The sequence below is a fragment of the Cucumis melo genome, chromosome 1 (genome assembly GCF_025177605.1).
Source record: "Cucumis melo cultivar AY chromosome 1, USDA_Cmelo_AY_1.0, whole genome shotgun sequence".
NCBI classification, from domain to species: Eukaryota; Viridiplantae; Streptophyta; class Magnoliopsida; order Cucurbitales; family Cucurbitaceae; genus Cucumis; species Cucumis melo.
The window spans coordinates 26,617,483-26,761,661 of NC_066857.1; the positions used below are offsets into that span (position 1 = coordinate 26,617,483).

At 33.8% G+C, this 144,179-nt stretch overlaps 2 protein-coding genes and 1 long non-coding RNA gene across 12 annotated transcripts; 1 reads left to right on the top strand and 2 right to left on the bottom strand.

Moving 5' to 3' along the window:
• Window positions 1–10,769: 10,769 nt before the first annotated feature.
• On the bottom strand, window positions 10,770–50,009 carry LOC103497604 (transcription initiation factor TFIID subunit 1). 6 transcript variants are annotated; one of them, XM_008459846.3, is made up of 22 exons: window positions 49,721–50,009; window positions 49,394–49,454; window positions 48,375–48,478; window positions 47,985–48,047; window positions 47,764–47,809; window positions 40,082–40,333; window positions 35,547–35,668; window positions 34,978–35,146; window positions 33,669–34,776; window positions 32,773–32,975; window positions 32,380–32,617; window positions 30,148–30,484; window positions 23,590–23,799; window positions 23,320–23,403; window positions 19,278–19,481; window positions 16,563–16,769; window positions 15,631–16,114; window positions 14,447–14,625; window positions 14,229–14,348; window positions 12,783–12,839; window positions 11,590–12,702; window positions 10,770–11,502 (listed from the first exon to the last, which is right to left on the bottom strand). In XM_008459846.3, exons 2-22 carry the CDS (start codon window positions 49,437–49,439, stop codon window positions 11,140–11,142), a joined length of 5,709 nt encoding a protein of 1,902 aa, XP_008458068.1. In that variant the 5' UTR covers window positions 49,440–49,454; window positions 49,721–50,009; the 3' UTR covers window positions 10,770–11,139. The 6 variants fall into 6 exon arrangements, with proteins under 6 accessions (XP_008458068.1, XP_008458066.1, XP_008458067.1 ...); XM_008459844.3 differs by having other exon boundaries at window positions 49,394–49,457; XM_008459845.3 differs by having other exon boundaries at window positions 49,709–50,009.
• A 1,841-nt stretch (window positions 50,010–51,850) lies between these two features.
• On the top strand, window positions 51,851–55,088 carry LOC107991590 (uncharacterized). 5 transcript variants are annotated; one of them, XR_007819017.1, is made up of 5 exons: window positions 51,851–53,105; window positions 53,174–53,927; window positions 54,489–54,555; window positions 54,653–54,748; window positions 54,839–55,088. It is a non-coding gene; the product is annotated as an uncharacterized LOC107991590 (long non-coding RNA). The 5 variants fall into 5 exon arrangements; XR_007819016.1 differs by having other exon boundaries at window positions 53,174–53,353; window positions 53,458–54,555; XR_007819013.1 differs by having other exon boundaries at window positions 53,174–54,555.
• An 84,104-nt stretch (window positions 55,089–139,192) lies between these two features.
• Window positions 139,193–140,165, bottom strand: LOC103497606 (heat shock cognate 70 kDa protein-like). The gene is made up of 2 exons (XM_051082449.1): window positions 139,952–140,165; window positions 139,193–139,584 (listed from the first exon to the last, which is right to left on the bottom strand). Exons 1-2 carry the CDS (start codon window positions 140,163–140,165, stop codon window positions 139,193–139,195), a joined length of 606 nt encoding a protein of 201 aa, XP_050938406.1.
• Between the last annotated feature and the right edge of the window lie 4,014 nt (window positions 140,166–144,179).

Here is a 144,179-nt window from a genome sequence, read left to right on the forward strand (position 1 = left end):
AAACTACTACTTTTGCTGCTTCACAAGTAGTGACGTATTCAGCCTCCATAGTAGAGTCTGTAATGCATCCTTGCTTGATGTTACGCCATACTACAGCATTCCCATTCAGAGTGAACACTGATCCTGACGTGGATTTCCTATAATCCTTATCGGTTTGGAAATCAGAGTCAGTGTATCTTGTAAGGTCAAATCTTTAGCTACATACACAAGCATGTAGTCTCTCGTTCTCCTAAGATACTTGAGAATAATTTTAGCCGTCGTCCAGTGGTCTAACCCTGGGTTGGATTGATACCTACTGACTATTCCCACAGAATAACATATGTCTGGCCTAGTGTAGAGCATAGCATACATTAAGCTGTCCACAGCTGAGGTATAGGGAATACGTCTTACATCCTCAACTTCTTGAGTTATCTTAGGACACTGTTCCTTAGACAAGTGAACCCCATGCCTGAAAGGTAATAAACCTTTTTTAGAGTTCTGCATCGAATATCGAACCAACATTTTGTCAATATACGTTGCTTGAGACATTGCTAGCATTTTGTTCTTACGATCCCTTATGATTTGGATCCCAAGAACATATTGTGCCTCTCCCAAATCTTTCATTTGGAATTGGGCTGCTAATCAAGTCTTAATGTCAGTTAGGTATCTCACATCATTTCCTATAGGGAGGATATCGTTCACATAAAGTACTAAGAAAGCTACTTTATCTTTGTTGTTTTTCTTGTATACATAAGGCTCGTCAACGTTTTGGTCAAAATCGTAAAATTTGACCCTTTAAGTTAATCTTGAACATTGATCCCCGTATGTCTCTATATACTGTTCAAGACTCATCAAAAAACTTAGAATGTTCGTTTATTGGACTTAGGTTATTAAGACAAAACTAATAATATAATCAATAACGCTTATTGAAATTATAATAATAAAATGCTTTATTAATAACGGTTAATGGATTACATTTACTATCTACGAGTTTTAAGACATAAAACCGAACAAAAATATCAAATTAAATTTATATTAAAATAAATTCAAATATTAAAAAAGTACAAGTTTGTAGGTTCATAAATTACATGAAAAATAAAAACAAAAAACATAATTCTAAGCACCGATGCCAGTTTTCCTATCTTCTGCACATTGTCTTAGCCTGACTGTAGCTAGTATGATCATAGGGACATGGGCAAAATGTGCAAAGAGGAAAGTTGAACATTATTACGAGCTTTATCGAAGGAAATATGAGGTTGCTTCAAATAGAAACAACCCTTGCTCTAGTAGTTCCAGAAAATTGATTGGGAAGAGAGGGGCAGTAAATGACAAGATTGAGAACCGAATAGGTAAGCCATAGAAAGTTTTCCACTTATATATTAAGTAAATGTGATTTATAGCTTTTTTGACAATCAATCATATTTACGTAATATACAAGCGAGGAACTTTCTATGACTTACCTATTTGATTCTTGATCTTGTCATTTTTTGCTTCTATCTTTCCAATCAATTTTCCGAACCATTAGAGCAAAGGTTGTTTCTATTTGAAGTAACTTTATATTTTCCTCGACGCACCTCGTAATAATGTTGAACTTCCCTCTTTGTACATTATGCCCATGTCCTTATGATCATACTAGCTACAATCCATATTGAGCTCTTGACTAGTACTACTTGACTTTCTAATTCTGATTTCTTGATGTTGTGCTCCTCCATTGCATATTCGAGTTTAAAATTCTTGCATCTAAGGTCCTCTATAATCTTCTCATACTATAAAATTTCTTTCTTCGCTGCTTCAATATAGTAGATTGTAATTCTAAAATATACAACAAATTTAATATTAAACATACATACAATATACAATCTATACATACAATTTCTGTAATTCAATGTCAAGATATGTTAATAGAATGCTAACTTTATGACAATATATAGATGTAAAGATCGTGAAAAATTCAATATAAAACATACAAATTCAATATATATATCCCTATCTCCCAAATTCAATATAACCTTCCCTCAAATTCAATATAACCACCAAATTCAAATTGAAATTCAAACTGAAATTTTGAAACTCAATCTTAAATTCAACTTCAATCTTACATCCTAACAACACTAAATTCAAATGCAATACTAAAACCTATAACTAAATCAAAATCTAAATACTAAAACTAATTTGGAATCTAAAACCTAAAACTAATTTGAAATCTAAATACTAAAACTAATTAACTAAAACAAAACTAAAATCGTGTTTATGTTTGTGTGATGGTGTCTTAGTGATAATTTTAAAATTAGTAAACCACTTACTGGGATGAAGAGCGGCAACGACTGATGATGATGAACATAATGGAGTGGCGACAATAATGGACTCAATGGAATGGAGCGACGATGATTTCTCTCCTTTTCGATCTCTCTCTCAACTCTCTTGGCCTTCTCCTTTTCAATTTTGTGGATTACTAAACTGAAAGTTGGTTTTTATAGAGGAACTCGTGACGTTTTACTTCTGACGCCGGGCATAAGATCCCCAACTCACGGTGCAGTCACTTATGACGTCTTGAGAACCTTGTCAAAAGTAGTTAAAACGTCGATGTCACATATCTTGCAACGTTGCCTATCCTACATTGGCAAATATTCGATCTCTCACGACGTCATGCTTTATGACATCGTAAAATGTTTGTCAAAATTTTATAAATGATCAACCTTTGCCGACGCTGTCAAAACAACGTCTACAAAAGGTCGACCTCTCACGTCGCCTTGCATTAAACATGCTTCTTATGGAGGAAAAAGTGTAAAGAAACTAACTTTTGTAGAACCTTAAAAAACTCTTCTTCCAAGCTTTCAAGAGCAAGAGCACCACAAAGTCTTCCTTCTTATTCTTCAGGTAAAGAATCATAGAGAGTTGTGGGCTTCTGTAATTTTAGTGAGGAATTTTTTTTTTAGAGAATTTTGTTTCTTTTTGGAATCCTTAGAGATCGATAAGAGATTGCTCTAAAAATAATCTTTCTCTTTATCTTTTACATCAAATCTTAACCATTGATATTGATATGGAGGGGGAAGTTATCAAAATAATTTCCTCCCTCTTTCTCACGTGGAGTTATTCTATTTATTTATTTAAAAAATATTAATTAAAAAATAAAATTAACATAAATTTAATTAATCTATATTATATCATATATAATATAACCAATGGTTCAGATCTCTCATATATTATATAGTTATAATATGAATCGAATCCATATTAATTTTAACCTATAGTTTATCTATGAATCTTATTCATATTATTATTATTATTTGAATCATATTCAAATATTAACTTCTCTCACAAAAACTTTACATTACAATTAATGTATCAAATACATTATATTAATTGTATCAAATACATTATATTAATTGTATCATATACAATTTATTCCTTTTAATCAATTTGAACAATTCAAATTAAACCAAAATAAATTTGATTCTCATTTATCCTTATTAAGCTAACAAGGGGACCTTATGGACCTACAGATTAAAGCTCCAATGAAATGAAATTAATTAATTAAACTCTTTAATTAAATTAATATCTATTCATTAACTATTAGTCATTCCACTAAAGACTAATAGTTGCACTATTCTTAATACTGTAGATATATTTTTGTGTCCATTAGATATAACCAATCAACAGTGCAATGACCCTTCACAAATTGCTCGTAAGTACAGTTAGGCCAAAAATTACTGTTTTGCCCCTGTAATTACATCTAATTCCTTAAGTATCACTGATTCCTCTAATGAACAATAATTATAGTCCTACTATAACTGAACTCCTCTCAAGCCAAGAGAGGGTGTGGCGCCACATTGTTCAAGCCTTGGAATCAGCCCTTAAGAGAGCAATTTCTCTACTTACTCTATCTATAGAGAATGAGTGAATTTCTTCTTATGTAGTTGTGTTCCCAACTTCCCAATCAGACGAATCTCCAAAATGGTAGGCATATTGAGTCGGCTACATAGGCCACTCTCACCCATGCAAATCAAAGGATTGCCTTCATAGGCAGGAGTCTCACAACTCACTCAGGATTCAGGTCAAGTCACCTATAGTCATCCTGCTGAAATGTAGTCTCAACTAGTAACGGTGTTAATAAGAGAGACTATTCATTTCATGGTCCAATCTTATACAAACTCTTTGTATAGAATACCCTCACTCTAATGTCTCGACATGAATGATTAGGATCAAATCATTTGTAGCACTTTAAAACAATTGTAACAACAACAAAGCAAGCCGTATTCATTGTGTCACCAGGATAAGGTATCCAACCTTATCTATTTACTACAAACCATTTAGGTTATCACTTAAACATGATCCACTTGTATGTCTCCACATACATGTTTAAGTTACAGAAGATAACCTTGGATGTTAGTTTATTGATTTTGTGGGTTAATGCAGCTAAATGTCAAATAAAATAAAACACTCTATTTTATTAGATAAATAAAAAGTTTGTATAATATATACAATTACAAACTACAAGACCACGAGATTTAAGGCATCAACCCCACCAAAAGCAATCTCCAAGAACCTGGAATGCTCAAATAGACAAGTGTTCATGCCAAAGAAGTTTCATCAAATTAATGTCCACGTGATCACACATTCTACATCAAAATCCAAAATAATAATGTGCTTGTATGTAGATGACTTCATCTTTACATGCAGTAATCCAAAAATGTTCAACAAGTTCAAAGAAGAGATGTCAACCATTGGGCTCATGTGTCACTACCTTGGCATTGAAGTAAAGCAAGAAGAAAGGTATCTTTATCACATAAAGAGGTCATACTAGGAAAATGGTCAAGAAGTTCAAGATGGATGACTCTAATACAGTTAATGTACCCATGGAATGTGGAATCCAATTGTCATGTTGCAAAAAAGAAGAAAGTGGGAATCCAACAATCTTTAAAAGTTTGGTTGGAAGTTACAATATTTAACATGTCACACCCCGCCCCAAAAGTCACTTTATGCAACCTAGTGGAGGCGTGTCACCCAGATATTCAATGTGTATCACACTACGTGATAAACGTTGAATGCCTAGTAAGTGGAACAACTTCAAATACCAAAATCAATAACTTAACTTTGATAAGCACAACACAGGTAAAAAAATTAAACAACTTCCTTAACTCAAATAACTTAGCCTTGCTTAAGCTTTTTAACTACTAAGTAATAAGCACCAAATAGTGCAGTGGAATAAACATATCTTCTTCTCTTTATTAACTTAACACTTTACACCAAGTACAGCAAAATTCATGATTTCTTTACAACAAGACTTCAAACATAAACTTTAAGCCTTCCACGCCTAGCAGGACAACTTCTTCAACTCAACACCTAGCTTACTCGCCTCAATGCGTAACAACTCACCTAACCCTTCTTTACTTGGACCTCACATCTAATAACCTAGGGATGGAAAACTTAAAACATAAGTCAAAGACTTAGTGAGTGAGAGTTTAGAAATACCTTTTGGGGAATACAATTCAATCACAGAAATCACTTTTCAGTTTCATAAACAAAGGCTCATAACACCTCATTTTATAAAATTACAGAAATCATGCATTGGCTTCTCTTATTTCTTTCCACCGAGAACATGAATCATTCCCTACGCAAAGACTATTAGGATTCACTCTCACCAATATCTTGCATATCTGAAAATTTCCTTAATTCATTTTTCGTTGCACAGGCCATCCACACGATGCCTTTACACATTATGTGCACGCCATATAATAGTTACTTGATAGGGATAAGGCAAATGGTTTACTTGCACACAAGCATCACAAGCATCACATAGAATCAATAATTCTCTCTTTTCAAATAACACATCAGTATCAACACAATAATAACAACAATATATGGATATACAGAACGTGTTATGCATAACTACAAGACTCAGAATGAATACTTTTGAACACATCTTTAGTTTATAAAATCATTCACAAAACACTTCTTTTATTTATAAAGGCCACTCACAAAACACTTGGGTTTTCCTTCCCTTCGAAACACGTAATTCGCTTCCTCTTCTCACCTAGCACTTCTCAACAAGCAGCTCAACACTTTGTAAAATTATGAGAACAACAACCCTTCTTTAATTCTTCCCAAAACTTATTTATACTAATCATTTTAATTTGCTTAGTCACCACTTAAGCCTCTCTTAGCTTCACACGTTTTACTTACATTTTACACATGTTAGCTTATAACTCATCAGAACATGCAAACAACTTAGGTTTAACAAGTAGCCAACTGTCAACTAAGGATTAGACATTTTCTTGAAATGTAACTTATCTTCTCGAAAGGCTAAACTTCTTCCTTGTCTTCTTCTTCTCGCGACAGGTCACAAACGCCAACTTCTTTTGCCTGACTTCACTTCGTAATACCACAATAAAACTCCTAGCTCTTAGCGTTGAACACCGCGTCACCAAGCTTCAATGCCTACTTACTTCCCGAAATGCCTCTTATTTATATTTAGCCAAAATAATCATTTCATTAAGGCTCTTCTTCAACAAGATTTCCTTTTCTCGGATCTAGGCCTTACAACTCTTTCCCTCCTTTTTAGAAATTTGTCCCCGAAATTCTACTTAAAACTTTTCCTTTATCAACCACATAGCCTTCTTGCAAACGCAACAGTCTAAGTGTTGGGGCTCTTGCTACAAATCTGATTTTTCATGCTCGAACAAAACATATGAAAAATTGATGTTCACTTTGTTCATGATCAATATTTCCGCAGCGTTTTAGAGGTTCGTTACGTACCATACTCCAAACAATTGGCCGATTGCCTCACCAAGTCATTGACTCTTAGTTTCAATGTCTTCATTCCAAACTCGAGGTGCTTGATCTACCCTCTCGTTTGAGGTGGGATGTTAGGAAATTTTATTAACTAAATTTAGAAATTTGTACGTGAAAGGAAAAAAAAAAAGAAAAGAAAAAAACCTTTATCCTCCATTCACTCTTTTGCTGCATAATGATAATCTATGTGGATCTTTAATCCTGCTGAAATTCATGTGGGTTTTGCTTCATCTCAAACCAAGTTAGAATTAATCTATTTTATCTTATTCCACTCATTTTGACTTTGGGTCAAAGTCCAGTTTGATAAAATTAAAATTGATACAACAGTCTGTCATGCTTTTAAGGATAAAATTAATATTGATTTTACGACATTTTATATTGAGTTTTTATAAATTCGAGAAAACTGAATCACTCGTGAAGTAAACCCAGTTTGAAAAACTGAAGATCCCAAGAAATAAGTTCAATGGATAATAATTGATCAGAAGCGATATGAAAAGAATTATGCTAAAATACCTAGAAGTTTTATTCTTATGATTAAGTGATTAGCATGACATCCTAAAACATACGAAAAGGCTAAACTTTGTTCTTAATGAATTTTATTTGATATCAAGTAAGGTACCTAAGTACAGGAGTACTCTAGAACGATTCATCTTTGTGAATGTGGAAGTGAGGGCCGCTTCCTATGGAACTTTGGACAAATTCTCTTGATCATTCACTAAACTGAGATATATGTGCAAAGCTTTAAAGCACGAGTAATTTTCAAACTTTCACTCGAATAATGTTGTGTGTGCGATTTTGTTAGAAGTAAAGTTCAAAACTACGAGTTATTTTACAATAATACTCTAAACTATTATCACTACGTAAAGGTTCAAGTCATTAAACATATTTACTTAAACACAATATTATAAAGATATACATTGCTCGATGAAAATGTTTTAAAAGTTTTCAAGTTGGGGACTGTATTAGTAAAAAAAATTCAAGTGGGGGATTGTTGAATGGAAAATTTTAGTAAGCAAAATTTATATTAATATTTTATTCTAAAATAGCATTTCTAGAAGTCCCTTTAAGTACCCATACTTTCATCTAGGGTTTGGGCCCCAAGGGGCACCCTAGTTTTAGAAGAGGAGATGAGATAGGCAAAAGTAGGTTTGTCGATATCTCCACACGTGGTCGCTGCCGTCGTCAGTCAGGTGAGACAAGGAATAAAACAATAATATAATACATTTTTATTAAAATTATTTTTAATTTTCAAAACTGTTTCTTATGCTATAAACGTTTTTTTGTAAATTAAATTTTAAAATTGAAACTGTTTCAAATTGAATGAAAATTAATCAACGGTTTTTCTTTGGTCATTAATTTGGTGGCCGTTGGAGAGACTCCACGCTCACTATATATAAAAGCCTCATTCTTCTCAATAGGACACAGAACACAAAGAACACAATTTCTTTCTCTAAAAAATTCTCTTCGCTCAATGTCCCTACACATTCTTTCTTTCAGCATACGCTAGAGTGTCTTGTTGAGTGTTGGTATTCTAATCAGTTTCTCGTGCAATTATGATTGACGAAACACGACTGCTTTATCTTGGAGATGATGGGCCATTAAAAGTTTGTTTGCACAAAAAGAGTAGAACCACAAAACATCTAAAGAAAGTGAGCTAGATCCGCTACTCAGCCCTCTTATTCTAACTAGTTTCTGTTTTGCAATAGGTGTTTTGACCAGGCAAGTTGACCAGTTCGCGTGTTGACTAAAGAAAGTATTATGTTCAGGTGATATAAACACGCTACGCGAGATACAAAGCGAGAAAGCACGTGTTTTGTCTAGGCATTCAGTGTAGGTATTAAGACTTCTCACCGTACATCTTCGAGGCGAATTGCAACATCTTCAGAATATATTACCAATCGAATATATTGATTATTGTTTGATTTATTGTGGATACACATGCAATGGAATGTCTATTGTTGTCGGATATATAAAATGTAAAGTTAGTATACAGATTAAAACTCTAAATTTAAAATTTTGCGATTAAAACTTGATTTAAAACTTATTAAAAAAAAACATATCAATTTGTGAAATTATGAATTAAAGAAAAAATATATTCTAAATCAAACAAAAGAACGTTAAAACCGAAACACAAAGATCTCGAAATAATTGAAAAAAAAAATCAAACAAAAAATAAAATCTAATATGAAAAATTGACCTGCAAGTAAATTTGAAAAAAAATACATATATGAGGATGTTAAAGAGAAAAGAGAAAACGAGAAATGATTAGAAACAACACTAACAAAACAAACGCAACTTTTTTAAAATATCGGTCAAATTCGCACCGAGTTCTTTATATTCTTTCCAATCTTACACCTTTTTCTTATCTCTTCTAAAATTTAAAAATCAAATTGCACTGAATTCTATCAGAAAAATTACAATTAGTAAATCCATATAAAATTCTGGACCTCTGAAACTACCCATGTAATGAATTAGTATTTTAACTCTTTTTTTTTATCCTTTTAATTGATTATCTAAATTATTGTTAATATGATAGGACTAAATAATTAAAAAAAAAAATCTTAAGTTTTACACTTTACGTAAAACTTTATACGAAATTTCAAAGTTTTCAAAAATATTCTTAGGTTAAAAAAAATGTTAAAAAATATCATATTACCATTAGTTTTGGATGTCAATGGTTAAGTGTTGTGACAAACATCCCTCAATCTTTCAAAAGTGTTAGAAGAAAATATAATTAAACTTAAAAAGATGTTGGGTGATATTCTTATGGTTAGTAGATTAAAAAAAAAAAAAAAAAAAACTATTATTATTTCGTTAACAAAAATTCAAAATCTAACTAAAGAAATTGTCCAACCGATGATCAATTCATTTGAATTTTTCTCCAATGCACAAGCATGTTTTCTTTTATTTTATTTTTGTTAGTACAAACATAAGATTGTAGATTTGAGCCAATTTGATGTAAGGACAAAGGGTAGATAAGATTATCTATAACGAAAATAGCATCTGGGGGCTAAAATTGAAAAATAATTCAAAATTACCTAAAGAAAAGAAAAAACTAGTTGGTCCCATATATTTTTTAAATGCAACCGGAATGATAACCCTTAGCTTTACAATTAGTATTTTTTAATATCACGTTTAAATGCAAGTTCTATTTGATTACCTTTTTTTTTCCAATATAGCAGTATAAACTCAAATAAGATAGACTATTATTTATATCTATTGGTATTATGATAGACACATATAGTAATAATAGTCTATTTTAGCTTATCATGGTTCATCACAAATAGATTGTGTTATTATATTATATTTATACGTATTTTTAGAAGTTTTGTTATTTAAAATAATTAACTTTAGTAAGATAAAAGGAATATTTGTGAATCAAAACAATTATTTATCTAGAATTTCTCAACATGTGTGAAGTGAGTGGCAAAATCATGACTGTAAAATTCAAATAAAATACAACTTGAAAGAAAGTATATTTAACATCTTCAACATCTGAACGTGAAGATCTCGGATTGATTTATACTAAATCAACAAGCTTGATTGCATGTTATTTCCAAATATAAGTATAGGAATATGAATTAATGATCTAGAATGTCACTAAAATTGGAGCATAGAGGCCGAGGCCCAAGTTCCTTTATTGATTAGACCTGAATCGACCATTTTTTAAGAATTCAAACAATGATTGGCCAATCTGAATCAAACCAGTTTTTAAGAATTCAAGCAAAGTTTGACCAATCTAATAGGTAAAGTATAAGTATTGATATGAAATACTACTTTTTCCTTTCATGGCTTTCCGAATCAATCGCAGTTTTACAAACACTAATAAAAATGTGTAAATGAGGTTAGTTAGCAACCCAAAAAAGATAAAAATAAAGAAAAAAACATTTTCCCTGTTTCCTTTTCCTGCTTCCGTAGTCAATTACTGAAAACATGCCGGTGGAATAAAGGTGGAAAAAAAAAAAGATTCAACTGGGTTAATAAATACATCACTATAGTTACAGTATGGGAACAATAAAATACATTTCTATTAAACCCAAAAACATTTTCAACTCGGGTTTTATATACATGGCTACAGTACATTAAGGAAGGTTGGTCCTCTATCAACGAGTTCTAACCCCCAAATCAATCTATTTTCATCTTTTCGGCGAAACATTCTAATGAGCATATGGTTGTGTTCTAAGCCTGCCTTCATACCCTTTTAACTCTCCCCAACAAATGGCCACTGAACATCCTAGACCTCTAATGGAATGGAATGGAATGGAATATTGTGTTAAACTATCTGCCATGAAAATGAGGATTCCACCTCACTACACTACATTATAAGTATATACTACAGAAAGGCACAATACGATATGTACTCCACCCCTAATTATCCCTATACTCGATTCCAATTTCTGCTTCAGTCAAGTCTTCATCACATTGTTTTAATAGATTGTCACAAAGCATCAAAAGCTGATCTGCTAGGGGAGGAATACCTGGGTTGCGCCCATCATTGTACAAGTGAGCATTATACATTATCTGCCATACATCATTCCTGAACTCGTCCCTGGTCTTGTATTCCAGCCTTCTAACCTTTTCTCTAATGGTAGAAAGATCCATTGGGCGCTCTATGATATCCAGGTAGTCTGGAGCCTCCTTCTTGGATACAGGTTTTAAGAATAGATAGGAAATATCGAACCTATCTTTGAGGGTCTCCACAATCCGCTCCAAGATATTTGACAGACCAACCTGCAATAAAAAAATGCCAAAGTTTTAGATCAATTGAGCACAGTTGATGCACAAAAGTAGAGGAAATCTTACAAAGCACAAAAGTACCTCTCCCCCCCTACGGCGTTTTGTTGATGCATGCTCTGGAATATGTCTTCCCAACTCAATAGGCTTCCTTTTCATGCTACGTTCTTTTTCTAGAGCCCTTTTATCAAATCTTCTTGATCTGGGGTCTTCCACATAATCATCTAGTATTTCAGGGATTCGTTTCTTCTTCTTCTTCTTTGCTTTTAGACGTTCTTCTTCCTCCTTATCACTTCTAATGCTTGCTTCAAATCTTCTAATCTCAGCTAACTTCTCTTGTTCCTCTCGCATCCCCATTTGTTCATTGTAGACCCTCCTCACCTTCTCTTCCCTTAGTCTTTCTTCATTTCTCTGCTTCTCTTGCTTTTCCCACCATCTATGTTTTTCCTTAACTTTCTTTTTTCCAGAATCAGATGAACTCATGCTCCCATACCTTGTATGCTTCTCAAAACTTGACAGCTCAACAATTCTTTTAGTCTTCCGGTACTCCATATCAACACTCCCATCATAAGCACTCCGATCCAAATCAATAACCTCCTTTGGCCGTTTGATTATGAGTTTTTTGTGAAGCTGTTCTTTTTCTGTTTCAACTGCTGATCTAATTATGGTGGCAGAGCGTCTGGGAAATTCCGTTCTGTCCCTATCTATATTTGTTGGTGGTCTTATTACAATGGATGGTTTATGAGCTTCAAGTGAAACCTTTTTTGCATCAGGAGGTCGTATTACAATTGAGGGTTTATGAGACTCAAATTGAATGTCTTCGGTTCTCTTCTTAGAAAATGTAATCTTGTTAACTTTAACAATAGACTTCCCAGTTTCATTGTCAGAATTGACTGGCAAGTCAGAAGTCTGTGGCAGTGCAGGACTAAGATTGTCAGAAAGCCTGTCAGCTGAGCTGCATTTGAATTTGACTGGAAGAACTTTTGCCGTAGATTTTTCACCCTCGAATGCTTCTGTTGTGAAACTTTTTGCTATGGCTTTAGGTGTAACCTTCTTAACTACAGCTTTCTGATGGGATTGATTAGATGGATCCATTGCATTCAATTTTATTGATACCTTTTCTTGATCTGTTGTCTCCGGTGTTTCAAGATCCTCTCCATACTTGGGGCAATTCTTGTTTGTTCGCATGTGTCCAAACTTAGAACAAAAAACTTCAGAAAGTTAGCAATATTGAGGGATCAGAGCCAGGAAAATCTTTAACTAAAAACTTTATGTACCTGACCACATTTTCCACACACGAAACTCTCTCGAGCAGATTTCTTCTCTTTAAAATTCTGATCAAGAAAAGATTAAATGAATGTGGTTCCAACCAGCATATAGAGAATAATAACATAAAACCAATATCCACCTTTTCCCCGCAATCACTCCCATTACCAGAACTGAAGTAACATCATAAAAAATACAGTTTAACAAAAAAAAAAAAGAACTTATTAAAATAAAAATAGAGTGGGAAATTAAGGACGGGATCAATTCTACTCATAAAGACTGGGAACAGTTTGGCTACAAGTTTCTAAACTTCCTTAAAATCTATCCATCTTAAATAATACCTTAACTAGTTCCTCCAAAGTTTTCATTTTTGGCTAAGGTTTGTGGAATACAGCTAAAAAAGACACATCCTTTATCCCCTGAAGTAAAGACTGAAGACATAGGGGGGGTCGTGGTTGTATGAATGCTATTCAAAGATTGAAAAGTTTTAGAAAATTTTCTTCAAACACTAGAGATCGTGGGTTTCACAAAGGAGTTTGAATTTAGAAGGTGGCTGGTTCTTGTTCGTTTTTGGAAGATCTAAGTTGTGATAAAATATCACTTGTCAAGCTCTGTTTACTTCTACCATTGGAAAGATTTCAACCGTGCGCAAAAAGTTTATTTTAAAGCTTCTTGGTGCTAGCTACTTCGTTAAAAGATTCTCATCAAGTTTTAAGTTTGTGCAAAATAAAATTGCAAAGTTCTCTGTTACTTTTTGTTGGTTGTCGATCGATTTTTGGGGTTCTCTAGTTTTTTTGCGGTGGTGATGCAGTTGCAGTTGATTATTTTCTTTTAAGTTTTACGTTTATACGAGGTGGCAATCTACCTAGGAATTAATTTCCTACGATTCCTAGACACCTAAATCTTCTAGGGTTAGGCAGAATACCCAGTGAGATTAGTCGAGGTGTACATGAGCTTATCAGAATACTCATGTATATATATATAGTTATTTAGTTACGAATTGATTGTAATCTTTAGCTTGTTACTGTGTGGTAACTTTGTTTAGCTATTGGGCAGTTATGTGTTGGATTGGTATATAAGCTGAATCCTTATTAAAGCATCTGCAGTATTATTATTCGAGTTTTCAAACGCTCCCAACTAGTTCACACCAAGTAGTCATAGTTCTTTCAGTATCTGAAGGAGGCATGTCTAGATCTTTTCTACTTCTCTCCATTAGGGAGATTGTATCACAAAGACTTGATTATACCATAAGAGATTGTATCCAACAAGAGAGTTGGGGAAAGAGAAAACAGCTAAGGATGGGGTTTAAAACTATTCCCATAATAAGGAATAATGTTTTAGACGAAGATTATGGTTAGTTTTAGTTCCAAAGTAAAACATTTTCATAGTACTAAAACAAAGGGATCAAGTAAAATCCAGTGTCCCGATAAAACTATAGAAAAGAATCAAGTTCGTACCTTGACTTTGTCTCCTGATATCTTCAGTTTTTTATTGATGAGGCTCATCTCTGAACTATAGTTCTTCTTCGTGGGTTTCAACTTTCCTGACTTTTCTTTTCGATTAATAATACTTTCAACCTGCCATCATATCACACGGCATTATCTATAAATTGTCCTTCAGATGTGGAGTATAGAAAATGTAATGAAAAGAATCACAAATAATCACACATTAGTACCTCCTTCTGTTCTCTTATATTTTCTTTAGAAATATAAGTCACATCAGGCTGGGCAATACTAATAAGATGTCTGGTTTGCTCAGGCTTTTCATGAAAAAAACTAGCTTGAAAACCTGTGGACAACACTGCTTCTCCCATGACTTTATTCTTCTTCTTCTTCCTCCTCCTCTCAGTTTCATCTGCATAATAGATTCTAAATTAGTGCCAGTTAGAGGTGTGAATTCCCCCAAGTACAAGGGACTAATAAGCTTTGACCACGGACAGAATTGCATTGAACTAATGGCTGTTCAGAATCTCACTTAAGCAATGATATTGATGCCCACGATCCCCACAGAAAAGGCATGACGAGTCAGGCAAAAGAAGCAAAACTTAACTAATGTATTTTGAAAGGTGAGCGTTCTAACTAAAACAATGAAAACGAGGCCCCACATAATTCAAAGTATTGGCCAAAATGGTGACCCAACCGAGTCATATCTCCACCTGCAACCTCACTATAGACCATTCTGAGAAAATTGAAAGCCAACTAACTAAACTCAAGGTCAGTATAGTTTACGGGTCATAATCACCCTACTTTCTGTAAGTAACATAACCAAGTACAACCTCAAAAAACAACGATTTCCATAACAACTGAAAGAACAGAGTTGTAAGCAACTGCACCACCATTTGACTTGTGTTCAAAAGATCTAAATTTTTGCTTTTATTTTTTATTTATTTTTTAATAATATTATTTTTATTTTCAGGGTGTGGAAACTATCCTCGTCATACTTAAGTGGCTCACTGCAAGGATATTGCGTCAGTAAAAAAACTGATAAGAGGATTCTACAGTCAACTATGCAGAAGATGTCAATATCGTCAAGAACTCTGGAAGATTTAATAATTCAGAGTGACAAAATGTCAATGTGTCAACGGAATTATTGCGAACAATGCTTATACGGCACTCCATGGTCAAATCTAAGAAAAGTGCCCATATAAAATTACTGTTCACGGCCACAAATAATATGAGCAGCCAAAGCATAAAAAGGTTTAGCAATTAAATGAACGCAGCTCTATTGCCAAAAATGAATTGTGCAATCATGATAAGCAAGACATTGAAGAGTTTTCCATGACATAAGGTAAAAGCTAATCATCCAAACCAAACACATCTCGCATAAATTTTCCATAAATCATATACTAGAGTTGCATACCATCCATCAGCAACCTGCAAAACTCTGCAGCTTCCGCCACTTCATCTTCAATTTCCTCTTCTGTTTGAGCAATGGATGGGCGTCTCCTCATTTTAAGTCCCTTGACCCCATCAGTCTTTTCATGTCGGATCTCAAATGTATCAACTTCATCTTCAAATTCCTCTGCATCCAGCAAATTTTCCAAATCTCCAGCAAAGGAATCTAGATCACTATTTCCTTCAGAGTCACTTTCGTTCTCAGCACCATCTGAGGCTGAAAGACTCTGAATTTGTCGTTCCCAAATTTCTTGACACTTCTCTCTCGTCTGACGCTGCAGTTGCAGAAAGGACATTCGCTGGCCACGTGCATACTTGCTGATAGTTGTTGGATCTACTTGTACTCCAGAAGCTGCTTGCTCACTCGAAAGCCTGCGTATCATAGCAATTCTGTGCCATCTGGTCAGTTTTGCTATCTGTTCTTCAGATACATCAAACTTGAGAAGAACCTGAAATATCAAACAAGATGAAGATTTCAATGTAGTAAACTTACAAAAAAATAGCATGAAAGAACCAATAATGCAAAGCTCCAAAAAAAAAAAAATTAAAGCAGGAAAATAAGAATATCATTATTCCCACGCAAAAAGAAAAAATATTCTGAAGGGACAGTTATACCTGTCACAAGTCCATTTAGTTCATAAGTTCTCAAATCTTACATATTGTTAGCTTATACACACACATATGCATATATATGTATGTAATCATTTTTATAACAAAAAAGGAAATTTGAAGCATGTAAGTTTGTGCATCTAAATGCTCAAAATACGACTTTGATCCATTTTGTTCTGAGAATTTATTATTCTGTCATACATGAAAATAATTGTCTATTAAAACCCCTAGTCTTTGTACAATTACTATTTGTCTGCTAAAAACAATATTCAATGGAAAACCAGGTACCTCTTTTGCAGCATCCATGCTCAACCTACGTAGGTCTGCATCTGTCCCTGTCACTGCCGAGCTTCCTCGACTAGAGGCTGCTTTTTTCTTTAAAGATGCATTAGAAATAGGTGCTTTTGGAACCGAACGAACATAACTAAATCCAAGCCCACGACCAGATGGATCACCAACACCTGTAATTTCCAGCCGCTCTATATTTTCTTTTCCCTTTTTTTAGTTTGGTTGGGGGTCAGACAAGAAGGATGTAAATTAGCAAACAATCATTATATCGTTCTATATAATAAATTTCCATCCATCTTATATCCAATTATTTATCCATATTTTAATTCACATTGTAGTTAAAGAGACCTCTATTCAAATATATTTCTTCTTATGGAAGATCAGTATTAAAAAAAATAATAAAAAATAATAAAAAATAAAAACCCCTTGAAGAAATAAACACATAACAGTATCAGTTCATCTACAGAAATCAACTGTGCGGGTGTCATCCATGGAACAGCATCTGCAGTATTATCTTCTCTTGTTTAGAAGAAACATTTCATTGAATATGTGGTAGGATTAAAGTAAATTAGGATATCTTGGTTAAATCCTTAATTGATTAGGACAAGGATTAGTTTTCTTAATTGATTAAGATTATGATTAGTTTCCTTGATTTATTAGGATTGTGATTGGTTTCTTTGATTAATTAGGATTAGGATTAGGATTAGTTAGCTCTACAAATTTATAGAAGTAGAGTAATTGTCTTATTGTATTCATATCTTTTTATTCATAATAAAGACTTTTGAGTTTATTATCGAAGATTTCTCTCCTTTTATCTTTTAGGCTACTTGTTTGGTATCTAAGTAGTCGTCTGGGACAACATTGACTAATGAATACCGGCAGTGGAAGCTCAATAAAATCTTGGTAACACTAGTGGCAAGAAGGAGCTTCGTGAATTGTGCTTGTTGTCAAATAGGAGACATCTAATTAGGGGGAAACCTTTAAATTCAAGAAGAGAGAAGAAATTTGAAAAGTCATCCCAGAATGAAATTTTATATGAAGACTAAAACATTTAGGAGCAGAAATTAATATTTTGGTTATGGAGAACGACCAAGAAAGGTTGGAACATACTCAAGAAAACCCAAGAATCAGTCCTCCAACAATTATGAGGTCGAAGCTTATTCATTAACACCCAATATGTACATCTATTCTTAAGCATTGGAGGAAATAAATAAGGGAGTAAACGAAATTCAGTATTTGTTAGGAAAGACGGCTCAAGACATGGATCAACTTTCAAAAACAATGGCAAAAGTTCAAAAGAGATAATTTAAAAAAATAAAAACCAGAGCTTGATGAATTAAAAGATCAAGAATTCAAACCAGTTGTGGAATCTTGAAAGAAACACACCAAAAGAAATTTGGAACTCACATGTGGACCAACTAACCAAGGAAAAAAAAACGAGCAAAGAAAAATCTAGGGCAAAGACTAAGAAAGTCGTATCTAAGAAAGAAGATGTGCTAATAGATGGAGGTAATTTCATTGGAGTAGACGACAACCATGCCTAACCCGGTTTGAGGAGGTTTGAATCTTTAGCTGTAGTCGATTGCTTGGAAGACAATAAGAAAAGATACACAATTACACATGATCCATTCGGCTCGACCCACTCATTTCAACCCAACATGTGTACTCAATTCCTGGCATGTGTTTCACACAATCTGACCCCTTCGAGTTTGTATAACCCAACTCGTGTTCGGTCCTCCCTAGTTTTGATTTACTTCCTTTTTCATGGGTTTATTTCAACCCCTTTTTTCACAAATTCCAGGTTATGCAATAACAGATTTCCAAATAGGTTTATGGGTTGCTTTGATAATCCAACTTTGGCTAAAATGGTTGAGTAAAATCTTGGTGGCAGGCATGTATTACAAATCTCAACAACCAAAAAAAATTTTTGATGAGGTTCCCACTCTACAGTTCTCAAATTTTTACAAATTTCCATCTTTTTAATTGCAATGCAAGATCTCCACAGGCACACAATTTACTTGGGGTTTTTAGAGATCACTGGAGGAAAAAAATTTCATTCTTTCATTTTCTTTTTGAAACTTGAGGACAAGTTTTTTTTGGATGGATAGAATGATGCGGTAGGATTAGAGTAAATTAGGACATCTTGATTAAATCCTTAATTGATTAGGACTAGGATCAGTCTTCTTGATTGATTAAGAACGTGATTAGTTTCCTTCATTTATTTGGATTATGATCTGTTTTTCTTATTAATTAAGATTAGGATTATTTTGTTTTACAATTCTCTATAAACATAGGAATTGTCTTCTAATGTTCATAACTTTTGATTCACAATAAAGACTTTAATTATATTACTGGAAATTTCTCTCCTTTTGTCTTTTACGCTACATCGCCAGAGCACCTAAAGGTGATTACGGCAGAATTTCAATTGGAAACTAAATAAGACTAGAATTCTTAAAGGGTGCCCCTCATTTTGCACCAATATAAAGCAGTAAACACAACCAACTCCCTGAGCTACCAATAAAAAAGTCTCTAAGTCATGTTATCCAGCAATCAAATGATGTTAATCTTAACATTTACCATTGGCAAACAGTCCTTTGAGCTGTTACTTTCACAAACAAAATATAATATAAGATAAAATAATTTCAAAAACTTGACAAAAAGAACAGTAGATGAACCAGACTCTAGCTATGATGAAGATTAGTTAATATTTATTACCTGAGTCGTACAAGCAACAAAATTGCTACTCAAGTTCCAGGGTGTTATCTGCAACTCCCTTTCAATGTGAGATGCAGCAGCTAGGGTAATAGCTTCATCAGGAAGTCTACTCATTGCAGATGATATTGCAGAGGGATGGACCTCCGAAAGTCCCAAATGTTTCAGACGGTATAAACCAGCTTGCATGCTTTCATACTTACATACCTAACATACAAAAGAAAGATGGTATAAGAATAAAGTAAACAATACAAAGATGAAAAAACGTATACTATAGTATAGGCTCTAGATTTATATTCATAATAATTTTAATGGAATATGGATCACAGTTCCTAGACATGCTAGGAATTTCTGTTGGTTATTCTCATCTCTAAGTTCCATTTTGCGAACGTGGTCAAGAAGAAAACTTGTACTTGAAGGCCAAAAGGAAGGAGATTCCAATACTTATTTTTTCCACCGAATGGCTAGTGGTTAGAACAGTAGGAAAAGGATCGGTCATTTGGTCAATGATTTGGGAGATTATTTTTTTTCAATCGGAGATGAGCCTCTTTATTAATAATAATAAGAGACTAACGCTCAAAGTGCAAGAGAATTATACAGAGAGCAAAAGGGCTAAAATATATACAAAAAATAACCAAAACAAACCCAACAATAACTGTGAACTAATCAAAATCCTGACCTGGAACAAAAAATGGAATCTAGAAGGTAAACTAGGTACAAAGTAATTAAAACAGATTTGCCAAAAGGAACCCAAAATAAGCTGACATCTTGCCCAAAAAATGCTTTGAGATGAGTGAAGAAGGAACACTAAGAGGATAACAACCAGCCTTGCCAAAACATCACCATGATGAAACCACAAAACTCCTACAAAAACAATAATTGTTCAACCGGATGGAACATTTCTTGAGCCCAGCTTCTTCTTTGTTTCCTAGGAGAGTACTAGTTCCGAATTAAGTGTTTCAAGAGCTTTAATCCCAATCTCTTTAACTGCAACCTTCAAACCACACAAGTTTCACTATACATATTCTTTGTTTCTTGGGAGAGTACTCGTTCCAAATTAAGTGTTTCAAGAGACTTGAATCCTAATCTCTTTAACTGCAACCTTCAAACCACACAAGTTTCACTATACATATTCCAATGTAACTGATTGTTGAACCAAAAAGAGACTAAAATAAGATCTCAAACGAAAGACTAGTTTGCATTCATCTACTAGCGACTTTAAAGAGAGTGGAATTTCGAAATGCTGAGACTGAGAGCAACTTCCTGGGGTCTGTTTTTCAACATTCAATTCCTCTTTATTCTGAAACAAATCGTTAAGATATATGACCTTGATGTAGAACATCCCCTTTCTTGATGTTTCTTTAAAGTTCTTTAACATTTCTTTAGCTAATTCTTGAATATCTTGAATTATCATTCTTGTATCTTAGATCAGTCACTCTTAATTAATTCTCGTATCTTGAGTTAGTTCTAAAATAAACTAACTCAATCCTAAAAAGTTTGTTCTAAAATAACTAACTTCAAAAACTCTTGTAATTTTCCAGCCTATATAAAGGCTTCCCCTCTCATTAATAAACCACATCATGAGTATTATTCAGTAAAATTCCCTAAAGTTTCTGCATTACTACATCAGGCCTCTACTATAAAATAGAGTCCCCTGCTGTGTCGGGCAATGTCAATCATCTTCCCGAGCTCAAGTCCTATAAAGAAACAGTATTAGATGAGAAGACAGCTTGACAATTTAGATTCATGGTCATCTTACTAATAGATAGTAAATTGTAAGATAACTTAGGCACATGCAACACATTTTGTAAAAGGAGACCAACAAAGGGAAAATATGACCCTTGGCCGCAATAGGAGCAAAGAACCCATCTGCAATCCTAATTCTCTTTTTGCCATCACATTGGAGATATGATATAAAATGTCAGAGGATCCAGCTAAATGGTTTGTAGCACTTGAATCAAGTGTATAGGGTTTCTTCCAATCGATGCTGATGAGACAAAAGGATTGAGATGTATTTGATTGTGCACCGACTCCAAGAGGAGTACTAAGATCACCTCGATTCCCTGCAGGGTTGGGGGTTGTGAAGTTCTGGTTGATTTTCTCATAAAAGCCCTACTAGATTATACTTGTCATTTGGCGGACGTTTCTTACCATTTGGTAGTCGACTATGTAACTTCCAACAACTATCTTTTGTATGCCAAGGTTCCTTACAATGTTCACACATTGAGACAAGCTTCCAATTTTGCTTTTCGATTTCAAAACTAGAGGACTTCGCACTAAAGGTTGCAGAATCAATACCAGAAACAGTCACGATATCCATTGCACTTGTGTGATCTTTCTCTAACCAAACCTCAGAACATACCTCCATCAGTGAAGGAATAAGCTTCTGACCTATTATACGACCACGAGCTAAGTCAAACTTGGAATTCAATCCTACTAGGAAATTATATATAAGGTCAACTTCTTCAAATTTAGAGTACTGAACACCTCCACAAGGGTAGTTTCAGACAATCTCTCGACACAAGTCCATCTCTTGCCAAATCAGGGATAGCTTGTTAAAATATGAAGCGACATCCATTATCCCCTACTTGCACACATGAACCTGTTTGCATAGAGTATAAAGGCGTGACGCATTCTACCCCTTGAAGTATAACTTCCAAAATTTATCCCATATGTCTTGTACAGTAGCAACATACAACAAAGGCTTCCCAATTTGAGGTTCCATACTGTTAAACAGCATTGACCGAAGAAAAGAGTCCTCCCTTTCCAGATCCACTCTTGAGGGTCTTGGTCTAAGTCTTGCTACCTCACCTATTGGGTACCTAAATTGGTGATGCCCCTTAAGGGCTATCTAAATGAATTGGTACCCCTAGAAATAATTCTAACCATTCAATTTCTCCCCTCCAATTACTCCTTGGAATTTCCTATGAAGCCAAATAAATAATTTATAGCAATTAAGATAGTGAAGAGGTTACCACATTCTCCAAATACACCGATAAGACTGAAAGAGTGGCAGAATTTTTGGAGTTTGTGGAAGTACCTAGAGCTTCACTAAGAGCAGCGATTTGTTGCTGAAAACTTGTATGAAGATTAGTTAACTGTTGTTGAACCATTACCAGAAATAAACCGACCAAACTTTGAACTAGGAGATACATGATGAGGAAAACTCGGCTTCCGCGAGAAGCTTGTTTCCGCAGCAGGGAATTTACCTCTATGGTAGACAGACGACTCACTAATCACATTTTCACGATATATGTTTCGATTTGGGTTTCCATCAAAGGGTTGTGGCAGCACTAGAGTTGGATGGATATGCAAGGATTAAAGATAATAATCAACGGCAGCTTGGACAGCAATGGCCTTATCAGCGACTCCGGCGACTTCTCCGACGGTGGTGATTGGTGGTGGTAACTATAGCTGAGATAGGGCTGGTGCAAAACTAAGGTTATCTTGCACCGGTTTGTTTTTATCAATGGCAGCTAAGGTTTCATCACCACTTGCTTATACCATATTGATAAGAAGAAGACAAACACAAGGTATACGTAGAAAACCCTAGTACAGGAGAAAAAACCACGATAGAGCCCACTCTTATTATTTTCTAATAACCAAGAGTACAATAGGTAAGAATATATATAGGCTTTAATAAGCCCTAACAAAAAGGGAAATAAAACTGGGGTCAATAAATTACACAAATACCCTTGGGGTTATAATCACTCCACTATCCCCTAATTTCCAACGGTAATAAATAGCTTGATGTGTTGGATATCATATTAAATTTACCCTTACCCACCAGCTTAAGCTTTTGAGTTGAATTGGTAATTTAAGATGATGTACTCAAAGGAATAATTTTGAATAGACTTTACTTCCAAAACTCAAGTTCTATCACTACTTTTGTGGGTTTATTTTTTTGGAGCCCTGTGTATTCTTTTATTGTTTTTTCTTTTTCCCAAAGAAAGTCATTTTTATTTTAAAAATAGAAATAAAGTAAAATAAAAGATAAATTCGTCAATAAAAAAGGAACTAAGGAGAAGGTACTTATGTTGCTTACATCTTCTGGTGTCACAGCATCTTTCTTCAAAGAAAGGCTTGCATTGCGCTTCTTAATTAAAATGATCTGTCCACTAGAATTTCTCTGCAGTATAATGTATGATTTCAGTCTAAATAGTTCACAATGAAGATAAGCATGAAGAAAACTTCTCAGAGAAAAAAAAAACCCATGAAGTAAATTTATTACAATGTAAAGAACAAAGGAGGCCAGGCTGGTTATTCGAATAGGGCTTATAATTATATTATGCATATAAAAACTTTATGAACTAACCTGTTGAAGAGCATATTCCTTCAGTTTCTTCCTAATTACAGTCTCAGACAGATATGGAAACTGAGAAGGTAGTTCATCAACGCGGATGTCAGGGATTCGTCTACGCTTTTCAGCAGCAAGGAATTCCCGAAACATATACAAAGTTAGTCTATTCATCATAAAAATTTGAAGAGACTTTGTCCCAGGAGAAAACACCTCCATCAGCGGCTCCTGCACAAAATACCAATTAATAGAGTTGACGCTGACAGTTTGATAGAGGATATTAAGGATCTGCTTGGGTTAAAAGGGCTTAAAAAGTGTTTCTAAGCAAGGAAAGAGTTAAAAATGATAAAAATAACTAAAAACAGTTTCTTAAGCAAATAGAAAGTAAATCCAAACCAACCCTAAATAATCATCTTCTTTAACTTCTCAACTGTATTGGAAACAAAAACGAGAAATCAATAGGACAAGTTATTAGACTGCATCTGATATATTTCAGTTTCTATCAGTTGACTTTATTTCCTAAATTCAAACCAATAACTTATTATCCTTTCTACAAATTGATTTAATAAAATAATTTAGTCCGCAACTATACATTACATTTTTGGACATTGATTAAGATAGTTAACCTCCATCGTGGCTCTACCATTTGATCACAAAGTGGCTAGGGAAGAACCTTGCCTTATTCTTGACAAAGATTTCCAACACAATCAAAGTTCAAGCCGACCTATTCATAACTCTGATGTCTCACATCCTCATAATATTTTCAAAAAAGTCTTGGAAAGTAGTAATACTGCTTGAGGAAAATGACTTTCAAACTTTAGCTCTCCTCAAGTATTCTTCCTAGTGTTCTCTTCCCAAGAAATTTTCAGGATTCTCAATTCATATGCATTCCTTTCTAATTTTGGTTTATCTCCAGTTGTCTTTGTTTAGTTTTGTCTTTTATGGCTTGTCTTTGTTTCTTTATTTTGTTGCATCCCTCGATCATTAGTCTCTTTTCATTCCCTTAATAAAAAGTTTCATGTCCTTCTCTGAAACTGCCAAGTTGAGCCTTAACCTCAACAGCATTTAGTTTTTCTCCTTGCCCCTGAACTATTGGGATAAGATAACCCATAACATGTATATCAGTTCAAGGAGCAAGTTTTTTTTCATGCGAACAACTTTCCATCGAGAAAAATTCAAAGAATAGATGGGCATACAAAATCAACAGACAAAAACCAATCGCACAAAAAAGGGAGACTCCCTCTAAAAGCAGGAACTTCAACTACACATAATCATGTCTATAGAGTAGTTACAAATAAAGCCCATCGAGAAACATAAAAGAACAAGTTGTTCTAACATCTGACCCCATTGTCTTCTAACCATTTGATCATATAAAGCTTGATGTTGACATAGTACAAGGAATCAAATTCAAGAATCAGAAGACATCTAGAATCCGTGATTCTAGTACCTTAGGACAATAATATACTTTCCACTAGTCCCAAAAGACAATTACATAATAAATTACAACTAATGGTTCAAACCGAAAATCTAACATTGAATCAATCAAGTTTGTGTTACATTAAAGTGTTAGAATTAGTGGGCTTAGCCCTTTGGTAGTTTTTCCCTAATTTACCATACATATGTTTTCCTTTTTTATCTGTTTGAACCATTTTATTTATTCCCCCTCTCGTACCTATAGTATTCATCAGAAAATAATAAGAACAAAAATATCGTGATTTTTCTCTCACGACTCGGTTTTCATGTAAGTCGGTGTTTCGTATTTTTATTGCTTTCAATATGGTATCAAAGGAAAGCAACAACAAAACTCTAGAAAACAGTTTAGGAGAAATCCAAACCAAACCAGAAGTCGCCAACACCAAGAAAAAATTACCCCACCAGCTTCACAAGCCGTCGATAGTCACAATGGGCCCACCCTCACCGTCGTTCGTGCAGCCAAACGGTTGGAATCTTCCTCACGCATCGCTTTTGTCAGGTGTGTGTGGGCCCATGCGCCGCCGTCAACTCATCTCACCGCCCAACCCAGTCTCTTCTACGCGTCACCGCCTGTCCAAACGTCACACCCTTCCAATCAGCCGCATCTCCACACGCCCTTCAGTTACAAACAGCCACCAGAAAATTCAAATCTGTGAGTTCATGCACTGCTGTCCGTTGACTCTTTACAGCAACCCTACTTCTATGGTAATGGGACTGACCAAATCTATAACAAATCAGGGGTTGAAGTTAGCAAGCCTTCAGCGCATTCCAAACCAACCGAGTTGCCGACATATTCCAAGAACCCAATAATTTCACTCCCTAATTTGCTTTCGAATAATATAACTAACTCTTCTGCTGCCATTAGTGCTCGATCCTCAACCCATGATAGTGAGAAGAATAGTGGGGAATCAATCCCTGTATGCGAGCACTGCAAGAAACAGTGGCACACCAAGGATCGGTGTTGGAAATTCCAGTAGTTCGTCGGGAGGTAAGAAATGTTCCTCCAACGAGAAACATAACTCAAGACGTGCCTATGTTAGTGAGACTGTCAGCACCTCTCAGTTAACTGGCCCTACTGCAAACCAGACCGACCCCCAACTTTGGGCACCGTCGCTCAATCAAGTATGCCTCAATCCCTTGGTCTTATCAGTGTTGACGAGAAGAATTCTTGGATTTCAGACACACGGACTACAGATCACAGGTTCTTCGGAGCACTTTGTCTCTTATACCCCCTGTACCGGTAATGAAAAAATTCGAATAGCTGATGGCTCTTTAGCCCCAATTGCTGGCAAAGGACAAATAGTTCTCTTTGACGATCTCTCTCTCCAGAATGTTTTGCATGTGTCTAAGCTTTCTTACAATTTGTTATCTATCAGTAAGATCACCTATGAGCAACACTCTAAAGCTACTTTCTTACCTGAATCTATTTGTTTTCAGGACTTGATCTCGAGGAGGACGATTAGCACTACCTGACATAGTAGGGGACTTTACATCCTTGATGATGATACTTCCAGTATTAGTATCTCTATAACTAGTTTAGAGTCTTCCTATTTTAGCACTTCTGAACATGACTGTATGGTGTGGCATTTTCGATTGGGTCACTCGAACTTTACTTATATGAAATATTTGTTTCCCCATCTATTTTCTAAAGTTGATGTCTCCTCTCTATCTTGTGATGTGTGTATTCGGGCAAAACAACATCGAGTTTCATTTTCCTCACAACCATATAAACCTATGCAACCATTTACCCTTATCCTTAGTGACATTTGGGGACCATCCAAGGTCACCACCTCATTTAAGAAATGATGATTTGTAACTTTCATTGATGATCATACCCATCTCCTGGGTCTACCTACCTTATCATCGATAAATTTGAGGTTTCCTCTATTTTCCAAAATTTTATATCACACTATTGAAACGCAATTCCATACAAAAAATGCAATTCTTTGGAGTGATAATGGTCAGAAATTCCAAAACCATAAACTTAGTGAGTTCCTAGCCTCCAAGGGGATTGTTCACCAAAACTCGTGCACCTACACTCCTCAAGTAAACGGGGTGACCGAGCGAAAAACCGTCATCTTCTAGAAGTAACCCATTCTCTTATGCTATCTACTCCCCTTCCTTCATACTTGTGGGTAAATGTTTTCTTACATCCTCCACTTTCAAACTCCCTTAGATTGTCGTAAGGAGTCCCACCCTTCTACTCGTCTAATTTCTGAGGTTCCCCTTCATGAGTTTAGGTGTATCGCTTATGTCCATAATTTCGACCCTAATTAGACCAAACTTACCCCTCGAGCTCAGGCATGTGTGTTTGTTAGCTATCCCCTTCATCAGCGCAGTTATAAATGTTTCCCGTTACCCATCTTCAGGGGGAGAGTGTGAGTGAAGAGTCTAACTATACCTTAGAGTTTATCAAGCCTACTCCTAGAACTATGTTAGACTTCTATCCTCATCCCATAGTCCTACCCACAAACCAAGTTCCCTAGAAAATGTATTACAAAGAGGAATCTCAAGAAGGAAGTTGGGTCCCCTACTATTAGTTAGCTGTCAGCTTCAATCTAAGACTTTGAACCTCCTCGAGATCGAGGTATGGAAAACTCTACGAAACCTTGTACTGATAATAAAATGAGTGAGAATGACAGGTCTGATGTTGTAGTTCTTGAAATTTTGGAAGAAAAGAACAATAGTAATAAGACTAAGGACAGAACAAAAACCAGTAGAAGTCGAACAGGGTCATATAGGAAAATTTGATGAGTATGATCCCTCACTTAACATTCTCATTGCTTTTAGAAAAGGTATTAGGTCTTGTACAAAACATCCCATTTGTAACTTTGCTTCCTATGATAATCTCTCTCCACAGTTCAGAGCCTTTACAGCAATGGCTCTACCACAATATCAAAAAATGTTCACACTACTTTAGAGTGTTCTGAATGGAAGAATGATGAAGGCTCTCGGAAAGAATAACACTTGGGAGATTTGTACTCTACCTAAGGGACACAAACATGTGGGATGCCAATAGGTGTTCACTCTTAAATACAAAGCAGATGGAATACTTGACAGACACAAGACAAGGTTAGTTGCAAAAAAACTTACTCAAACCTATGTTGTTGATTATTCAGAAACTTTTTCTCCCGTTACTAAGTTGAATACTATTAGAGTCCTTCTATCTGTTGATGTAAACAAAAATTGGCTCTATTCCAGCTGGATGTTAAAAATGCTTCATGAATGGAGACATAGTAGAGGAGGTCTACATGAGCCCCCACCTAGATTTGAAGCCAAGTTTGGTTAGCAGGTTTTTAAACTCCAAAAATTCTTATACGGTCTGAAACAGCCACCCAGAGCGTGGTTTGACAGGTTCGCTACCTTTTTCAAGTCCCAAGAGTACAGTCAGGGACCCTCTGACCATAATTTATTTACAAAGCTTTCCAAGATTGCAAAGATTGTCGTTCTGATAGTATATGTTGATAACATTGTTTTATTTGGTGATGATCAAGCAGAAATTAGTTAACTTAAGCAGAGAACGGGTGATGAATTTGAAATCAAGGATTTAGAAAATCTGAAATATTTCCTTGGAGTGGTGGTGGCCAGATCTAAAGAAGACATCTTGTATCTCAGAGAAAATACACCCTTGATTTGCTAATAGAGACAGGTATGTTGAGGTGTTGTCCTGCTGATACTCTTATTGAATTCAACTGTAAACTAGGAAACTCAGATGATCAAATTCCAGTATAAAGAACAATATCAGCGCCTTGTAGGTAAATTAGTTTACTTATCCCATACTCGTCCTAATATTTCCTTTGCTGTGAGTGTTGTCAATCAGTTTATGCAGGCTCCCTATGAGGAACACATGGAAGCTGTCAACAGAATCTTGAGATACTTCAAAACAACACTTGGTAAAGGGTTGATGTTCAAAAAGACAAACAGAAAAACTATTGAGGCGCATACTGACTCAGACTGGGTAATGTCTGTTGTTGACATGAAATCTACCTCTGGTTACTGTACCTTTGTATGGGGCAATCTTGTAAATTGGAGAAGTAAGAAGCAAAGTGTTGTGTCCAAGAAGCAGCGCTGAGGCCGAATACTGAGCTATGAGTTTGGAAATGTGTGAGGAAATTTGGCTCTGTCTGATCTTCATCGGGAGTGTGAAACACCAATGAAGCTATTTTGTGATAATAAAGCCACCATTAGCATTGTTAACAACCCATTTCAACATGATAGAACCAAACATGTTGAGATTAATCGACATTTCATCAAAGGAAGACTTGACAATGGGAGCATATGCATTTCGTATATTCCTTCGTTGTTGATGTTCTCACCAAGTGGCTTCTCAGACCAAACTTCGATTTTTGTGTTAGCAAGTTGGACCTCGCGGATATCTACATCCCAACTTAAGGGGAAGTGTTAGAATTAGTGGATTTAACCTATTGGGAGCTTTGCCCTAATTTACCATAAATATGTTTTCCTTTTTATCTCTTTGTACTATTCTATTTATTCTCTCTCTTGTACCTATTGTATTCATCAGAAAATAATAAGAACAACAAAATCGTGTTTTTTCTTCCGATACTCGGGTTTTCACATAAATCGGTCTTTCGTATTTATCGCTTTCAATAATTGGCACTTATGAATTGTAGTTTAGTATAAAATTCAGTGCCTTAGTTGCATGAGGATGAAACTCTTCTACTTGATTGGATATTATGTTAATGTACAATAAGAAATTGAAAACATCATGGTTGTCCTAAAACTAGAAGAATTCCTACAAAGTTCATCCTTTCTCAGTATTAGTTAATGTGATCTAAATAGTGGGATGCTATCCTTTCATTTATTGTTGGACCCTTCTCCACGATTGTCAGAAGTGGGATTTCAAGCCCTCTCACGATTTCATCCTTTATCAGTATTATAAATATCCTAAAACATATCTATGAAAATACCAAGCAATCAAACCATGATCTATTGAAGTACAAATTCAACCAAATATATGAGAGAAATTCTGATAAAATTAAAACAAGAAAAAAGAATGCAGTCAATCAAACAAGTTAATCCAACTAAATAAAATTAAAAACAAAAACAAAAAGAGAGAGAAACAAGACACAAAACAGAACCAACCTGCTGGCCAACTGCAAAATTTTTGTCAATACGTCTCAGGGAAAGCTTCCCCTTTGCAGAACGGACCAATATATAATCAGTCATTGGCACCTTATGGGAAAATACAGGTGCCCTGTACATGTTTGTTTCAAGAGAAGCCTGTATTGAACCACCTTTTAATTCCCCAAGATAAGGAGATTTATCTGAAGGTTCAAGGATAATGACATGTCCTAAACTATCACCCCCATTTCGCAACAATGTACCAGTTTGATCATCAGGGGACGACTTTTGATAATAAGTACACAGCCTTGCCCCCATTCCAATGTTGCTCAAAAGTAAAGGCCTTTCTTCACAATACCTACGACAAAGATAACATAATGAGTGAAAGAAGTTAAAGGAAACAAGACTTTTCATAGAATCAAAATAGACTAACACTCATAGTACGATGAATCAAAAATAAAGCAATTACAGCAATCTACAACCATTAATGAACACAGAAGAATATCCATCCCAATTATCAAGAACCTAATCATGGACCAAATTGGGAAAAAATTAATTAAATTTTCCCTCCTTTCAAGGTCTTTCCAATGAATAATGAGTAGCCCAGTGAGTAAAATTAATGATATCTCCAATGCACCAAGATTAAACACAATAATCTAACAACATTCTCTTCAAACTAAATACAAAAATAAGTACCTCGAGTGCAGCAACTTTGACTTCTGTACTCACCAAGGATAACAGCAAACAAGTATCTAACCAGAGGACTTCTAACCGACGTTAACCAGAGAAAAAAAACTGCTACTTATATGGTAAACTTTAGTTTGAAAGTTTTTCATATAAAAGTTTTCCATATAACTAGCAATTGTTTTTTCCTTTTATCACAAGAATGAACAGAAAGTAAGCAGCATGTCAACGAATTACATTACCAACTCCTAACTTCCTCCAAGCTCACATTAATGTCAATCAGCAAAGTTTTTGCCACGTTCAAAGACACCAGAACCAACCCAAACTAAATCTAAGATATGGAAAAAAAAAATTTCAAAGGCCTTCGGAAGTTATTTTTTCCCAAAAGATAGCCTCTCCATCCCTTGGGCCCTTTTTCTATTATTTTGCTTAAAGCTTCCGTCAATTTTTCATATACTTCAAATTTTTGGTATTCCTTCAGCTCGATCCTGCAGCCTCAATCCCAGCAAACAATAGAGGAGAACCTATTTATAATCAGAGCTCATTGACCTATGTAGATGAAATTAGATGGAGACAGAAGCGTACAGAGAAATGGGCCAAGGAGGGGGTTGAAAACAGTAGATTCTTTCATCGGTTCCTATTGTTTCGGAAGAGAAAGAGAGAATATGATTGTGGCACTGCTATACAGGGGCAAAGCTTAGCAGATGACAGTGATGTTAAAGTTGAATTTCTTGACTTATATAGAGATCTGTACACCAAACGACTGCATTAAAGATCACCTCCGGCCATTGACAATTGGGACTCTAGAACTATAGATCAGGCTCTTGCACTAGAAACCCCATTTACTGATCTGGAAATTCGGCACACCTTTCAGAAGTAGTATTTTTGGGCATTGTTTTTCCTTTCTTAATTTCCAGTGGGTTTTTGATATCTCGTTTAAGGCTAACAGTTTCCAGTTAGGTTGGACTCTTTAAGCTGTCCCTTAATTGTTTTGTGTTTGTTTAGATCGAAGAGTTTCATTTTGGTAGAATTATTCGAACATTTCAAGATTTGTTGCTATTCGGTTTTTTAGTTTGAGATCGATTTGTTTATAGTTTTGTCTTCTCCTTTTGGTTGTATTTGGTCATTGTGGTTGTAATTGCTATATTTGTTTTTTTTATATTTTGTATTTTGAGCATTAGTCTCTTTTCATTCAATCAGTGAAAAATCGTGTTTCATTTTGGTAAAAAAAAAAGTTTAATTCAATTGACTGTTTGGGATTTTAAATCAATGAAATTTAGAAGACATTTCCCTTTTCATTCTCTTAAATCATAGCATGTACTAGCAAATGTTTTACAGTATTGAGAATTAGGCTATAGCATGCAATGGACTTGCTCATCTAAAACAATGAGAATAATCAAAAAAATAAATCCAACTGTTACCAGTGCAGCACAAACTTCGCTATGAGCAAGACAATTGAGCAGAATTAACTTGACAAATGAGGCAAGAATCAATATACAAGAGCCTCAAAATGAACATGGAACTCAAAGCATCAAAATATTCTAAAAGAGAAGAACAATATTCACTTACTCCATCAAAAAAACATGTCCGTCTTTCACAGAAAGATCTGATTTCTTTTTGAATGCTCCAGGAGATCTAACAGATCTATTTTCACCACGCAAATTTTGTGTCCTTGGCATTATGTATATTTTCGAACGAACAAGATGAAGTAAGGAATTTGGTTGCACATTTTGGGCAGCCAAAGACTTTTCTCTTTCAAGCTCCTTTCCAGAATAAAATAATTTAATCATTTCAGAGGGCTTCATATCTAGCCAGGAAGGAAAGAAAAGGTTATGAGCCCCATGTTATCATTTAGTGAAAAGGAAGAAAAAGAACATGTGATCATACAACACACATGTACATTACACAAATTGTAGAAAGGATAAACTAGTGAAAAATACCCAAAAAGAAAAATTTGATAACCTAGCTTCTTGGAAGCTTTGGCCATGATGGATGAAACAGTCTCCTCAGGATCAACAATATGTTTACTGCCTTTGCCTCCTAAACTCTTCAGAATAATTTTCATTGGTCCTTGAGTAGGTAACTTTTGTAGTTCTTTGACAGTCATCTCATTATCATGTGGATACCATAAAGCTTTAGGGCGATGAAAATTAGCTAGCTCTTTGCTGCAAAGAAGTAGACAAGAGCACGTTGGTCGAGTGAAATTGCTTTTGATAAAATATAGCCATCATCCGAAAGAAAACAATGACAAATGTATAATGATACTCATTGATCAAATTTTGTTATGGTTGTATTACTTTTCGATCCCTCTGTTCTTGAGCACTCTTCCTCTTTATTGCATAATCTTTTCTTGGTTTTATATCCATACAATACTCCTAAGGCATTCTTCCCCTTTATCAATAGCTTTTTCTTGGTTTTATATCCATATAATAAGTCGTAAGCAATACCCAAAAATAACAAATCAAATCAAATGGCATCAAACATGGCAGAAAAACTAACGTATTGAAGCTATAACTCAATCAAGTGGAGCTCCATACGTCTTCCAAAGATGTAAATAATATCCACATATTTAACTTACAGACATTAATTATCCTGCACATATCAAACACAGACATTAATTATCCCAGACAACTTTGACACATTCAAATTTTAAATACTTAGTATCTATACCCATGAGACAATATCTGTGATCCAAATCCTAATCTTAGATATTTAATATCTATACCCATGAGACAATATTTGTGATCTAAACGGCCCCTTGTTTAAGGCCAAGTAATTGAGTCATGAAGTTAGTTGACGCATACATTAGTAGGCCCATTATAAAAAATAAAAATTAAAAGTTAGAAAATTAGTCTTACTTGCTCAACTTCAGCTTCATTGTCTGTAACATCATGGCGGGTTTTGAATGGAAAACCTTGATACCATGAACTGAACGTTTTTTAGAATTTGATTTCAGTTGCTGAGATGCTTTTCTATTCGAGTAGTGCTTGTCATTAGAAACAAATCGCCAGCCACCTTGACCTCCACTGCCAGATACCTCAAAAGAATTTCCATTGACTGACATTGATGACCGTGTTAAAATCATGGCTCCAGAATGAAACTGAATGTACTTGGATTCGTTTTCATCTGAAATTTCAAAAAGCATGTGTTCATCTTCAAGATCAAATATAAATTTTGGTTTTTCAATAGGTTCATCTGTTTCCCATAGTACTTCGTCTAACCAAGAACCTTCCAGCATTCTTCTGTTCTTTGGAGAAAATTTGCTAAAGGATCTGACAGTTTTACTTTGAAGCTCATCTGGAATATTTTCCTTTATACCATCTGATTGGCAAGAATCGTCCACATCCTTCCAGGATTCTAACCTCAACATCTGAGGATGATAAATCACATCTGGTGATACAGATTCTTCCGTTCTTGAAATTTTTCTTGAGCCAAATGGCTCCAATAATGGAAACCCATGATTGTAAAGACTCTGTCCATCTCCATTTAGACCAATACGGTGTTCTGATCGAACAATCTGAATAGAAACTTGTGGTTCCACATCCCTATTAGGTGAAGCTTCAATATCAGATCCAGATGCCTCATAACTCCCAGCAGCATTCTTACTTGAGACCGGAGAATCGTCCCACAAAATTCTCTCTTCCCAATTTTGCTGATCTAGAGGGTAAAATTTGTTAAACAATAAAAAATTTGATCCAATGGGAACATTTTCTGCAACAACCGGTTTCATAGGTTCTGCACCACAACAATGGTCTTTTTGTTGCCAGTCCACTCTCGAAGCCGTTACATCGACCCCTTGCACAACACCAAATTTATTATATTCCAGCTCATCCACATCAAACATAGTAGTATCATCTTTAACATCATACGCTGGTTTCACATATGATACACCTCGACTGAAGCCATGTAAAAATGCCTCTTCATCCTCTTCAACAATATCAGATACATCTGCAGACCTATATTTATCTGTGAAGATGGCGGAGAAAGAACAAGATATAAAAAACTATAAGCTCAAATAATAAAAACCCAGAAAAACAGTTGGTCGCTAGCCTTGATTGTGTTCGTTACAGAACTATAACAGTTCATGAAAATAATCATGCCAGTTTGAGATGAGATGAAAAGGGACTTGAAATAGACAGCCGCGAATAAGGTTCGTGGGACATGCACCTCTACGAGTATAATATCTAGAGGCTCTCTTCTCCTTTTTCTTCAAACTATCATGAACACCAAAAATTTCAGAAAATTGTAAGATTGCCATCCCATTCTCCATGCACAATACAGGTAAAGGAGTATGAGACTTATCATCCTGTAGCCGCTTCTGTACTTCAGGTGTCCCCTGTGAACAATTCAGACAAGAGAACTGTAACGATGCTTTGGACAGGATGGTATCATGCAAAATCTAAAACCAACAGGTTACCGTATGACAAAAAGTTCAAATTACGACTAGTTAGATTCAGTTGCATAAAGAACTAAACAAGAGAATAACTACGACCTTTAAAGTACTGGTTGAACAATTTAGATTTCTTAGGTACATTTACCTCTGTTCTCATTCACAATGTATATCTAGTTAAGACTCAATAGTTCAACCCAACAAAAAAATCAATAAAAGTAGTGTTAAAACAATAGAATAAAAGAAAAAGAATAGCACAACAAGATCCAACAACAATAAGAACTATGAGGAACAAATTCACCTTTAGCAAAATATCCAAAATGCACAAATAAAATTGCCAACTAACCTCATGCAAACCTTCTGCACCACCAGTTGTAACTTCATTATTGAGGAGGGCAGATTGTAGATCACCAACTGCAAAAGGTTCTTCTCCTTCAGAAACAATATCAAGGCCTTCACCTCGCTCATCTGAAAGAGCCATTGTAAAATTGGTCAAATATCACTCACTTACTGTCGGCCAAGAAGGAATCAAAGAAAAGAAAAAGAAAGAAAGAAAAATTGGTCACATATCAATCACAGATGGTTCTTTTCCCAAACATGATTAAAGGGGTTGCCTCATCTGATATGCGACTTAGAGAGTTAACTACAGAAATTGCCATTATAATCAACTAGGACACAAACCTAACATGTGTCCACAATATAAGCCTGTTCACATTGAATTGTGTTTCTTTATTAGTTGTTCCTGAATTGCCTCTCAAGAGTATCTGGTCACTTATAGCCTCGCTAGAAATAGAAAGTGTAATTGTAAGATAGGAAGAGAACAAATACCCATCTTCTTGTACTCAAGAAGTCAGAGAAAAGTATCTTTCTTATTATCATTTAGAGTCAAAGTAAAGTTACATATATATAGAGAGAACAAAGAAACCCTAGACTATATGTACAATTACGATAATGGACATATAATATAAATATATATATATCATAACACTCCCCCTCAAGTTGGAGCAAATATGTCGACCATGCCCAATTTGTTACACAGATAACTTATCCTTGCTCCATTTACAGCTTTAATCAAAATATTTCCCAATTGTTCTCCAGTCTTCACATATCCTGTGGACACCAACCCATCTTGGATTTTCTCACGAATGAAGTGACAATCCACCTCAATATGTTTAGTTCGTTCATGAAATACTGGATTAGATGCAATGTGAAGTGCAGCTTGATTATCACACCATAATTTAGCTGGCACCGTAATAGAGAAGCCTATCTCAGATAATAGTTGGTGAATCCATACTATTTCGCACACAGTGTCATAGCTCTATATTCTGACTCAGCACTCGAACGAGAAACAATTAAGGGGATGAGTGGAAAACGGTTTTTAAAACCAATTAAGGGTTGTTTGAATTGTTAGTTATGTCTTTTGGTCTCTCAAATGCCCCTAGCACCTTTATGCATCTAATGAACCAAATCCTCTAACCTTTTTTGAACCAATTCATTGTGGTATACTTTGATGACATACTCATCTATAGCTCCACTACAGAAAACCATCTCAAACACCTCCATTTACTTTTTACTGCCTTACTACAAGAAAATGAGCTGCAAATTAACCTTAAAAAGTGTGATTTTATGTTATAGCATTCATTTTATTGGCTTTATCATAAGTTCTAACGATGTTGCTGTTGATCCTAAAAAGATTGATTCTATTAGTTCTTGGCCTCGACCAAAATCTCCAAAAGATATTCAATGCTTTTTAGTCTTAACTTCCTTTTATAGAAGGTTTATAAGGAACTTTAGCACTATTGCAGCCCCTTGACAAATTGTAAGGTAGTTCCCAATGGGGACAAATAGAAGAAGACAGCTTCTTGAGATTGAAAGAAGCTTTGGCTAGCCCCTGATCTAAAATTACCTAACTTTGATAAACCATTTGAAGTCATTGTAGATGCCTCGAGTTTAGGAATAGGAGTTGTCCTTAGTCATGGGGGTCACCCTTTAGAGTATTTTAGTGAAAAACTAAGTGCCTCAAGACAGAATTGGAGTACCTACAAACAAGAATTGTACGCCTTCGTGCGTGCCCTCAAACAGTGGGAAAACTATATTCTTGGTAATACTTTTATTTTGTTGATTGATCACTTTTCTCTTAAATTTCTGAATTCTCAGAAGAATATTAGTAGAATGCATGCTCGATGACTCCAATTCTTACAACGTTTTGATTTTGTTATTAAGCACACTTTAGGTAAGACTAATAAGGTTGTTGATGTCCTCAGCCGTAAAGGTATACTCCTTACCACCCTTCAATCTCAAATAATTGCCTTTGATCACCTTCCTACTATGTAACCTACTAACAGAGATTTTAGAATTATTTGGAAAGCTTGCTCTAATCATAAACCTTGCAAAGACTACCACATTGTTAATGATTTTTTATTCAAAGGTGATGTTCTGTGTATACCTCATACATCTCTAAGAGAGACCATAACCAAAGAAGACCGCTCTAGTAGCTTGGCAGGACATTTTGGCCGAGACAAAACTTTGGCCGCAATTTCCTCTAAATTCTTTTGGCCATAACTTAATAGGGATGTCACAAACTTCCTTAAAAGATGTTCTATTTGCCAAACCGCTAAAGGTAATTCTCAAAATACAGGGTTGTATACCCCTTTACCTATTCCTTTCACTATTTGGGAAGATTTAGCTACGAACTTTGTGTTAGGCTTACCAAGAACTCAGAAGGTTCATGATTTAGTTTTTGTAGTTGTAGACCGTTTTAGCAAAATGGCTCATTTTATCCCTTACAAAAAAAAAAAACTTTTAATGCTTTGAATATTGCTAATCTGTTTTTCAAGAAATTGTTAGATTACACAGAATTCCTAAAACAATAGTCTCGGATCGTGATGTCAAGTTCTTGCGCCACTTTTGGAGATCCTTATAGAAGAAATTTGACACCAATTTACTGTTTAGTACAGCCAGCCATCCCCAAACTGACGACCAAACAGAGGTTACTAACCGTACTCTTGGCGACCTCATTCGATGTCTTAGTGGGGATAAGCCTAAACAATAGGACCTAGCATTGCCTCAAGCTGAATTCGTCTTTTAATCACATGGCAAATCACTCAACAAGGAAGTCTCCATTTGAGGTTGTATACAGTAGTCTCCCTCCGGTTACTTTTGATTTAGCTCACCTTCCTTCTGTTGTTGATGTCAATATGGAAGCCGAAGCCATGGCTGACCGTATTTCCAAGCTGTACCAAGAAGTAAAGAATCATCTAGAGCTCCCTAATGATTCTTACAAAACGGCCACCAACTCTCACAAGCATTTCAAGGAGTATCAAGTGGGTGACCTTGTTATGGTATATCTTTGTAAATCTCGTCTTCCTGCAGATCATCATTCTAAAATGACCAACAAGCGCATTGGACCATGTCAAATTTTGGAGAGACTCGATCCCAATGCTTACCGATTAGATCTTCTAGCTACCATGAGAATCAGCCCATCACTCAACGTTTCTGATCTTTCCCCTTACCATGCTCCAGACTCCTTTTCTTTGGCCCCCTAATGTGCATTCAAGGACAAGTTTTTTTTGCTAAGGGAGGGGTTTGATATAGAATATCTTAGGTTCTTGATGTTTCTTTATGTTCTTGATGTTTCTTTAGGTTCTTGATGTTTTTTTAACTGTTTCTTAAGTTTCTTGATTTTAGTTTAGGTTTATTATTCTTGTATCTTGAGTTAGTTCAAAAATAACTAACTCATAACAAAGTTAGTTCACAAAATAACTAACTCATAACTAATTCTCATTTACCTTTCAGCCTATAAAAGGCTCCCATATTGATTAATAAAATCATCTCTCGAGGTATTATCATAAAAACTCTGTTGCTTTGCATCACTATTACTTAATCAAGAAACCAAACATCTAACCAACTTCATTATTCTATATTGACTATATCTCATAAAAGCTCACTGAAAAGCCATTTCATTCTCAAGTGTATGCAATAAAAATTCCTGTCACTAGAAACAAAGTTTAAGACGGAAATTAAAAAATAAATAAATAAAACTAAAGAGTAAACTTTGGGTCTTCGACTCATTTCATTAAATCAATGAAAAATCTTGTTTCCATTTCGAAAAAAAATACAGGCATCTTAAAGTGCAAACAAAGATCAACTTTTTACAATAGATAATCCAATCTTGTAACAAATCAAAAATAAGTAGATGAGTATTATAGCCAACATGAGTTAAGCTTAACTGGAATCCAAGTGTATTAGGAATCACGAAGTATGTGGTTCAAATCCTCCTACCCCTACCCCCGATTGTTGTATTAAAAAAAAAAAAGTAGTTGAGGAATGTAAAGAAAAACTCTCACATCAAAAAGACAATATCAAACATGATGAATATAAAAATAAAACTATTGATTACAAATTAAATCTATTCAGAAGATAAGAAAAATGAAAATACCCTACAAACTGCATCGTGACATCTTTTCTTTTGAAACGGAAAAAAAAAACTTGCATTGAAAAACTGGAGACCAATGCTCAAAGTACTTTTTGTTTTTTTAGTACAAATGCTCGAATTATATGAGAGGAAACAAAAGTAAGAAAAACTTCAAACTTGCTAACACAAGGATAAATCCATAGTACAATATAGAGACAAAAGCTCTTCAGAATAATAAAACAAACTAGATGAACACACAACTAAAAATGAATATTTAGCAAAGAGAACCATTGATAAAGAGCTTAACTCAAACAAACCCAAAATCAATAGAAAAGAGAACTTCTAGCTACATCATGACATCCGAAACAAACACAACAAGAAAACTTCTAGCTACATGGATGCTTATTTAGTAGAAGCATAGCAGGTGAAATTATAGTAGTGTTAATGTAGAGAATGATGACAGAAACCTGATGCATGGATGATTTGAGGTTCAACGCTGTTATTTACAATATCAGGCACCTTTTCAAAGTCCTCATCGTAATCTTCATCATCAAATACAGGAGCTGTAGGCTCCAGTGTAGCCAAAGAAACTTCAGCAGAAAAATATTCTCTTCTTGGCAATAAGTGGTCTTCCTCTCCGACGGCTTCAATCTCTGGACCGTCATACTCTTCATCAATATCTTCATAGTCAACTGCATCTTCAGCCTTTGCATCATAATCTGAGAGTACAAATACCACCCCAGTCAAAGGGAGTCAGATGGTGGAAGATGAATTTACTTAACATTAACACCAACATAATATATACATATATGCTTGAAAACTACACCCTATGGACATGATCTAGTGTGAGCTTAGTTTTGTATTTCCTCTTTTGTAAACGGATATGATAAGGGTGCTATGGAGTGTCAACCTAGTAGAAAAGTCTAGGTGCACCTACTAGATTTCTATTGTCCAATTTGTATCATTGCATTCTAAACTTTCCATGAAAGTGTAACTTCATCCAAAAGGTCAAAAACAAAACTAATAACAACAAAAATGTATTATGTCACTCTCCTTAATTTGAGGTCGCTCTTGTTTATGTGTTTATTTCCTGATCATATAGGTTTTGAGCATAATCCAGGAGGAATAAGCCCTTAAAAGCCATCCTAAATTGGAGACTTAGAGCACCCGTAGGGCAAAAGAATGTAAAAGGGTACCCAGGGGTTGACGCCTCTACACTAAAGCAAAAGCGTGAAGAAGTTCAAGTGTCGCAACGTCGCCTGGCACTAAATCCAATAGCTGCTTGATGAGGAGGCACCATGGCACTCCTTATGGCACCGCAACACTACAGAGTTAGACGAAACTATGGTGCAATGGGTAGAGACACAAAAGCACAACGTCACAATACTCTCACAATTTCTATTAAACCAACCCTAGTTGCCAACACAACTTATCACGGAATTTTCAAGATTTGGCCTCCGAGAACTCCCTCGATGTAAATTGTATTGAACAATTAATTAGAGTTCCAAATTAGTACAGCCCTTGATCGTAATGTGAATTAATACGCATGATTATGATGCTAATCATCTAAACATGTTTGTTAATTTGAGAATTTGGACATCCATGTAGCTTTCTAAATGAGATAGGCTAAGCTTATACAATTAAGGTTGCAAGTTTTCACACAAGAACGTATAAGATTAAGTGAGCAAGTTAAGGAGAATTTCAGAATAACCCAAGCTAGATGCTTTGTTTCATTGATAATTCACCGCACTCACTAATCTCTCCAATATCTTCACTTTAATTTCACTCATTTCAATCTTTTAAGCTATTTCTCATTTAAAACATTCACCAATTAAACCCCCAATTTTCAATAACTATAAGCCTTTGATTGAGAGATTGACCGGCTCTCCATGGTTCCGTCGTCACTAACTTACTATGCCAATACTACAAAGTTGGAGTAGGCACAAAACTAATTTGATTGATCCAAGAGATTCGACACCCCTTCAATCTGACTAGAACCATTGGGCAAGGAAGCAATTATGATAAGACAAGCAAGTTAAGGAGAATTTCAAAATAACTATGATAAGGCACGGGACAACCCGCCTGACCCTACAATATTTGGGTGTCAAAGAAACTCGTAGGAAATTAATTCCTAGGTAGGTGGCCACCATGAATTGAACCCATGACCTCTTAGTTAGTTATTAAGGTTATGTCTCCCTTTTGACCACTAAGTCAACCTATGATGGTTGATAAGATGAGCAAAGCTATCATCGTTGTCGTCGACCAATTGACCTCCTTGATGATTATCGCTTAACGACGTATCTAATGGGTCACAAAGAAATTGGGTTTTAAGATGGATATAAGGAAATTATCTGTGAACGTTGAAAATAAAACTTCTGCCGGCGAGTTTGACAAACAAAGTAGAGGAAAAGTCCTTCGAATCATTGAGTCACATCTAGGAAAGAAGTTCTTTCTCATTGGAGAAGAAATTATTGTAGTGTGGTTAATCAATGCCTTAGAGGAAGTATTGAACATGCCAAAGCTCCAACAATTCTCCCAGAAGACTTATTGCAACGGAGGTTCTCAGAAAACAACGAATAAGGTTTTCTGTAATTTTCTGCCTTGCAACCAAAGCCAGGCTGCTTTTTGGAACAAGTCATCTTCACTCACATTTACACCACTAAGGACTGATTTTTTCCAATTAACCTTCTACCCCGAACACCATTCAAAAACCATAATTGCATCCTTTAGCTTGAAAAGCATCTGATCATCATATTTGCAAAAAAGGAGGGTGTCATCGGCAAATTGGAGCAAAGGAAGGTGGATTAAATCCTTACCAACAAGAAAACCCTTATATTGCCCATTTAAGTGGAGATTGTTCATGATGGCTACTAAAACCTCACTTACAAGGAGGAATACGAAGGGCAAAAGAGGGTCCCCTTGGCAGATTCCTCTAGTAGCTATGATACGGCAACTTGATTTCCCGTTAATGAAGATAGAGAATTTAGGTTCTTCAAGCAACCCATCATCCAAGCTCTCCATTTGGAGCTGAATTTTTTATGGCATAAAACCTTCTTAAGGAAACTCCAATCCACTCGGTCAAAGGCCTTTTCAAGGTCAAGCTTCAAATGGACTTCTATTCCTTGGTAGAGCTGCAAAAACTGATTTTGGAACATTTAGTGCCGGCGAGAAGGAGGAGAGATCAAAGCCTTAATCATACAAGACTTCTCTTACTCTCAGCTGGTCAATGGAGTTGTTGTAGTCGTCCTACAAACTGGGGGCTTTTCTAGAAACTGGGAGGTTTAAAAATTCAAAATCACCAAAGTGTAAAAAGATGTTTCCCCTCTTTTGGTCTGAAATTTCTATCGCTGAAGGGACAAAACCGCAAAGGTTCTTCTTGACAGGATTCGAGCTTCACTACAGTTAGTAAGATTCAAAGTTTTTTGGCTATATCTGTAAGGCCTCCAAAATGATCTCCAATTGGCTCAAAAATACTTCTACACCATAAATCAACGAGAAGATTCTTAACTTTGAGCCAACCTCCATATTCTTTCAACACAAGTGGTCTATTATGTTTCATGTTGTCCCATTTTTCAAATTTAAGATGGAAGTTTCCCCATGTGTGCCATTTTCCTTCCACGCCAATGAGTTCACTGAGGGAGCCTTGATCAAGACTAATAAGAGCATTGTCATCATAAAGGGGATTTATAACAATAATGATTTGAAAATTCTTTTCCAGTATCTTGCGAATCATCCTCCATTCATCGGAACCAAATAGTTTTGATATAATCCAAAGTTATCAAATTAATCTTGGCCACTTCATGATTCTTAATTAATCAATGCTTTTGAATCAGAGAGGGACGACGACCGAAATCATTAAATTTGCCTTGATAATTGAAAGTCTGGCTGGGTTCCTTTTTTCCACCCGTTTTATTGGAGTTATTGGACTTGACCATCTCTACATAGCTTACCTTTTCCACCGGTGATCGGGAGGGAACCTTGGTTGAGTTGTCTGAAAACCATCCTGTATAATCAACTATATCGACCAACTTTTCCAGCATTTGGCAGAAAGATGACCAACCTTGCTTGTTAACTTTGGAGCAAACTCTAATGGTGAAATGACCTCCTGAATAAGGCCAAAGTCACAGCTAAGGATCCAAATTAGCTTGAAACTTGGAAATCTTTAGTCGGCCTCTGTCAATGTCAGATTTCTTGAAGAAGCGTTCTACAAAGGTTTTGAGGACATTTGAAATGGTAAGTTTGGTCCAACAAAATAGAGCATCAGAGATTGAAATGGATTTGTTGGCTTCTACATCTTCAATAATGTAGCCATCATTCTCTTTCCAAATGCAATAGTGTGATTGGTTAACTTTGCAGCTAACAATCTCCATGCTAAGAAAAATTGAGCTCGTTGAAGAGGGGGGAGGAGGAGAGAGAGGAGAGAGGGGAGAGAACTTACCATCGGCAGCTTAGAAATTAAAATTAAGGTTAGAGTAGAAGAAATTATTGCCCAAGTTGTAACCTTTCATGAGTCATGAGGCTAACTTACTGATTGATAGGGTGGTTGGAATATATGGAAGCTTCTCGCCGGAGGATGCCCAACGTATTCATAGAAAACCAGAGAGCTCGAATCTGAACCCGATTGATGTTTGGCACATGGAGAAGCATGGAGCTTGCTTAGTCCGATTATCGATGTTATTGACATTGAGTCCGAGGAGAATGAAGCAATGAACAGAAAAAGCCCAACTTTCTCCTAGGCACTTCAGAGTCACGTGGAAGTGCGTCCACATCTAAGGGCTTTAATATAGACCAAGCCCACTTGGCTGGTGAACCAAGGACACAATTAGATAAGGGTAAAGGAAAGGTTGTTGATGGCCCCATATGCTTGAGCTTCAAAATGGGCCTCGGCCCACGGGTATAATTATTAAAGAAAGACAGACGGAAGGAATGGACACAAGGATTCAACCTGGGCTTCGGCCAAGGGTACTTGTTAAAGAGAAAACCCAGGAAATTAAAGGGGTGAAGTTGTACTCAAAGAACGATGCAAAAAAGGCATTAAAATTTGTGGCTGAAAATAAAGCGATCACTTTCCTAAAAAAAGGAAAGATCCATTCGATGGTGAAAACAAGTATGCAATCCTCAAAGAAGGTGGGAACCGACCAAGATTTGAAAGATTTTGAACCCCAATCTGATAATTCTATGTTGAGCCCTAGGAGTTTGCCTCTTGACAATCCCTTCACACCTTTGGTAGAAGAGCCGAAGGATTTTCCCATTGATTGTAATGATTTTCCTTCTGTAGATAACGAAGAGTTGGTTGTTGCGCAAGTTGACAATCAGCTGGTCTGTGTTGAAGAAGATGGCAGCACATTAGAAAACAAAACAGAGGAGGATGTGCTTGTAAATGGAACTGACATTGAGCCCTTTGTGACCACACAAAAATCGTTCCCTTTAAATAAGAAGGTAGTAGATGCTTTGTGGGATTATAATTTTTGTATTACAGCAGTCTCAAAAAAAGCAAAGCGTTGAAGAAGAATGGAGGTACCGCGAAAAAATCAAGTAAAGAAATGAAGGCTTTATTGAGTAAATGGGGAGAAGGAATGATTAGCAAGTAGAAGCAATAGTGAACAGGGCCTTCAAGTTTCTCCCTGTTAGTTCTCTCTTGGAACATTTGAGGCCTCAAAGCTCGCCCCAAAAGAGCTCTTATCAAAGACCTGATAGTCAAGTTTAATCGAAATGTTGTCATTTTTCATGAAACTAAATCTAGTGACATCAATCGAAGGTTTATTAAATATGTTTGGAGAAACCGAAGAACTGGGTGGGTCGCTTTGGATGCCATTAGATGTCTACCGGTATTCTCATTATGTGGAAAGAAGACTCAATCACTATGATTGATGCCATGCAAGGTCATTTCTACATTTCTATCCATTTCAATTCTTTCGCCAATTTTAGTGGGTGGACTACAGATGTTTATGGGCATTGTGCATAAAAATAGAGATGATTTTTGGCAGGAGCTTTATGATTTACATGGTCTCTGTAGAAGTTTCTAGTGTAGTGCTGGGGATTTTAATGTCTTTAGATGGGTTTCTGAGAAGATTGCGAGCGGGTGCACGCTAAAAGTATGACCATTTTTAATAATTTAATTGAAGAGATGGACTTGATTGATATTCCCATAAGAAACAGCCTTTTCTCTTTGTCTAGAACCAGTTCCTCTTTTGTTGCTTCTAAAATTGATAGATTCCTTCTCTTCAAGCCTTGGGTACAATGGGTAGATTTTTTTCGAAATGTTGTTGTGAATAGGTCACTACTGATCACTTCCCTATTCTTCTTAGTTTAGGCTTGCAGTCTTGGGGCCCAACACCTTTTAGATCGAAAATATGTGGTTGAAGATTCATACTTTTAGTAAAAATTTGGAGACTTGGTGGAGAGGTTTGAAGGCAAAAGGATGGTTGGCTAAGTGTTTATGGAAATGCTCAAGGGCTTGAAAAAATATTCTAAAGAATTGGAATAAGGAGGTCTTCAGAAATGTCAGCTGCCGAAAGAAAAGTTTGTCTGAGAAGCCTGAGTTCCTTGATAAACTCAAAAAGGAAGGGGTTTTTTTAAAAATGGAAACAAGTTTCTTTATTAATGATAATAAAAGGACTAATGCTTACAGCACAAGAGAATTATACTAGGAGCAAAAAGGACTAAAATGACTAAACTATCAATAAAAACAAGAGGAAGGGGTCTTCTCCAATGAAAGTAGAGTTGAGAGGGATGTCTGTAAGACAAATTGAGCTCAATTGGTGATCAAAGAGCAGACGGACACCGGCCAGAAGAAGCAAATTTTTCATTTTGATGTTGGAAGACAGTGAGGGTAGAATTCTTCTTAGAGACAATGAGATCACTAATGAGATTGTTAGTTTTTAAAAATTTGTATATGAAAGACAACAATCCCCATTTAATCTATGATGGGCTGCATTGGAGACCAATGAATGTTGAGGCTAGGCAGGCACCGAAGGCTCCTTATGAAAAGCAAGAGATTCGGGCTGCAGTGTTTGAATTAGGGAACATAAATTGCCAAGGCCTGATGGCACAATCGAGAAGTTTTATAAAAACTCATGGAACATTTTAGAAAGTGATTTAATTGAAGTATTCCACGATGATTTTTTAAAAGCGGAATTATAAAAAAAGGTGCAATTAAACTCATACATGCTTGATCCCCAAAAAGAAGAAGCCTAAATGGGTGAGTGAGTTCCATCCCATCAGCTTGGTGACATCTGTATAAAATTATATCAAAGGTCCTCACTAAAAAACTAGAAAAGGTCCTTCCTTCTACCATCCATGATGCTCAAAAGGCTTTAGTAAACGGGAGTCAAATCCTCGATGCCATTCTAACTACTTCAGAATCTCTTGAAGAATGGAAGGTGAAGGGAAAAAGGGGGACTTTGCTAAAAGTTGATCTTGAGAAGGCTTATGATAAAGTCGATTGGACCTTCCTCGATGCGATCCTAAAGCTCAAAGCCTAAAGGTTTTGGGAAAAGATGGAAGAGGTGGATTGGGTTGTCTTTCAACTATCAATTTCTCTATCATTATGATTTATCAATGGAAGACCACGTGGGAAGATTATGGCGCAAAGAGGGGTTAGGCAAGGTGACCCCCTCTCCCCTTTCTTATTTACTATTGTTGGCAATGTCTTCAGTATTCTTTTTTTCTTTTTAAACGGAGACAAACTACTTTATTAATAAAAACAACTCAAAGTATAAGAGAGTTATACGATGAGCATAATAAGAAAGCCTAGAGAGCAATAAGTGAGGGGGGATCAGAATGTTTTGAGTAATCTTGTTCACTATTGTAATGAAAGAAGATGGATCCAGGGCTTTTCCTTGGGCAACCCCTCGGTTGAGGTAACACACCTTCAGTATGTGGATGACACTTTGATCTTCTGCTCTTGGTGTGATGACGATCTTAGGGGTTGGTGTTCTATTGTAACCCTTGGTTTGTGGAATAGCTAAAGCAACTGGACCAATAATGATTGATATTAAGTTGCTTTCATTGATAAGCTTAAAAAATGCACAGTTCACAAAATATTTTTAGTAAGCATTGTGAAAAAGCATTTGAAGAATAAGGTATCAAACATAAAAACAAAACTTGTAACACCACGAGGTAAATTTTGCCATGAATACAACTTCACCTGGTTCAACAGCATCCGATTGTATTTTTGATGATTTCGTTGACAACTGAAAAAATTGAAAATTTTCAGGTCTCAAAGAAAAAAGTTAGAACAATAAGAACCTATCAAACTTGGAAAGACACGATAGTCATCTGTTATTAAAGATGCAAACAAGTAGTTACGTACAAAGACCCCTAAACAAATGAAACTGTATAATATTCAGAAACTTAAAGACTTCTTACATCAATATCTGTCAAAGTTGGACCCAACTTATCAGCCAGTGCATCCAGATGTTCCTTAGCATCCTAAAACACAAGATCGTATCCTCAGCATCCATGATACAGTATGATCAGAAATTGAGAGTCAGACAAATAAGATGAAAGGTCAATTATTTAAACGAACAGTTCATTACAAATATAAGAAGTTATGGCTTTCTTCAGAATTTGCATACTGTAACAGCTTATATATGGAAGATAACAAGTCTATTTGCAAAAATCTTTGGTGCCAAAACCAGCATTCCAATACAAAAACCTTCTAATAGAATGAGTTCATAGCTCACATTTTCCAGGCGCATTGTCCTCCTCCTATAACAAATCTAATTTTACAAATATCACAAGAAGCAACAATTTTACCTCATCAAGATAATCGGCATCAAGATCACCAGAATTATCCACATTCCCGAACATAAACCCCAAGAATCGATTGCCACCACCAGCATCCTCATAGTCGTCGTCATCTGAAGTTAAAATATAATAAGTATATATGCATGGTTTTCTACTCGTGATCAACAATAATACATAACTTTTTTGTTTTCAGTTTCTAAAATAGATTTTGGAAATTGTTGAAGTTAATAAAAGCAATACCTCGTTTTCTGCCCTAAAGTTACCTATCCCTTACCCCGTGCAGTCCAACAACTTGGAACCACATCCTAACCCTTCCCCTCATCCAACCCTTTCCACAACCATGAGATGTCTCTCAAAAGCTTCTCCAAAGTCTTACTAACCGACACAATGTGAGGTGTTTGAAGGTGTTCCTCACTAGTGGATCCCAAAACGATATGCCCCAAGGGTTATGACAAAAAGAAAGCCCTAAACGATGAGCACCGTAAGACTCTATACTTCTTCGGAAAAGGACAACCTAAAATAGTATGACCATGAGTTACATGGATTATAAAAGTGATTTGGTGTTTACATAGATCCACAGCATTTAATGCAGGAGTGATTCACAAAACAAGTGGAAGTTCCTGATCCTACATTGTGTTCTGAAAATTTCCGAACATCTTTCACTGCCAAGAGTTTGGAGTAGGTAACTCATGTCTAATTGAATTGCCAAGAGTTACTAATTACTTAGTATCAATCAATATAAATTTTATAATTACTGTGAAAATTAGAATTAAGGAGATCGTTCACTATAAGTTCATTGTATTATAATTTGACTTCATTGTCATAATAAGCCTATAAATAAGACACCCAGATTTGACATTAATGAAAACTTAAGTTTGCTACACCAACCTCACTCATGCCTAAGATGAAGAGAACAATAACAAAGAAAAAGATGTTTAGACAATCAAACTGTAAACTTCCTATCATGAAAAGATAAAAAATCCATTCAAACAAAAAGCCTGAAACTGGTTTAAATCAAGTGGCTTTACCTTCATCCCTTTCGTCCGGGGAATCACCATATGTTTCGCCGCCCATCTAAGACCCACTTCTCTTCTAACAAGAAAAAAAGGGGGGGACCATAATTACAAGAACAACATATAACACCGTATGCCATGCTATGCTTACTTAAAAGAAAATATAAAGTAAGAATGTAATTAGAATCTTCATGAAGTACGACCTTGTCCCAATGTTGAAGAAAAAAAAATAATTTTGAAAGAAGTAAGATAAAGATAGGCCTCCAATCAATTACACCTAGTTTAGGCGACAGTATGTAAAGATAAATTAGTGTCGGGGTGGGCAAGAACCGTAAATCAGACCCTGGGCGGTAAGCGACAGAGAAATGAAGGGAGCTGCAGCAGAAGGCGATGACGAGGCGGCGGAGATTGCTGCAGAGAGAGAATTAGAGATAACCGGGTAGTGGGCTCGCCGGCGAGCGGTTGCGACTGCGGCGGAGAGGAAGACTGGCGAGAGAACAAAAACAAGAGATCGGAGAAATTATATAAATGGGGTGCCGGGCCCGGGGAACGAAGGGGGAGGATTTTCTTTTTTTAGGGGAAAATTGTTTTTTGTTTTCTTTTTTATAACACGATTTTGATCGGAACACTTTTAAGTTGGTAGTGTAATTTCAATTTTGTAAGCTTTTTATAAGTACTTCATACTTGGATCCATCAACTTTGGCATTTATATGTTTTTCTTTTAAAATTAAAATTTCGGCATATAACAAATTATAATAAACCGTGTGTTATTACATTACTATTTGTTTATTAGAATCATTGCAATCTGATATTTAATTGTTTGTGTTCGGATGCTAATTTTCTTGTCTTTGTTACACTAATATATGTTTCGAGTGAAGTTTATTGCAATTTAAATTATAACATTATATAAATTAAATGGGATTTTTCAAAAATATAATAAAACGGCCAAATATTGAACAATCCAAAAAATAGAAAAAGTTCTGAGGCCTACAAAGAAAAATATCAAAAATGTCATATCAACAACATGCCTAATATTAGATACACAATCATTCAAATTTGGCTATTGTTTGGGGATAACTAAATCTAAAACGACTTATTTTTTTTCAATTTTATGTTTAATTTGATTAAACAATCATTTAGATTTTGTTACCCTACCTCAAATCTAAACGATTTTTTTTCAAGGTTTCGTATAGGATTATTTATATATGTGGCTAAATCTTTTTTTTAAGATTCTATTAGTGAACGATCGTTTAGATTTGACTACTCCAATCTAAACAATTTTTTTTTTTTCAAAATTCTTTATACACCATCTTTTAGATTTGGTTACCCTACCTTAATCCGAACGTTTTTTTTCAAAATTATTTATATACGATCTTTTATATTTGGTTACCCTAATCTAAATGACGTAAAAAAAGGAAAAGAAGAAAGACAATAGAAAAAAATCGCAACGAAAAAAAGAGAGAAAAAAATAAAGACGATAGAAGGAAATCAAATTTGGTTACCTAAATCTAAACGACTTAAAAAAAGAAGAGGAAAAGAAAGAAATTGCAGTGAAAGAAAAAAAAAGAAATGAATAAAGATGATGAAAGAAATGGCGGGAGAAGAAAGATGAAAGAGCAAACTTAAAATATTTAAAAAATGGCTAACATGGATTTTGTTACACGGCCCGTATATATTTTAGTAGTTTGTTATATTTATGAGAATTTTCCTTACAAAATATCACGTGTTACTATCACCTCATTATCTTGAATTCAGTTGGGCGACAAGGTCAAATAAGCTCACCAGCCTTCTTACATAAGGATGATGTCAACTACTTCCTAGTGAAGAAAGCTCATATCACCTTCCAATTCAAGGCATAGTTTAATTGTGTTTCTTAGCCAAAACGTGATAGGTAGAGTACCTTGCAACTTTCCAATCGCCAGCTTTCATAGTACACGACTCCTTGCATAACTCATTCTTGTCACATGTCACTATTACAAATTTGATCTTTCTTGATGCACGCAAAATTTGATTTCTTGATGGTCATGGCAAAGGACCATCAAGAAAAATATTTTTTTTGATACAATGTTTATCTTGACGGTCATGTACGTCAAGAAAAGTTCTCATATTTTGTTAAAGAAATACGAAAATTCATAAAAAATGTGGATTATTAATTTCATTGATGGGCAAAGTTCCTTTAGTTTCGTTGATGGTCCGCAAACGTCAAGAAAACTATTTCTCGATGGACAATAAACATCATGGATAATATATTAGTTGACGGGCAATATCCATCCAGATAACTAGGTTTCTTGATGTACAAGATCCATCAAGGGATGAATTTTCTTGATTTGCAATGGCCATCATCGAAAAAAATTAATATATTTGTTTTGGATTTCTTCATGGGTTTAGAATTTTCTTGATGGGTCAGGTTTCTTGATGGACATAAAAGAAAACGATGGGCAAGGTCCATCAAGAAACATGATATCTTGATGGGCAATGCCCATCAAGAAAAAGAATTATAATTTTGGGTTTGCGATAAGATCATGGGCAAGGCCCATCAAGAAAACGATAGCTTGATTGACAATGCCCATCAAGAAAAATATTTTCCACTAACCACAAAATTCGGGCCCTCATTAACGGACTAAAACACGATATTCATCATTTTTATCTCATTCACTCTATTCCCAAATTAAATTAACACTACTCTAATTTTATCATTTTTCTTATTAATTTCTAATTTTTTTTAAAGTAAAGTCAAATGGTTAGGTACATAACTTGAACAAATTTTTTTCTAATATTAAATTAATAAATCCATTTACATTTAAAATTTATTTAAGAAAACTCATTAAATACAAAAGACCAAATGGTGTAGTCATTAATTAAATTTAAAATTATTTAATTTATTGTTATATTTATGAGTTATTTAATCAATTAAAATAAAAATAAAAAGTGAAGGCATTGGTAGTAATAATTAATTTATTAAAATTAATTTGTTAAAAATTATTTTAATAAAACAATTTATTAAAATAAATTAATTTATAAAATTTCCCTCCTAACCCTAATTTTCATTTCCTCCTTTCTCTTCCCCCCTTTCTCTTCCAAATACATCTCAAGCCTCCATCTCAATATCTCAAACCTCCATCTCAATATCTCAAGCCTCCATCCAATCTCACCACTGCCGCTGGATGCCGACCACCGTAACCCGCCGCCGTCATTGAAGATGCAACAGATAAAGAAAAGTTGTTTTACTTGTAGATCTTCGGAGCAAGAAAGATTGATGAGTTAATTTGAATGATCTCTCAGAGGTTATTTGATCTCTCTAATCTCTAGTAGTAAATTGAACAATGCTTTGATGGTTTAATATTTCCTGATAAGCGGGATGGAAAACCCGAGTTACAGTTTCAAAATTTTATTACCAACTGTTGAACCAATGAACAATTCCCCTCACTGGCATTCTGAGGAACTTATGTGTGTTGGAGTAGTAGTAGGAATCTTACTGATAATTTCTTTTCTTCTTTCTTCCTTCCTTCCTTTCTTTTTTTTTCTTTAAGCTTAAAACAGTTAAGATTATCATTTTTCTTTTTAGTATTTATGTCATAATTATTTTCCGAATGATCATGTTTCTCTAATTTCACATATTGAATTTGAAAATTTCAGACGAAAGAGTTTTGGCGTGAAGCTGAGATTCTTTCAAAGCTTCACCATCCAAATGTGGTGGCCTTTTATGGTGTGGTGCAGGATGGATCAGGTGGGACATTGGCTACGGTGACTCATGGTCAATGGCTCCTTGCTGTTTTACTTGTGTTTCTTTTCCAGTGTTCATTTGAAGGTGGTATTGCGGGAGAACCTAGATCCGAGGCTCATGGTGGTTATGTTTCTCTGCCTTTATTCATTTTATCTTGTTGGATGTTGTGTTCTCCAGCTTTCATTGGTAGGATGATAAAAGATATGATTGTTCAATCTCTATATAATTTGAAGGTTCACAATATCATGGAAGTAAGGGATACCAATTTTTGAATGCTCAACACTATGAATATCTTTTCACGTTCCTAGTGGAACTTTTTTCTTTTTGTACCTAATTAATATATCGACCTCATCAGGTATACCTTTTGTGGTTTGGCTACTTTGATTCTGATCAATGAGGTTCACCGGTTGGACTTGCAGAGTTTACTTGTAAGACTTTGTTGAGGAAAATTAATCACCATTGCTAATCCTGCTCTTCATTTGTATTAAGACCATGTTGTTTGGCTTCAATGCTACATGTTATTTTGACATGTTATGGATAATATTGGAATCTATTTCAATACATTAGGACTGGGTGGTGTTTCGTCAAGCTGCTTTAGAGTGTGGATTTCAGGGAAGAACAAATAAGTTGGTTGATGGATGCTATTCGTTTTGGCAGGTTAGTTTTGGTATTGTTTGATTCAGCGTTTCTTTGGTTTTCATTTGATTTTTTTGTGACAATAGGGAGGCGTTTGCTCACTATTAAAAAGATTAAGTTTGGATATTGATTAACAATCAGTTCAACCTTATGCTCGAGAAGGCTCTTCTTTTGATGATCTATCAACTGGTATGCCATCAATTTTCTTCTTTTGTTTTCAACCTATCCTTAGAGCATGTTATCTTCATCAATATTTCTTGGTATAAATTGTCATATGGTTTTGATTCTCTTTTGTCCAATTGGAGATGTCTTTTGTAACTCATTTGGCCCTGTAATTTCATACATCAATGAAGTTGTTATAAAAATAATAGTAGCAAGACAACAGTTACGTGAATATAATGGATTAATTTTTTCAGACCAATTACAAGTTAGAATTTTGAGCCTATTCTGAACGTCTGCAACATACATCACATTTTTCTTGAAAAAATTAGCTTTGTTCTCTTCCAGTCAAATAGCAAAGCACAAATTTAGAACTATACAATTCCAAAAATACTTTTTTGCTCCAAGCATAAATTGCCCTAGTAAACAAAGATTAGACATCTCATTACGGGAAAATACGGTGTATGTACTCGGTTCGTTAAGAATTGAAATCTATGGTCAACACGTAAATATTTAACCGTAAGTTCACATTAAGTGTATATTTATTATGTAAATTGCAGTTTGTTATTTTTTTTATTCTTTTTAATTCAGAAGCTTAAGAATGTTTTATGCTGAAATAAACACAAGAGCTCGACCTCTTACTTGGGTTTCTGTTAAGGTATGAGTACTTATATTATAAATAAATGATAATGTGCGTTCAGTTTAAATATTTATTTTTATTTTAACATGTGTTTTGAATATATGTGTGCGTATAGTGTGCTCAACAGCCGGGCAGTACAGAATGTGGGTATTACGTGATGAAGTTCATGCAAGACATAGTAAGGCAAAAGAGCATTACAATTACAGATGTGGTATGCATTTTATTGCATCATATCTCTTATAGCTATTATTCTTACGCTTAGTACAATCTAGTAATTAAATTACATTTATTTCATTTACAGTTGATGAGACGAGCACCTTATACTCAATTTGAATTAGATATGGTGAGAGTGGAATACTGTGACTTTCTAGAACGCTACATATGATACATGTTTTTATTGCAATGAACGGGTAGTTTTTATATTTATAGTTTAGGTATATCTTGATACGATGTCCATTTCTGTAGGATTATGTCTTAATCATATTTGTTAGATATTGTTTTTTGTAGAACAACATTGGTTTACAGTTGATTAATGAAAATTAATTAGTTCATTTGATGGATGTCTAGTAATTTTATGAAATATATGTTACTTGTTTGTTTCAATTATATGGTATGATGGTATGAATTTCATATTTGTGATTGTTGATATTTTTCATTAGTTGTTTGAAGTTGGGAAGTTAGAAGTTTCGAATTTTTGGAGTTCTGGATTTATGTGAGTTCTGAGTTTTACAGGTTATGTAGTTGACACGCAGATTTGAAGGAGTTGTTTGAACTAGGTTTGTAGTTGTATATAATGGATTTTACATAAGTTGTGAAGTTAGAAATTTCAAGTTGTTGGAGTTCTGGAGTTGTGTGGGTTATGTAGTTTTGGAGTTGTGGTAGAGGGTTCTGTAGTTTACACGAATTTGCAGGAGTTGTTTGAATTAGTTTGTAGTTGTATGTAATGAATTTTGCATATTTTCAGTTTTTTATATTGTTTGAGGTCGATCAGGTCACATATATGGGCGGGTGGTAATGACCCATTTTTTTTCTAAAGTTGTTATAGTTTATGGGCTAAAAACGTCAATAATAAAGTTTTGTTGACGAGTAAAACCTGTCAATAGAAGGGCTATCTTGATGGACTGATCCACTATCTTGATGGGCAAAAGACGTCAACATCACCTTTCTTAATAGCCAATCCCATCAAGAATAGGTTTTTGATGACATGTTTTGACCATCAAGTAAACTGGTTTTCTTGATGGACTTTTTAGTTTTCTTGATGGGCAAAACACATCAAAGTCTTCTTTCTTGATGGCCAATACCATCAAAGGGTTTTTTATGGCATGTTTTGCCCATCAAGAAAACGAATTTCTTGATGGACTTTTTAGTTTCCTTGATGGGCAAAAAACATCAAAGTCTTCTTTCTTCATGATCAATACCATTAAGAAATAGTTTTTTATGGCATGTTTTGGCCATCAAGAAATGATTTTCTTGATAGGCTTTCCAATTTCCTTGATAGGCAAAAAACATCGAAGTTTTCTTTCTTGATGGCCAATACCAACAAGAAAGAACTTTTGATGACATGTTTTAACCATCAAGAAAACTAGTTTTCTTGATGGTCGGCCTTTCTTGATGTCTGCCTACATGATGGGCAAAAACCATCAAGGTAGATATTTTTTGGCGTGCTTTGCACATCGAAGAAGGCCAAATATGTAGTAGTGTGTGTTCTTATCGTGTAGTTTAGAATGCGATCAATGTCCCACATGAACTTTATGTAGAGACATAAACATGGATCAAGTTCAAGAATATAGTTTAAACGGTCTATAGTATTTGAATAAAGATTGTGCACTTTATTATGGGCACACTATGAATGTGATCTGCTTTGTAGTTAGTACAAACGATGTGATCATGAATTGTTCATGAAGAGACATGAAAGTGGAGGCATCCTATATATGTAAAGAGTTTACATAAAACTAAACCATAAAATAGTCACTTTTACGTTATAATATCGTTTACTATACAAATTTGACTATTTTGATGATTGATGACTTCAGTAACCTAATCTTAATCCTAAGTTAACTATGAAATTCTGTTCACACGAAATTATCCTTAAATCTACATTGGTGAGGCAGTTCATTAGTACTAGTCTAATAAGTCTCCTATTTCAGGGGTAAGACGAGTGAATAGCTGGAGACATAGGGTGCGAACAAAGTTTACCTCTATCCATCTTAGGGTTAGTAGATAGGTTGTTTCCTTAACGATTGAATCCAAGTTTTAACAAAGGGGCCCCACCCTCTCATTGGCACAAGAGGATTCGGTTTATAGGTTGAACCTTAAACTAATTATTTAATAGTGGATCAGTGGAACTTAAGAAGTAAGATATAGTCTCATGGGTAAAATAGTATTTTGACCCAGCCAAGGATACGAACAATCTATAAAGGATTAACTTACTAATCATAGTTATATCAGATGGATACAAATATATCTATAGTGAGGGGGGTGCAACTACAAGACTTTAGTGGAATGACCCATTAGTTAATGAATATTGATTATCTCGATTTAGAAGAGTTTAACAAGTTAATTTTGGATCGTTTGTGAGATGTTAGGCCATAATGAATTTGAGACATGCAATTTTGCATAGGATTTCATTATAAATATGGGCCTTCATTTTGATGAAGAGAACGTTTGGTAATTTTAATGAATTTGAGCTGCTGAATTTAAAACCAAAATAATTCTTTTCATGCCCAAAAGTCCAATCTCTCACAATAAAAATCCAATTTTCTTATTTTCCATCTCTTTCTCTTCCCAGTTCCTTTATCCATTGGATCCCACAACCTGATTCTAAGTTTGAAGGATAGTAGGTCAACTCTAGTGGTGGTTTAGGTCAAGTACATGTGAAGATTTTCAAGAAATCGAAGCTGCAAAGGTAAATTTCCTCACAACCTTTTTTAATTAATTTAGGATTTAGAGTTATTTTATGTTAATCAAGAGTAATTAGAGTAGTATTTCAACCTGTATTCCATTGCACATGTCTATTTTCCATCATATATATATATATGCAAAAAGAAGCATGTAAGTGAATTTTATTTAATATGTGTGCAACAATATATTTTTATACACACACATACTAGCATTATCCTATAAAATTAAAGAAACATTAGTTCTAAATAGAGAAAAGAAGAGAACATAGATCGTTTTAAAAAGATAGCCTAATAATAATAATAATTTATTAAAAACATCAAAAGGAAAAAGAAAAATAGAAGAATGAAAAGTGTATATTAAAAAGGTTAATTTACATATATAGAACAAAACTGCGAAAACATTAATCACTCATATAATAAAATAAAAAAACCCATGAAACCAGTATAACTAATTTGCCATTCTAGAATTTCTTCATCTCCTCTTCTAAAATTTATTCCTTCTTCGTCGTTTATCATATTCGACGTCATCTTTTTCATAAAGACAATATATATTTTCTTATTATTTTTTCCTTATCAAGTATTGTACCAAGATCGTTTAGACTGTATACAAAATCGTTTAGACTTGGTACAAAATCATTTAGATTGAGTACAAGGAAAGATCATGTCCAAGATCGTTTAGATTTGGTACAAGATCGTTTAGATTGGGTATAAAATCTTTTAGACTAGGTACAGGGGTACACGATTGTTTAGGTTGGGTACAAGATCGTTTTTCGCGCGTGTGTGGTCAATTAATCCCGGGGTATTTTTGTTATTTCACGTTGTGTGCTTGTAGGCGCTTTTTGCTTTTTCAAAATTGTTCTACATGGTGTAAATATTTTTGCGCTTTGTTCTATTCTTGAAAAATTCCTTTCTAAAATATTATTATAATTAAACTAAGATTGTATTTGGAATGACTTAAAATTTTCAAGGTTAGATTGGTGGTGATCGAAGGTTGCCTGGTAGTGTCGCCAAAGTCGGTTGTTGGAAGTTTGCTAGTGAAGTCCTTGAGGGTGGTGATCGAAGATTAGCTGAGGACGGTCGACAAACTACTTCTCAACTCTTGAAACAAATATCCCTTGGAGTTGAAGAATATTAAAAACATGTGGGTTAGCTTAAATCCTGATTCCTAACTAAAACTAAATCCAGCTCTAAACAAAAATTGATTGTTAGAAAATGTAGATATCATATATATAGAGGGTGAATTGTGAGTGTACCTAAGTATTCACTAACATCTTATTCAAATAATATTTATGTATTCAAACAGACTTAAATTGTAAGTTATTGCTATGGTATTCTTATACATAAAGAAATACACTGTACTTGAAAAATACCATACTTGAATACAAAAGTTCCCATAGAGTAAGTACATTGTAATATATCTATAGTTGCATATCACATAAAAGGAATCTTGGCACTAAATGTGATAACATAAGTCATCAAATTTTGATTATGGAAATCAGTAAACATGACTAAACAAAGTTGAATTTAGTACCAATAAACAACACTAACGTAACTCAAATTTGTTGAATTTAGAAAATTCAAGTTAGCATAGCTTTAAAGAGTGAATTGTGAGAGTGCCTAAGTATTCACCAGCATCTTTCAAAGTATTTAAAATAACGATAATATATTGTAATATATTTAAATTGTAAGTCATTTCGAAGGTGCTACTATATATGAACAAATACAATGTACGTGAAATATACCATACTTGAAGGCAACAATTTTCATAGTGAAAATATACTGTAAGATAACTATGATTACATATAACGCAAAATGAATTTGTCCCTAAATGAGAACATAAGTCTTCAAATTTCGATTATTAAAACATATAATAATTTAATTGCAAATTAAAGAGAGTTAAATTTAATACCAATAAATTACAATAGCATAACTCACAAAGTAGTTATACTTATATGGCTCCCGGATATATGAAATACATTATAATTGAATGACTTGACATAACAACATATAACAAAGGAAACTTACATAAATGTAACAAAACACCAAACTATTTACGGCCCGTGTAACAAAGTCCATAAAGTTAGTCATCTTTAAAATGTTCTAGGTTTGCCCTTCTCTTCCTCGCGATTTCTCTGCGATTTCTTTCATCGTCTTCCTCTTCGATTTCTTTCGTCTTTCTTCTTTTCCTCTTCTTTTTTCTACGATTTCTTTCCATCATCTTTCTTATTTTTTAATTGTTTTTTACGTCGTTAAATCTTTCCATCGTATTTCTTCTTTTTTTTTTCACTGCGATTTCTTTCCATCGTATTTCTTCTTTTCTGATTTTATGATTTCTTTCAACCGTCTTTCTTCTTTTTGATTCTTTTTTACATCGTTTAATATTTACATCTTCTTCTTTTCTGATTCTTTTTTATGTCGTTTAATCTTTCTATTATCTTTCTTCTTTTCTTTTTTTTTTTACGTGTTTACATTTGGGTAACAAAATCTAACGAATGTGTATAAGACAAAGAATCTTGAAAAAAATTCATTTAGATTGGAGTAGCCAAATGTAAATGATCGTGTAAAAAAAATAAAAGATTGTGTATAAAGAATATTAAAAAAAAATCATTTAGATTGGAGTAGCCAAATGTAAACGATCATTTAAAAAAGTAAACGATCGTGTAAAAAAACAAAAGATCGTGTATAAAAAATCTTGAAAAAAATCTTGAAAAAAAATCATTTGGATTGGAGTAGCCAAATGTAAACGATCGTGTAAAGAAATCTAAACGATCGTGTACAAAAGAATTAAAAAAATTGTGTACCAAAATTAAAAAAAAATCATTTAGATTTGGGTCCCCAAATCTAAACGATCGTGTAACAAAATTAAACGATGGAATTAAAAAGATAAATTGTAGTCATATCTAAACGATCACGTTGTAGCCATATCTAAACGATTACGTATAAATTATAACAATATCTAAACGATCGCCTTGTAGCCCTATCTAAATGATCGCGTATAAATTATAGTCATATCTAAACGATCACGTATATATTGAACCATATCTAAACGATCGCGTATAAATTATAACCATATCTAAATGATCGCCTTGTAGCCATATCTAAACGATGGTGTATATATTGAACCATATCTAAACGATCACGTATATATTGAACCATATCTAAACAATCACGTATAAATTGTAACGATATCTAAACGATCGCAAATATATTACGCGCGCGTTATTGACAGCGTGGTTGATGGGGCATTTTCGATATTTTACACGGTGGGCCTCTGGGCTTTTTCCGTTTTTGGAATTGTTCTATACAGTGTAAATATTTTGCCGTTTTTTTATATTTTTGAAAAGACCCCTATAACAAAAGAAAATTGAAAAAGAAGACAGAATCTTCAATTATAAGAATGGGGAAAGATAAGAACTTTGCTAAAAGTTTGAATTTTATTTAAGAAATATGAAGTTTGTGTTGGAATTTATGTCCAAAAACTTGTAGTTTATAGTTTAAATTATATTCTATTCAATAAAATGGTTATTGAAGACTTATCAGTGAAAATAGAACACTATAATCTTGAATTCAATAAACTAAGGTCTCGATGCTATCTAGTGTAGACTTGAACTTTATGTAGAGACATAAACGAGGATCAAGTTCGAGTATATAGCCCAAATGGTCTATAGTGTATGAATAAGGTTTGGTACCTTATTCTGGGAACACTATGGATGCGACCTACTTTGTGGTTAGTACAAAAATGATGTGATCCTAAATTGTTCATATACAGACATAGAAGTGGGGGCATCCTATGTAAAGAGTTTACATAAGATTGGAACCATGAAATAGTCACTTTTAATTTGTAACACCATTGATTAAATAAAACTGACTATTTCGATTATTGATGACCTAGGTAACTTAATCTTAATTCTGAGCTAACTATGAACTTCTGTTCACACGGAATAATCCTTAGATCTGTATAGGTGAGGGTAGCTCAACGGCGCTGACCCAATAAGCCTTCCATTTCTGGGGTTAGACCGGTGAATGGCTCGAGACATAAGATGCAAGACGCAATTCTTCAACCTGTCTTAAGGTTAGTAGATAAGTTGTTCCATTAAGGACTGAATCCAAGCCTTGAACAAAGGACCCCACCCTCTCATTGGCTCGAGAGGGATTCGATTTATAGGTTAGACCTTAAACCAATTGTTCAATAGTGAATCGGTGGGACTTAAGAAACAAGATATAATCTCAGGGATGAAACGATATTTTGACCCAACCCAGATTACGAACAACCTATGAAAGATTAACTTACTGTTCATGGTTATATAAGATGGATAGAAATATATCTATAGTAAGGGGAGTGCAACTACGACACTTTAGTGGAATGACGGTCATTAGTTAACGAATGTTGATTAACTCAGTCTAAAAGGGCTTAGCCAGTTAATCTCGGATTGTTGGAGTCTACAATCTATAGGTCCATTAGGTTCCCCTGCTAGCTCATATGAAATTAACTTAGAACAATATGTTGGAATAATTCAAATTGTTCGAATTAGGTAAAAAGAAATAAACCAACGAATATATGTAATATAGCCTTTGGTTATAAGTTTGAGATAGTGCTTTATGTTTAAATATGACTTAAATATTAAAAATATGAATATGAATTCATATTCGGAAGCTCGGAATTGATGGAAGTGGTCAAAGTTGTAAAAAAATGTTGATTTTTGACTTTGAAAAGTCAAACTTTGACTGACTTTATATTCAAATGTGATTTGAATTTCAGAAAAAAATAAATGTGGATTCATGCTCTAGAGGTCAAAATTAGTGAAGACGGACTAAATGGTAAAAAGTCAAAATGTTAACTTTTGACTAGAATGGTCAAATGACCATTTTGCCCCTTGACTAAAGTTAGTGGGAAAATCCAACATTTTGTTGGATAATCCCACTAACTCTTAATGGGCTAAGTGGACGCTCATGGTGATGACACAAAGCCCACTAAGAGAAATTGAAATGGTGATTAATTTCACTAATGGTTAATGAATTATTAAGTGTTGAGATTTAAGAAATTAATTACATGCAATTTACATGTAATTAGTCTATTTAAAGGGGTATTTTTCAATTTGAAAAAAAACTTTTGCCACTTTTAGTAATTTTGAATTGCAAAGCTTTTTAACCTATTTTTCTCTAAAAAGATCTCAAACCCTAAAATTATTTCTCCAATTTCTATCCCTCTTTCTCACTTTCCTTCACCTAATTGGGTCCCACAACCCAGTTTTAAGTACGAAAAATAGCAAGTCAACACTAGTGATGGTCCCGATTCGAGTTTGTGAGGAGATTGTCGAGGAATTGAAAGGCTTCGAGGGTAACTTTTTTATTAACCCTATTTTAGTTTTAATCAGGGTAATTTGCATGTTAATCTCTAATAAGTTAGATGCAATTAGAGTAAAGTTTCGATCCTTATTTCCGCTGCATTTGTACGCTTTCCATCAATTTGACAGTTTATTGGCCTTATTTATTTAAGAAATTTAAAAAACAACCTTAGTTATTAGTATTTTATAAAGTTTAATAATGAAATATTTTGAAAATAAAAGTGATTGTGTATTTTTTTTACGTTATTTTGAAAATATGTGATTTATGTATTTTGAAAAAAAAAATCAAACAATTCAAGATGTTGCTTTCAATATTAGTTTGCTATTTTCAAATGTAATAAAAATTCACTAAATATATATTTGGGAGGATTTGAGCGATGCTGAGATTTATGTTATTTAATTTGGTTGAAATAATCCAAGATTTATGTTTTTTTTTTTAAAAAAAAGAATCAAATAATTCAAGATGTTGCTTCCACTATTGATTTGCTACTTTAGAATATAATATTAAATTCATTAATTGTATGTTTGGTAGAATTTAAGCCATGTCGGAGATATTTAAAAATAAAGAACAAAATTTATATGTATTTTTGTCAAAGTAAAATTATTACATTCTATTCAAATATACATTTAAAAATAATAATAAATAGGAATCTAATCTAAAATATATATTAGGAAAACTTTTGTAAATGTAACAAAACATCAAACTATCTATGACCCATATAACAAAGCCCACAAAGTTAGCAATTTTTTAAATATTTCAGTTTGCCCTTCCATCTTTCTTTTCTTTCTCGCGATTCGTCTTCCTCAAGCTATTTCTTTCCTCGTCTTCCTCCTATGATTTCGTCTTTCTTCTTTTTTTTTTCTGCAATTTCTTTCCATCATCTTTCTTATTTTTCAATTCTTTATTTACGTCGTTTAATCTTTCTATCGTTTTTCTTCTTTTCTTTTTTTTTCCCGCTTTTCCATCGTCTTTCTACTTTTCCTCTTCTTTTTTTTTCACTGTGATTTCTTTCCATCATCTTTCTTCCTTTCCTTTTTTTTTTTACGTCGTGTACAAAAATAGCAAAATCTAAAAGATCGTGTATAAAGATCTTGAAAAAAAATCATTTAGATTGGAGTAACCAAATGTAAACAATCGTGTAAAAAAGTAAACGATCATGTAAAAAAATAAAAGATTATGTATAAAGAATCTTGAAAAAAAATCATTTAGATTGGAGTAGTCAAATGTAAATAATCGTTTTAAAAAAGTAAACCATCGTGTACAAAAAATAAAAAATCGTGTATAAAGAATCTAGAAAAAAAGTCATTTGGATTGAAGTAGTCAAATGTAAACGATCGTGTAAAAAAAAAGTAAACTAAAAAAAGTAAACGATTGTATAAAGAAATCTAAACGATCATGTACCAAAATAATTAAAAAAATCGTGTACCAAATTTTGAAAAAAAATCATTTAGATTTGGGTCCCCAAATCTAAACGATCGTGTAACCAAATTTAAACGTAACCAAATTAAACATCGTGTAACAAAATTAAACGATGAAATTGAAAAAAAAAATAAATTTTAGTAATATCTAAACGATCGTGTATATAAATTGTAGTCATATCTAAATGATCGCGTATAAATTGTAGCCATATTTAAACGATCGCATATCAAACAATAACCAAATCTAAACGATCGCAAATATATTTCGCGCGCATTGTTGACGGCGTGGTTGACGGGGCATTTTTGGTATTTTACACGGTGGGCCTCTGGGTTTTTTCCATTTTTGGAATTATTTTATAGAGTGTAAATATTTTGACCTTTTTTTATATTTTTAAAAAGACCCCTATAGATTATGTATTCACTTAATTATATAATTTCAAAATTTTATTAAAAATATATATTATGTATTATTTAATTATAATTTCCGAAATTTTTAATAAATGGTTTATGATATAACAAACTAAGAATCTTAAAGATATATTTACCATTCTGGGGGAAGTTGTTACAATCTCGTCCAATAACAAAATCTCAGATTTAGTTAGGATTTACTAAAGTTGAAGGTGGTTTGTAAAATACACTTTCTTTCTCAATTGCACGATATCTGCATCATGTTGTATCCATTAAAATACACGGTACTTTGAATCTACGAATTATCCTAGAATTAGGGAAAAAGTCAGGATTAATATAATTCCGCAAATGGGTGTGCCTTCAATTTGTTATTTTTCTTATTCCTGTTGCTTTTTTGCTATTTTTCCAGATGCTATCTCCAAATTTACTATTTCTGTGATTATCTCAAATTGAAATGGCAAACTCATCCCAAACGGATGTTCGGTGAGTAGGTGAAGCAAGCCCATATATGAGGAGACAAAGAATATTGGGCAAGGTAATTTTGGCAACTTGACCCAATTAGCTTGAGGTCGGGGCTAATGAACTTCATTTCTTAGGGCCTACACACTAAGTACCCCTTGCTAGTGCTCCTTTTATTAGTCCGATCCAACCCTTTGGAGCTCATTCCTAACAGAATATACGATAGGAAGGAAACAAACATAGGTAAGCCACCAACGAACAGTGGGTTAGGTGAATTGGGCTTTTAGTCGACCTCAACCTCAAAAGTAGAGAACAAGATTAAGGTTTATTTTAAAAGTAGAGAACAAGATTAAGATTTATCTTCTACATGGCCCCCTGTGTGCGATCTAATCCAGCTCTCCAAAGTCAAATTCCTCAAAAGATGAGAGGAACCTTAGATTTGTCTATTATTTATATATGGAAAATTATAATTCAACATCACATAAGTTCATCTACTTTCCTATCAAACAACTTTCTCTAGCCTATGTGTTGATTTAATTGTTTTATCAACCCTAAATACAAATTCAACATTTGTAGCATGTGAAGGTTAGGTAACTACCCTCCATACAAGTGTTATTTTTATACATAAAAGATGAAATGTAACGTCTTGAGTTTAGAATAGGGATATGAAAGATTTGATATCATATATGATGGATCTTAAGGATATGAAAACATGGTTAAGAAAGACTTAAAATAATTGAAAGTTACTACTTATGCTAAATAGGTGCATTTACTTTTTAAGTAGTTTAATCATATGAACTTGAAAGTTAAGCGTGTTTAGTTTGGACTTTGGAACAACCCTATGTTGGAAGACTTCCTAGAGATTTTCCTGGAATGCAAGTGATCATTGGAGACAAAACATGTTGAAAGGACATGTGTTGGTTTGTGTGAGATAACTTTCACTCTCAAAAGTCTTTAAGGCAAGTAAAATGATGTATTTGAATCGCAAGAGAATGTCGAAGCCATTAGTTGTCAAATCTTGGTCATTTTCAATCCAAGTCCTGAGATTGAGGCGTTACATGAATAGTAAAAGTAAGTATAACCTAATTAAATAATCAGTACTATTAATTTTAATTAATTACTAAGTATAAGAATATTAGTTAGATTTAATAAATTTCAACAAATACATTTGCAATTAATAATTAATGTTAACTAAAAAAAACTAATTTTTACAAGATATAGTAAAAAGATTTATGGAATGTTTTGTAAATAATTTTAATATATTGTTAAATAACTATCTACAAAGTCAAATATATTTATTAAAGTTTAAATATTTAATTTTCATAAATCATATCCATAAAACAATTTATATGTCAACTAAATGAACGATGCATATAATTTAGTTCGATTTAACTGTTCTATCTTTGTTGGGCATATTAATTTGGATTAATAAGGGATATAACATGCTTTTGAGGGGTCATTTTAGAAAATGGCAAAACCCCTTTTTCTTTTAATTTTTAGCAAATGACATTTTTTCACGTGATGATATTTTGTAAAATACCAAAATACCCTATTTTCAAACTATAATTATTTTATTTCTATAGTGTAATTAATCTATGTCATGCATTTATGAGCCTTTAATTATTTTTCGACATGGTAAAGATATAGCGACCCATATCATAACTTGTTTCAATATCTTGGGATTCAACTAATTGATTCAACATTTTAACAACTTTATTCAATCTTAATAATTTCAAAATAACCAAATTATTAGTTTTCACTGGAGAATCTCAATGATTGATTTTATATTAAAATAACATTAATTTGTTGAATATCAAAATAACAAAATTATTATTTTGAATTTCAAGAATCTCAACCATTGATTTGTTTACCAATTACCTTACTTGAATTCAAAATAACAAAATTATTATTTTTCAAAATTGGAGAATCTCAACGATAGATTTTATACCAAAATAACATTAATTGGGAATCTCAAAATAACAAAATTATTATTTGGAATTTGGGAGAATCTCAACCATTGATTTTATTTCAAGATATCCTTACTTGAATTTCAAAATAACCAAATTATTATTTCTTTTATCGATTTTCAAATTTCAAAATAACCAAATTATTATTTCTTTTATCAATTTTTTATTTTCAAGCCCTTTTTGTGTAGGTGAGAATTCGCCTATTTGTTTCTCAACGTTTCTTAATAAATTCAAACTAACTTATTTTAAAATATAACATTGTGTGTATATATATAATTAGTTTAGTACCATTAATTCGTATAAGGTGGAAATGAACTAAAACTAGAAAACTATTGCATTAATTGTGTTTGAAAGACTTTTAAATCAAGACATGTTCATTTGACTGAATAACATTAATTAAATTGCAATTTCTATCAATATTGGTTTGATGTCTATAATTGGATGTTCATGTGATTGAAGAAATAACATACCAACTAACATGATTTCATAGTGCCACATGTTCATGGTATTTTATAGAATACCAAAATACCTACATTCAGGAGCTGTAATTATTTCAATATATGTGTTCTTATCAAAAGTCTCTCAAGTGTAATTAATTGGTGATATACATTTATGAATCTGTAATTAATTTCGACGTGTTAACAAGGTATACCTCCACTATCATAACCTTCTCCTAATATCTCGGGATTTAACAATTTTGTTGAAGATTAAAACAATTTTATTCTTTTTTTTTTTTATATTTCAAAATAACCATATTATTTTTTTTATTGGCTAAATCTCAACCTTTTTTTATTTCAAAATAATCTTGAATCTTTCAACCCTTGATAATTTGGAAATTAAAATTAGTTTTCTTATTAGATCTTAATTTTTTTAAAAAATTTGAATATTTAATTTGGAAATTAAAATTAATTTTTAAAATTGGAGAATCTCAAGATGGATTTTATACAAAAATAACATTAACTGAAAATCTCAAAATAACAAAATTATTGTTTTGAATTTGAGAGAATCTCGATCATTGATTTTATTTCAAAATACCCTTACTTAAATTTTAAAGGGGTTTTTTAAAAAATATAAAAAAGCGGCAAAGTATTTACATTGTATAGAACAATTCCGAAAATGGAAAAAGCCTAGAGGCCCACCGTGTAAAATACAAAAAATGCTCTGTCAACGATGCGCGTAATATATTTGGTAATGCGATTTGGTACACGATCGTTTAATTAATTGGATACACGATCGTTTAGATTTGTCTACCCCAAATCTAAACTTTTTTTTTCAAAATTTGGTATAAGATCGTTTAGATTTGGCTACACGATTGTTTAGATTTGGCTAGACGATTGTTTAAACTTGGCTACACGATCGTTTAGATTTGGGTTCCAAATCTAATTTTTTTTTTTGAAAATTTGGTATACGGTTGTTTAGATTTTCCTCCATGATCATTTAGATTTGTCTACATTGTTTACACGATCGTTTAGATTTGGCAGCCAAATCTAAACCATTTTTTTAAAAAAATTTGGTATACGATCGTTTACATTTGGCTACACGATCGTTTAGATTTGGCTACACAATCGTTTAGATTTGAGGTTTCAAATCTAATTTTTTTTCCAAAATTTGGTTTTCAAAATTTAGTATACGATCGTTTAGATTTGGCTACACGAGCGTTTAGATTTGGCTCACGATCGTTTAGATTTGGGGCCAAATCTAAACGATATTTTTTTTCAAATTTTGGTATAAACGATTTTTTTTTCAATATTCTTTATACACGATATTTTAATTTTTGTTACTCTAATTTAAATCCATAACCAATTTTTTCACACCATCTGCGTAGAAAAGATGATTTTTTTTCAAGATTCTTTATTCATAATATTTTAGTTTTTGGTTACTCTAATTTAAATGTCTAACCAATTTTTTCAAGATTCTTTATACATCGTCTGTTAAAAAAAGAAAAGAATAAATAAGATACAATGAAAAAAAGAAAAAGAAGAAACAAGAATAAAAAGAAATAGATTTGGTTACCCAAATCTAAAAAAAGAAAGATGGAAGAAATCACATGAGTACAGAGGAAGAAGACGATAAAAAATCGCAGAGAAAAGGATGTAAGAGTAAATCTGGAATATTTAAAAAATGACTAAATTTATAGGATTTGTTAGACAGGCCGTTATATTTAGGAAAGTTTCCCAATTTTAAAATAATCAAATTATTATTTCTTTTATCAATTTTCAAATTTCAAAATAACCAAATTATTATTTCTTTTATCAATTTTCTTTTTTCATGCCCTTTTTGTTTAAATGAGAATTCCCCTATTTGTTTCTCAAGGTTTCTTATTAAATTCAAATTAACTTATTATAAAATATAGCATTGTGTGTGTATATATAATTAGTTTAGTACCATTAATTCGTACAAGAGTGAAAATGAATTAAAACTAGAAAACTATCGATAATCGTGTTTAGAAAGACTTTTAAACCAAAACATGTTCATTTGACTTAATAACATTAATTAAATTGTAATTTCTATCAATATTGTTTTGATATTTATAATTGGATGTTCATGTAATCGAAGAAATAACCTACCAACTAACATGATTTCAGAGTGTCACATTTTTATGTTATTTTATACAATATCAAAATACTCACATTTGCGAACTATAATTATTTCAATATATGTGGCCTTATCAAAAGTTTGTCAAGTGTAATTAATTGGTGATATACATTTATGAGTCTGTAATTAATTTCGACGTGTTAATAAGGTATACAACCACTATCATAACCTCTTCCTAATATCTCGGGATTTAAAAATTTTGTTGAAGATTAAAACAACTTTATTATTATTTTTTTTTTATTGACTAAATCTCAACTATTTTTTTTATTTCATAATAACCTTGAATCTTTCAACCCTTAATAATTTGGAAATTAAAATTAGTTTTCTTATTAGATCTTAATTTATTTTTTAAATTTGATTATTTAATTTGGAAATTAAAACTAATTTTCATATTAAGATCTTAATTTATTTTTAAAATTTTAATTTTATTCCAACAAAATAGGCCAAGATATCATGTTTTGTTAGATAAAATCTCCCAAATTTCATCTACATTTTATTAATAAAATAATGTAAATAATTTTTTAAAAAATAAGCTAAAATTTCCCTAAGAGACAAAGAAGATGCAACTTTTGTATCTTTGTTCTTCCGAATGAAGGTTTTTGTTCTTCTACCCCAAGCGTGATTACAGGTTGTAGACTTGAAAATCAAATATGGAAGATGAAAAATGAAGATAGTATTTGTGAGCTTCAAATGCTACTTCTTGAAAATGCATGATCGATGAAGTTGAAGATGAAACTGAAACTTCAAATGAAATGGTAACTTGCAAAAGGGAAGGTGGAGATTGGGGTTTGCCCTCTTTAAGGTATAAAGATTAGGGTTTATTCACTTAAAGAAGATGGGAGACAAGAAAGATGGAGAATCTTAAAATGGAAGATGGGGAATCGAAAAACAAAAGTGGAAAATGCAGATAATTTCAACGGGTCTGGAAAATGGAGATGAGGGTTCTAATTTTGATTGAACAAGTATGTAGCTGCAATTATGTTTCAACATTTTTTAAAGTGTATTTATTTTATTTTAGCTTAAAAAAGTAGCTTACACTCTATTTGTATAGGGGTATTTTGGATTTTTGTAAATTTTTATTTATTATATTTTTTTTTCATTTTGCCATTTTTGAAAATAAAAAACGATTTTGCTATTTTTCAAAATGACAATTTTAAAATTTCTATTCATCCCGTTGACCCACGTAATTTGGAGCATAAGGTTGGGCTGAAGCAAATTTTGGGCTTTTGGGCTTATTGAGACATTTAGTGGCGAGGAACAGTGTATAGGAGCATTATCTAATGAGATATGTACGTGAATACCAAAATTAGTTTACTTTACACCGTTTTGAATTTAGCAAAATCTCCACGAAATAAGATTTTTGGCAAAATATTAATGCGTTCATTTATGAATTTTTGATAATTTCGATTTTGCTTATGATTTTCGAGTATTTTATAGTTTTTACGTACAATATATTTTAGTTAGATAGTCAGATTACTGTGTTTTTGTAAACTTGATTATTAGATTATACCCTAACTGAATCTGAAATTTATTTGCAGGATAAAATTGAAAATATTTCCTATATCAATGAAATTTCTATTCTTGATATTCCAATTAGTTTCAGGATTATATCAAATTTGTATAAATATTTATATATTTATTTACTAAGATTTCAAAAATATCTAATTGTAATAAGATTTTGGAAATATGTATTTTTAATAAAATTTTCAAAATATGTTTGTTTATCTTGTTCATTTTATTATTTTTAACTAATTATATTCATCTTTAATAAAATTTTATAGGTTTATTTTCTAAGATTTTCATAATATATATTTAAGAAATTGTTAATATCCTTTTCTAGTTAGCTTTTAAATATATCTATTTTTAATAAGCTTTTGAAAATATGTATTTTTAATAAAGATTTCAAAATATTGTTATTTATCTTATTCGTTTTTATTGTTTTAAAGTTGTATTTTTAAACTATATCTTATTTGTTTAACATTATTTATATATCAATTTCTACATTCTTTAGCAATATTTTTTAAAAAGTTGTGTCAGGTTATACAACTGAAAGACAATAATATAATTGTAACCAAAAAGTTTTTGTTATGACTCGAGTAAAGACTATTTTTTATGGTACATGAATCAAACCTTCCTAGTATCATGATTATCGCGTCGTTGACGTGCATGTTCCATTTGCATCTTTGATTAAACAATTTGTTGAATATATTCAAGCTAAATTTTTTTCGTCTTCCAGTCTATCTGTGTCTCGTTTGATGGTTTACTGGAATGGTTGCAACATTTCCAACCTCGTTCGGATTGTCAAGGATAAGGATGTTTCATGGCTTATGTTAGTTTTATCTAAATTCCTCGATAATGATTTATTCGTGGTTGTTGACTTTATATGGTTTGGTGCTGTTGTAAGTACAACATTTTTTAACAGTGAATTCCCATATCTCAAAATTCACATCATGATACGAGAATTATTGACTTTGAAGCGTTTGAATCGTCTTAGACTGAAATCCCTATTAAAGTGATCGATGTTTAGAAGAAAATCAATGTAGACTTTAATTAGGTTGCAATGTAATTCATCAATCATAATTTAAAAAGTGGATTCCATTTGATTAATTTGTTTATTGTTTATTAGTATTATGTAATCGTAATAAAATGGAGAATCGACAATGAAAATTGTAATCAAATATTGCAATTCGACTAAGAAATAAAAGATGTTCAGTCAGATTAGCTGAGAAAATTATGTGAGATTTACCATATTTTGAAAATACTATTTTAAAATTTTAATTGATATTATTGATAACAATATGGTTTTATCTATAACTGTATCGATAAAAAATTAACAAATGGAAAGATGTTAAAAACTAGAATATGAAGATTTTAGAAATGAAAGAGGCGTTTGGGGCAAGGAGTGACATATACTAGTCTGGAGTGACATATACTAGTCTAGGAATGATAATCTGAGGATTATAATATTCTGCATTTGGGTTGCAGATTATTATAGTCTGCATTTATGTACAGACTATTATAGTTTGCATTTATGTACAAACTAATATAGTCTGTGTTTGGGGTGGAGATTATCAAAATCTATATTATTATAAGCTGTGTTTGGAATGGAGATTATCAAAATCTATGTTATTATAAGCTGTGTTTGGAGTGAAGACTGTTGAAGTGTAGTTTGTCTAAAAGAATATCTTTTAAATTAAAAGAGAAGATATATTTGAGAGAAGATAATTAATGAATATTTGATTCTCCTATATTTATGGAATCTCTCTAATTATCTCCAAGAATATAATAAGTTCCTATTCTTTAGGGATCTCATTAAAGATACAAGGCATATACATAGCTGGAGATATATGTATATATTGGGGTCTTGAAGATCGGCTGAAAAACGCAGAGAATAGAGAGAAAAAGCTTTTGTTGCTGATATGAAGAAGTAACTTCCGATTTATCATTGAAACGCCCTCTACAAAAAGTAGCTTGACCTTATGACTTCGGAAGCAACATGAGTATCTAACATTGAGGTTTGCGGATGAGTAACATACAGAATGAGATTATGGTTAGTCTGATTAATGATTGAGTCACGCATACATTCAGGGGGAGCCTGACCATCAGACGTTGTCGACGAGAGTCTTCTTTATTCCAGGGGGAGCCTGAAGTCTGATGTTAATTCACAAGTCATATAGTTTTAGTATTGAGATGTATACATAAGCTATATTGATGTTTTGATGTTTATGGTGACTATTAATAAAATTACTCATCTGAGCTGTGTGCAGCTCCCCAGACGTAGGCAATATTGGCCGAACTGAGTTACCAAAGTCTCATGTGTTATTCTCTTCTGCTGTCTCACTAGTTATTACTTATATTATTAGCTGCAGTCGTAACTGAAGGGTCCTTGATTATCTTTTACTGTTTTTCATTTGGTATCAGAGCGGGTAGAAAGATCATGGAGATAATGAGAGAAGGACCATCTGCATCTCGTCCTCCTGTTTTAGATGGTAAAAACTACTCATATTGGAAACCTCGAACGATCTTCTTCATTAAGACGTTAGATGGAAAAGCTTGGAGAGCTCTTGTGGCTGGTTATGATCCTCCTATGATTACCGTGAATGGTGTCTCAGTTCCAAAACTTGAAGTTGATTGGACCGATGCAGAAGAGCAAGCTTCTATTGGGAATGCCCGAGCTCTTAACGCGATATTTAATGGAGTTAACCAGAACATTTTCAAGTTAATAAATTCTTGTAGCACAGCCAAAGAAGCTTGAAAAACCTTGGAGGTAGCGTATGAAGGTACCTCCAAAGTAAAGATCTCAAGACTACAGTTGATAACATCTAAGTTTGAGGCATTGAGAATGACCGAGGATGAATCAGTGTCTGATTATAATAAGAGGGTTCTTGAAATCGCAAATGAATCCTTGCTGCTCGATGAAAAGATACCTGATTCTAAGATAGTTCGGAAAGTACTTCGATCCTTGCCCAGAAAGTTTGATATGAAAGTTACTGCGATTGAGAAAGCTCATGATATTACAACGCTGAAACTTGATGAATTGTTTGGCTCGTTGCTTACGTTTGAGATGGTCACTGCTGATAGAGAAAGTAAGAAAGGCAAGGGAATTGCTTTTAAATCCACACATGTAAATGAGAAGGTTGATTGTGATATTGAAGCAAACATGGATGAGTCAATAGCTTTATTAACCAAACAAATCACAAACGCCCTTCGGAATTTAAAAAATCCGAATGTCAAGGTATGAATGTTCAAACTTCTAATTAGTATCGAAGAAGAAATGATAATGGTCCTACCAGAAGAAACAATGAAAATTCTGATAGAAGAAGTGATTGTTATCTTAAGAAAAAGGAAGGTGACAGAAAGATTTTCAGGTGTAGAGAATGTGGAGGAGTTGGTCATTTATCAGGCAGAATGTCCCACATTCCTGAGAAAATAGAAGAAAAACTTTTGTGTCGCACTGTCAGATGAAGAATCTGTTGATAGTAGAGATGATGATGGCAATATAAATGCTTTCATAGTACGAATTACTGATAAGAATACTGATGATGATAGTGAATGTTCGGTAGAAAGTAAAAATGATGAATTTTCAATTGAGAAGCTTGAAACTCTATGGAAAGAAGATTGTGAAGCTAGGGCAATACAAAAGGAAAGGATCCAAGATCTTTTAGAAGAAAATGAACGATTGATGTCTGTAATATCTTCTCTGAAGTTAAAATTGAGAGAGGTTCAAAATGAGAATGATCAGATTTTAAAATCCGTTAAAATGCTAAATTCAGGAACGAAGAATCTAGATTCAATACTAAAAGCTGGACATAATGGCTCTCATAGATATGGGTTGGGATTTGTTGCCTCTGCAAGTAGTTCTAAAGCTACATCAGAAATCAAGTTTTTCCCTGCCTCAGTGAGAGTTGAATATGACACGATTCATACAGAGACTGGCATCAGAACTCCAGTTAAATCTCTTGGGAGAACTTGTTACAATTGTGGTCGAAAAGATCATATCAGGTCAATTTGTTATAAATTAAGGCGAGACTAGTTACGTCAACAGAAACACTGGAATAGAGGCCGTGGTCAACCTCACTTGGTTTGGAGAATTAAATCTACTGAAAGATGTAAGATTGCCTTTACATCCGTTCAGATCGCAGATGATGCATGGTATTTTGATAGTGGGTGCTCCAGACATATGATTGGAAACAGATCCTACTTTACGAACTTAAACGACTGTGTCACCGGACATGTTACCTTTGATGATGGTGCAAAAGAAAAAATTATAGCTAAAGGTAACATAGACAAGGATGATCTACCACGATTGAACGATGTTAGGTATGTGGATGGACTAAAAGCAAACTTGATCAGTATAAGTCAACTGTGTGATCAAGGTTACAAAGTTAGTTTTGATGATATTGGTCGTGTTGTCATGAATAAAGAAAATCAAATTTGCATGAGTGGTAAACAACAAGCTGATAATTTCTACCATTGGAATTCAAATATGTCTGACACCTGTCAGTTGATAAGATCCGATCAAACATGGTTGTGGCACAGAAAGCTGGGGCATGTCCGCATGAGAGGATTAGAAAAGTTATTAAAAATAAAGCAGTTGTGGAAATTCCTGATTTAGACGTAAATGGAAACTTCTTCTGTGGAGACTGTCAAATTGGCAAGCAGACAAGGTCTAGTCTTAAAAGTTTGAAAGAATGTTATACCAATAGAGTCTTGGAACTGTTACATATGGATCTCATGGGTCCAATGCAAACAGAAAGTCTTGGAGGTAAGAGGTATGTGCTGGTTGTTGTTGATAATTACTCAAGATACACTTGGGTTTGTTTTCTCAAAGGAAAAATAGATACGGTTGAAATATGCAAAAATCTGTGTTTGAAGCTACAACGTGGAAAAGGGAAGAAGATAACAAAAATCCGAAGTGGTCATGGTATAGAATTCGATAATGAAGGCTTTAATAGTTTTTGTCTGTGAGAAGGAATACACCATGAGTTTTCTGCATCGATAACTCCTCAACAAAATGGTGTAGTAGAAAGAAAGAACAGGACATTACAAGAAATGGCTCGTGTTATGATACATGCCAAAATTTTACCTTTATGTTTTTGGGCAGAAGCTATAAATACTGCATGTCACATTCATAACAGAGTTACTATTAGAACTTGAACGACTGTTACTCTTTATAACTTTGGAAAGAGAGAAAACCAAATGTCAAATACTTCCATGTGTTTGGAAGTACATGTTATATATTAGCTGACTGAGAATACCGTCAGAAATGGGATGTAAGGTCGGAACAAGGAATCTTTCTTGGGTACTCTCAAAACAGTTGGGCCTATAGAATCTACAATAACAGATCCAGTAGTGTTATGGAAACAATCAATGTAGTTATAAATGATCTCGATTCTGATATCAAATAGATGAATGATGAGGAAGATGAGACTCCAAACATGTCTGAAGTCAGAACTACGAGTATTGTGGAAGAGTCTAAAGCTGATAATTCATCCGACGGTCCAGGCAAAAGTTTAAAAAAATCATCAGAAGAAATTATCAATAAAAAATCTGAACTAATTCCATCAGCTCATGAAAAGAAAAATCATCCAACAAGCTTTATCATTGGTGAACCATCAGCTGGGATGCACCAGAAGGAAAGATAAGATTGACTATTTGAAGATGGTTGCTGACTTGTGCTATATTTCCACCATTGAACCTTCGACTGTTGACTCTGCTCTCAAGGATGAGTATTGGTTAAATGCTATGCAAGAGGAGCTACTGCAATTTAGACGAAACAATGTCTGGACATTAGTCTCAAAGCTAGAAGGTGTAAACGTTATTGGCACCAAATGGATATTTAAAAATAAAACTGATGAAACTGGATGTGTGACGAAAAATAAAGCCAGATTAGTAGCTCAAGGGTATACTCAAGTTGAAGGTGTTGACTTTGATGAAACGTTTGCTCCTGTTGCTCGGCTTGAAGCCATTCGACTTTTACTGGGCATATCATGCATACAGAAATTTAAATTGTATCAGATGGATGTAAAGAGTGCCTTCTTAAATGAGTACTTGAATGAGGAGGTTTATGTTGCCCAACCAAAAGGTTTTGTAGATTCCGAGCACCCGAAGCATGTGTATAAGCTCAACAAAGCCTTATATGGACTAAAGCAAGCTCCGAGAGCTTGGTATGACCGGCTAACTGTGTACTTGAGAGGTAGAGGATATTCCAGAGGAGAAATTGACAAGACCTTGTTCATACATAGGAAATCTGACCAACTGTTGGTGGCTCAAATTTATGTTGATGACATCATTTTTGGAGGATTTCCTCATGATCTAGTAAATAATTTCATTAATATTATGCAGTCAGAATTCGAAATGAGCAAGGTTGGAGAGCTTTCATGTTTTTTGGGACTTCAAATTAAGCAAAAGAATGATGACATTTTTATATCACAAGAAAAGTACGCTAGGAATATGGTTAAAAAGTTTGGTTTGGAACAGGCTCGAAATAAGCGGACTCTAGCTGCGACACATGTTAAACTTACAAAAGACACTAAAGGTGCTGAAGTTGATCTCAAACTTTACAGGAGTATAGTAGGCAACCTATTATACTTAACAACAAGTCGACCTGACATAGCTTATGCTGTGGGAATATGTGCTCGTTATCAGGCAGATCCTCGCATCACTCACCTAGAAGATGTTAAACGAATTCTTAAATATGTTCATGGGACCAGTGACTTTGGAATGATGTATTCCTATGATACCTGTAACGCCCCGAATTTCGAGGTAAAATTTCAGCATTTTATGTGAATTTTTCGGGATTTTAAAATTTTGTAGATGATGAAATAATAATATAATATTATTTATCTTATTATTATTATTTATTATTATCATTATAATTTAATATTAATACCTTTATTTTTTATTGAATATTATATTAATTATTATATTAATATTATTATAATTAATTAATATTAATATTGTATTATTAATTTTATTTTTATTATTTAATATTTTCTTTTATTATTTATATTATTTATATTATTATTATTTTTATTTATTTATTTTGTTTAATATATATATATATATATATATATATATATATAATAATATATTTTTTTAAAAAACCCTAAAGGCGCGCGACACCCCCCCTTCATCCATTTCGTCTTCTTCTTCCTCGCGCCGCCGCTGCAAATTTCCAGTACTTCTCCCTCTCCGTCCTTCACCCGACGACTGCTGCCGGACTTCTTCGCCTCTCCTCCTCCGTCGCGTCTCCGTCTCCGTCGTCGAGGTTGTCAGCTTCAACGTTTCGTCCGCCGCGGCTCCCTACCATTTCTGATCTTCTCTCGGTCTCATGCACTCGGACGCCGCCGTGCGTCCTTCGTCCAACCGTGTCCGCCGACAATCAGTCGCCCTCCGTCGCGTTGAAGCAGAGCCGGTCGTCGGACTCCACCAAGCCGCGACGCGTCTCCGTCGTCGAACGCCCGAAGGTCGTCATTCGTGGTTGCCCCGATTTCAAGCCGACCCGACCCGAGAACCCACTTCCAGTCCGAGCCGCGATTCAAGCTGCAAACCGAGTTGAGCCGAGCCGCGAGCCGAGCCGAAGCCGAGTTGAGCCGAGCCGCAAGCCGAGCCGCAAGCCGAGTTGAGCCGAGCCGAAGCCGAATTGAGCCGAGCCGCGAGCTGAGCCGCAAGCCGAGTTGAGCTGAGCCGCGAGCCGAGCCGTAAGCCGAGTTGAGCCGAGCCGTGAGCCGAGTCGTGAGCCGAGGCCGAGCTGAGCCGAGCCGAGGGTGAGCCAAGCCGAGCTGAGCCACCTAAGTCATATTTTCCTCCCTCCACTTCGGGTCACGGTGAGTCTTCGATAAGGATCATTTTGGTAAATTACCCAATGTTGCTATAACCGTTTCGAGTTTGAATATTGGAGTAAGACTGGGTCCTATCTTTCGTTCCTTGAAGGTAATAGGGGTTTGACGCTCAAGTTCACGGTCCCACGGCAAGTTAATTTGGAGATAGCTTTCCTTTCCTCGGGTAAGTCAATGGATGTTGCTTAGGACCATTTAAAATGACTTCTACTAGTATCCTCGTTTAAGACCCTTGTGTTTTCGTTTAGGTGGATCCGTTGCGTGTGGACTCGATCGGGGGCATAACCAAGTATCAGGTAAGGGTTTTCCTACTACTGGACCTCGGATCGAGGCTAGAAACGTAGTAATCCACATGGGATTACACGTTAGTAACTGTACTGAATAAATGCATGTGTGTTTGACTTTTAAGTATCGTTGCTATGCTCTTGTCTGATGTAAAGGTAACGCGACCGTTAGTTGTAGCTTGTGTGCCATCGGGTGTAAGGAGTTGTTTACGAATAGGCGCCGATGCCGGATGTTCGGTATATTGTACTTATGTAAAGGGGCTACGTTGTGGATTGGTATGGTATGTCGATGGACCTTAAAATTTTACGGTTAGGTACGTGGTAGTCTTTTGTCTGGACATTGATCATGGAGTTCGGTCGTGGAAGGACGGTGAGTCCGATTTTGATTGATTAGTTGACTGGATCTAGGGATTATCACAATGGTGTGTGAATTGGAAACGCATATAGAAACTGAGGGTGTAGTTGTTTAAACCTATACTATCTGACTGACGAAGCCTATGGCGAAATTGTAATATGGATGTTGTTGGGGTATGACTGTTGTAGACGGTTTAGTATGGATTGAGGGGTAACGGTTAGCTTCATCTATGGGGTAGTATACCTTACGGATATGTGCATCCTTCGGGAGCATTAGACTGATATGTGCATCCTTTGGGGGCACTAGACTGATAGGTGCATCCCTCGGGATCACTAGACTGATAGATGTATCCTTCGGGATCATGAGACTGATATGTGCGTTCTACGGAACCACTAGACTGTTATGTAGGGTACCCCTGAATAGGAAGTTAACTGTTGTTCCCTAACGGGCCTAGTAGTGGGTCCCTTACTGGGTATATTTATACTCACCCTTTTCTCTTCTTTAACTTTTCAGGTAAGGGTACAGCGAGGGGCAGACCGACGAGAGGCAGGAAGGATGCGTGAAGGCCATATGGACGCGTCTGGGTTTCTTTATGCTTCCGCTAATGTATTTTTGTTAGAATATTTGGTTTTGTGATTTTGAGTTGATGACTTGAGTATTTTATTTGAAACTTTCGTGACTGTGATTTAAAATAGGGCCCGAAACTGTTTTTGTAATATTTCTAACGTTTTAATGAATCGTAACCGGTCCGTTATGAATTTTGTGTTTTGTGGTCGAGTCTTAGCACTGAGTAGTGACCTCAGCTTAGTCCGGAAAGTTGGGTCGTTACAATACCACTCCCACTCTAGTTGGATATTGTGATGCTGACTGGACAGGTTCAACTGATGATCGTAAAAGTACATCTGGAGGTTGCTTCTTTTTGGGAAACAATTTAATCTCTTGGTTAAGTAAGAAGCAAAACTGTGTTTCTTTATCTACAGCTGAAGCTGAATATATAGCTGCAAGTAGTGGTTGTACACAATTGATTTGGATGAAAAACATGCTGTTTGAATATGGCTTCGATCAGGACACTATGATGCTGTATCGTGATAATATGAGTGCAATTGATATATCTAAGAATCCTGTTCAACATAGTCGAACTAAGTATATTGATATAAGACACCACTTTATTCGAGAACTAGTTGAAGACAAAGCAATCAAGCTTGATCATATTCGTTCAAATTTACAATTAGCCGATATCTTCACTAAACCCCTGGATGCTAGCTCATTCGAATACTTACGTGCTAGTTTAGGTGTGTGTCGCACTTAATTTCGTGATTAGCTATAAAGATGGCACATGCCTCCACGTTTCAAATCTGTAGAGTTGTCAGCGCCGTTTTCGGAGTAAATGGAGGTCTTTTCGGCTGATGAGGCTCTTCTTTTCATTCATGGATGTTTAATTTCTGACTATTTGAATTTTATTTTGGCTATTTAAACTGAGATCATCTTAAGTCATTACACATTCTGGAGTTGATACATCAGTTGAAATTATCTAACGTTGAGGTTTGCGGATGAGTAACATATAGAATGAGACTATGGTTAATCTGATTAATGATTGAGTCACGCATACATTCAGGGGGAGCCTGACCATCAAACGCTGTTGACGAGAGTCTTCTTTATTCCAGGGGGAGCCTGGAGTTTGATGTTAATTCACAAGTCATATAGTTTTAGTGTTGAGATGTATACCTAAGCTATATTGATGTTTTGATGTTTATGGTGACTATTAATAAAATTACTCATCTGAGCTGTGCGCAGCTCCCCAGACGTAGGCAATATTGGCTGAACTGAGTTAACAAAGTCTCATGTGTTATTCTCTTCTGCTGTCTCACTAGTAACTGAGGTCCTTGATTATCTTTTACTGTTTTTCAGAGACTATTATAATATGAGTTTTTCACTACTCTTTTTTATCCCTTAACTTTCAAAATTAACAACTTAATTAATCGTGTAGCTTTATGTTTAAATACTCTTTGAAAAAAATTAGTTTTAAATATTGCTTCTCATTTTTTTTGCTTATTTTATTCTTCAAAATTTGATCTTTATCGCTTACAATATTTGCTATTGTTCTTAATACTTTAAGAATATGAACTTTTGATGGCTTTTTTAAAACTCAAAAGACCAAAACTTTGGTTTAAAAGAAAAGACAAAAATTACCAAAGTGAAAAGTATGTTATATTAAAAAGTATGTAGAGTAAAAAATGTTTCTACCATTTGATATCTACTATTTGATAGACACTTGCCTCTAATTGATTGTTTTCATTATGAAAAAATCAACTAAAATACTAAAAAAAATAGCAGTTTATTAAAGATAAATTATTTTTGTCATTTACAATAATCTTTCATTTTTTTCCCTTTTTCTCTTTAAATATTTAGCAATATTTAAAACAAAATTAAAAAACAAACAACTTCTAATTAATTCATTTTGTTTTCTTAGACATTAAAACTACACAACAAATTGATTTAGTACTTTTGATTAAAAAACAAAAAGCATGTTTGAAAAGCATTCCACATACATCTAAATGAAAAAACAAACAAATATTGGAAATTGAAAGAGTAAAAAAAAAATGGTTAACCTGTGCATAAGAAACATAATCTCTCTATAGAAAAACACACATTAAAATTTTGAATCCAATTAACAGAATATTGATATTGAATTTCTACCATTTATTTATCTTTACCGATATGACTACAACTGGCATCAATAACAATGAAAAATTCCAAATCCTCATTTTTTTATTTATATGTATAAAAAAAAAACTTAATTTTTCACCATCATACCATTGTTGTCCTCAGACAAACATTTTAAAAAAAGAAGCAAATATTCTCCATCTTCCTCCATAGCCATTTTTTCTTCAACCTTTGCTTTTAGTTTCTCTTATAATTTTCCATCTCTGTCAACGCCATTTACAGATCTCTTCTCGATCGTCGTTCATGCAATTTATATGTGGGTATGGAGGAAACATTTTTCTTCCTACTATAAAATCAAAATTTTGTTCATGACTGATGAAGATGTCACAATGTCCCAAATTTCCTATTTCACTTACTTAGTTATATCATATGTTATAAATGAATGATTACTTTGAAAAACGATGTGAGATAATCGAATAAACTTTTAGTTAATTCTAAAGTATTTAACTGTTGTAATAGCTAGAGGGACAACAGAAGAAAATAAGATAGATCTGCAAATACCACCTACGTCTGAGGAGCTGTGCACAACTTAGATGAGTAATATTATTTAGATTCAAAATAGTCAATATACATTCATACAAGAAGTGGTTTCTGCTCAAATATATGACTATCTTAAAATACTTAATAACTTAAGTATTCAGCCTCCCCCCTGAATATATGAGCGGATCTACTTGATGAATGTCTTCATGCTTCCTCTGAGTACAAGGTGACCTCTTGATCACTATTTCATCTTTCACATTACTCATCATTAAGTTCGTCACAGATCAACATGTTGATACTATAGCTAATAAGTCGCACTACCTTCTTTTTGCTTGTAGCTTCGACGACAATTGCTTTTTGCATCATTAGCCATCCCAAAACCCATAAGTTTCGTAGTATATCCTCAAAAAGATATTGATACAAGATTCCTAAAATAAAGGAAGATCTTTAATCTTTTTGGAATTAAATAACTCATTAATAAAAGATAATCTCATAAAATCTTTTTGACAAAAACCCAACAAACTCCCCCTTTTGTAAAAAAAAAAAAAAAAGAGATTTCTTTTCAAGTTCAAGTTAACGCTTCTCAGTGACTTCTCACGGTGCAATAGTCATTAAATAGCCATATTCAACCTCATGACAGCATATCAGATCAACACATTCATCAACAGATTAGCCATACACTATCGAAGATCATCATTTCATTTTTCAAATTCGTAACCATCACAATAGTAGCAAAAAAAAAAAAAAAAAAAAATCCTACGATTATATAACCTCGTATGATCCCCTTACAATCTTCAAAAGAACTAAAAAAAAAAAACTTTTAAAAAAACTTCAAAACAACATCAAAATTACACAGCTTCAGCTTCAACAAAAACTGAAACCAGCTATCACTACTCCTCTTGCCCTACTTCTGCCACTTTGAACAGAAAAGAAATACTACTCCTACTTTTGATCACAAGTACTCGAGGAGGGAATCATTGTCTTCAAATGACGAACAAGCGAATCAACCTCCAAATGCTTATTAGTGAGAAAATTTATAGATGTAGAGAGAGCTCGAGACTCAAATGTAAGTGTATTTATAATTCTGGAGGTTAAGTCTCGATGAACAAAGAACCCTCCAGCACTCTCATCTACATCTTCTGTGTCAAACATATAAGGGTTCCTTAAAGGTCCCATATCATGTTCTATATCAGAAACATGATTCCTTTGAAAAAGTTTGAGGATAGAATGGCCTAACATTCGAAATTGTTTTAGACAACCATGCTTAACAATTAGGTCAATCACATTTAAACAAGAATGGTGCTTATCAGAGACATTTACCTCATCTGCAATACGCCTCTTTACTACATATTTCCATCTTTGCACACTCTTTTCGAGATGAAATGAAATTCCATCAATGGAAATAGATGAAATATTTGGTGAAATCTTCTTCCTTCTAGTTTTTGTAGTGGTATTTCGCCTGTTTTGTTGCAATTTCTTTCCTTTCGGTTTTGATTCACCTGGAGGTTGTTAAGTCTCTATTCGAGGAACATCCACATTTGGTTCAACATTGTCGGATGCACAATTATCAGTAGGTTCAACATGAGCATCAACATATCAACATTCGCATCAGGATTCTCATTAGCAGGATCAATAATGTTCTTACCCAAATTATCAATAGAATCACCTACAGGGTCAGGGTCAAGAACTGAATGTTGATCGTCAGCTGAAGAATTGAACCGAACAGAAAACCTAACTAGTAGGGAACACCTAGATTGACCAACTTCTTCATTTGTAGCAGAAGGATGACCAGATGTTGGAACAAAAATGTCTTCAGAAGATGAGCTTTTGTCCGAATGAGTTGAGGTGATAGGAACATCAGCTACAGAAGGCTCAACATTTGAAAATAACCTCTTCTTCAACAACCTGGTGAAGGGAACATCATTTCGTTCATCCGAATCCATCTCTGAAATATGAGACTCAGATACACTTGGTGAAATTTCAACATCCTCAGCAGCACTATCAGCAATATGCTCATCATGCACAGAAATCGGAGAACTTTTAGTGGGAGTACTTTTGAAACGATGACCCCTCATTCACATATCATGCTTGTTGGTTCAAGAATCAGGAACTTCATCAACCTTTTTGGATGAACGAGCTTGATAGCTCCCTTTTCGAGTATTCACCAGTTTCGATTTTGAAAGGATAGTAATAGTCAAGACTTCAAGAACGTGTCCTTTATATCTCTGAAGATGAACAATTTTCTTTGAAGCTCAAGAGTCTTAAAATATAGAAAACTTCCCATTTAAAAACGATGTGCCCCTTATTAAAGCCTATTTCGGCGCTGATGTGCCCATTAATACTGACCATGATTTCTTTTCTCTACCTTTTTTGAAATAAATAATAAATTTAAATTTCACATACTCCTAAACCAGCCCTCAAATGCTCAAAAGAATTTGCATATAGTGGTTTAGTGAGTATATCTGCCAACTGTAGGTTCGATTGAATATGTTCAAGCGTAATGATTTTTTCTGCTACAAGTTCCCTGGTAAAATGATGCGTTATGTCAATATGCTTTGTCCTGTTGTGCTGAACTGGATTTTTGGAGATATCAATAGCATTCAAGTTATCATAATAAAGTGTCATAATACTCTGCTGAATACCATATTCCTGTAACATTTGCTTTATCCACATAAGCTGAATACACCTACTTTCTGCTGCAATGTATTCTGCCTCTGCTGTAGAAAGTGACACACAATTCTGTTTTTTACTAAACCAGGACATTAGATTGTTTCCTAGAAAGAAACATCCCCTAGAGGTGCTTTCCTATCATCTAAGCATCCAGCTCAATCAGCATCACAATATCCAACAAGAATGAAATTTGTATCATAATTCGAATATAGAACTCTAAATTCACTTGTTCCATGAACATATTTGATTATTCTTTTGACTGTAGCTAAATGTGAAACACGAGGATCAGATTGAAACTGAGCACATATACCAACAACGTAAATAATATCAAGTATGCTGGCTTTTAAAAAAAGCAGACTCTCTATCATGTTTCTGTGTAATTTATGATCTTCAGACTCTCTAGTAATATCCCTAGTGATTTTAACATGCGTAGCAGCTTGAGTTCTCTTTTGCTAAGATTTGTTAAGACCAAATTTCTTGGCATATTTCTCCTGAGTGATAAAGATGCCCTCTTTTCTTTGCTTTATCGAAAGATCCAAAAAGACAAGACAGCTCACAAACCATACTCATCTCGAATTCTGATTGCATGATAGCAATAAAGTTTTTAACAAGTTCTTCAGGTAAACCTCCGAATATAATATCATCTATATAAATTTGTGCTACTATCAGATCTTTGTCGGATCTATTTACAAATAAGGTCTTATCAGCATCTCTTCTGGAGTATCCCTTATGACCAAGATAAACAGTAAGTCGTTCATACCAGGCTCTCGTGCTTGCTTTAAATCATATAGAGCTTTAGTGAATTTATATACACGTTACGGATACACAGGATCAATAAAACCTTTAGGTTGGGCTACATAAACTTCTTCGTTTAAGTACCCATTTAGAAAGACACTCTTGACATCCATTTATACAGTTTAAACTTTCGAATGCATGATATGCTGAGTAATAGACGTGTAGCTTCAAGTCTAGCTACAGGTGCAAAAGTTTCCTCAAAATCTACTCCTTCCACCTACGAGTAACCTTGAGCCACCAATCATGCCTTGTTTCTTACTACATGTCCTTTCTCATCTGTTTTATTTTTAAATATCCACTTGGTTCCTATAATATTTGCTCCCTTAGGTTTAGGAACTAAAGTCCACACATTGTTTCGTTTGAACTGCAATAATTCTTCCTGCATCGCATTTATCCAGAATTCATCTTTAAGTGCTTCATTTAGTAATTTAGGTTCAATAAATGAAGTATAGCAAATATCGGTAATCATCTTTGTATAATCAATCTTGTCCTTCTTCTTGGTGGTAACCCTAGCCAAAGGATCTCTAATTATAGAACTCGATGGATGATTCTTTTGGACATGTGAAGATGGAATAAGTTCACTTTTCTCCTTCTGAGTTGATTTTGAGCCATCTTCAAAGCTATTTACACTTGTATCTGCTATAGGAGCATCAACGAAAGCTACTTTTGGTACCATGGTAACTTTAGGTGCTAGTTCATCATCATTATCTGTTCGTTTGTATGTCTGCTCATAGTCATTATATTTACAACTACATTGATAGTTTCCATAACCACTCTGGTTCTATTATTGAATACTCTATAAGCTTGGTTATTTTGAGAATAACCAAGAAAAAAATCCCTTTTCTGATTTAGCATCCCATTTTCTGTGGTACTCTTTATCAACAAGAATGTAGCAAGTACTACCAAAGACATGAGAATACTTAACATTAGGTTTCCTGCCCTTCCATAATTCATACAAAGCGATAGTTGTTCTAGGATGAGTAGTGATTATGTTGTGAATATGACAAGCAGTATTAACAGCTTTAGCCCAAAAATACAAAGGCAAAGATTTGGCATGAATCATGACTCGAGCCATCTCTTGTAGGGTTCTGTTTTTCCTCTCTACTACTTCATTCTGCTGTAGAGTTAATGGAGTTGAGTATTTATGATGAATTCCTTTTGTTTCACAGAAATTATTTAGTTCTTCATTTTTGAATTTCTTTCCATTATTACTCCTGATTCGAAGAATATTCTTCCCTTGTTCACGCTACAAAGTCAAACATAAACTGATACAAACTTTGGCAACATCAAATTTTCCTTTAAGAAATCTTATCTACGTGAAACGAGAGAAATCATCCATAACTACAAACATATACTTTTTCCCTCCAAGGCTCTCAGTTTGTATGAGACCCATAAGATCCATGGGCATTCATACTTTTGTGAGATGCTTTGATTTGGTTTCCAACTTGACAGTCACCACAAAAGAACTTGCTCTTTGAGTCAATGTTTGGAATTCCTATGACAGCCTCATTTTTTACAGATTTATCAATACACCTTAAGCTGTCATGTCCTAGTTTTCTGTGCCATAACCAAGTTTGATCTTCTTTGATTGAGTGGCAAACATCAGAATTGTTGAATATCCAATGGTAACAGTTATCAGCCTGTCTACAGCCATGCATAAGAATTCTTTTATTTACATTAGTCACTACACAAATATTTTTGCTGAAATTTACAATGTAACCTTGGTCACAAAGCTAACTGACACTAATTAGATTTGCCTTGAGTCGTTCAACATATCGAACATCATTTAGATATGGTAGATTGTATTTCTCAATATTACCTTTCGCTATGATTCTTCTTTTTACGCCATCTCCAAAAGTAACATGTCCAGATGCACACTCTTTTAACTCAGAAAAGAGGGATCTGTTTCTAGTTATGTGTTTGGAACATCCACTATCAAAATACCAAGCATCAGTTAAAGCTTGAATTATTGTAAAGGCAATATTACAATTTTCAGAGTTCTTGACTCTCAATTCCTGATAACTTCTCTTGCCTCTTGATGAATTTGGCATGTGCTTCTGTAAATTATGTGTAGCTTTTTGATATCGAAATCTATATCTTTGCAGGGAATAAAAAAAATGGTCGGATATGACCCTTTTTACCACAGTAATGTCATACCCAGTTACTTGTTTTTGTAAAAGTGCTAACAACTTTTTTAACAGGTAGTTCAGCCTTGATGTTTACTATAGCGGGAACAAATTTTATCCCAGTTGTCTGACCAGTGTTCTTTTCAGATGAGTCAAAGCCAAGACCATATTTGTTGGAACTAGACTGTCATGAATTCAATATTTGATCTAAATTTTCAGACACTGAATTTAACATTTTTACAGATTTCATAGTTTGATCTCAGTCAGTCTGAACCTCTCTCAATTTTAGCTTCAGTGAGGATATAATAGATAGTAGTCATTCATTTTCTTCCAAGAGGCCCTGTATCTTTTCTTTCTGTATAGCTTTGGCTTTTGAATCCTTTTTCCACTGAATTTTTAGCTGTTTAAAAGACAACTCATTATCACTCTCTTCTTCAGAATTTTTACATTCGTCTTCAGTCACAGAGTCAGTCTCGGTGATATTTACTATGAATGCATTTGTGCTACCATTATCTTCCTCACTATCGTCAGTGTCTTCATCAGATAGTGTAACACGAAAATTCTTCTTTTTCTTTTTTTAGAAACATAGGACATTTAGCCTGATAATGGCCAACTCCTCCACACTTCCTACAATTTGAAAATTTTGCCTTCTTCGAAAGTTGTCACCATTCCTTTTGTTAAAATTTTCATTATCCCTTCTATTGTAACTTCAACCATCTCTTCTCCTGAATTTAATTGAGTTCTTAGAGTTGAATCCAGTTGTATTCGTATTTATGATCTTTTTACCACTTTAGAAAACTATTTCGTTAGAAGAGCTATAAACTCATTTACATTTGCTTCACTTGGTGATTTATTGTCAGTTGACTCTTCTTCATATATCGATTTAAAAGTAACATCTTTACCTTTTTTGTTTTCTTTGTTTGATATGACCATCTTGAACGTGAGAAGAGGCCTAAACAATTCATCCAATTTTAGCTTAATTATGTCATGTGCTTCCTCTATAACTGTAACATTCATGTCAAATTTCCCAGGCAAAGAACATAGCACTTTTCGCACTATCTTGGATTCAAGAATCTTTTCTCCAAGGTTGAATGATTCATTGGCTATTTTCAGAACTCTCTCGTTATATTCAGCTACAAACTCATCCTCAGACATTTTTAAAGCTTCAAATTTTTAGGTTATCAACGGTAATCTAGATATTAACTTTTGTAGATCCTTCATATGCAACATCCAATATTTTTCAAGCTTCATTTGCATAGCTATAAGAGTTAATCAATTTAAACATATTCAAGTCAACACCATTAAAGATAGCATTAATGACTTTAGAATTTCCTACAGAGGCTTGTTCTTCTGCATCAATCTAGTCAACTTCAGATTTAGGAACATAATGACCATCTACGATGATCATTGGTGGTTGCCATCTAGCTACAACAACTTTCCAAGCCCTTCCATCAAGAGTTTTGAGAAACAATATCATGCGGGGCTTTCAGTATGAATAATTTTTGCCATCAAGTATAGGAGGATCAGAGATTGAAGAACCTTTCCTGATTATCTCCATGAATTAACAATTGCTGTGATACCAATTGAAAAACGATGTAAGATAATGAAATAAACCTTTAGTTAATTCTAAAGTATTTAACTGTTGTAATAGCTAGAGAGATAGCAGAAGAAAATAATACAGAGAACTTTGGTAACCCAGTTTGGTAAATATCACTTACGTTTGGGGAGCTGCACACAACTCAGATGAGTAATATTATTTAGATTCAAAATAGTCAATATACATTTATATAACAAGTGGTTTCTGCTCAAATGTATGACTATCTTAAAATACTTAATAACTTAAGCATCCAGGCTGCCTCTGAACATGTGAGGGAATCTACTTGATGAATGTCTTGATTCTCCCTTTGAGTCTAAGGTGAACTCTTTATCACTTCATCGTTCACATTACTTATCATTAAGTTTGTCACAGATCAACATGTTGATACCATAGATAATAAGTCACACTACCTTCTTTTTGCCTGTAGCTTCGACGACAATAAACTTGACCAATCTCCTGCAATTGCTTTCTACATCATTAGCCGTTCCAAAACCCATAAGTTTCGTAGTGTATATATATATATATTTCTTCAGTAATAATCTTAAAAAGATATTGATACAAGATTCATAAAATAAAGGAAAATCTTTTATCTTTTTGGAATTAAATAACTCATTAATGAAAGACAATCTCATAAAATCTTTTTGACAAAAACCCAACATACTTAATCTAAAAATGATTTTCTAAATATTTTGAAATGCAATCAAAGATTTGCATTTTTAAGTCTAAGATTTGATGCTTAATCTGAAAAATAAACAAGATTATACATTAATTATATAAATACATAGAAATTGTGTGAATAAGTTGCCATACGTTGTTCATGTATTTCATTCCAAGAGGCAAATATGACATTATATTCTTCAAATATTCATCTTCCTCCATAACCACATAGAAATCGTAGTCCACAATTAAATCGGAGACTCTCAAATCATCGTTTTCTTTATCTTCGGGGATTAATAATTCCTCTTTCTCTTCTTTGCTCTATGTGATTGTACTTTGTTTTTTCGATGAGTAAACCAGATGTTTCAGGTTGACTTTTTCACATCTTGAGGCGATGGTCGTCGGAGTGATGGTTTCTGACGGGTGGAGCTGACGAGAAAGTACAGATGAGGACAAAGATCTGAGAGTCAGAGAAAAACGAAAAGATTTTTCATGATGGAGATCTAAGATTCGAAGAGAAAAATGAAACAGTTTATAATTTTGCATGACATAGATCTGAGATTCTGAGAGGAAAATGAAAAGGTTTTTCATTGTGGAGATCAAAGATTCATAGAGAAAGATAAAAAGGAAAACGACGATTTGCTAAGATTTGGAGAGGGAAGCAAAAAGAGAGATGGGAAAATAGGAAGAGGACGAGAAGAATTATGCGGATATGTGGAAAAGAGAAGGATTACACGGAGAAGGCAAATGATTACGCCTGATTGAGAGGAGGAGTGAGAAAGGGTTAGGGGGAGTGAGAAGGATTATGGAATCCCTAATACAAGCCCCAAACAAGGGTTATGGTTTCCATAATCCGGGCCCCAAACAAGGATTTGGATATTTTAGCCCACTCCACTAGGAGTTAATTTAGGCCCTTAGCACCACCTAAAAGTCTTATGAATTTATCCATAAAAAGGAGTTATAAAATTTATGGATTACTTTTAATATTTTAAAAATTTCATAATAATTTTAAATTCTACAACCATGTAAATTTTTTTTTACATTGTTCATACGAGATTTCCAGATAAATGTGATTCAAGGAATTGAACTTTGTATATTGATTTATAATTTATTGGATACAATGTCTAATATTTACTCCTTTGATGCTTCTTCTCGAATACAAATTAAACTTCTTATAACTTCTTGTTCCTCGATCTTCATGAAGTTGTGGTTCCCAGTCAATTTGAGCTTCGACCTTCTGGAATTCAAAGAAGATTTAATCTTTCAAGTCTTCAATCCTTTAGAAGAATGTAATCTTGAGATTGATAAGAACTTTCATGTCTTGAGAGCTTTAGATTTTTGAATCTTCAATTCTTTAGAGCTTCAATTCTTCCTTTAACCAAATATCCCCAAATGAATGGCAAGGTCTCTATTTATAGAGAATTTTCATGAGCTTTAGATGAGCTTGAACCCATTTGCTTGTTGGACTTGGGCTTGGGTTCATATGCTGGTTGAACTTGGGCCTATTATCTTCTTTAACCCAATTTTTTTATATGAGGCTTGAATTGGATTGGATATGAGAAAACTCAATTACCTAAATCCAACCAAATTATAATTTATCAGAATTTTTGCTGTGATATGTGACATGATTTAATTGGTCAAAATTTCTTGTTCAACAAAGGTCCCTTTTTCGAGATTTGTGCACGTGTATGAGTGGGTAAATCTCGAAAACGATAAGATGAAATAAAAAATACAAGTGATTTGCTCTTGGTTTTGGCTCTAGTTAGTATGTCAAATTAATCACACATGCATTTGGACATAGTGTGATTAATATGTCAAATTAAATGATTCCTTTAAGTTCATATTAGTTTCATATGTTAGTTTCATATATTAGTTTCGTATATGTTTAAGTTCATATTAGTTTCACAGTATGCATTTGGACATATGTTTGATTAAAATGTTAGATGAAACTTGGAATGCAACCTGATGTTAATATGTAGTGAATTTTGAATTTAATTCAAAATTTTTGTAAAAAATAAAAAAAACATTTGGGAATAGGGAAACTTTTGTAAATGTAAGAAAACACTAAACTATTTACGGCCCGTGTAACAAAGCCCATAAAGTTAGTCATTTTTTAAATATTCTAGGTTTGTCCTCTCAATCGTGTATAAAGAATCTTGAAAAAAAATCATTTAGATTGGAGTAGCAAAATGTAAACAATCATTTTAAAAAAAGTAAACAATCGTGTAAAAGAAATAAAAGATTGTGTATAAAGAATCTTGAAAAAAATCATTTAGATTGTAGCCAAATGTAAATGATCGTGTTAAAAAAAAATAAAAGATTGTGTATAAAGAATCTTGAAAAAAAATCATTTAGATTGGATTAGCCAAATGTAAATGATCGTTTAAAAAAAGTAAACGATCGTATAGAAAAAAATAAAAGATCGTGTATAAAGAATCTTAAAAAAAAAATCATTTAGATTGGAGTAGCCAAATGTAAATGATCGTTTAAAAAAGTAAACGATCGTGTAAACATTTTTCTTTCCACACACCATTGCCTTCTTAATGTATTGAACATTTGTATGTGCTGTGTTGTTGGAGTGAATGTGCTGTGTATGTGAATCTATGTATGTGAATGTGCTGTAGTTAAATGAACTGAATGTAAACCATTCTTATATTCTTATCTTGATGTGTAGAGTCATACTCTAAAATTTCATTTTATTTTCTTACTAGGTTTTGCAAGAATCCATTGGAGTAGTGAAGCCATATTTGTGACAATTGACTGATTTATAGGCATTTTTGTAGGTTTGGTAGCAAAATTTTGGTTCAAATTACTTATTTAAATAGCATGTTGGTACCAAAACATGTATGTTCATTCTATCATTGTATAAACCTTTTACCAACAATTGTACATATATTACAAAGTGTATGTTAACGTATATATATTAAAGCGTTCACGGTTTGTTTCCATATGAATTTGTTGTATAGTACTTTGTGCTTGAATTGGTTTGTGTAATGGCAGAGCAACAAGAAAATAGGGATTGAAAAAAATAGGAAAATAAAAACAGGGATTGAAAAAAAAATGACATTTGAATTTTTAAATAAAACTGTGATGGAAAATGTATTCTAGACAGACAATTAAAGTCATGCTAGGTGAAATGATGACATTTAATCATTGGCATAAAATATAAATAATAACAGTTATTATCTGTCATAAAATATAAATAATGACAGTTATTATCTGTCATGAATAAGAGATTCATGACATTTATTTTCTGTCATGAAAAACATTTATCGTGACAGTTTTTTCGAATTGTCATAATATACTTTCCATGACTGCAAATAACTATCACGAAATTAAGCTATTATAGCGTTTAACTCTCATCGTAGGTCTTTTTTCTAGTAGTGGGTATACCATTTTAGGCCTTAGTAGTTAAAACTGTAATTATATCATTCCATATTTATTATCTATTTTATAACTTACCCAATTAATGTAATAAATAATTTATATTTATATTTACATTTAATAGTAAGATATCATTTATTGGAGATTTAATTTTAATTTGGTATAAGGTTAAATCTAATATGGTAATAGTATATGAAATAATTTCTCAAATTGACTTTATTCAATTTCATACGCAACACAAAATCAAAATATTCTTCCACCTTTCTTGCGCCGACCACCTTTTCACTGATAAGTTTTGCCGTTTAGTCTTTCTGATCTTGTTCTTCCAACATCCCATCTTCTTCAAGTATATTCGGTAACTGCAAATTTTTTTCGTTCATATTTCTTTCTCCCTTCCTATTTATGTAAATTTTGCTATATATAATTCCTCTTTAATTTCTATTGAATTGTCCGATGAACAAAAAGTACAGTGAATGCATATTCCGATCATCTTTTTCAAATAATTTTTTCATGTTATTAATTTTATTTCTTAAATGTGCCATCAACAATATATATTATTTCATATATAGAATATTATAATAACAGTGACACATATATTTTGATTATTTTTTACATGAACAAAATTGCAATATATTCTGATTGTATTTTAAACGATTTCTTTAAGTTCATATTAGTTTCATATATGTTACAATATATAGTAAATATCATTAAGCATTAAGCATTAAGCATTAAGCATTAAGCATCACACACATAATATATTATTATGCAGCATACATATAATATATCATATATTATACCGTGTATATAAAATATCATTAGCAATACCTTTTTCTAATTGAATTGATATAAATTTATACTTTCACATTATGTAAAATTTGTTACAAAATTAAAATAAAGTGTAAAGTTTGCACAGATACATTGCTATCTAATATTATGTTAAATATACAGGGGTATATAATGATCTATTTAAATTGAAAACACTTTCAATCATAGTAAAATTTTACAAATGAACTTCAAATATATGAAAATCAATGCAAATTTGATGAAATATAATAAGTATATATAAAAAATTATTAAATTACGTTGAAATATATGAAAAGCAATGCAAAACGAAAGAAAATGATGCGGTATATATATTTGACTGACTGTAAATAGGGGTATATAGTGTAAATTACGTGGCATATATACTTCATTCATTGTAAATTTTTTTTATTGGAAAACTTTTACCGTAAAATTACACCAACATACTATATTTCACAATTTCATACACATAATTATATAATATGAAACGGACATGCACTCATCGAAAAAATTTGAAGGAGATAAACGAAATAAGAAAGAATAGACGGGGAGAGAGATTGGAAAGTGGGAGAGAGATCGAATGGAGGGAAGAATTTTTGAACAAAATTACCAAAAGAAAAATAATTAAAAGATAATTTTGATTATAATATTACCACAATAGAATTAGTCACATACCATATTGATATAGGATATCTAATAAATGCAAATCTTAATCACATGTGAATTCACTTTCCTTATTTCATTTTTTTTTATTTTTTTAATATATTATCAACAATAAAGATGGGTAGTTTGGTCTTTTGGGCTTTATAGTTGTGTAAAATTGAAGCCCATTAGGATATTTATGAAAAATTTGACAACATTAGGTCCAACTTATAACGTGACACCCATATTTAAGCTATAATAGTTAAAAACTTTTTTTCTTTAAATTCTAAATAAACGATATTTTCTTCCTTTTTTTTTCAATTACTTCTTTTTCTTTTCTTTCCTTTTGTTTTTTTTTACATTTTTGTTTTAGTTTTTTTTATTATTTTAAAATCCCATTTTGAAAAACCCTTTTGTCTTTTACTTATAGTTTTTTGGAAAATTGCATTAGATGATAATTTTTTTTCAAAAAAGCAGTCCATAGCACATCTTTTTTGCATATTGCAAATATGACAAATATGACAAGTAATTAGAAATATCAGACAGCTACCATAGGGCTATCAAAAGGGGGCTATCTGCTTTTAAATTTGCTACTTTTACAATTTGGAAAATGCAGTGACATGGGTCCTATTATCATATTTTTTTTTGCTATTTTTGCAAACTCTTTTTTTTTTTTAAATGAAGCAACAATTATTAACCATTTTTCAATAATATTTTTTAGATGACTAAATTAATTGGTTTTTTTACGAACTTATAGAGCTATGCAGTGATGATTTGACCATTGACGAAGTTAGTACCTCTAAGATACTAGTTCCCAAATCGATGCAAGATGAAAGTGAATGGAAAAGACATCAAAAATTTAAATCCTATATCCAAAGTGTTAGGACAACAAACCCCCTGAATATCTCCACAATGGTATGATATTGTCCACTTTGGATATACACCCTCATGACTTTGCTTTTTGGAATCATCCCAAAAGGCCTCATACCAATGGAGATAGTCGTCCTCACTTATATACCCAAGATCATCCCCTTATCTAACCGATGTGGGACTATGGTCGGATCCACACAAAGAAGATGCCTGCCATAAAGAACCTTTAGAGAAGGTCAAATCCACACATGTTCCTCTCAAGATTTTTTAGTCGCCTTTAGACAATTCTAATAAGTAGATAGCAGGACGAGAATTCTTAGTGAGTTGATGAAAAGGTAGTTTCAAACTTCTTCTAGAAAAAGGTCTTATGCATGTGAGGACATTCAAGACAAGATCATGCGCACTTCTATTGAATATATCCCAAGACTTATACCAAAAATAGCAATGGCTTTCGGGGTTGCGAAGATCCATGCAGACAAGCTAACTCCTTTGATAGAAGATTTGAATAGCTATATTAAGAGGGTAGACAGTTTCAACGATGTCAATTTTCATATTCTGCACAGTTCTTATCGATAGATAAAACTCATCAATTAGACGAGAAGACATCTACTATCAACGAAGTCTTAAATTTAATGGATCAACTATGAGAAGATGCAAAAGTTATTTAGGAGAGAGCAGAACAGTTATCTTTGGAAAAGAAGGAATTGGAGAGTAGACTTCAGAGTATAAATAATGAGTTTGAACAACATCGATCTTAGCTTGTGATAAAAATGAGGCAATATACAGAAAAAACTAGAAGTTGTCAAGCTCGAAGACGAAGTCAACATTCTTGAAACACCTCTACTATCATTAAAGAAGCCACTGAGACCCTAGCTACGATTTATAAGAGTATGGAGGCTGCACATGAAGAATTGAAGAACTTCAAGTGGAAGCTTTGATTTTGTCCCTTTTTTTTTTCATTTTTTGTTGCAATTCCTGTAAATGTAGGATTTTAGTGGAATGAGTATAAAAATTTCTCCTTCTAGTGTAACTACTTTTGAATTTCATTTTGTGCTGCTTACATACCCTTTACTATTAAATCATCACAATATAGCCTAATTCACATTTTTTTTCCGCATACGAATGAACTTAAAGTTAATTTTAAGCTGCCTTTGTACTCTTTTTATAACATAGGGATCAAGTCATAACATAGTTCAACTAATATTTTTACATGATGAAATTAAGCATAAAATTCCTTGAGAAATTAGCCATTGATTGCGCTAATTCTTAATCCATCTTGATCAATGATTTGTATGTCCTATATGTGAAAACTTCTTTGACGATGTAGGGTCCACCCCATTTAGGTATGAACTTATTCCCCCTATATCTCGTTGTGATGGTATGTCTTCTTACTGCAAGCACTAAATCACCAACCTGAAATGACCAAGGCTTTACATGTTTGTCAAAAGCCTTAGACATTCGTGCTTCATAACATTCCAGTGCTTGTTGAGCTTCTAGTCTCTTTTTGTTAAGTGCTTCTAACTCTTGAAGGCGTAATTTAACATTATCTTTAGTAGTTAGCCCCTCTTGATTTGCCATTCTCAAGGAAGGAATTTCTCTCTACTAGGAAAACTACTTCTACTCCGTAAACCAAATAATAGAGTGGAACATCTGTAGGAGTACGATGGGTAGTTCGATAGCTCTATAATGCTTCCCCAATCTTTTCTTGTCAACTCTTTTTGTCTTGGAGACCACCTTTTTTAGAAGATTGAACAGAGTTTTGTTGAATACATCTGCCTACTCATTTGCTGCAACATTGTACATAGAAGACTTGTACTGTTTGAAGTTAAACTTTTCACACAACTTGTCCATAAGAGTTTTAGCAAATTGTATTTCATTATTAGTCACAATGTGATGAGGAATATCATATCGGTAGATGATGTGTTTTTGAACAAAATTTACGATGTTTTTCTTTTTCGCTTCTCTTAATGGCACAACTTCAGCCTATCTAGAAAAAGAACAAGTTTCTACAAGGATGTAAGAATGACCAGCCGATGACTTAGGTGTGATAGGTCCAATTCGGTCTATTCCCTAGGCTTTAAAAGGCCTTGAAGCTATATTGTTGGATAAAGAGGCTCCGGTATAAAATCTGCATGGAATTGGTAGGCTTCACAATGTTTCGCATAATGCATTGAGTCATGGATCATAGTAGGCCAATAGTAACCTATTCTTTGCAATTAATGTTGGAGTTTTGGACCAGATTGGTAAGCATCGTAGATACTTGAATGTGCTTCTTCTAAGGCCTTTGTTGGTTACTTTTTTCCTAGGCAACGTAGAAGAAAACCTTCATATAAGCATTGATAAATTGTGTCATTGTAATAAATAAATCACGTAACTTTTCTTCGTATCTCAACTCGATGTCGAAGATCAATGGGAAGTTTTTGAGCTCTAGATAGTCTATAATGGGCTGACACCAATATTCTTCATCACTTGTATACATAGATATCACATCAGTTTCTTCGCATTGACTTTCAATCGAGGCACAATCCGCTTTTGGCAAAGGAAAATGTTTATTGGTACATCTTCTAAGATTGTTAAAGTAATGGCCAAGTTTGCAAGCACATCCACTTTCTTATTTTTTGATCTCAGTATATACTCCAATATTATATCGTCGAACCTGTCCATTAATCTTTTAGCATAAACGAAATAAGGCTTCAAATGATCTTGACGTGTCATGTTGTACTGACATGAGAGTTGATTTATAATAAGCTTCGAATCATCGAATACTTTTATGTATTTTATCCCAAATTTTGAAGCCATTTGTAAGCCAATGATGAGTGCTTGGTACTCAGTAAAATTACTTGAACACCACTCACTAAGTGTGAAGCTATATGGCAACATATGTTTCTCAAAAGAGATGAAGACATTGTCGACAAATGCTCCACTTCTTCGTGCTGCACCATCAAAGAACACGGTCTAAGACTCCATGCTTTCAACAAACAATACTTCTTAATTAGGTAAGTCTTCACATAATTTGCAATTTGATAGAATTGGTGTTGGAAAAGGAAATAGGGCTAGACGTACCGGAATTAACATAATTTTTTTTATCTAACTCTAGAATGTAAACAGATCATGCATAAATAATTAAATCGCGAATAAACATACCTTTATACTAAACTTATCCAAATCGAATTGCCTCTATTCTTGGTAAAAACGATCTTTCAATCCATATCAACAAAACGTTGTGAAATCACAAGAGTTCTCTGATAGTATCCACACATGAACTGGAAATTCGGCTTCTCGAATTCAGATCTGCTAGAACCTTACAAAGTGAGAATTTCAACTCTCTCTATTCTCTCTCTGTGTAGAACGAATTTTATTTCTTTACTTGGATGTAAAATAAGATGCCCAAGGTCTTATTTATAAGCTTCCTGGGATTTCCTAATAAGCTTCCAATTCTCCAATTGGGCTTATTAATTACGTTTCCTATTAAGTTTTAAATTGTTCAATTGGACTTATTAATTACCTAGTCTAAAGACAAATTCGATCCAGTTCTTTTGTGTGTGACCGGTTAGGTTAATTTAATATTGCAATGGGCCCATAACTCGTTTTATAGCCTATAAGTCATAATTGATCTCTAGCAAGACAATACGACTACCCATATCCAACATAACCTAGTATAATTTTTGCTTTAATCCTTTTATCACGCGATATCTATAATTGGATATAAGGCATGGACAAAGTCACCTTATCCAATTTTATTTCTTTCTTGATCAATAATAAGCATACTGAAATATTAAATGACATTAATACCTTTATTCATTCATTTATTGCACGCCCATGGATTTCCACAGTCACGCTTAATCGAGGGGCCTGGAGATATCTCTCCACATAACAAGAGAGATAAATTTCATCTTGGTTAATCATTGTCAACTATATAACTCATAACGTATTCGAGTACAACCTTTATAATTATCCGGTTAAAGATAACGTTTGATTGCACCATAATAACCTCAGGTCTATGGATAAAAACAATCAATTATTTGAGATTATTTATGACACATATTTATGTAATAATCTCAGAAGGGGTCAATCCAATTCTTATTCTGTAATTAAAAAAATATGATTATAATTTATATCTCTACATATATAATCATTCTATGATTACCAATGATAAATCATACTAATTTTACTTTATTATTGTTCCTACAATAATAATCGATTAGGGACATTTAAAAAATAATAACATATTCATGGATATTATTATACAATAACATGCACTTGAATAATAATAAGAATGATAAAACAATGAAGGAGTCAACTGCAGTGTTTGAGAAGATCCATCAGTTAACAGCAGAAGATACAACACACGAAACAATCAATAGAGACAATAGAAACACAAGACATTGTTAACCTAGTTCGATAAAACAACATCTATGTTTGGGGGGTCATTGACCCGAAATCATAGATTTTATTTCTTTGATATATAAATAATAATTACAATCTTATGATTTGCAGTATAGAGTTTAAAGCACTTATTCTTCACTCAGTACTATAAGCGATACAATGTTACAATAAGTAAATCAATCACTAATATACTTCAAAGATGAATTGGCTAAACCATATAATACTTTAGAACTATCTTTAGACATTTTGAGATGTGCCGCAACAGGAGTTCGTTTGGCTTTGGCTTTGTCAAGATCAAACTTCTTTGTTAGGTTCCGTACATACTTTTCTTGTGAAAGAAAAATTGATAAACAAAACTACGTCAATCACATTTGAGAACTCTCCTTATTTTAGGTGAACCCCCACAACAGTAATAAGAATAACTCTAATTAAACAAATAGTTAAACACGCAAGAAAGCTAAACAGTTTTTGGCTTGGAAAGATTGATCAAAGATTAAGAAGAAAGGAGAACTTGTTCCTAACTTCAAGATTTTGAACTCTCCATAATCTAATTGATTAAACTAGATTGAAAGTTCTAAACATGCATTACACTAGAATACAAAAAGAAAGCATAAAGCTTGAGAGATAACATTACTATGAGAAATTTCATTCAAATTTAAGTTGTGTTCAAAATGAGGAGACTACAATCTTATTTATACCAATTAAAAATATTAAATGAAAGGACACAACATTTAAGTTTATGCTCTTTCAACTACCCTAATAAATGAAAGTGCATATCACTAAATAAATACATATTAAGGATGTGAATGAATCTAAAAATGCATTAAAGATGTGAATGAATCTAGAAATGCATTAAAGATGTGAATGAATTTGAATTTCTAGATTCATTATGACTCTTGAGTATCCAAGTGACTCTTGAAGTTCCAACTCTTTATTAAAGATCGAAAATCTGGCTTGTAAACAAGCATTTAATCTATCTTGAAGTCTTTTAGCTTTAGCTTTTGTCATTGAGCCTTATGCCATAATGATTGCCTCTTGATTGGTTTGACTTTGAAAGTTACTTTCTCCTATGAATTTTAGCATGTGCTTCATTTTCCTCTTCATTTGAGTTAGTGTGAGCTTGTTGAGTCTCATTTTCTGCTTTGGTGTTCAACATCTTATAAATATTTTACACTGATGAATTTCAAGTCCCAAAAAGAAGGATAATTCTTCCACCATGCTCATTTCGAAATTAGATTTCATCTACTTTACAAATTTTGCAATCAATAAATTAGGTTGGCCGCCAAATATATAATATCATCCACATAAATTTTAGAAACTAAGAACTTTGGACCTTTCTTTTTGATAAACATGCTCTTATCAGTACCACACGAGAGAATCCTTGAGCTAAAAGAAAAACAAAAAGTCTTTCATACCATGCTCAGGGAGCTTATTTCAGCCCATATAAAGCCTTATGAAGTTTATAGACATAATCTTGATTAACAAGATCAATAAATCCTTTCGGATGAGCAACATAGACCTCTTCTGAAATATATCTATTTAGACATGCACTTTTGACGTCCGTTTGATGTAATTTGAACTTCTGAAGACATACAAGGTCAAGAAGCAATCAAATAGACTCTAGACGAGAAATAGATGTAAAAGTTTCTCCAAAAGTCTACACCTTCAATCTGTGCATATTCTTGAGCCACAAGGTGGGCTTTATTTCTCGTGACATTCCCCTTTTCATCGTTCTTATTTTTAAAGATCCATTTAGTACCAATAATATTGGCATGATAATGTTTTGGAGTTAGTTTCCAAACTTGATTCGTTCAAATTGGAGAAGTTCCTCCTGCATGGCTTGTATCTACTGATCATCTTTAAGAGCTTTAGTAATATTTGTGGGTTCTAATGCATATATGAAACATACATTGACAACCATTCTGGCATAGTCATGTCTGTCCTTCCTACAAGTGGTAACTCCATTGCTGATTTCTCCAATGATGCTACTTGAAGGATGGTTTTTCTGAACATGAGCAAAAGGGACAAGACACTAAATATCGGATGTTTAAGTTCCAACAGGGTTTACATTGCTGATGTTTGAACATGTTGCATTCCTTGAGTACTCTTGAGAGGGGGCACTGTTGTCTCTTACAAAAATATTCTCTAATATTGAAATTGTGGGCACAACAGTAGAGTCACTTTTCACATTAGTAAAATCTACACTCCTAGAAACTTCAGATGTTGAGGAATTCTTCACAGCTGGTTGTCGTGAATTGTCATCATCAACTTTACTCTAAGAGAAATCTTTAGAGTCATGCACTATCACATTTAAAGATTCTATAAAAGTTTAGGTTTGCTTGTTGTAGACTCGAAATGCTCTGCTATTTTTTGAGTACCTAAGAAAAATATCTCATCAGGTTTAGAGTCTCATTTTTTATGGTATTCTCGATCATTGAGTATATGACACTTGCTACCAAAAACATGAAAATATTTGACATTAGGTTTCCAATCTTTTCATAGTTGATAGTTGGTGAGCGTGGTCCTGGGGCGAAGAGAAATTCGATTGTGAATATGACATGCTGTATTTATGGCTTTTGCCCAGAAACATAGTGGAAGAGCTTTGGAATGCAGTATAACATGAGCCATTTCTTGGAGAGTTCAATTTTTTCTTTTGACAACCCCATCTTTCTGAGGAATTAAGGGTGTAGAGAATTCATGAAATATTTCTTTCGCTTGACACAACTCAGTAAACATAGACTTTTCAAATTCTCTGTTGTGGTCACTCCTTATTCTTCGAACATTCGTGTATGTTCATGATGAAGTTGAAGACATAGAGAGCGGAAGTCTTTGAAGGTATCAAATCTTTCTTTAATAAATCTCATCCATGTGAATATGGAGAAATCATCAACTATCATAAATATATATCTTTTTCTACCAACGCTCTCAACTTGTATAGGACCCATCAGGTCTAGGTAAAGAAGATCCAAAACCTTATCTGTATTACTGTGATCACCAGTTTTATGAGAAGCCTTTGTTTGTTTTCTAGCAGGACATTTATAATAGAAATTGTCAGTGGATTATTTTAACAAAGGTACTCTGTGAATAGTATCAGCCTTCAGAGTATTGTAGATTTTAGATATACTCACGTGCCCTAGTCGTTTATGCCATAGCATAGTTTCATTTGATTTAGGTAAGTTGCACTTCAAATTTTTGAGATCATTATCCCTATGATTGTAGTTGTCTATAAGCCGAGTACCAGTCATAATAGTATGTTTCTTTGAATCTAGCACTCCACACTTGTCTTTTGAAAAATACAAAGTAAAGCCTTGATCACACAACTGACTAATGCTAATTAAATTTGCAAATAAACCTTCAACTAATATGATGTCATTTAGAATAAGAGACCAGTCCAATTGATATTTCCTTTCCTAATAACTTTTCCTTTTACTTCATTTCCAAAGGTCCTGTCCTGCTTTCTTCTAATTTCGCGAACCGAAGAGAATTTACCACTGTCAAAGTACCAGTCTTTAGAATTTGAAATATGAACAGAAGTAAAGACTACATTGCACTTCTCTTGGTTCTTGTTTCTTTTATTCTCCACACAGACTTCCAAGGAGCACGAGCATTTGGAAAACTTCTTTTATAATTGATGTTTCTTATGTTTGGCCCTATCTTGGTGAACCAATGAAGTTTGTAGCAGAATGGTCTAATATGGCCTTGTTTTCCACAATAGTGACAAATCCATCTCTTTGACGAAGTAGCCATTTTACTCGTAGAGCCTTTTGAGAACTCTTCAGATTTAGGGATAATGTCTTGACTCATGTTCACTAAGGCTCGAACAAAAATAGTAGATCCAGATTTTGAGTTCGAGTTTCTTTCTGAGAAACCAATACCCTTTTTGTCATTCTTTATTTTCTCTCTGCTTAATCTACCATTAAGAGTGTTTGTACCAGAAGATTGAAGTTTGATCGATTTAGACAAGGAGTCATAGTCGTTTTGAACATTACTTAACCGTTTCCTTAAAGTTAAAATCAATTCAATTAGCCAATAAATTTCTTCAATAAGAACTAGTATACGATAGCGCTATTAATTATTTAAGAACTTCCTGATCCTCTTCCCACATAGACATAACTTCTTCAAATTGTAATGGAGTAGACTTGAGCTCTTTTCAGACATATCAGATACATTTTCCTCAGCAATCTCTATAATAGAACTAATTAAAACTCTTCCAAAGTTTTCACAATCACTATCTGAGGATGTTTCCTCATCAGATAAGGTAATAGCAAACCCTTTTTTCTTACGTTTCAAATAGGTTGCATATTCGACTTTGTAATGTCCAAAACCTTCACATTCATGACACCTGATGCTTCTATCAATCTTGACAGATTGATTATTACCTCGATCACCATGTTTTTGTCTTGATGAAGAACCAGAGTTAAAGGATCTTGAACTGGAGCTGCTGGAGTTGTTAAAATATTTATTTTGCTAAGATCCAAAACCTCCTGTCTTCTTATAAAACGTGCTTTTAAATTTAGAAAATCGTCTTATAGTATGACAACAGTCTCTACTAGATTTTCATCTTAAGTTGGTTTCTGGTTTGATTTTGCAGCATCATTACATACCTCTTGGAACACAATACTACTTTTCTTCTTAGGTGCATTATCATAAAAGGATAGTTCAAAAGTTCTTAAAGACTGGAGTAACTCATCAAGTCTCATGGTGGTGATGTCATCAGCTTCCTTTATTGCATTGACTTTCATGTTAAATCGAGAAGAAAGAGATCTTAAGACTTCCCTTACCAGTTTTGTATCAGAAAGCTTTCCCTCAAGTGCAAAAGATTCATTCGCCAAGTCGAGAACACGAATATTGAATTCAGCTATCATTTCATCTTCAGCCATTTTGAGAGCTTCAGTTTTTGAAGATAGAATTTGAAGTCTTGATATTTTAACTTTGGAAGTCCCTTCATAAGCAACCTCTAAAATATCCCATGCTTCTTTAGCTAATGTGCACGTATTGATTAGCTTAAGAACATTCTGATCAACTCCATTATATAATGCATTTAGTGCTCGAGAATTTCCAAGAGATTCTTCATCTTCTTCTTTGGACAAGGTGATTTCAGGCTTCAAAGTAACTTTTCCTGCAGCATCCTTAGTAGAAGGATGTTCCCATTTAGTGATCACAACTTTCTAGCACTTACTGCCAATAGATTTTAGAAATGATATCATTTTCACTTTCCAGTATGCATAGTTAGACCCACTCAGAACGAGGGTCTTGATGTTGAAGTTCTTTCATGCACTGAATCCATTAGATGTAAATAACCTGGCTCTAATACCAAATGATAAAATAATGAAGGAGTCAACAACAGTGTTTGAAAAGATCCCTTAGTTAACTGTAGAATATACAACACACAAAACAATAAGTAAAGATAGTAGAAACACAAGACATTGTTAACCCAGTTTGATGAAACAACATCTATGTCTGGGGGTTCCTTGACCTGAGATCAAAGATTTTATTTCTTTGATATATAGATCATAACTACAATCTTATGATTTGTAGTACAGAGTTTAAAGTACCTATTCTTCACTTAGTACTATAAGTGATACAATATTATAGTTATTAAATCTATCACTAATGTATTTCAATGATGAATTGGCTAAACCAAAATCTCCCTCTTAATCAAGTTTCTCATCAATCAACAAATCAAGGTAGTGTAATGGAGGAACTCCCCTTGAATTACATTCATCACTAAAACGTAAATTAATGTTTTTTATTTCTTCATGCAACAGAAGCTTGATCTTTAAGTACTAGGACATCATCACTTTTCTTCTCTGAAAACAAAACAACAATTAAATCCACACCAACAAAGGACTTACACGTTGCAGGTTCTTTCTTCACCGAGGTTGCATTCAAGAATTGTTCAGAACACATTCTAGCAACACCCTAAAACTCGACAATCCTCAGTCAACCAATATTTTCGAGAAAAGGAATAACAAATCTAAGATCCCAAAAAATATCTCCTTCGAAATAATATAAATCCATATCTTCCACTTTAAAGAAAAATATTTTTCATAACTAATATCTTTTACAGCAGAATATCTTCCCAAGATCACGTAAAAAGCTTTTTTGCCACGTCAACCAACAAGGAGATAAATCTGAACAAATATAACAACCACGAGCCCACACATCTTCTAACAGAGAACAATAACTTTTATTAAATAATGAAACAATAAACCAATTATCCATAAAATTATTATAGAGCACAATAAAAAACCAACTTGGATATATCTGCCAGAAAATCTACCAATGCTTGGCCCTTTACTGCCTTTTCGGGTATTTATACAATATCATATTATTAAAATATAATTACTCATTTATCGAGGCGTTCTGAGATGACTGGCCTTAATAAGATAGATTTGACAGGGTTGACTTTTGCCACCAAATGTACAGTAAAAACTTGCAAATAATGTCTCAATTTATCTATTGCAAAGAAAAGAGCAAGACACGTTTTCTCAATTAGGGAATAATTCAATTTAGCTCTAGCCAGAGTTCTACTTAGATAGTAGAGTGCATATTCCTTACCCTTATCATTTCCTTGTGCAAGTACTGCTTCTAGCAAACCTTTTTGAACTGTAATATATAATATCAATAGTTTTACAGCTGTAGGCGCACTTAAGACTAGAAGGTTGAGCAAATACTTCTTTATCTTATCGAATGCATTTTGACATGACTGATCCAATTCAAAGATCATATCCTTCCCCATCAATCTCTAGAATGCTTGATATCGACCTGCAAGATTAGATATGAATCTTCTGATTTAAGCTAAATGACCTTGCCATCGTCTTAATTGTGCAGGTTTTTCGCACTTGGCATCTTTTGGATAACATCGATTTTAGAGTGATCAACTTCAATTCTACGGTGCCTCATGACAAATCCTAGAAACTTTCCTTAGGTCATACCAAGTGCACACTTAAGATGGTTAATTCTTAGTTGATATTTCGTTAGGTGATCAAGGACAAGCTTCACATTTCAGGTGGTCATATTTCTTCTTGGATTTCACTACAAGATTGTTCAACATAACATTCAACATTTTTTTTTGTAGTATGTGGCACTTGCATTTTTTTAATCCGAAAGACATTACCTTATTACAATATATACCTTTTGGATTTCGAAATGCTATTTTCTCTTCATCATTTAGAGCCATTCAAATTTGATTATATCCTGATGACCCATCCATGAAAGATAAAGCTTCATGCCCAGCCGTTGCATCTACCATGATTTCCATAATAGGTAAGGGAAAGTCATCTTTTGAGAATGCTTTATTTAGGTCGCGAAAATCAACACAAACACGTAGTTGACCACTCTTTTCCCTTATGGAAACAATATTAGCTATCCACGTTGGGTACTTGACTTTACAAATAAATCCAACTTCAATGAGCTTGTTTGCCTCTTCCTCGTTTTGAGAAATGAGTTCGGGTCGAAATCATTGTTGGGATTACTTGATTGGTCGATGTTTTAGTTTGATTGCTAAACAATTAACAACCACCTTTAGATCAAGTCCAAACATTTCCTTATATGACCATACGAAGACATATTTATACGCTTTAAATACGCTAACATACCCATTTTTATATCGACAAAAAGTTGGGTGAGGCTCTTTTATCGTACCAAGATGGACTTCCTTTAACTCATCAATCGTTGATTGACCCCATCCTCATGTGATAATAGAGCGGCTTTGGCATCTTCTTCGAATGTCTCATGGTCGAATGTCTCTTCTATCGTAGCATGGTAACAACCTACCACATCTACTTTGTCTTCTAGCTCATTATTTTCAGGTTGAGTAAAAACAACATCATGTCGCTTTAGTTTTAATGAACCCTCTGAGTTTATTGAGACAAACAACTTCCTTTTCATTCTTGATGGAACTGCACTGTGGATTTCTCGTCCCTTTTCACTAAGCCAAGTTTTCTTGAGACGGATATGGAAGGTTTCTTCTAGTCTCTTGTTATCGACATGTTTACCGCATGATAAACGCTGAATGCCTAGTAAGCGAAACAATTTCTTAAACTAGTATCAACGCAGAGCTCCAACTTTGAACTCCAAAGACCTTCTCAACTCTTCGTAGTGGAAACAAAAGACTTAAACAATCAACTTAAAATCTTACTTAACTTTTCCTTTAACCATAAATATAGAACATTGTAGTGGAAATAAATAAACACATTATTTATTACTTAGACCAATGCTTTACATTTACACTTTCTCTTTGACTTACTACCGAGGTAAATCTTAATCTTTGAACGTCTATCCTAACCTTCAATAAAATGCATTTACAGTCCTTGACGTTCAAGGTGTTTAGGTGTATAATCACTCCCTTACTACAAGGAGATAAAAAAGGAACACAAGTTGCTCGCTTAGCTTCCACCCATAGCAATTCATTTTATCCTTCTTTTCTTGACCTAAATGCCTGAACACCCGGGATAGGGAAACTTAACACATAAGTCAAATACTTGGTAAGTGAAGCTTTTAGAAATACCATTTTGGGTTATAAAATACAATCACATAAATTCATTTTCCTTTCAAAAATACAGGCTCACAACGCCTCATTTCATAAATCACATAAATCTTGCATTAGCTTCTTATTCCTTTTCATCGAGAACACAAATCTTTCCCTGCGTTAAGACTACTAGGATTCACTATTTCCAACACCTTGCGTTTAGACTACTGTGACATTCACTCCATTCATAGCATTAGGGAATTTTCCTAATTCACTTCTCGTTGCACGACTGTCCAAACAACACCATTACAAATTATGTGCATACCACATTATAGTTGCCCATTTGATAAGAATAAGGCCAATGGATTACACGCACACAGGTACCATAATCATTACATAGAAATCAATAGCTATCTTTTTTTCAAACAACATCAATATCAACACAACAATACATAGATATACACAATGCGATATGCATAACCACATACTGAGAAGGAATGTTTTCAAATACATTTCTTTAAGAAAATCAGTCACATAGAAGTTCTTTGTCTTCACCAAAGTCATTTACACAAGAACACTTAGTTTACGAAAAAATCATTCACGAAATACTTGGCTTCTTTCTTTCTAGGGCACTTAGCTCACCTCTTCTTCTTGCCTAGCTTCTTCAGCAAGCAAAAATTACTCTTAGCTCTTCCTCGACAACTTCTCAGAACAACCACTTTTTCTTTGATCCTTTGGTCCTATTTATGATTTTTCAACTCGTACTGAGCTTAAAAGCGTGAAGTTATTCAACGAAAGGTAGAGGCATTTGCCTACGCAAAAGAAACTTAAAAAACAAGGACATCCTATACCTATTTTAAGAGTTAGAGTTGGATATAAGTCTTTCGAGTCGATTTGTACAACCGATACATGAAAAGTAAAAGTTGCCGACATATGCTACATTACTGTAAAAGAAAGCAACGATTCTAAAGAAGGCAAAAAAAGTAAAAATAAAAAAGTTTTGTTTTCTAGTGCATTACTTCTTCTGCTGCACACCCTTCGTTTTTTCAGAAGTTGAGTACATCGACAGTGGAGGACAAAAATCCTTTGGTCTGGGAAATTACCATCAAAACTCCCTTTTCGACCAGTTTCTTCTTATAACTTTACATGTGGTGTCTTACTGCTTACCTAGCAACCAATCTAAACTCGACAAATAGCCAGCTATCAACTCGAGATTAGACATTCCCTTGAGATGCTAACCTTATTATCTGAGGAAGCTAACCTTTTCCTTGCCCTTTTCTTCTTGCGACAAACTACAAATGCCAACTCCTTTTTCCTAACTTCACCTTTCGTTACCGCAATAGAATGCCAAACTTCTATTTGAAACAAAACGCCTACTTCATTACTACAAACTTTCACCCCATGTTTCCTTTTCTTAAAATGCAACATTCTTTCGTAAAATGCCTCGAACTTGGCAAAAACAATCATTTTATCAAGTTCTTCAATAGGACTCCCTTTTTGAAACTGGGCCTTACAGATGCTTTTGTAACCGAAGTTGGGCTCGCAAATTATACTTTTTTTTTAAGTTGTATTTAGCCTTTGAAAGATGAAAAGTTGGATGGAATTAGAAGTTGAACCTTGAATTTTGTCCTCCACTGTCGGTGTACTCAACCCCTGAAAAATCGAAGAGCGTGCAACAAAAGATGTAATGCGATAAAAATAGAACTTCTCTGACTTTTGTTTTTTTCTCCTTCTCTGGAATCATTGTTTTATTTTACAATAATGTGGCATGTGTTAGTAACTTTTACTTTTCTTTTACCGGTTATGAGAATCAGTTGGAAAGACTTATATCCAATTCCAACTCTCGAATTAGGTATAGGATATCCTTGTTTTTGAAGTTTCTTTTGCATAGGGGAAAGCCTCTGCCTTTCATTCAACATCTTCACATTGCTAAAATCAATATGAGTTGTAAAGTCATAACCCACCTCCGCCATCAACTTATATGCCTTTGGTTCGAACCTCTCCACCGTTTGTTTTTCTAGAAGGAATGCCTATCTTTTCTTAATTCTTTTCACCTCCCTTTTATCCATTTTAGTAAGTGGTGTTGTAAAGTTTTCCTTCAATATTTCAATGCTTTCGACTGTTAAGTGTTTCGAATATTCAGTAAACGGTGATTCTCTCTTCTTATGTCGAGATAAAGGAATGTAGTGTAAGACTGGGGGTTTTAAGGCTTTTTCTTGTGGGATTGCTATCTTTTCATTCTCTAGCACTTCAGACTTAACTTGGTTCATTGATTCATCATTCTCACGACCATTGAGTGCATCCACTTCATTTGACTTCTTTGTTGTGATCGTTCTTTGCTCGACTTATAAGTGCCTTTGGCCACAGAAACTTTAGTTGATATGACTTCACTTATATCATCATCTTTTGTGTAAAATTTTGCATCAGCAAAAGTGAGACTCAACCTCTGAGAATGTCTTAGTGTCAGTATCAACCTTTCTAATTCCTTGTTTATAAAATTTAAAACAATGGTGGAGTGTAGAGGTTACTACTTCATTTTTATGAATCCATCGACGCCTTAATAATAACTTGTAAGTGATCCTTAAATCGATCACATGAAATATAGTGCTTGCTTGCAAATCCCTTATGGCGATCTCCAAACGAACAATGCCTATTGCCTATTGTTCTCCTTGATTAAATCCTTGAATCACATATTTATTGCTTGATAACTCTTTAATTAAGATATCCAATTGATTCATGGTTGACTTCAGCAGAATGTTAAGAATGAAACCATTATCGATGAGAATTTGATTGAGCTTTTGCTCTCGAACATATCCTAACACAAATAAAGGTCTGTTATGAAGCTTTTATCCAAGTAGTAAATCGTCATCACTAAATGATATTGATATACTAAATGAATCACATGCCTTTGTTTGTGATGCACAAATAGTCGAGACATCATCATATTTTAATATTTCAATAATTGTATCCTTGATTTCTTACGGAAGTGACAACAAATCATTTATCCTTAAAGAAAGCAATTCCTCTGGCTTAGCTGCTGTTTCTATAAGTTATGAGGGAGAAATGTCATTTTTAGTCATATTGGAAGCCTGACATGAAACGATTTCCATTGGAAAGTCATCAGGGAAGAAGTCTTTCAAAGTTATTGGTTGTCAAGGTCGACGAAGCTCTTAACTTTCTTTAGTGACTGATTGAAACTTTCTTGCATTCTTTCTTGCTTTTTTCCTCTGAGACTTAACCTTTCTTTTATAGTCTCTATACGAATGAAATTTAAGAAAATTTTGTTTATGCTTCTTTTGATGTCTTACCAACGTTTGTCCGTCATCAACATCCTCCACTTGTAAGGCCCTAATCTGAGAAAGATGTCCTATTGGGGAAAGCCTTGTTAGAAAGTTGTTGGGTAAGTGTTGAGACATCCCACAGGGAAGGATGCGAAACAAAGTAGGCGATACGAAGAGAAAAGCATTAGCTAAAGGGCTCTATTGCATGAAGGTTGATTGAATATTATACATGCGTAGCAGAAATAACAGATTTATTTTACTCTAAATGCAACTAAACTATTTAGTGATTAACATGCTTAAAAAGCCATAATTAAAACAAAATAGGGTTAAAGAAAACATACATTTGAAGATTTTCCGATCCTGTAATCTCCTCACGAACTTGAAGCCAGGAGCACGACTAGAGTTGGCTCGTTATTCTCTAGACTTAGAACTGGATTGTGAGACCCGGTTAGGTGAAGGAAATTAAGAAAGGGATGTAATTGAAGTAGAAAATTAAAGTTGAGATAGAGAGAATAATTTGGTAAGATTTTGTAAAAGCAAAAATTTTTTTTTTTGCCAAAAATCTTCCAAATGTTGAAAAATTGCCTTTAAATAAGGTATTAGTTTATTAAATCTCAACACCTAATATTCCACAACCTATTAGCACACCTCTCATGTAGCCACATATCCCACTAAGTGTTGGTGAGATTATCTAACAAAATAATTGATTTTCCCACTAACTTAGTCCAAGGGCAATATGGTCATTTGGCCTTTTAAATCAAAGTCCAACTTTCACATTTTCAAGTCAAAAGTTAACATTTTGACGTTTGACCATTTGGTCCATTTTGACTAATTCTGACCTCCCAAGCGTTAATCTGCATTTATTTTTTTTTTGAAATTCAAATCACGTTTAAATATAAAGCCGGTCAAAGTTTGACTTTTTTTTTAAAAAAAGTCAACATTTTGACTTTTTATTGACCATTTCAATCAATTTCGAACTTCTGAATATGAATTGATATTTATATTTTTAATATTTAAATAACATTTAAACATAAAACTCTATCTCAAATTGGTAACCTGTTGAAATTTATGTCATAAAATTTGTAGTTTGTAGTTAAATTATATTATTCAATAAAGTGGTTATTGAGAACTTATTAGTGAAAATAGAATATAATAATCTTGAATACAATAAACTAAGGTCCTGAGGCTGTCTAGTGTATACTTAAACTTTATGCAGAGACATAAACGTGGATCGAGTTTGAGTTTATAGCCTAAACGGTCTATAGTGTATGAATAAGGTTGGGTGCCTTATTTTGGGAACACTATGGATGCAGAATACTTTGTAGTTAGTATAAACGATGTGATCCTGAATCGTTCATGTAAAGATATGGAAGTGGGGACATCTTATGTAAAGAGTTTACATAGGACTGGAAGTGAGTATATTCTAAAATAGTTTAAGAAATAAAAAAAACTACGTGCTTGTGTATAGAGCTAAGGATATGATCTTTATCGGATACGATGATTCTGATTTTCAAAGATGCTAGAAAGTCTACATCAAAATCAGTCTTCAATTTCAATGGAGAAGTAGTAGTATGAAGAAGTGTAAAGTAAAATTGTACTACCTTATCAGGGTAATTGTGCATCATAGTGATGTTGTAGTAATCTCGATATTAGTTGAGCAAATCATGGCTGTTTGGTTTACAAATTCCTTCATGGCTAAATTGTTTGAAGGTCACCTAAAGAGTTTAAGTCTATGGAGTTTGTGCACTAGAACAAGTGGGATAATGTTTGGGTGTATGCCTTAGTTTATTGTATTCATATGTTTATTGTACTCATATGAGTAAATCTCTCACAGTTAAATTCAACGTTGTTTTCTCACATTGGGAGTTTTAGTCCAAGTGGGACTTTGTTGGAATTTATGTCCTAAAACTCGTAGTTTGTAGTTAAATTATATTCTATTAAATAAAGTGGTTATTGAGGACTTATTAGTGAAATAAAATACAATAATCTTGAGTCCAATAAACTAAGATCCTTAGGCTATCTAGTGTAAACTTAAACTTTATGTAGAGACATAAACGTGGATCGAATTTGAGTTTATAGACCAAACGGTCTATGGTGTATGAATAAGGTTGAGCGTCTTATTCTGAGAATACTATGGATGCAGCCTACATTGAAGTTAGTACGAACGATGTGATCATGAATCGTTCATGTAGAGACATGGAAGTGGGGGCATCCTATATAAAGAGTTTACATAAGACTGGAACCAAGAAATAGTCACTTTTAAGTTATAACACCGTTGACTATATAAACTGACTATTACGATTATGATAACCTAGGTAACTTAATCTTAATCCTAAGCTAACTATGAACTTTTGTTCATACGAAATTATCCTTAGATTTGCATGGGTGAGGGCAGTTTAACAGCGTTGATCCAATAAGTCTCCCATTCCAGAGGTAAGATCAGGTGGTTGCAAGACGAAATTCATTCCTACTCGCTTTAGGGTTAGTAGATACGTTGTTCCCTTAAGAACTAAATCCAAGTTTGAACAAGGGGTCCCACCCTCTCATTGACTCGAGAGGGATTCGATTTTAGGTTAGACCTTAAACCAATTGTTCAATAGTGGATCAGTGAGACTTAAGGAACAAGTTGTAGTCTCAGGGGTAAAATGGTATTTTGACCCAGCTGAGGTTACGAACAACGTGTGAAGGATTAACTTATTGATTATGATTATATGAGATGGACAGAAATAAATCTATAGTGAGGGGAGTGCACTACAGGACTTTAATGGAATGACCCATTAGTTAACGAATGTTGATTAGCTCGGTCTAAAATGGTTTAGCTAGTTAATCTCGGACCATGATCTATAGGTCCATTAGGTTCCCCTTCTAGCTCATGTGAAATTAACTTATAACAATATGTTGGAATAATTATTCAAATTAGGTAAAGTGAGAGAAACTGACAAGTATATTTGATATAGTCGTCGGTTATAGCTTTAAAATAGAGCTTTATGTTTAACTGTGAATTAAATATTAAAAATATGAATACAGATTCATATTCAGAAGCTTGGAATTAATGGAAATGGTAAAAGTTGTAAAAAGTCAAACCGTTGATTTTTGACTTTGAAAAGTAAAACTTTGATTGACTTTATATTCAAATGTGATTTTAATTTCAAAAAATGAATGTGGATTCATGCTCAAGAGGTAGAAATTAGTCAAGACGAACAAAATGGTAAAAAAGTCAAAATATTGACTTTTGACTTCAAAAGTTAAAGTTTGACTTTGATTAGAATGGTCAAATGACCATTTTTCCCCTTGACTAAAGTTAGTGGAAAAATCTAAAATTTTGTTGGATAATCCCACGAACTCTTAGTGGGCTAAGTGGAAGCTCATGGTGATTACTCTTAGTGGGCTTGGTGTAATCACCATGAGCTTCCACTTAGCCCACTAAGAGAAATTAAAATGCCGGTTAATTTCATTAATTATTAGTGGAATAATAGGTGTTGAGTTTTTATAAACAAATTACATGCATTTTTGCATGTAATTTGCTTATGAATAGACCATTTTTCAACATTAAAAAGTCTTTTGGCCTTTTTGATATTTTTGAAATACGAATTTGTTTTCCTCTCTTTCAAAATATCTCAACCCTAATTCTCTCCTCCAATTTCCATCCCTCTCTTAATATTTCTTCATTTAATGGGTCTTACCACTCGGTTCTAAGTCTAGAGAATAGTGGGTGAACTCTAGTGGTGGTCTCGATTCGAATTCGTGAAGAGATTGCGAGGGTTGGAGGCCTCGAAGGTATGTTTCTCTTAACCCTAATTTAGTGTAATTATGGTAGAATTATAAAGCATGGTAATCACAAAATTTAGTTTAGTTGCAATTAGGGTAAAAATCTAATCTTAATTCTACTGCTCATGTCTTGTATTCTATCATAACCGATGTCTATATCATATATATTCATCGATTTCTCCCTCTTTACCTAATTTGAACAATTTGAATTATTCCTCATATTTATTCTAAGTTAATTCCATATGAGTTAGCAGGAGAACCTAATCGACCTATAGATCATGGGTTCCAACGATCCAAGATTAACTGGCTAAACCCTTTTAGATCGAGCTAATTAACATTCGTTAACTAACGAGTCATTCCACTAAAGTCCCATAGTAGCACTACCCTCACTATAGATATATTTCAGTCTATTTGATGTAACCATGATTAGTAAATAAATCCTTCATAGGTTGTTCATAACTTAGCTCGACTGGGTCAAAATATCATTTTACCCCTGAGACTACATCTGGTTCCTTAAGTCCCGTTGATCTACTATTGAAAAATTGGTTTAAGATCTAGCCTATAAATCAAATCCCTTTTAGGCCAATGAGAGGGCGTGGCCCTTTGTTCAAGACTTGGATTCAGTCCTTAAGGGATCAACCTATCTATTAACCCTAAAGCGGGTAAGAGCGAATTGCATCTTGCACCTTACTAGCCATTCAACGATCTTACCTAAAATGGGAGGCTTATTGGGCAAACACTGATGAGTTGTCCTCACCTGCATAGATCTAAGGATAATTCCGTTTGAACAGAAGTTTATAGTTAGCTCAAAATTAAGATTAAGTTACCTAGGTCATCAATAATCGAAATAGTCAGTTTAGATAGTCAACAATCTTATAACTTAAAAGTGACTATTTCATGGTTCCAATCTTATGTAAACACTTTATATAGGATGCCTACACTTCCATGTCTCTATATGAATGATTCAGGATCACATCGTTTGTACTAACTACAAGGCGGTCGCATCCATAGTGTCCTCAGAACCCAACCTTATTCATATACTATAGACTGTTTGGGCTATATACTCGAACTTAATCCACATTTATATCTCTATATAAAGTTCAAGTCTACACTAGATAGCCTCGAGATCTTATTTTATTGGATTAGAGATTATAATATTATATTTTCACTAATAAGTTCTTAATAACCACTTTATTGAATAGAATATAATTTTAAATTACAAACTAAGAGTTTTAGGATATAAATTCTAACAAAGGTGAGTCACGCAATAGGAATAGATGACGAGAAAGATAATACGCTGAGTGAGGCATTGGTAGGATACTTTGAGAAGCATTCATATCCAAGAGATTGAGGGGAGGAAGTAAACGTCTTGTCAAGCAACATGACAAATGATTTGTGGGAAAAGAGACGATGGTAGCTTGTCAAGCAACATGTCAAGCAACATGATAAATCACTGTGGGAAGAGAACAGGAACAACAAGATAATTAAGAGTTTGGCTTCTTAATGAGATAAGGTGTGAGTCTGAAGGGAAATTCAAATCGCCTCTGACGAATAGACAACGTGTCAAGTTCAGATTAGTAGTATAATGCGTGCTAAAACGACATGTGTAATGCACAGAAGTGACCCTTGGATGTGAAAGGTCACAAAAAGCTAAAGAAAATGGTAGTTTTTCCAAAAAGAAAAAGTGTAGATTTTCCTGAAGAGAGAAAAAGGAGAAAATTTTGAATACTAAATGAACGGATCCTCTAAAGTCAGACGAAAAGAGAAAGCTAGAAGTGGGAAGGGAGAAGCCAAGGCTAAGTATTTTGTGTGAGTGACACCTTATTTTTAAAAGCTGTTATTTAAGCATAGTTTCCAGTTACTCGAGCAATAGCTTGTGAATGACAAAAATTATTTACAGATTTATTGTGAATAACGTTACAGTATTTTGTTTTACGAGTATTGTTCGAAAAAAAATGAATGTGGTTTATTACCCTTCTTTGAATGATCAAGTGTGTTTTATGAATCCTATTTTTGCGACTGTTAAGATCCATTTTTGTGAACGTTTTCTGAAAATAAGGTGAAACGGATAAATGTTTCCACAAACCTGAGTATTCTTTGAAAGATGGAAAAACGTGTCTTATAAGTAGTGATAAACGGTTTCGAATATGATTTCTAAACCACTAGTTGACCTTTATTCTGAGAAGTAGTGTTTATACATGATGCATGTTGAGTATTCTTTCTCTGTGTTGATGATTATGAAATGCATTATTGATTGTGTTGATCTGTGCTATGAGTAAGCAGTGATACTGTGTTGTATGGTTGTGGCTTGATTTTTTGTACAATGTTGGACGGAATCCCAGGTAACTCGTATGGTACTGGCGAGAGTGAATCCCTGGTCAGCGAGGGGAGAATTCCTAGGTTGGGGTGAGTTATGAGAAGATGTGGCGAGACGCTGTTGGATATCTCCGGTAACTTGTGTGATACTGGTAAGAGCGAATCCCATGTCAGCGAGAGGAGATTCCTAAGTCTCAGAATGCGCTTGTTGTGAATTGATTCCCGGGTATGGCGTTGTAGTGCTCGCTATGAGAAAGATGCATGTGAGATGTTGGTGAAGTTTAACTCATAGGTCTAAGAATGTGAAGTGGTGAGACGTTATTGGATATCTCAGGCAACTCACGTGATATTGGTGAGAGTGAATCCCAGATTAGCGAGGGGGGATTCTCATGTCAAGAAAGACCTTGCAATTGTGATCATTATACAATTGGTAACTCATTGTGTGGTTATTGAATTGCGATGGTTATGCAATAAGTGTTAACTGTTCGCTGTGATGAACTTCATGTATTATGATTTACTGCTTATTTTATTGTGGATTCCTTGTGATTTCTCCAAAAGGTTTTCTTAAACCCTCGCTCACTAAGTCTAGTTGACTTACATTTTAAGTGTTTACTCTACCCAGGTTGTTAGGCATTGAGGATATGCCAAGGTTAGTTCTGAGGCTGCGTAGCCAAGCAATGGAGGGAAGGCAGAGTATTTCTACAGTACATGGCACGTTAGCCATGAAAATTTCTATTATGCTTAAGGAGCAGATCGATAAGCGGATTACTCTTTAGTTTAGATGTTCCGACTGAGAAGGTGGGCGAGTCTAATATCTAGGTTGGTGAAGGTGTAACTCGGTGAGCCAGAGAGCCAAGGAGTTGAGTTAGGGGGAAGAGTAGCTCTAATGTGGTTTTCTAAGAGAGGTAGTTAGGCAACCTAGGATGCCCTTAGGGTGAACTGTTGAGGACTATAGAAAAAAGGACTGAGATTGAAAGTCTTATACTCAAGAACACCTAGGCACAAAAGAGGCACCTTGGTGGAAGAAGAAGGACACGAGAATATCAGAGGGTTTAGTATGTACAAGTAAAGTGTATATTGTATTTGTAATTTGTAAGCCTTAAGCTAACAAAGAAAGAAGTTCAAGTTTTCCATTGTGTTACATATGTGTGTTGTTTTCTTAAGTTGTTTCTACTGCAAAAGAAGTGAAAGTCTCAAGGCTCAAGTGGAAGAGCTTCGACAAGAGTTAAAAGAAAAAAGTTGTTCTACTTGGTGTTCTATACGTTACCTGGTGAGAAGTACGCAATAAATGTCTAGACGACACATCCTCCATTTGGTCGGGGGCACGACATTTGGGGCAGGGCATGACACCACCTGCTTTTCTTCTTCTTTGGAGCAATCAATCTGGAGGTCATCATTTTTTAAGACCTCTAGTAAATAATATATAACAACAGGCTTCAAAGATCCAAATTGGATCATACTCTCGTAGCAGATAATCGATCATCAGGGTGAATCATTACTGCAACGTGATTTGTTGTACCACATCGTCAAAATCTAGCTTAATCTTTTGTCTAGAGCTAATTTCTAAATCAAATCTATCAATACAAAGCACTTTTCTACGGGATGACTAATAACTCAATGATATTTGTAGTAATTGAGATCATTTGTCCTTCCTATTTCTACAGGTCGTTTACATTTAGGAAGTTGAAGGAGTTGCTTTTCTAGTAGTTGCTCTAACATATTGGGTAAGTTAGAGTCTGGAAAAGGGTAAACTTTTTCTTGCCTCTCTTCAGTGTCGGACATCTTTTTTTGCCTTCATCTTGGCGTTATTCAACCTTTTTTTTTTCCCTTAGAGACAAACTTTAAAGAGGTCATGTTAACGACCGTAGTTTCTTTTGTAGCACCCTTCGATATCTTCTGGATGCCCTTCTGTAGCACCCAACTCTTTATACTAAGTTGAGGTCATTAAAAGAAATAAAGACTTTCTTAACAAAATGGAAAAATAACAATAACTTTAACTGAAAACCTCAAACACTCATTAACATTTTAAATAAATGAAAGTATATAGAAATAAATCTCTAAAAATAAAATCCTAGTTTGTCCCTATCTAGTCTTAAAAGGGAAATAATCAAAGAATACAAAAAATATTGAAATCATAATTGTAAAGTAAAAGTGGAAGCAAAAAAGTTTCCCTATAGGAAGACGCGGTCACTTTTTATGATTCGCCAACTTTCCTCTACCTTTACCTTTTTACCTTTGCCTGAAAAATTAAACATGAAAAAAGTGAGTATAAACATATACTCAGTAAGAGACGTACTACTAGTCCCGCTAGGTGTCTCTTAACTTTCCATTAGAGTCCTATAAAGAAGTACCCCTAAATTGGCGCGTTACAGAACACACGTAATCTAATGATCCCATAGGAACATCTGTGGTCTTCGATGAACCCAAAGAAAACACTTAGGACAAAACTGGTTTTTGGTGAACTCGAAAGAACACCTAGGACAAACTAGTCTGTAGTGGACCCGAAGGAACACTTAGGACAATTGGGTTGTAAGTGACCCCGTCAGACCATTCATATATATAACATCTCATGAGACTGGTGATCCCATCGGACCACACAGTCATAAAAAGATGGTGATCTTGAGGAACACCCATATGGGTACGACTCTAATAGATAAAGTTAACAGAAACATCCAATCCATAGCATGTAGCACATCATAACATTATAAACATGCCATGAATATTAATCATAACGTTCTTACTCATGAAATTAATATTTCATGCATCATCATTAACATAAATCAGTCATCATCATCACATAACTCAGTCATAACTATCAATCATCAACACGAGTTCATCAATACATTATGTATTTCAACTACATCCATGCATAATAGAGAAATCACATACAAACTCTTAACTTTAGTACGAGGGTCTAGTAGGAGAATCTTTTACCTCGAGATTAGCTTAAGAAAAAATATTCCTAACAGCACTAACCAACCTTTCCCTAACAATCAAGTCCTAAATACAGACAAAATTAAATTAATAATTTGGTACCAATATCTACAAAATATTTAATTAGGGTTCCAAACTTACCAACCAATGAGGTTGAAACCAATTCAACCTTTGAGACAGAATTTCTCAAATAACTTCTCCAAAAATTGATTAAAAGATCCTTCAAGAAAAATAATCCAACTTCAAGGAAATTCCAACTTAAATCCAAAATTAGTTTATTTAGAGTTCAAAATTAATATCTCATGGTATTATCCAAAACCCATTAAAAACTTACCAAAACTTACCAAAAAAGGGAAAGTGGCTCAACTTAGCTCACTAAGGAGAAGGTAGCTCACGCAGTAGAGCTAAAGGAGGAAAACTGGCCAATAACAAGAAGTGACTGTGACTTGCCATAAGAAACTTTTTGCTTCTGCTTTTACTTTACAGTTATGATTTCAATATTTTTGTATTATTTGATTATTTCTCTTTTAAAACTAGATAGGACCCAAGCTAGGATTTTATTTTTAAAGATTTATTTCTACATACTTTTATTTATTTAAAATTTTAATGTGCATTTGAGGTTTTTAGTTAAGTTAGTGTTATTTTCTCATTTTGTTAAGAAAGTTTTTATTTCTTTTAATATGTAATGACCTCAGCTTAGTATAAAGAGTTGGGTCGTTACACCTTCACTTCTTTCTTTTCTTTTCTAACTTCTGGGACCAGTAGATCATTGTTCCCTCTATTAGCAATACTTAGCTCCATATCATGAGCTTTAGCTGCTAACTCTTCAAAGGTTCAGGGCTTAATTTCCTACAAGATGTACATGATCCCCCAATGTATTCCTTGAGTACACATTTTCATCGCAAATAGTTCAATTAATCTATCTTTGCAATCAAGTCTTAATGCTCACCAGCGATTAATATAGTTAATGATCAACTCACCCTTTCATTACTTGGTGGCAGTTAGCTCTATCCTACTAACAATATACCGAGTGCTGTAGAAGCGGTTGAGAAAGTGTAACGACCCAACTCCTTATACTAAGTCGAAGCCATTACTAATTTAAAAGATAAATAAAATTTGTAAAATTTAGATAAAAAATAAAACAAAACCTCAAAATTTTCATTTAAAAGCATGAACAAATGTGACTAAAGATAAGTATAAAAATAAAATCCTAACTCGGGCCCTATCTAATTTTTAAGAAATAAAATAACAAATAAAGAATAAAATAAAATGCAAACATTAAAATTTGAACAATGACATGAAACGAAAGCAAAAGATCCCTATGGCTCGCCACGGTTACTTTTGGTCGCTCACCAGCTTGCCTTTGCTCTTACCTCTGCCTCTGCCTGAAAATAGAAATAGAAAGAGTGAGTATAAAGATATACTCAGTAAGGGACCCACTACTAGTCCCGCTAGGTGCATGTTATTTTCCTATTAGAGTCCTGAAAAGTGGTATCCAAGAACTGGCACGTTCCCGAACACGTGCAGCATGTGATCCCGGAGGAACATAATTGGTCTTCGGTGATCTCAAAGGAATACCTAGGACAAACTGGTCTGTAGTGTACCCGGAGGAAATACTAAAACAATCGGGCTGCGAGCGATCTCGTCGAATCACTCGAATCATGTCTATGTCAATGCCAGATTGACGGCCCCATCGGACTGTGCAGTCCTAAAAGGTGGTGATCCCGAAGGACACTCATGCAGGTACGACTCTAATAGGATAAGCTAACATACACCCTAACCATAACATGCACGTAACAAATCATCATCACATCAACAAGTCATACCATATCATCATGTCATATCATGTCATCATTAATTGTCATGTCGTTATGCAATCTAGTCATCAGTATGCATAACTAAAATACACGCGATCTCTTAATTCCACTCGCAGGTCTAGTAGTAGAATCTCTTACTTGGAGATTTGCTCACTCAAATTCTAACAGTAAAATCACGCTTTCCAAGCAGCGAAGTCCTAACAATTAGAAAATCATCAAATTTGAATAATCTAACCACCAAACGACCAAAGACCTAAGAACTCAGTCGAAATAACTTACCCGAGGTCGAGGTTGTAACGCTTGAGCCCTTAGCTGGAGAAATCCCACGCTCTAAAATTACTTGGTCTAAACTGTTCTTTAAGAAAAACAATTTAATTTAACCCAAGATTAAATTTTTTGAATCTAAATTATTTAAGATTCAAAAAATTTAATCTTAATTGGGTATTCCAAAACCCAATCAACTTACCAAAACAGGTGAAAAACCCAAAATAGGCTTGTGACTCAATAATAACTTGACGACTCAGCTGATGGTAGACGCGGCTCGCGACAGGAGGCAGGCGTGGCTAGGCTGGAAGCAAGCGCGGGCGCGGCTTGACACAGACGGCGGACGAAGCTGAGGACAGAGGACGGTGCGAGGAAGGGTGTGGCGGCCGACGGCGGCGGTGGAGTGGCTGCGGCGTTTAGGGTTTAAAAAAAAAGTTTAAGGTTTCCTTTGTGCACGGGTCCCAATGCCTATTTAAACACAATTAATAAACCAATATTATTTTCTCTTTCCTTTTTCTTATTTTATTTGAAAACAAACAAATCTTCTCCCTCCTCATTCAAATCTCCAAAAATATTTTTTTTTATCTTTTCCCAAATAAATCACATAATTTCTCTCCTCAACCAACCAATCATCTTTATCTTATCAAACTATATTTTCATAAATCATTACATTAATCTCATAATACAATTGTTAAGTCCTTAAGTCCAAAAATATCCCCAAACATACATAACCAAAACAAACATAAATTCCAACTTAACAAAATTTGATATTTTCAATTATCCAATAGAATCAAATCTCCATAAGATAAAATCCTCAACATTTAAATAACACCCAAACTCTCAAAATTATACTTAAGATAATAAAATTAAATTCCTAAATTTTTGGGGCGTTACAGAAAGTCTCTCTCAAGTTGCTCCCAACTATCAACGGTTTCTGGTTCAAGGTCGGTTTACCAGTTGAAGGCATTTCCATTGAGAGTTCGAATGAATTGTTTGACCATCAAATCTCCTTGCGTACCAGCAGTTTCACATGTTTCGATGAAGTGAGTAACATGTTGTTTTGAGTTGTCATTTCCATTAAATTTTTAAAGCTTAGGTGGTTGGTATCCATTTAACATTCTCAGATTTTTATTCCTATTTGTATATGGCTTGAAATACAAAGAGAACGTTTGAGTAGGTCCACCATATTGAGTCTTGATGGAATTTGCTATCATCTTGTGCAATTGCTGAACAAACAGTTATGCAATTGAAGTCGAATTTTGTGGTTGACTTTCTTGCAAAATTGCTTTTCCTTTGTCATTATTCTTGATGGTATGTGTATGACTTGATTTTCTAGCATCACGACTCTTGATATGATTCTTGAGAGATGCAATCTCATAATCCCTTTCTTTAATTGCCTTTATAAGCATTTTGACCTTTTTTTCAAGCTCTGCCATTCTGCCTTCACTTGTATCCTACGTCAGTCACCATAACTAACATTATATTTGGGTAAGGCATCTTCTCACTTAAGCGTTTAAAGGACAAACTGTGTTCGTAAAGTACAGGATTTTCCTTGATTATGATTCCACCTTTTAGTGGCTTTGACAGTTGTTCCCAAATGTTTTTTGCGACCTCAAAGGGTGGCATATCCTCAAATGATTGAGTTTCCTTTGAGCAATTGCAAGTATTTGGCCTTTTCCTGATGTCGCTTAGAGCTTTGGAAGTGTTGCCTTTAAACGGCGTCATGATTTATTTAGATGTTCTTTGCAAAAAAGAGAAAGCGATAAAAGGTAGAGAAAATCCCACTAAACGTGCCAAACTGTTCACATGAGATTTCCAGAGAAATGTGATTCGTGGAATTCTAAAACTCTGTTTGTGCAACACTCTTTCACACTTGTGAGAAGCTTTGATTTGCTTCCCAAGTTGACAGTCGCTACAAAAGAATGTACTTTTCGAGTCAATGTTTGGAATTCCTATGACAACCTCATTTTTTACAGCTTTATCAATACTCTTTAAACTAACATGTCCCAGTTTTCTGTGTCATAGCCAAGTCTGATCTTTTCTAATTGAGTGACAAACATCAGAATTGTTTGATATCCAATGGTATCAATTATCAACTTGTCTACAGCCATGCATAAGAACTCCTTTATTTTCATCAGTCACTACACAACTATCTTTGCTATATCCTTGGTCACATAATTGACTGACACTAATTAGATTTGTCTTGAGTCCTTCAACATATCTAACATCATTTACATATGATAGATTGTTTTTCACAATATTACCTTTCGCTATAATTCTTCCTTTCGCACCATCTCCAAAGGTAACATGTCCAGATGCACACTCTTTTAATTCAGAAAAGAATGATCTATTTCCAGTCATGTACCTTGAACATCCACTATCAAAATATCATGCATCAATTGAGGTTTGAACTGTTGTAAAAGCAATATTACAATTTTTCTTATTGCTTTACTCTCCAACCCTTATAGCTCCTCTTTCCATTTTGATTGAAAGAATTATATTTATGCCTCTGAGAACGATAACAAACCTTCTATTTATAAAGTCTGTCTCTTTGTAACAAATAGCTAAATGGCCTAATATGACCTCTCTGACCACAGTAACGACAAACCCACCTACTACCTTTAGCTAATGGCTAATAGCTTTTGTTACAGTAAGCACATTAGATTTGACATTTACTGTGGCAGGAACAAATTTTATCTCAGTTCTTGGATTAGCATTTTTTACTGATGAATCAAAACCAAGACCATATTTATTGGAACTCGTTTGTCCTGAACTCAGTATTACATATAAATTCTCAGACTTCGAATTTAGCATTTTTACTGACTTCATTGTCTGGTCATATTCATTCTGAACTTCCCTAAGTTTTAGCTTTAGTGCAGATATAATGGACAATAATCATTCATTTTCTTTTATAAGATATGGCCATCTCGAATGTAAGTAGAGACCCAAACAACTCATCCAGTTTTAATTTAGTTATATCATGTGCTTCCTTTATAGCTGTGACCTTCATGTCAAATTTTCCTGATAACGATCGTAGCACTTTACGCACTATCTTGGATTCAAAAAAATTTTCTCCAAGTAGTAACGATTCATTTTCTATTTCTATATCTCTTTCGTTGTAATCTAATACAGAGACATCTTCTGACATTTTCAAGGCTCCAAACTTTGATGTTACCAACTATACTCTGGATATTTTAACTTTTGTAGTGCCTTCATAAGCGACTTCCAATATTTTCCAAGCTTCTTTAGCCGATCTACAAGAATTTATAAGTTTGAACACATTTAAATCAACACCATTAAATATAGCATTGAGAGCTCAAGCATTCCCAATTGACGCTTGTTCTTCAGCATTAGTCCAGTCGACTTCTGGTTTTAGAATAGATATACCATCTACAGTGATCATCGGTGGTTCATATCCAGCCACAAGGCCTCTCCACGCTTTCCCATCTAAAGTTTTAATAAAAGAAATCATACGATGTTTCCAATATGAATAAGTTTTTCCATCGAGGATAAGATGGCGTGAAGATTAAGATCCTTCCCTGATTATCTCCATCGAATTGCAACCCGCTCTGATACCAATTAAAAAACGGAGTGAGATAATCAAATAAACCTCTAGTTAATTCTAAAGTATTTAATAGTTGTAATAGTTAGAGGGACAACAGAAGAAAATAACACAAAGAACTTTGGTAACCCAGTTCGTCAAACGTTACCTACGCTTTGGGAGCTGCGCTCAGCTGATGAGTAATGTTATTATGATTCACACATAGTTAATATACATCAATATAGCAAATGCTCTCTGATCAACTATATAACTATTTTAACAAGCGTTATAGCTTAATACTCCAGGCTCCCCCTGAACGTTTGAGTGAATCTCCTTGATGATGTATTCATACTCCCTCTAAGTTTAAGGTGACCACTTTGATCATAACTACATCTTTCACAGTACATAAAAAAAGAATCATCACAAATCAACTTGTTGGTACCATAGATAAAAGGTCGCACTACTTTCTCTATGCTTGTAACTTTTACAACCAAATACTCTCGAGTAATCTTCTACGGAGGATTACTATTTCAATAGCCATCAACAATCATCCATTCCATGTATATATATATATATATACACACACATATATATATTACTTCAGATATAATCACAAAAAGATATTGATACAAGATTCCTAAAATAAAGGAAAATCTTTTATCTTTTTGATAATTAAGTGAAAGATAATCTAATAAAATCTTTTTGACAAAATCTCTACATATTCGTTTAGCGATAGCTTCCTGTGAAAGACATCATGATAATTTTCGGTCTTAGTTGATAAACATATTTCATAAATAACTTCTCATTTCGAATTAAGGAAGAAATATAACATTAGAATGTGAAACAAAGGAACATTATGTAAAACTATTACAAGAAGAGAGTAATACAAATAGTAAGTTTAATAAGAGTACCAAATGATAATCAAACAACCATCATAAGAAAGAGACTTGCCCATTCGAGGATCATTCCCTTTCGAATTTGACCATTGCTAGCATGAAATGCATTTTGCCCTATCAAGAGTTCAAGAACCAATATGCCAAATCCAAAAACATCAGTCTTTTATATATGAAGATTGTCATTATAATGCATGTAGCAATTTGACTATTCTCCCAATCATTAATCTGCATTATAGTGAAAAAACTGTTTTAAACATTAGTATGATCCAAAAAAGACTATTTTAATAATCAAATAACAAATGGGTATTGATTAAAATTTTAAATGATACAAACTTGCAAGGAGAAGATGTCCCAATACCAATTGCAACAAGCTGCTACATCATTCTGCATAGTTGTTCAATCAACCATATACATTAAAAAGATTAATTTTGAGAGAGAAGAAAAGAACATAAAGACCAGCATTACAAACACCAGCATTGCATTCATTCCAATTCATTCTAGAAATAAGAATGGCTTTCAAAAACTCCAAACGTCGATGTGTGTAGATGAAGGTAGAGACAACAATGAAACAAACAAAGTATTGAACTAAAATGCTAGAGATTCAAAGATTCAAAGATGGGTTTGAAAGAGATTTGGATTTCATTTTTACTAGAATGTAGAAACATGAGAAAACTATCCCCAGCTGCTCTTGCTGTAAAGCTGTTTGTTTAGGCTGCAAATTTAAACTGAAAATCAGTGAGGTTCTGAGATTGTTTGTTATGAAGTATTGAACTTTGTAAGAAAATCATAGGATCAAACCATCTGTGAAACGAACGATGATGCCAATAATAAAGAAGCCAAAACCATTGCTTCAGCCTTTGAGAATAAGTTTGTAAAAAACTTCGACAACCATTAATTTCATTTCCACTTTTTAAATCCCAAAATGCAAATCCATAGATTCAACTGAACTAGAGCTATGTTCTATACCTTGAAATGAAGCAGAACATGGCCATAATGGATGCCAATGGTGCCAGAAAGAATGGTTGAAACGGAACTGAAATCAACAAAGCCAAACAATATTAATCTAACTTTGCAGAACTTCAATATAATTCAATTAGTTTAGACATACACACTAAATTAGATTATTTAAAGTGTCAAACCTCAACAAGCCCTCAGGTTCAAACGGAGCTAGATACCAACTAGAAGCATTATCTCGAAGAGGGCCTTCGTCCGGTGCACTAAAGTGCAGTCCTTAATCATTGATTACAAATACAACCCCCATTTTAGAAACGAATCATTAGTTACATTGTTCCAATCTAGTAGACTAAATTTCTCGATAAATCTCAAAAGTGATTTTTTTTATGTAGAATAAAAACAACCTTTTTCTTTTTTATTGATCAACATCCTAAGCTAGTTTCACCTTTCATTCCTTGAATATTGTCCAAAAACAATTTGCTAGACTCATCCGTAATCAACTAGAATGCTAATCAAAATGGAAACTCAACACCACATTAACACCATACAAAAGAATCAACATATACAATGTAAACTCAAAAAATTGAAAGATTTCTTCAAACTAGTGCAACAAAAATGTAAAAAATTTATTGAAATGGTTAGATCACTTCTTGGTGCAAAATGGCTAGATTTGTTAAGATCTTTGAATAACCGTCTCCATTAATAGAAGCTTGAAGTCTAAAGCTTAAAATGAAGAGCAAAACTATACACAAAAGAAAACTTATGAAGACATGGGAAAATGTAAATAAATGGAAGCTTTCCAGTAGTTACTTAGTATATAGCTTTAGTTTTGAAGGATTACATAACCGACATACAAAAATTTCTTATTAATATATGGTTATTCTATACCACACATACAAAAAGAGCTCAATATCAAATATATAAAATGTAAACGTAGAAGCAGTATAGAGTAAGAGTATAATCAGGTAAAATACTAGATGAATGTAGCTATGTTCCATGCTGCCATAGATGTTGTAGGGAAGATCATACATTTCTACTTAAACAAAAACCAAAAGAAAATTAAATTATTAGACCAGGCTAACTGCCTAAGTGACCCTCCAATTTTAGGACTTCATTTACCATATAAACTTGAATGATTGGGAAAGGTGAGGAATCACTACTATTCCAATAATCTTTAAAAATCAAATGCAGACCCATTGCTAATATAGTAGAGATAATTTAACGAAGTACATCAACGCATAAAAAATATATCAATGAATAATTGGTAATTGATAAAATAAAAACTAGCCCCAAATAAGTTGCCAAACTCTTATAATTTGTTTCAAAGAACATACAAAATAGTGTGACGATAATTACTAAAATAAATCAGTTCTCTTCAAAGTTAATATCCAATAAGTTTATTTTATGCTTGTTTTTCTCATAAATCAATCTTAGTGCAATTTATATAGATCTTACACACTAGTGAAGAATTAGTAAAGCCATTAAATAATCAACTAAGACTGCAGGGAATTCAAATTCTTAGTAACTACAACACGACTCAGGGTTCATAGCATTCAGTCACATGCGCACAGAAGAAGCTAACAGACTGAAAGATAAATTAGCCTAAAAAATTTATATTCAGTTAATGTTAACTTAGTTGAATCTTCTGTTGTAACATATACAGGACCAAGCAGGATAAAGGACATAAAGGGAAAAACTCAGAGAAAAGACAGTTTAAGGCTCTTGGCAGACAAATCAAGAAGAAGAAGCTAGTCTGTTATATACGTAGAAAAAAAGGACACAAATCATACCAATGTAACCAAAGGAAAGGGAGACCAAACCAGAAACCAACACCTCAAGCCAATCTAGCAGAACAAGACAATGAGGTCATAGTAGCTATTGTGGAGGTCAACCTGATAGAAGACAGGCTGACTGGATTCTCAATACTAGAGTCTCAAGACACTTCTACATCAATCGAGAACTTCTCCATGACTATGAAGATACTACAGATGGAGAATGCATATTCATGGGGAACTCAACCACTATAGAAGTAATCGGGAAAGGGAAGGTTATTTTAAAGTTAACTTCTGAAAAAACTCTATCTCTTAATAATGTTCTATATGTCCCTTCCCTGCATAGGAACCTGGTGCTTGGGAGTCTATTGAATCGGGCAGGGCTTAAGATTCTACTGGAAGGTGACAAAGTGGTCTTTACAAAAAACAAAGAATTTGTTGGTAAGGTGTATCTGTCCAATGGTCTGTTTGTACTTAACATTGTTTCCAAGAATGCAAATGTTTCTAGTTTCGCCTACATAGTTGAATCTGTTAATTTATGGGATGGTAGACTAGGACATGTGAACTTTGCATCATTTAGGAAGCTTGAAGACTTAAGACTTATTAATACTTCTGAATCGCATGAAACTGGTAAATGCCCTGTTTATGTAGAAAGTAAGTTCTATAAGAAACCTTTCAAACCAGTCGAATCTAGAAGTATTGATTTACTAGAATTAATTCACTTTGATCTGGTCGATTTTAAAAACACTACAGTAGAGGTGGTAAAAATTACTAGGTATCTTTTGTTGATGATTTTTCTAGATTTACTAAGATCTACTTAATAAAAACAAAAGATGAAGCTGGTAGTATGTTTTTTAAATTTAAAGTAGAATCTGAAAATCAGTTAGGAAAAAGGATAAAAAGATTAAGATCAGATAGAGGTAGTGAGTATTCTGATAAAACTCTTAAAGATTTTTGTGAGTCAAATGGTATTATTCATGAATTTACTGCTGCTTACTCAACACAACAAAATGGCATAGCAGAACGTAAAAATAGAACTCTTAAAGAAATGATGAATGCCATGTTGTTAAGCTTTGATCTACTTGATAATATGTGGGGCAAAGCTGTGTTGTCTACATGTTTTGTCCTTAACAGGGTTTCCCACAAAAGGCTAGACAAAACTCATTATGAACTCTGGAAAGGACACACTAAATCTCTCTTCTTTGAAGGCCTGGGGATGTTTGGCTAAGGTACCATTTCCTACATTGAAGAAATCTACGGTAGGGTCTAAAATCTTTGACTGTGCATTTATTGGCTATGCTCAAAATAGTGTTGCATATAGGTTTATGTGTTTAAATGATAAAACTATAAATGAATCTAGGATGCAGAATTCTTTACGCATGTGTTTCCGTTAAAGCAATCTCTGTCTGTTCCCTGCCTATCTAGAAGTATGCATGATCCTGAAAACCCCTTAATTGTTAGTGAAACACCTGTTTCTAAAACTGCTAATACTTCGAACTTAGGATGTGAATTAGAACCTAGGAGAAGTAAAAGACAGAGAACTGAAAATTTTTTTGGTCCAGACTTCCTAAGCACCTTTATAGTGGAAAGGTGCGATGAAATTGACTGTAATTTCATAAACTTACTTTTAATAGATGAGGATCTTAAAACTTACCAAGAAGCCTTGAACTCTGTGGAGTCAAGTATGTGAAAAGAGGCCATTAAAAGTGAATTGGATTCACTGGTCATGAATCAAACATGGGACTTAGTGGACCTTCCAAAAGGAAGCAAGCCAATTAGATGTAAGTGGATCTTCAAAAGAAAAACAAAACCCAAATGGGTCAATATAAAGATATAAGCCTATATTAGTGGTGGTAAGGTATACTCAAAAGCAAGGTATTGACTACTTTGACACATATTCCCCTGTAACTAAGATAACCACAATTAGGCCCTTAATTGCATTAGCTGCCATAAATGGTCTTCTTATTCACCAAATGGATGTAAAAACTACCTTTCTAAATGGTGATTTAGAAGAAGAAATTTATATGACACAACCAGAAGGGTTTAAAATTTATGACCAAGAAAACAAAGTGTGTAAACTTAGAAAATCTCTATATGGTCTCAAGCAAGCTCCTAAACAGTGGTATGAAAAATTTAATAATACTTTGATAAACAATGAATTTAAAGTAAATTCCTCAGATACGTGTGTTTATTCAAAATTGTTTGGAGCTGATTGCATATTAATATGTCTATATGTTAATGACATGTTGATTTTTGGAACAAACATGGAGTTGATAAATGATACTAAGTTGTTCCTTTCATCACACTTTGAAATGAAAGACCTAGGAGAAGCAAACATAATTCTTGGTGTTAAAATCAGAAAAACAAAACTGGTCTGTCCCTACGTCAATCTCACTACGTGGAGAAAATACTAAAGAAATTTGACTCCTTTGATGTTTCTTCAGTAAGGACTCTCTATGATTCTAATAAACATCTTAAGAAGAATAAAGGAGATAGTGTGTCTCAACCTAAGTATGCAAAGATCATATGCAGTGTTATGTATTTAATGAATTATACTAGACCTGATATTGCATATGCTGTCAGTAGATTGAGTAGATATACACATAATCCTGATAGATAACACTACGATGCTTTACGCCATCTATTGAGATATCTTAAAGGGACATTAAATCTGTTTGCACTTTAACAAATTTCCTACCGTACTAGAAGGATATTGTGATGCAAACTGGGTCACAAACAATGATGAGGTTAAACTCTACTAGTGAGTATGTATTTTTGCTCGGGGGTGGAGCAATATCTTGGAAGTTTACGAAACAGACTTGTGTAGCTAAATCCACTATAGAATCCGACTTTATGGCATTAGAGTTGGAAGGATAGGAGGCTGAGTGGATCAAAAGCCTACTAGGAGATGTACCATTGTGGGGGGTATTTGTGCCTGTGTCCATAAAGTGTGATTCATAAGTTGCCATATGTATTGCCCAAAACAGTGTTTATGATGACAAAAGTAGACATATACGTCTTAGGCATGCAGTTGATAAACGACTACTAAAGGAAGGAACTATTTCCTTAGAATTTGATCGATCTGAGAAGAACCTGACTGATTCTTTAACCAAAGGACTAACAAGGAAAATGGTTCTAGATTTCTTAGTGAACATAGGCCTAAAGCCCTTTGGAGATCCATAGCACTTGGTAATTGGGTGGCCTACTGCGATAGACTTGATGGTCCATAACCCCTTATTGGGTGGTCTATTGCGATAGTCTTGATGATCCATAGCCCATTGTGTGGACAGTCCTTAAACGGACTTGATGGATGATACAAAAACCTTTGTTGGGTCCATAGTTGGTATGGATAATGTTGAAGTCTCCATAGCTCTTTTTGAGTGGTTTGATTTGGAAAACTTGATAAAGCATATAACGTGATAGTGAAGGTGGGGCTGCCTTATATGAAAGAGTTTAAAAGTCTCTTTCTAGAGCTCTCACGTCGAACCGAGGTTCATTCTATGTGCATGGCCATAAAGACACAAATCTACATTGCATAAACAAAAACCATAACTAGGGATAGAGCATGTCGTAAGGGTCTCGACCAGTGTTACAGGGAGTTCAAGATACAATTCACTCTCTCTAACAAGGTTATTGCCTTATTTCACTACGCATCAATTCAAATCTTCGGATATTGGTTTCTAAGCTTAATATCTCTTCTATGTTCACAACAAATTCCAATGAAATCTTATTCTTCTTCGCATATCAAGTAACTTTGCTGCTACAGTCATTAGTGGGGGATTGTTAGAAATGACTTATGGGCTTTGGCCCAAATAACAAAGTTGAGCATTTTGTCCCACGTTGATAATCTTTAAAGTGGGAAGTTGGCATATATTCTTAAACCTTCAAAGGGAATTTCAAACTAAGTTGGTGGTGATAGTATAACTCTGTCACCACATGCGCGCCGTCGCAGTCTGTCCAGGTGGGCGGGTGGACTCGGAATCGGCCTTAGGTAACCGCGCTTGCGCAAAAAAGAGGATGTATTTTTTTTATTACCTATACTTTTTCAACATTGTTCAATGCACATTCGATGTTCGCTCTCTTTTCCAACGTTCACTCTCCTCCATTTTCTACCCCTTCACTTCTCTATAAATTGGAGGGATCTCATTTGGTTTCAACACACAAAAACGTTCTTCCAATTCCTCTTCTTTTATTTTGTCTCTTATTTGGCTTTCCTCTCTACGTTAGTGCATTTACACACGGTTTTTGTTTCTACTGGAAAGCTGTGTTAACCTTGGGGAGCAATCAGCATCACGATTAGCACCACGGTCAGCCGAACTTGCTTTCAGTGTAGTGGTTTGTCACAGCACAACAATTATCTTGGTCGATAGGATCAAATTTCCAACAGGAACTTGACTTGTCAACTTTACAACAAATTGATGACATTAATTGAACATACCCAGTATGTTGATGGAGTTTTTTCAACCTTTTGAGACCCTAATAGAAAGAAAGAAATATCTGATATCACCCAGAATAATGAGGACCTCAAATATTCAGCAGGCTCAAGGAAAGTTTTCGATAAATTGTTGTTATTAATGTACAAGCTATGTAATAAATTTGATCAAAATTTGAGTGGATATTGCTTCATTAGCGGAAACATAAGAGAGAGTGAAACAAAGACTAGAGGATTTCAGTTGAATTTGTATTTAAAAACTTTGTAAACAAGATCAAGAAGTGAAACTCCTTAATAAATGCATGGGAAATTCAAGATAAGACATTTTTTGTTTCTTTCTGTAGGAATATGATGTCGATTCTCATATCACAATCTGACCTACCGACATTAAAGGGCTTTAATATCACTTGGCAACCGACATATTTGCGAGCTTTATGAAAGACCTTTAATGTCGGTTGGGCTTTAATGTCGGTTTAAAAACGACATTAAAGGCCTCTTTAATGTCGGTTTAAAAACGACATTAAAGGTCTTTAATGTCAGTTTTCAACCGACATCTTTAATAGTGTTATTGAAGCCCTTTAATGTCGGTTTAAAAACGACATTAAAGGCCTCTTTAATGTCAGTTTAAAAACTACATTAAAGACCTCTTTAATGTCAGTTTTCAATCGACATCTTTGATAGTGTTATTGAAGCCCTTTAATGTCGGTTGAACTCTGATGTCGGTTTAAAATCGATATTAAAGCGTAGTTTTTGGGTTCATTTTTACAAATTTATTTTTATTTAATTATTGCATTATTGTCCATTTTTTATAGATCGACATTGAGTCCATGTAGATAAATATTTTTTTCATGCCAACAAATCAATGAAATTCATATTATTTTAGAAATTATAATATTTGTCTTTTACATTTGAATACACAAAATAAAATCTTAATATTGTGTTTATATATACATTCTACAAAAGCACATGAAGAAAGATCCTAATACAAGAATTAAATAATTAGAAATCCTAAACGCCTTCTCAGTCTTCAATTTTCAACGGTCGCCTTGCCATCTGCGCACTCGCTTAGCTTTCAACCCGATATGACTTCAATTAGTTCATAATATTGCCAGTCAAATGAATAATCAACATTTTTTGCATAACATTATGAAAACCAATATCAATCTATAAAAAAATAAGCAACATCAACACAATAAGTTGAAAAGTAAAGCAATCATAATTGTATACCGTGGGTGTGGAGAACCCTTCATTGGCTTTTGGCCATATTTCCTCCGTGAATAATCATCATATCTGCTAGCTTGTTACTAATCGCGGGCACCTTAATCGACCCCTTCACTCTATGCTTCACTCTAGTGTTATTAAAGGTCTTCCCCTTTCCTACCATTGCATTTCTTAACAAAAACATCGACACAATATACACAATCAACAACCAACAATCCATTTGAAGCATCATTTAATCTTTAGAATTACAGAAACAACTTTACTAGAATCTTCATATGCCCTCTTCTCTCCCCAACTTCCTATTTATAACCCCTAACTACTACATATCTAATTACCTTTACACCCGTGCCCTATACTAATCTAAGTATCTAACACATAACAAATTGATCTCCACTGTGGTGTAAGGACTATGGTACGATTAAAATTATAACAGTTTAGTTCTTATTTTAAAAAATGTTGTTTAAGATCAATAAATGTCTAGTATATGGAAAACAATAATCTAATTTACATAAACTAAACTACGACCAGAAGAGTTTTCTTAATCCATGAATAGAACTCTACCTCTGAGTACAAGACGGTATAACAATGCACAAGAAAGCAAACAGGAGATACATAGAACAAAACAAGCATTAAACATTAAGAGAGGATGTTTGGCTCAGAAATGGTCTTGAATAACTCAACTTCATCAACTTTGTGTTCTAAATGCACTTTATCTTCCCCTTCTTTACCTCTCTTTCCCCATCTTTCCCAATGCCAAACAAAACATTTATGCACTTTAAACATAGACTTCTATAACTCCAACATAAAAACTCAAATCCAATTAACTTCCCAATTTCATAACTCAAACATTTATGCACCTTAAACATAGACTTCTATAACTCCAACATAAAAACTCAAATCCAATTAACTTCACAATTATAGGCTAAAAGCAACACTCACTTTGAAAAGCTAAGGATTTAAGGATTTTGAAATATATACGATTGTGCAGAACCAACAATTAATAAAATTAAATACAGTTATGTATCTTTGGCTTGAAAGACTATAAACTTCTGACATTAAAAGGCTACAACACTACAATTATAGAAATCAACAATAAACTTCTCACTGGCCTAATATTGCCATTATTATAGAAGTCGACAAACTCTTGTAAAAACATCTCTTATAGTAAGTTGTGTGTCTATAAACACACAATTTTATACTTTGTTATCTACTTCTTACAAATGTTTTCAAAAAACAAGCTAAGTTTTGAAAACTAATAAAAGTATTTTATGTAAACTTCATAGCCCAAACTCTAGCAAGAGATAAATAAAGATATAATAAGAAAACAAAAAACAGACAATAAAACTTTGTATTACCTCTCTCGACTATTTACTATAATTAAGCTTCTAAGTTCCATGGCAGGTAATGTAATAAGTAACACATATCCTATAGAAACTATTTTCGTAAAAGCTCCCTAAATGAACTCAATTACAACCACAAGACCATAAAAGTACACCAGCAACACGCGTGAAATCAAATGCAAGCATCTAAAATAACACTGATAGCAGCCAACATCACATTAAAGTGTGCATAAGGACATTTAAAAATCAAAATGAATGTTTTCAAGCCCTTGGGTCGGGTACAAAGCAAAAGCCACATCTTATAAGAACTGGTTGGTGTGTGTGAATCTACATGCAGCAAAGAAAAAAAACAAAAAGGCAAAACAAAACAAAACCCTACACCTTCAATGCAGCCTCAACAACATGGAAATATTATGACCAAGAGTTATAAATGTAGATGAAATAAAATATAACACCTAATAAACATCAGATCTGGAGAAAATATCGAACAACGAAAGGGATGGAAGAAACTTAATTACAAAGTGGCTATGGTGGTGGCGGTAGTTGTTGGAAAAGAGAGGGAAGAAAGTGATAGATTGAGAGGGAAGAAGGTAATGTGCTATTTGGATCCAGAGACCAAGAACCTCAACGAATCAGCCATAACAAAACAACCAACACATTTAGACGAACCAAATTGAAAACAAAGTCGTTTAATCATCTAATAAAAGTAATAGATTGATTCTTATCTACAAAGAGAGGAAAAGGAAAAGCAAGGAAAGTAATTAAGATCGTACCATAGAGATTTTGGTCAAACTTCTAAAGTTGAAATATTGTTTCAAAAAACCTTGTTGTGAAAACATGAATCTCCACAAATGCCTGTAACAAACAACAACGAAATGAATGTTATGCCAAACAACAACAACATACCAGTGTTACCATCACCGACAATGTAAAATGTAAACTCAAACTTCACAGAGGCATTTATACAAACAGATTGCATACAAGATATGAATGACATGACAGAGCAAAAAGTAAATTGAGCACCTAAGAAAAGCTTAGATCTATTAAGTAAACAACTCACTCTATCATTATTATGGTGTATTAGAGCCAAATAATGACATGACAAAGGAAAAAAACACGAGAGAATTAATGTCGTAAAAATAGTAGGAGTGAATAAATTAAAATGTAAACAGGTAGCATAACTTCTCTTAGCGAGTCTTCGAGATCCTACTTACATTGGCTCAAATTTAATAACAAGGTATAGCAAAATTCATTGTCCCCTTTATTTGAAATGCAATGGTCCCTCTAAAGCATATACCATTTCAAAAGCACAAGAATGAACGAACGAAATAGAAATAAAGTTTCTATTACTACCATCATTTCCTTTCTTTCAAATACCTAATAAAAGTATACATTTCAAACTATTATTTTTTTCTTTAGAGTTAAAAATATAAGTTTACCATTAACAATTATTTGTGTTAGAGCTGCTCGACTTCTTGTCAAGACCATAAGCAATGGCGGCAGCTGTTGGTTCATTGATAATACGCATCACATTTAGGCCGGAAATGACACCAGCATCCTTGGTGGCCTGTCTCTGAGAATCGTTGAAGTAAGTCGGGATAGTGACGATGACATTCTTCACTGTTGTGTCGAGATACGCCTCAGCAATCTCCTTCATCTTTATGAGCACCATAGAAGAGATTTCTTCAGCAGAGAACTGCTTCTCTTCACCCTTGTAGTTTACAACAATCATTGGCTTATCGCTAGGACCGGCAATAACTTTAAACAGCCAGAGCTTGATATCACTATGGACCGATGGATCGCTAAATCTTTGGCAAATTAAACGCTTAGCATCTGATAATAAAAAAAAGATGCTTATCAATCAAACAGTTCCACAAACACCAAACAAAACAACGAAAATCCGCCTTGACTCAGCAAAAAAAATTACATAAACAAATAAACAGTTGAACTAGCTTTAAAAAAACGTCACTGCAAATGGACAAAAACCAGAACTCGAGAAAATCGTAAATAAACCCTACAGTTAAACTCATCAAAGAAGCAACAACCTAAGACGCTCTGATTAGGCACATACCTTCTCCAAACTCGAACAACCTAAATTCATTTCTTAAGAAACAAGAAAAACTCCATAGAACCAGAACTCAAAGCGCAAAAAAAAAAAAAAAAAAAAAAAAGAAAAAAAGAAAGAAAAAAGAAAACTTACCAAAAACGGTGTTAATCGGGTTCATGGCGACCTGATTCTTAGCTGCATCACCGATCAAGCGCTCAGAGTCGGTGAAAGCAACATACGACGACGTCGTCCTGTTGCCCTGATCGTTGGCAATGATCTCAACTCGATCATGTTGCCACACATCGACGCAAGAGTACGTGGTTCCAAGATCGATTCTGATCGCCGGACTTTCTCCTTTACCAGCCATAGTAAATCTTCAAATCGTCGATGGAAAAAAGAATCTACGATGATAGGAAATGAAAGCAAGAAAATTTGATTGGTGGCTGCAGAATTTAGGGTTAGAAGATTTCAAAGTTATAAGGAGGAAGAAGAGAGGAGGAGAATTTATATAGAAACTTTTAAGGAAAAAGAAAAGGTAAAGTAAGAGAGAGGAAAACTTGATTTTTTACCAAATTAAAAAAATAAAAAAATTACAAAGGGGCTTTAATGTCAGTTTTCAAAAGGTGGTCGTTTAATGTCGGTTTTAAACCGACATTAAAGCTCCTTCTTTAGTGTCGGTTTAAAACCGTCCGCCTTTTGAAAAACGACATTAAAGCCCATTTTTCATTTTTTCCACCCGACATTAAAGGCCAGATTTCTTGTAGTGTATATTTAAATGCCACGAAAATACTTAATGCATATTTACAAGCAAGCATTCAAGAGAGATGGAAACCAACATGTACATGTATGAGTAGGGTTCAGTGTCAAGTTAGGCATAGGTACGTATATATTGTAACAAATATTTCTGGCACCATTCCAACGAGTGACCCAAAGATGTAAGGATCATATCTAAAATTGGTTGCTACAACACAGTAATTATATATAATGTAAGGAAATGGAGAAATCCAAATTAGTGCTACTGCCTGAAACTTACGAGTCCAGTTTCCTTCGCCTGCTAATCTTAAAATAGAAGCTCTCTTACGATATTTTTCTAACCATCCCTGTAAAAAAAGGGGAACAGAGTTTAACTACGAAGGGATACAAACTATGTTGAGCATTTAACAAATGAATAGGATACAAATTTAAAACAAACATTTGAACTCACAGTTGTTCCACCAAGTGATTCACTCCGGTTCGGCTGGCTCCACTTTAGGACCTAACCAAAAGCAAGAAGAAACCAATGCATCAGGTGATTGTAGAGAACGTATAGTTAATTCATTCACTCGGTCATTGAAATTGCATAGGAAGCTAAAAAAAAAAAAAAGGAAAAAATGGATAATAATCTAGCAAACAAAACACGACTACTAGTACTATCTTCTGCAAATGAAAATAAATCAAGAGATGGGAGATGGCCGGGATAGGTTTTCTTATGCCGATGGAAAGATGCGAATGGGAGACTGCAGAAGTCGATGTAAAGCCAGACGCAGATGAAGGGTAGGGATATGCGAATTGAAGGGTTTTTCGTGGAGAGAATGGTGGAAATACATTTTAATAAATTTATTTTTAATAAATTTAAAAATAAAAAGATAGAAGGGAAGGAAAGAAATTTGAGATTCGAGAAGAGAATGAAAAAAATTTCGATTTGAGAAGAGAATGAAAGAAATTTGAGAAAGATAGAAAAATCGTGGGTTTGAGAAAAGAGTAAAGTAATGGAAAGAAAGCTTCAATCTATTACAAAATAAAATAAAATAAGAAAAAGAGCTTTGATGTCAGTTCTCAAAAAGCAAGATGTTTAATGTCGGTTTAAAATCGACATTAAACATCCGTCTTTTGAAAACCGACACTAAAGCTTATTTTTCATTTTTTCCACCCGATATTAAAGGCCAAATTTCTTCTAGTGGATGCCTTGTCTTGAATACAAATTAAACTTCAAGAACCTCGATCTTTAGGAAGTTGTGCTTGTAAGTCAATTTGATCTTCGATCTTCTGAAATTCAGGGAAGGTTTAATCTTCCAAGTCTTCAATCTTTCAGAAAATGGTAACCTTAAGATTGATAAGAACTTTTACGTCTTGAGAGCTTTAGAAATTTGAATCTTTAATTCTTCGAAACTTTAATTGTTTCTTCAACAAAAGATCTTCTAAATGAATAACAATGTCTCTATTTAAAGAAAATTTTTAGGACATTAGGTGGGCTTAGGCCCATTTGCTTGTTAGGCTTAGGCTTGGATCAATTTTTTTTTGTTGGGCTTGAGCTTATTTACTTGATCGACTATAACCCATTTACTTGTTGGATTTGGGCTTGGGTCCATATGTTGGTTGGGCTTGGACCTATTATCTTCTTCGGTCCCAATTTTGTTATGAGGCTTGAATTAGTCTGGATATAAGAAAACTTAATTAGTCAAAATTTATTGTTCAATAAATGATTTAAATGCATACTCAATATATTCATAAAAAAATATTCTTAAAATATTCTAAAATAAAATGAGATTATTCTCGATATGAGAAAATAATTAAAAATACCACATACATTAATTTTTTAGTAGAGTAAATGAAGTATAAGAATGCTGATTTTGGTAATGTAGTTTATGAAAATTAAGAGTTGGATTTAGTGACAAATCTTATATTACATGAGTAAAAGGGAGGAATAATAATAAAAAAGAAAAGAGAAAAGGAAGGTAAGTAGATGGTGTGTTTGACTTCAAAATAAATAGTAGATGGTTTGTTTGACTTAAAAAAAAAAACAAACAAACAAATAAATGAAAGGCGAAATTTGATTGGGGTGAGGAAGTAAGGCGTGAAGGCGGGTGCGAATAATTAAATATTTCCCGTGGTTTATGGATTTCTCTTCCGCCTTCGGTTTCGACAAAATCACACCGACCCTTTAATATTATATCAATTTCTCTCAACTTAATATTTAATACTTTTTATTCTTTTTGTTAAAGTTTCGATTTTGTCAATAAAATTAGTAAAGATTGTCAAAAGATAAAAAAAAAAAATAACATTAAACCTACTAATATAAGTTTATGTCAATTGATAAAGATATTATATGAAGTTGGAACTTAAGACCCAATTCATAATATAGCTATAATGGATGGTTAAGGAATTACATTTTAACTAAAAGAACAAAGATTTAAATTTTCATCTCCAAATACAATGGTGGAAATTCAATAAAAATTAAAAAAAAATGTTGTTAAATATTTTGATAAATATACACTTAAAAGCAAGAAATTAATATTATTTTTTTCTTTAGAATTAGAACAAACAAAAAGACATGTTCATTTTTCCATGTTAAGGTATCCAGGGGCATGCGGATCATTTTATTTGATGTGCTGGTGATGAATATCTAGTAATTAATATTGGGAATCAAATTCGCATCATACATATAAGTGTTAAAAACCAAACATTGTGGGACTTTTTTCTTTCTTTCTTTCTTTTTTAAATTTCAATAAATTAATTTTAAAATGCAGCACATATGTATGATATTTTCATAAAATATGATGGTATATTTTGGATTTTTTATTGTTTGATGGATATAAGATATGGACAAATAGATTTACGTTAAGTCAATTGGTTGATTTTATAAGACGAGGGTTCAAACTGGATTAAATAAGAGTAGTATTATGAGCTTCAACTTATAGTTATCATTGCTTGGTAAGTCGTCTTCTTGTCATTTCCGATCAACTTGTCTTGTAATATTATTGTAGGATCAACTAAATGTGATCAAATCAAAATAATTAAAAATCAAACACGACCTCTATTAATATTAAATACACCTAACACACTTTTCGACCCTTCTATTTTCCTTTGCACCATAGTAGTAGGATCATGACCAAAAGAATTGTGAGGCCTTTAGACTTCAAATTTACAAATCACTTCTATTATTTCGGAAGGAATGGATCAAGCAGAAATTTATGGAGCCATTCAGTATTGAATCTAAATTTCGAATTATGGATCTTTGGCGCTATAAAGCTCAGTAGCATCTATAAAAAAAATGACATATGCATTAAACTCATGTGTTTGCTAAGTTACTAACAATTCTGTTCTTGAATTAAACAATTATGCAATATTGTAAATTAGACCATTCCAAATACCTAATCACAATCTACTACTGAAGTACACTTTGATTCGTGTTATTTAACACGACTAAACTCATAGTTAATTATTGAGTATAAGCTATTTGAAAGTATAGTTAATTTGTGCTATTTGAAAGTATGCAAAGACGATCAATCGTAACACATAAAAGTTAAAATACATTAAAGAACTATAAAAAAGTTCAATAAAAAATCTGAAATTAAAAAAAGAATGCAGACAATGAAGAATGAGTTTCTTCCTACTTTAAATA

Excerpts from the sequence above, each read along its gene's own strand:
- LOC103497604 (XM_008459846.3), bottom strand. The coding sequence starts at position 49,439 with ATGGGCGGCGAAACATATGGTGATTCCCCGGACGAAAGGGATGAAG. Across the intron at positions 34,777-34,977 it reads TAGATATTATACTCGTAGAG|ATAAATATAGGTCTGCAGAT; the intron begins GTGCATGTCCCA and ends CCATCTTCACAG. Across the intron at positions 12,703-12,782 it reads TGTGTGGAAAATGTGGTCAG|TTTGGACACATGCGAACAAA; the intron begins GTACATAAAGTT and ends TTTTGTTCTAAG.
- LOC103497606 (XM_051082449.1), bottom strand. The coding sequence starts at position 140,165 with ATGGCTGGTAAAGGAGAAAGTCCGGCGATCAGAATCGATCTTGGAACC. Across the intron at positions 139,585-139,951 it reads CCCGATTAACACCGTTTTTG|ATGCTAAGCGTTTAATTTGC; the intron begins GTAAGTTTTCTT and ends TTTTATTATCAG.